The 144,179-nt window shown below is 40.1% G+C and overlaps 4 protein-coding genes across 19 annotated transcripts in view; 1 reads left to right on the top strand and 3 right to left on the bottom strand.

Moving 5' to 3' along the window:
• LOC143028604 (uncharacterized) overlaps positions 1-7,799 on the bottom strand; it is a 76,201-nt gene extending 68,402 nt beyond the window's left edge. For 2 of the 4 annotated variants that reach the window (XM_076190946.1, XM_076190949.1), the window contains exon 1: positions 7,301-7,799. In XM_076190946.1, coding sequence (XP_076047061.1) covers positions 7,301-7,400 — 100 coding nt within the window. In that variant the 5' untranslated portion in view covers positions 7,401-7,799. The remainder of the gene's footprint in view (positions 1-7,300) is intronic. The other 2 variants (XM_076190948.1, XM_076190947.1) reach the window with 2 other exon arrangements.
• Positions 7,800-13,804: 6,005 nt separating this feature from the next.
• On the bottom strand, positions 13,805-57,422 carry LOC143028607 (sialin-like). Of its 12 annotated transcripts, none has more exons than XM_076190955.1 (14): positions 52,057-52,231; positions 51,375-51,592; positions 42,872-43,013; positions 40,217-40,262; positions 39,866-40,059; positions 38,572-38,805; positions 31,731-31,818; positions 29,582-29,802; positions 29,164-29,313; positions 28,400-28,532; positions 25,603-25,736; positions 24,383-24,490; positions 22,680-22,807; positions 13,805-16,642 (listed from the first exon to the last, which is right to left on the bottom strand). In XM_076190955.1, the coding sequence occupies exons 3-14, from the start codon at positions 42,959-42,961 to the stop codon at positions 16,603-16,605; spliced, it is 1,566 nt and encodes a 521-aa protein (XP_076047070.1). In that variant the 5' UTR covers positions 42,962-43,013; positions 51,375-51,592; positions 52,057-52,231; the 3' UTR covers positions 13,805-16,602. The 12 variants fall into 12 exon arrangements, with proteins under 12 accessions (XP_076047070.1, XP_076047071.1, XP_076047073.1 ...); XM_076190956.1 differs by having other exon boundaries at positions 51,371-51,592; XM_076190958.1 differs by lacking the exons at positions 51,375-51,592; positions 52,057-52,231 and adding an exon at positions 57,312-57,422.
• Positions 57,423-65,044: 7,622 nt separating this feature from the next.
• On the top strand, positions 65,045-74,149 carry sip1 (septin interacting protein 1). The gene is made up of 4 exons (XM_076190968.1): positions 65,045-65,287; positions 67,808-67,944; positions 68,143-68,324; positions 71,362-74,149. The coding sequence occupies exons 2-4, from the start codon at positions 67,810-67,812 to the stop codon at positions 73,595-73,597; spliced, it is 2,553 nt and encodes an 850-aa protein (XP_076047083.1). The 5' UTR covers positions 65,045-65,287; positions 67,808-67,809; the 3' UTR covers positions 73,598-74,149.
• Positions 74,150-98,798: 24,649 nt separating this feature from the next.
• The window catches only part of LOC143028610 (uncharacterized), a 51,742-nt gene continuing 6,361 nt past the window's right edge, over positions 98,799-144,179 (bottom strand). Inside the window, exons 3-8 of one of the 2 annotated variants that reach the window (XM_076190969.1) lie at positions 119,940-120,044; positions 117,027-119,209; positions 116,079-116,435; positions 114,775-115,462; positions 111,427-111,557; positions 98,799-107,968 (exon numbers count right to left, since the gene is read on the bottom strand). In XM_076190969.1, coding sequence (XP_076047084.1) covers positions 107,822-107,968; positions 111,427-111,557; positions 114,775-115,462; positions 116,079-116,435; positions 117,027-119,209; positions 119,940-120,044 — 3,611 coding nt within the window. In that variant the 3' untranslated portion in view covers positions 98,799-107,821. The remainder of the gene's footprint in view (positions 107,969-111,426; positions 111,558-114,774; positions 115,463-116,078; positions 116,436-117,026; positions 119,210-119,939; positions 120,045-144,179) is intronic. The other variant, XM_076190970.1, reaches the window with a different exon arrangement.

Here is a 144,179-nt window from a genome sequence, read left to right on the forward strand (position 1 = left end):
CATTTACTCGCTTCTCTCAACCTACATTCTACCCCTACCTTCACTCCACCTTTTCCTGCCATATTTGCACCCAAGTATCTAAAACTATCCACTTCCTCCAGTCGCTCTCCCTTAATGCTCACTTCCAGTCTACTGCCACTTTCACCCCTTGTACATCTCATCACCTTACTTTTACCCACATTTATCTTTAGCTTTCTTTTATCTTCTAATAATAATAATAATACTGATAATAATAATAATAATAATAAAAGTGCAACTATTATTGCTAATAGTATTAATAATGATAATGATGATGATAATAATAATAATGATAATAACAATAGTGATAATAATGATAATAATAATGATAATAATAATAATAATAATAACAATTATGATAATGATAATAATAATAATAGTAAAATAATAATAATAATAATAATACATATGCCAACGTCTTTTCCCCCTTACAAGGGAGGTAGCCAAAAAACAAAACCATAAAAATCCATTCCTACCCATTCCATCCCCACATACTCCACTCCCATTCACCCCCTCTCCCTCCCTCCCACCCTCTTGGCTTCCCGTGGATGACGTGTCATCCCTGCATCTCGCCCACTGTCCTGGGTCACAAGCAATGCAGCAAGACACAGCACATCCACAGCAAGGCCGATTCATTTAATCGGCGACCCCCCACCCTCTCCGCCCCCTCATTCAGAAAAATAGAAGGCGTGGAGAAATCCCTTTGGGCTGCGTCAAAATATAATTCACACATACACCCACGCCCTTCCATCTCCCATGCATCTCCGCATTATCCATACACAACCATTCTTCACTCACCCCTATCTGCTGCCTTCTCCCTTCCTTCTTCAACAGACATTCCCCTGTTTCCCAGTGCTCCTTTTACCTCATCCATCCATCTCATCCTTGGTTGCCCCCTCATGTTCACTCCTTTCACCTCTGCCTTCCACACCTTTTACTAATCTTTTTTCACTCGTTATTTCCATGTGTCCAAACCATCCCGATATTCTTTCATCAACCCTATCTCTCAACTCCCTTTCTACCCTCGCTTTCCTCCTCACCTCTTCGTTTTTCACTCTATCCAGCCTAGCAACCACTATCATACTTCTCAGGCACCTCATCTCAAACACATTCAAACTCTTCTCTTCCTCTTATGTTCCACGTTTCTGTCCCATATTGTGCTGTCGGTACAATCACTCCATACAATCTCCTCTTAGGATCCTTCCCCTAAGTGTCCATTTCTCATTACAGTTTTTAATCCCCCAATGCATTTACTTGCTTCTCTCAATCTACATTCTACTTCCACCTCCACTCCTCCATTTCCCGCCACATTCGCACCCAAGTATCTAAAGCTATCCACTTCCTCCAGTTTATCTCCCTCAATACTCACTTCCAATTTGCTGCCACATTCTCCCCTTGTACATCTTATCACCTTACTTTTACCCACATTTATCTTCAACTTCCTTTATTCACACACCTTCCCAAACTCTGTCACTAACTTCCTTAATCCCTCCTTTGATCCTGCCACGAGCGCAATGACGTCAGCAAACAACAACTGGCTTATCTCCAACTTTTCTCCATTTTCTTTAACAGCCTCTAACCCCCGGCCCTTGCGTTTACCTCTCGCACCACCCCATCCATGTATAAATTGAACAGCCAAGGCGACATAACACGTCCCTGGCGAAGTCCCACCTTTACCTCAAACCACTCACTCTCTCCATTTCTAATTCTAACACAGGCTCTACTACTCTCGTAAAAACTCTTGACTGCTCTTAACAGCTTTCCTCCTATCCCATATATCAACAATACCTCCCATAGTGCCTTCCTGTCCACTCTGTCATAAGCCTTTTCCAAATCCGTAAAGCCCCCCTAAAAAAAAAAAAAAAAAAAATCTTAAAGCTTTCTCACATATCTGCCATACCACAAAAATCTAATCCATGGAACCCCTATCTGTCCTAAGCCCACACTGTTCCTCACCAATTACTCCTGTTCTTCTCCTGATCCTCTCAAACAAAAACCTACCATAAGCCTTCCCAACTACACTCAACAAACTGTTCCCTCCGAAACTACTACGCTCACACTTGTCCCCTTTCCCTTGCAAAGTGGAACTGTACAGGCACTCCTCCAGTCCTCCGGAATAATAATGACAATAATAATAATAATTAATAATAATAATAATAATAATAATAATAATGATAATTAATAATAATGATGATAATGATAATAATGATAATGATAATGATAATGATAATAATGATTGATAATGATAATGATAATAATAATGATAATAATAATGATAATAATAATGATAATAATAATGATAATAATAATAATAATGATAATAGTAATAATAATAATTATTATCATTATAATAATAATGATAAGGATAACAATATCATTATTATTATTATTATTACTATTAATAATAACTACAACAATAACAATAATAAGGATAATATTAATAATAACATTGATAATAATAACAATAACTTCTATCGTCTACCCGTCCTGCTGTCCTTACACTTCTCCTTTATCAGTCGTATGATTCATCTTCGGTACGGCATTGTCTTCAAGGATATGGCATCGTTGATTGTTATTGTTGGCACAATGCTCCGACTTCAAGGCCAACAGATGACGTAATGTCGCCCATATGCTTATGAAACGCGTCTGACGAATACGAGTAATCATTCGCAATATTATCATCTGCAAGTGTTTGTTTTCGTCTGGAGTATTGACACGTGACCCGGACCGCTTGTGCGCGCGCGCGCGTGTGCGTAGTTCACCATGGTCTTGGTTCATGTGCTCAACTCGTAATCAATAGTTTTGACTCTCCCGGATGAGATCTCAGATGGTCAGATCTGTGGTTAATGCTGTGATCACACACACACACACACACACACACACACACACACACACACACACACACACACACACACACACACACACACACACACACACACACACACAGACCGGTCTCCCTTACAAGTGCAATAATTACAATATGTGAAAAAGTCACTAAAGTAGATGGACTAAACATCTGGAAGAAAATATACTGAATAAAAAAAGATGGTTTTAGACAAGGAAAATAATGTATTACAAACTTGATTTGTTTTTATTCAAGGTTAATAGATATAATGCAAGAAAGGGACGGATGGGCAGATTGTGCTTTCCTGGATTTACAAAAGGCGTTTGATAAAGTACCACACAAAAAGCTATTAAGAAAACTCGAAACAACAGGTGTACAAGGAAAATTATTGAAATGGATGGAAGATTTCTTGCACGGGTAAAAATGAAGGTGGTACTTCGAGATAAAAACTCGATCTGGGAAGAAATAAGTGGAGTCCCCCAAGGTTCAGTAATAGCTCCAATAATATTATATATATATATATATATATATATATATATATATATATATATATATATATATATATATATATATATGACATGGATGAAGGGGTAGAATGTTATATGAACTTCTTTGCAGACGACACAAAACTAAAGAAAACAAGTACAGAAAAAGACTGTGAATCACTATAGAGAGAACTAGAAAAAGTCTGGGAATGGAGCCAAAAGTGGGAAGTGAACTTCAACAGCAAGAAATGCAATATAATAGTTTGGAAAATGAGAAAAAAAAAGAATATCAGGACAATATAAAATTGCTACAAAGGAAGTAAAGAAAGCTCCGAAAAGGACGTAGGAGTAATTATTAACAAAGACATGTTCTCAGACAAGCATATAAACAAAATAGTTGGGGAAACCTACAATTTACTAAGATCAATAAAAGTGCCTTTAATTACTTGGATGAAGTAATGGTAAAACAAATACTAGTCACACTGATAAGACCAAGATTGGACTACGCTGTGACACTTTGGACACCCAGCACAAAAAATACATATATCCAAAGAGCAACGTTCATGATGTCCCCAACACTTTCAAAATTGACATACGAACAAAGATTGCCTAAACTGAAACTACCAACCCTGGAACAAAGAAGAGAAAGAGGAAATCTATTGGCCATTTACAGAATCATGAAAGGCATGGAAGTCCTTGACAGAGGAGACTTATTAAAGTGGGATGAAAGAAAAAGCAATAGGGCATGAAAAGAAACTAAAAAATAATAGTTATAGAAGAGATCTGAAAAAAAAAAATAGATTCCATAGTAGTGGATGTCTGGAACAAATTGGACGAAACAATTGTGTGTACAAAAACCATACAAGAATTTGAGAACAAACTAGATGCTGAGAGATACAAAGACGGGTCACTACGAGCATAGATCCCCTTCCCGTATAATACAACTAGGTATATACACAAAATCTTGCCCAACAGTGAGGAGTAAAGGCTTGCAACGCTGTGATGCTTTTTCAGGCCTTGGCGGGAACCACTACACCCGCATGCTGTGTGTATTTCCCTAATTGTAATTAACTAATTGTAGTATACAGGAAACAAGTATATGTTTCCCAATCGTACTTATTGATAAATTGATAATAAATACGATTGGGAAACATATACATGGTACGGGAATGGGAATCCTCAGACAGCCAGCGGGATGACCTGTCCGTGTCCCCGTCTTCGGGTGTATAATTATAAGGTTCAAGCAGTTTGTAGACAGCTTACTGAAGACCTAGAGGTCGGACGTCTCTGCACTCCAGCTCTCTCAACAAACGCCGAGGAATCTTCGCCGGCCGGTGGTGGCGAGGAGATATATCTCCTTTGCTGCTGCCGGTCTGGCACAGGCCGACCTCTTCGTTGACGTCGGCAGGCGGGTTTACACCAAGACAAATACACACATTTCCCAAGTCACGTAATTCTCTGTTTTCAGAGTAGTACTTGGAAGACAAGAGGCACACACACACTTGCTCGCTGACTTAGCAGAGGCCCAACCCAACTCTCACTCAGAACCCTCATCTGCTCGCAGGCTGGTCGACGGAGAAGAATTGGGACGCCTCTCTGTCCAACCGGCCCGCAACCTAACGCTGGCCTCTTCGCTGACGCTGGCGAGCGAGTTTACACTTCTGACATTTACACACATTTCCCAATCACGTAATTCTCTGCTTTCAGAGATGTGATTGGAAGAAAAGAGATAATACAACACCCGCCCGCCTGCCCCCCCCCCTCGCACCGCCACTGAATCCACTCTACAAGAATCTCAAACCCAATCTGAGGAAAAGCAAGCTACTCAGGCCCCACCTGTGGCTTATCAGGAACGCGCTCTACACGCGGGAAGTAAACTCTACTCACTTCCCGTAAGATACATACACACACCTCTCACGAACATAGCCACGACACACGCACAAATATCTACACTTACTTTTTCTTCGACTAAAATTCGTTTCCTTTCTAACTTTCTCTTATACTACATCTCATTTCAGTTTACCTCCCACTAAAGATTTTTCCGTTTTTCCACCTTTCTCTACTACTACGCCTCCTACCATTTTCTGAACTATTGGTGATCCTAATCCCGGCGTCGGCGCCGCCGTCCAAGTTCCCAGTCCTTTTCTCCCGAGCCACGACCACCAGCAGCCCCTAATCGCTCGCTAATTCGCCCGGTGGCAATAGCCCTCTTTTATACGCTACTATCTTTTCATTTTCTTACAGACATTCGTCCCCTCCCACAAAAACCGATCCCACGCAAGCGGGTGGTCTTTCCTAGGAATTCATAATTCAGAAAGACCGAGTCGGTCGAAACGTATAAGCAACAAAGGAGTTCCAGCCCATCTTCGCTTATTCTTCCTCCACCCACACTCTCATCTGTCTAAACCATTCATCCAATATATATATATATATATATATATATATATATATATATATATATATATATATATGTATATATATATATATATATATATGTATATATACCACACACAAACACACACACACACACACACACACACACACATATATATATATATATATATATATATATATATATATATATATTAATGGATAGATGGGTGGATGGAGAGTGGGATGAGCGATCTAGAATTAGTGAGATTTGATGTACTATGTCTCAGTACTTCCCTGTAAATTGGGACGAATTCCCAACTCGTAGAATTAAGAATTCTAAAACCATTGATATATTCAAGACATCTGACTCGATCAAAGGAAATGTCCTTGATATTCAAAACAACAAAACGTAAATTTCGATTAATCTGATAAGGAGTTGTAGTGTCTTGGTAAAAAAACTTCGTGGCTGCTTGCGGGAAATGGTATTAAGCCAAGGTCACATCAACTTTACTAATCCGAGGGGTGAACTATGCTTTCTATCTGACAATCTATTTGTGAAATATCATAGAGATGGTGCACAGCTATGGCTAAAGCTGTCACCTTTGCCGTATGAGCTAGGGTGGCCAGAGTAATTGGAAAGTATCGGTAGACGTCATGAAGAGTAAGGTAGTATGATATTGTGAACGGTGCAGTGTGGAAATCCGAGATCCTTATTACACACACACACACACACACACACACACACACACACACACACACACACACACACAAGTATTACACAAAAATCATTGAGAAAGCTGGAATCCATAGGAGGGATACAAGGAAAACTATTTAAATGGATGGAGGATTTCTTGCATGAAAGAAAAATGAGAGTGGTGCTCAGAGATGAGAATTCTACTTGGGAAGAAGTGATTAGTGCTGTCCCACAGGGATCAGTATTGGTTCCGATAATGTTTGGTATTTATGCAAATGTCATGGATGAGGGAGTAGAATGTTACACGAACTTCTTTGCAGATGACGCAAAACTCACGAGGAAAGTAAGTACAGAAACAGACTGTGAGTCACTAGAGAGAGATCTAAACAGGGTTTGAGAAAGGAGTCAGAAGTGGGAAGTGGACTTCAACATAAAGAAATGTAGCATATAGCAATTTGGAAAAAAAATATATCAGGACAATATAAAATCGGTACAAAGGAAGTAAAGAAAGTGAGTTCTGAAAAAGATCTGGGAGTAATTATCACAAAAGACACGACTCCTGATAAACAGATAAATAAAATTGTCGGAGAAACCTACAACTTGTTAAAATCAATAAAGGTGGCCTTTACCTATTCGGACGAAGAAATAGTGAAGAAAATACTAGTCACACTGATAAAGCCAAGTAAGAATATTCTTAAGTAATTAAGAATACACATATACACCCACGCACACCCACCCACCCACGCACACGGCATTCGAAATAAATAATGTTGTATTCCAAGTCCACTACAGACTTCCTCAAACAGCTACAAGCGTTGTGTCACACTGATATAAACAACGCCAGGCATTGTAACACTTGTAAACGAACTAAATAACTGTACTCACCAACGTGCGTCTGTAGAAGTACTAAAATGTACACAGAATACAAAGCTTTAGTACATATCGAGATGTCCGGTGAGTCTTTCTCATAAATTAACAGTAGCATCCACTTTTACGCCATTCATCAGTAGACATAGTTGCAGGTTCCAGCATTTGCCCACGTATTGGCAATCCCTATAGCGTCTGGTATCGAGTTTTCTGTGAGTTAGATAATTTCTAGATATCTTCAACAACCACACACAGTTATGCGCATAACCAATAGTCTGGTACAATAGAAGCAAATGTTTCTTACTGTCACTGGTAACTTCCATTTATGAAAGATGTTGCACTGTCATCGACGTAAAATTTCTTTGTTGACATTACGTTTGTGTTTTTCGTCGTTGCCTACATCAACTGTCGAGTTATCCTCAAACAAAAGGAGCTTCTACACTGCGCCAAGCCAACCATGCGCCTACCGTCGTTCCTTGAGCTGCCACACACCTCGCCATCAGTAACTTCATCTTCTTATCGTGGATCGGGAAATCGCTTTTAATAGCACGCGTTATGATAAGCAACCGACTACGACGGTTAGCGGCGCCATGAAGATAAGACTGAGTTGTGGTCCCCAACGGCCTTCCCTATTAGAAGGAGGCTGAGGCAACGAGAACTTCGACTGGGGAACCCTTGTTAAAGTACTTTTGACAAGCTCTACCCAATTCATGATCGTGGGGACATCTATATATATATATATATATATATATATATATATATATATATATATGTATATATGTATCTATATATATATATATATATACATATATATATGTATATGTATACATACATATATGTATATATATATATATATATATATATATATATATTTTTTTTTTTTTTTTTTTTTTTTTTTTTTTACATTTTTCCCCCTTTCTTTCTCTATGCGTAATTTTTCTGTTCGCACAGTGATACCTTTAAGGAATACTGCGAAGATACACTTTTTTTTATGAAATACGTATCTTTAAGGACAATATCGCACCTATGTCGAGGACTTTGTTAGGTCCATGTAATCTCATGTGAGGTTTGGGTCCTAACTGTGGGAATGTTGGAGGGAGAGGGATCGTCAGAAATTGTGTAACTTATGAGAAGATTAGTTTAGATAGGTGCCTCACTGTAATTAAAGTGTGGAAAGAAGATAGGGATATTGGTGTCCAGTCTCCTGTACTAAGATGTAATTAAAATTTTGAGGAGGGGGAATGGGTTAGTTATGAGGGTCAAATAGGGTATTAATAGGGTATTCTTGTAAAATGTGTGATTTAGAAAGAAAAATGCCACAAGCACAGGTGGGGATTGTCTTAAGACAAAGGAAAGCTATGGGAGAGAGAAAAATGACAAGTTCGGCGCGTATACTAAAAGCGTCGGATACTCTGGTAGAAACACGTTCATGGGGGAACATGAAGTTTTATCTTCTTTAAATGGTTTGCCGGGTGTTTCTCTTTGTATTTTCGTCTCAAGTTTTGTACTGTTGATTGGAGACCAGGTTCTGATGCAGGCAGTGGGGTGGAAGTATAGGGAGGGGTCGATGCTGCATTACGAGATGCCTTGGCTTGTTCGTTAGCGGGAATGGCTCACAACAAAGGAACACATATTTAAAACAGGAAGAAACTCGAATAAATCTCGTGTGAATTTCGTGGGTCAATAGATGACAAGAATAAAGACTGGAAAGAACTTCTAAGGCGCTGCGTGAGTCAGAAATGTCTGAAGGACGAGGAAAGGGAGTCGAAAATAAAGAATAGCAGAATTCGGACCCAGTGTCTGTGGCAAAGATCTACATCAAGGTCTAAATATACAGGTCAGACCGTTGGAATTCTTCTGCGCAGCTTCTGACGTCATTTGGCTGAGTCCATTTTCTCTTTGTGATACACTGAAGAAAACTGAAACGCCAAGGAAGACAGGAACTATAATATTTTATATATTATATATATATTATATATCATATATATTATATATTCATATATATAGACAGGAACTATAATATTTTATATAATATTTGTCAGAATATAACTAATTGCGTGGAGCAGTGCGAGCGAAGGCAACGTCATTTTTGAACGACGGACCAGCTTCAACTGACAGCTATAGGACCCGCTAACCCCACTTTGAGCAGCCAGGTGACGTTCACGGGCCCGCTGCGCCAACTCCCTCGAAATTCGGTCGGAAGTGGTTAGACCTTATATTCTTAGATCTTGATCTACATAACCTTGTCAGCGGTCATAGGTCTATGGAGATGTTCATGGCAGAGGAATGAGAGGATGAGCGGGAAAGAGAGAGATAATATTTTCGCTAATTTATTATTTTTTTCTCGATAGTGTGGATAGTAAATCTGCCGTTCTCGTAACGTATGGTGGGTAGTGTGGACCAAGATCTATTAGACCTTGGCTCAAGGGACTCCCGTCTCGACACGATGGAGGACATGTTGATCAAGTGGATAGAGGGCAGGACACAACGCAAGATGCCGATCAGCATGGGGCTCGTGCAGGAGCGTGCCTCGTCACTGTGGGAGGACTTGCAGGCCACAACATCCACCACCAAAAATGTACTGTACAGTAGCTTAATGTGTTTAATAATCAAAATTAGATAAAAACGAAGCCTTTAATATTATTGATTTTTTTTTTTTTTTTTTAGAGGTCATACTGATATTTTGGAGGGGTCTGGGCTGGAGGTCGGTTCCTATCCCCCCTAATTACAATGTATTCCCATGGGAAAAACTGCTTTATGATTCGACGGAACCCAGGTTCGACCGATGATAGACCGCCCCATCCCTGTCGAATTGCGGTGACCCCCTGTATATATATATATATATTTGTACAGCTCAGAAAAACGGAAATAATACCAAACTGAGAGAAAATATCGAATGCTTGAAGTTATTCTGTTCATATTTAATGCAGCCGAGATGGATCTACACTGAGGCCCCGGTTAGAGAGCGTGGTGTGTAGGGAAATTCCAGGATGGAGCAGATGCACTTTATTCTCTAGCGTTTCGACAGTAAACTGCGCCTCCATCTTGGAATTTCCCTACACACCATTGTCTTCAACCATTTGTCTTTTCACTTGTCGATATATGTACACACACTTGCTGGCAGAAGCTCCAAAGTTTTTAGATACCATGGAGAGGTATTGTATTTACAATATGTTAGTAATGCATCCTCTTGTTACGATTTATTTATTTATTTTTGACAATGCAGCCACAATCGAGTTTTACTTTTCTTATGACACACTCCATTTCGTCATATCAAAGGTAAAAAAAAATTGGCCCTTAGTTAATAGTTTCATTTATTCATTCTTTTTTTTTCTCTAAAAGAAAACACATTATAATAATACAATTACATATAAAAACTTTTCAACTCTGAACCTTAATTTTGTCCTTTTTTTTTTTAAGTCCAAGAGCACCAATTCTGAAGATCACAACAGGTATTAATGATCGCAAAAAGAGTTTGAAGCTTAAACCTTAAACAATTATCACACAAATATGGATGGAATGGGTGAGTGAGAGCACATTATCATTTAACATGTGTGGGATAAGCAACATAATATGTTATAACAATAACACATAACAATAAGCAATTCTATTCCTTAATAAACTGATGTGATGAAGGTGAGGAGCCTACACCAGGAGGCGCTGAATAGCCGTGACCAGAGCTGTCACTTTTGTCCTATGTGCTTGGACTGTTGGGGAAGGTAAGTCACTGCTGGGAATTGGAGAAGAGTGCAGGACTTGAACCCTTAACTAAATGAATGCGAAACTAGCAGACTTCTGATTATATCACCAGCACGCGAAATTACATGGTTTTGAGATTAAAAAAGTACTGGTATTACCTATTCTGAGTATCTGTCTCCTTGTTATACACTGAATTTGGAATTGAAATGTCCTGAGGGTCCCTGGGCAATGAGTATTAGATCTCATTTCAATACATGTCTGTTGATGGAATGTACCATTGTATAATTGCATTTGCATTATCTCAGGAATACTCTTTACTTGACTGTGTATGTGTGTGTGTGTGTGTGTATATATATATATATATATATATATATATATATATACAGTATATATATATATAATATATACATATATATACATATATTTTCACATATATACACACTCACAGTATATATACATTCGGTCTTTCCTGAGTACACAAATATCATAAGGAATGTTATCCAAAGTACAACCCCTAGCATCAAAGAGTAAACTTGATGTTAGGACTTCACTTGTCTACAAAATTTCTGGCCATATCTTTAGAACCCTCCTTGATACACACTGTACTGCTGAGTAGATATTTGTATAAACTAGTATATACACATTTGAATCCAACATGTGTAACAGACCCTAACTATTCAATTCTTGACCCAAAATGGGTATCCTTTAAATTAGAAATTGAACAAGATGAATTACATAGATATTCTACGATGTGCACTGTTCTAATACTGATGTGATGTATTTAGAAAACATTACAAATATGTAAAAAAACTAATGATGTTTTAAAAATTTAGAGGAAGTCAACCAGGGTTCTTTCTGTATCATGCAAGTGTTGGGCACAGCAACATGAGATGGTGTCTTTTGAATGGTGACTGCATCTGTTGTGCATGCTGTCTATTATCAGACCAATTCTGTGTTGGTTTTGTTTTAAGTATAGTCCTTGTGTATGTTGTGAGGATTTTCTCCTCTGGATCAGTGTTTGGGGGTACATGCTTTCATAATGTATGGAAAGGTCTTGAGAGCTGTGTTTGTGAAAACTGGATTAAGAGAAGCAAAGTATTCTTTAATGGAATACCAAGTCCATAAGAAAAGGCTTTGAGCAAAATTCTTAATATGACAATGCCCAATTTAAGCCATTTGATTTCATTCAACAAAGAGAGATTCAATAAATTGTGAAAACTGATATCCCACTCAAATTAACTGAAACAATGTATAAATTTTTATACTTATTCCTGTCTTCCCTCATGTGAATAAAATCACTGAAAGGTCACTGGATGTTAAGAGATAAACCTTTTCACATTAGACTTAGTTTATAAAGTTTGTTCTAGGTGCTCAGATGAGAGGGAGGGTGGGAGGGGTGTGGAGTGTATTTAGGGATGAAATGGGTGGGAGTGTTTTTATGCCTTTCCCTTTTTGGCTACCTCCCTTGAAAGGGGGAAAAAGCCTTGGTATATGTATGTATGTAGTTGAGTATTGGAAGTTTTAAATATATTTGAATTCTGGAATGTAAGATAGGGGTCTTGATTGCTCAAGACTTGTCAGTATAGAGCAGGATTTGCCAAACTATGTCTTACAAGCCAGATCCGGCCCATTGATACACTGTACATGTAATTTTTTTCTAATGATTATTTTTTTCCAAAAAAAATTCGGTAGAATATTCAATGTGTAACAAAATAACAGTTAAACAGCCTACATTTGCCATTCTCTCACTGTGAAAAAAGTTTGGAGACCCCTAGTAGTTACCTCTTAGATATATCAAACCTAGTTATTGGTCTTAGCCAAAATATAACCTGTATCTTAACATCATATACAGACATGGGAATTAATGACTGCTTCATTTCTGAGTGTAACTTCATAAATATATTTGAGATCACATCAGGTATGAAAGTCCTCCTCTGTACTAAAATAATTTAAAATAACAAATGACTGTAAATATTTTTTTTAATTATCTTCCTGTCTTCACAGGGACCTAGGATGGATACCTGCACACAGTGGTCCCACTAGACAGACGTGAGAGTGAATCATCCCCCAGCTGCTTGTTTTCAAACCTATCAACACTAATCTTTATCTGGAGATGCAATTTCAAGGTGCTAATACTGTTTCCAGACCAAACCAAAGATCTCAATCAACTTCAATTGTATTTCTTCCAGTTTTTTGTACAATCCAGTGACATACCAAGTCCTACATTAATACAATAGACAAGAGTTAGCTTCTTCATGGAAAGATCTACAACAGACCCAAGGACCAGTGCCACTCACTATGGGATTGTGGGTTTTCACTGTTTCACTGACTAGTGAAACTCAAGACAGCAATTAATATTATTCCTGTCTTCACACGTAACAAATTTTCATGAAACTAACTGATGAACAGAAGCATTCTCTGATATAATTCAGCAACAAATGCATGGGTCATAGTTTGGTTCAGAATTCCATGTAATACAACAAGGTTATTTCATGACTTATATTGATAAAACAGTAGAAACAAGATCATGTGCAATCTTCTATCTTAATTCTATGAATGTATTAATGTGTATATACATATCTGACTCACAGTTTGGGCACCAATATAATATATTTTTTTCAAATGTCCCTTATTTAAAGAAGTGCAAGTCTTTCATCTTCAATATATATATATATATATATATATATATATGAATGTGTATGTACAGACACAAACACACACAAATAGAATAAATTAAATATATATATATATACATATATATATATATACATATACATATACATATATATATATATATATATATATATATATATATATATACATAAATAATTAAAAAATAAATAAAAGCCATTTCTCTTTTGCGAGAGAAGTATCCAAATAAATCCCCACATCTTAACATAAAAAAAACTCATTTAATTCAGCCATCACTCCTATCTCAGTGCCTTGGAAATTAATGGAGGTATGCCAAGGTTGATGATGTCACCATAGTTGTTCAACATGTAAATGAATGGATAGGTAGGAGAGGTAAATGTGAGAGTGCTGGGTGGGGGGTTTGGACTTGATAGATGAGAGTGAAAGAAAATAAAGAGGTGAAACAGCTGAAATAAGATGAGAAAGCTGAAAGTATAAGTGGGCAAAAGTAAGGTGATGATACGTATAAGAAAAGGTGACAATGGTGTTTTGGATACAAGTTGGAAGGGTGAAAGGCTGGAGGAAATGGAGCGTTTTAAGTATTTGGGATCGCATGTGGCAGCGGGTGGGGGAGTGGAGGCAGAAATGAATCACAACGCAAAGTTAGCAAGTAAAGGTGTATGGTATACTGGGGGCAAGAGGAACGTCTAATGGACATGGGAAAGAGAATACAAAAGACAGAAGCATATGAGGACTGGTTATAGCTGGTTGAAGAAATGATATGAACCAAAGGGATATTTTTCTTGTCTGCTTCATAGAATTTTTCAATTTGATGAGGATAGGGGAGGGGAGGGGGTCACAATATACTGAAGTACCTTAGTTGGGGGAACCCAGCTCTGGTTGGTGTAGTGAGGTACATCCATGTGGTGCTGAGATGGGAGGGGCAATGAATGGGTGTCTAATAGGTATGGAACTGGTGTGGGGCAGATGGATGCTTTTGACTTGACAACCCCTCTTACAATGGGGGAAAAGACCTTTGATATGTACATATATGTACATTCACTCCATGTACATTTTCTTGTTATTCTATCCATTATGCAATCATTTGTTAACAAGATACATACAACTATTTTGGGTTAAATTCTTGAATTCTTGTGGAACAACTATAACTGGTACAAAAAAAAAAAATAATAAATAAATAAATAAATAAATAACATAGCAACCATGAACTGCTGAAAAAGGTAGTCAGGAATTGAAATATGAATAGTAAAATAGCTTGGATCATGCCTCATTAATACCTTTCACTGCAGAAAAGATAAGTACAACTGTAAGTTTCAATGGAATGTACAAGTGCCAATAATATGAGTATGGAATGTGAAAAACTATTCTTTTATGCTTATTTATCATTTGCTTCTGGCCCAGGGCAATGGGTGAGATACAGAGATGACCCGTCATCCACGAGGAGCCAAGATGAGAGGGAGGGAGTGAAGGGTGGTGGATGGGAGTGGAATGGGTGAAAATGAAATGGGTGGGAGTGGAATGCTTTTTGACTTTGGCTACCTCCCTGGTACGGGAGAAAGAGCCCTTGGAGTATGTATCTTTTATGGAAAGAAAATACCTCATACTGAAAGCATAATAGGTAGGCAATAAAACTTTTATAATAGTTCATCCACTTACTAAACTACAAATAACAATTAAAAAAATATATACAAATAAAAAAAATAAAAAAAATAATCATCATCTCTGATCTGAATTATGCATAGAGATCATAAACATAAATCTTAACAAAATTTAGAATGCAAAGGCGGTACCTCTTTATAAGAGAGAAAAATTACGCTAAAATTATATACTCACATCTATGGATATCTAAACAACTAATCTGTTAATAGCTTCATAGGTAACATGCAGAATATTAAAAAATATATCCTTACCCATCAAATATACAATATACATTGCAATAAATTATGCTGACTCACATTAAAATGTACTCACCGTCATAAATTACATTGAATTAGAATATATTCATCTTACTGAGGTATCAAAAATAGCAATGGTAATTGTTGCCTTGAGCTGACTGGAACCTCACAGCTCAAAAGTGGCTGGTGAGTCCTCAAACCCTCTCATTGATCTCTAGGAAGAATCATTGGACTGTTGTCTGTTGTTTTCGTGTAAACGTTTCATCATTAGTCAATAAGGGTAACTACGAGTGATGGTCTTACAAGATGGACATCAACAAAGGATTACCTAATATAAGAATGAAGGAGTGTGTAAGAGACCATATGGCCTATTCTAGGCAGTTTCATGTCCCTTTCCACCTGTTTTCCCTATCCATAAAGTTATCTTATCTTCTCCTAAAACAACTAATTCTTTCAGCACTCACTACATGGTTACTAAGTCTGTTAATGGTGACCTGTTGCTTACTCTCATTGATCTATGCTCTAATCCATTCAAACACTTTTCCTCCTGTGCCATGAGCCTTAACTTTATCATGAGCCTTAACTTTATTCAGTAGTCTCAGGTGGGGCACCTTGTTGAACGTTTTACTAAATTTAAGACATACAACATCTTAACTATAATTGTTATCTGCCACCTTGCAGACATTATTATAAAAGGATAAAAGATTGGTTACCCATGACCTACCCTTGCAGAACCCATCAACTCCCTCATCTCCATCTGGAGAGCATGCATTTGGTCTCAGGATCAGGCCTAAAACCTCCATCAACTTCAATTCTTTTTCTTCCATCATTTCATACCAGGTGAGCTGACTGCCCACTCCTCCTATTACTAAAGATGGTGACAAAAAACAGTCCCACCCAAAGACAAAACAGACAATGGCCCAAACTTTCTTTCCAGAGTGTCTGAGGACTACTGTCAGCCACTAAGCTGTGGATTTCCAGTCAGTGAGACTCGAGGGAATAATTGTTGCCATGGCTACCCTTATAGAAAGGTGCGTTCACACTAACAATACTTCATGGTCATAGAATATTTTCTTAGACAATTTTCAGCTCTCCAACCAGGGGTTGCTTCTTTCTGAAAAGGCAAAAAAATAAAAAAAAAATTAGTATGAAGACAAGAAAGAAGAAGAAAAAATTTTCTGTTGCCAGACCAATTTTGTGCCAGTAGTGTTTTAGTTTGTCTATTTTGGGAGCGATCCCCTTGCTGGATTGACTTTTCAGGGTTTGATGGATATTTTTTTCCCCGTGGGATCAATCTTTCCTAACTTTAGATATGTTAGAGAGGAGAGAGTTGGGTCTGTAAGATGTTCTCTAGCAATTTATTTGATTTCAGGATGGGAATTATGTGTACCCTCTTTACCATATTGTTGTGATGCCACTGTGCACCAGAAATGACTAGATATCTGTCTGGGATTATATAACTAAAGGACTCAGATGCTTTGGGTGTAGTTTGATATCTTGAACAGGTTTCCTGTGTCCAAGTTTTTCAGTTTCTTGGTGGCACTTTCTGCATCTGCTGGAAAAGTGTGGATATTGATGATCTACACTTTCAAATAGTGTCACTGTCATGAGCAATGGAGGAGGAATGGACACTACCCCCTCCCCAATGTTCAGCAGCCCTGAGCAGGAACCATCCACCATTCCACTTGTTGCAAGCATTCATCAGACCTCCCATTGTGTCAAATCACTAAACAACATCCATGAAATAATTACACATACATACATACATATACCAAGGCTTTTTCCCCCTTATAAGGGAGGTAGCCAAAAAGAAAAAAGAAAAAAATCATTCCCACCCATTCCATCCCTAAATACAATCCACACCCCTCCACCCTCCCTCTTATCTGAGCACCTCCAGGATGACGGGTCATCCCTGCACCTTGTCCACTGCCCTGGGTCAGAGGCAGTGTCACAAGGCACAGCACTTCCACAGCAAGGCCGCTTCATTAAATCGGTGACCCCCTCTCTCCTTCCCCCCATGCAGAAAAGGAGAAGACGGGGAGAAATTCCTTCGGGCTGCGTCAAATTTTGCTCACACACACTACCTCACCCCCCACCCATTCCACCTCATGTATCACAACATCATCCACATACAACCATCCTCCATTCACCCATCTTCTGTCCTATCCCGTCCTTCAACAGACATTCCCCTCTTCCCCAAAGCCCCCTTCACCCCATCCATCCACCTCATCCTAGGACGTCCCCTCATGTTCACTCCCTCCACATCTGCCTTCCATACTTCTTTTACTAGTCTTTCTTCACTCATTCTTTCCATGTGTCCAAACCATCCTAATACTCTTTCATCAACCCTATCTCCCAACTCCCTTTCCACCCCTGTTCTCCTCCTCACCTCCTCATTTCTCACTCTATCTAGCCTAGTAACCCCCATCATACTTCTCAGACACTTCATCTCAAACACATCAACTCCTCCTCTCTTCCTCTCTTATGTTCTATGTTTCTGCCCCATACAGTGCTGTTGGCACAATCACTCCTTCATACAGTCTCCTCTTAGCATTCATTCCCAAATGTCTATTTCTCATTACACTTTTGAATCCACCAAGGCATTTACTCGCTTCTCTCAATCTACATTCTACCTCCACCTTCACTCCACCTTTTCCTGCCACATTTGCACCCAAATATCTAAAACTATCCACTTCCTTCAGTTGCTTTCCCTTAATGTTCACTTCCAGTCTGCTGCCACTTTCACCCCTTTTACATCTCATCACTTTGCTTTTACCCATATTTATCTTTAGTTTTCTACTTTTGCACACTCTCCCAAACTCTGTCACCAACTTCCTTAATCCCTCCTCCAATCCTGCCACAAGCACAGTGTCGTCCACAAACAACAGCTGGCTCACCTCCCACTTTTCTCCATTTTCTTTAACCATCTCCAATCCCTGACCCACCACCCTTGCATTTACCTCTCGCACCACCCCATCCATGTATAAGTTGAACAGCCAGGCAGACATAATGCATCCTTGACGAAGTCCCACCTTTACCTCAAACCACTCACTCTCTCCATTTCTAATCCTGACACATGCTCTACTACTCTCGTAAAAACTCTTGACAGCTTCTAGAAGCTTTCCTCCTATTCCGTATATCTGCAAAACCTCCCACAGTGCCTTCCTGTCTACCCTGTCATAAGCCTTTTCCAGATCCATAAAAGCCCAAAAAACATCCTTCCCCTTTCCTATAGCTTTCTCATCTGTCTTATCACAAAAATCTGATCTACATAACCTCTACCCGTCCTAAATCCACACTGTTCCTCACCAATTACTCCCTCTGTTCCTCTCCTAATCCTCTCAATCAAGATCCTCCCATAAGCCTTCCCAACTACACTTAACAAGCTAATCCCTTTGAAACTACTACACTCACACTTGTCCCCTTTTCCCTTGTAAAGTGGAACTATACAGGCACTCCTCCAGTCCTCTGGCACTACCCTCTCTCCAGCAAACATTAAATAACCTCACCAGCCAGTCCACCATCACTGTACCTCCTTTTTTTTTTTAGACATTCTGCATGTCATCCATCCAGACCAGGTGCCTTACCTGCTTTCATCATCTTAACAACTGCCTTCACTTCATCCTTCCTTATTTCTCCTCCATTATCCTCACTCATCACGGTCATTTTCTTAGCAATTCCCAATGCAACTATCTTTCCCTCCCTATCCTCCTTCACATTTAGCAACTGTGATGAGTGAGGATAATACATGTATGTATATCCTCACTCGTCACGGTCATTTTCTTAGCAATTCCCACTGCAACTATCTTTCCCTCCCTATCCTCCTTCACATTTAGCAACTCCCTAAAATATTCTGCCCATCTTCCCCTTACTGCCTTCTCTTCCATTATCATCTCTCCATCTGCACCTTTTACCTTTTCTTCTCTACTTGATTCACCTCCTCTTCCTCTCTTAATTTCTTTCCAAAACATCTTTTTATTACTTTCAAAATTTTCTGTCATACCCTTACCCCATTTCACATCTGCTCTCCTCTTTGCCTCCTTTACCTTGTGCTTTACTTCTCTTTTCTTTTCTTTGTATCTCTCATATGACTCCCTCATCCTATTTTGTAACCAATCTGTGAAAGCTTGCTTCTTCTCTTCTACAACCTTCTTTGTTTCCTCATCCCACCATTCACTACCCTTTCTTCTATTTCCTCCTGTCCTTCTTGTTCCACACACCATCTTCGCACACTTTGTGACTCCCTCCTTGAACCATCCCCATTCCTCCTCCACTCCTAGCTCTACTCTATCCTTCACTCCCTCCCACTCCTCTCTCAGCTTCTTCTTGTACTCCTTCTCCTTTTCCTTTTCATTTAAAGAGTTCACTCTACAGTGGCCGCGAAAAGTTTGGGCGCAAAATTATAGGCGCCCCAACTTTCCCCTAAACTCAAAACATGCGAAAAATACAACTTTCCACCCAAACTTTTCGCTATTTTTCAATGCTAGTGTTTGTACCCGTATTTAGCTGAGACAATACATACTATTTGGCAACTCTGTTTAGGCGCACTCGATGTCACATGGAGTCAGTTTCTAAACATCTCTCACGGAGAGTAGTCTTTTTTTTGCGGTGGTCTCTGTTTGTGTCTTGATATCTCCGTAATGGGAAGTGGTAAAGAGCTGGAAAGAGACACAGTTGTTACAATCATAACCCTCTTTAAGGAGGGTTATAAGTGTAAAGCTATTGCTACTAGTGTAGGAATTGGAGTGCGTCAAGTGCAAAAGTGGACCAAGAAATTTCGAGACGAAGGAAGTGACATCATTCCTACTCAAAAGCATCGCTCTGGTCGGCCAAGGAAGACATCAAATCGTACTTCTACGGTTCTAACTGCCTCCTAATAACCGTAGGAGGCAGTTAGAACCGTAGAAGTACGATTTGATATCTTCCTTGGCCGACCAGAGCGATGCTTTTGAGTAGGAATGATGTCACTTCCTACGTCTCGAAAATCTTGGTCCACTTTTGCACTTGACGCACTCCAATTCCCACACGAGTAGCAATATCTTTACACTTATAACCCTCCTTATAGAGGGTTATGATTGTAACAACTGTGTCTCTTTCCAGCTCTTTACCACTTCCCATTACGGAGATATCAAGGCACAAAAACAGAGACCACCGCAAAAAAAAGACTACTCTCCGTGAGAGATGTTTAGAAACTGACTCCATGTGACATCGAGTGCGCCTAAACAGAGTTGCCAAATAGTGTGTATTGTCTCGGCTAAATACGGGTACAAACGCTAGCATTGAAAAATAGCGAAAAGTTTGGGTGGAAAGTTGTATTTTTCGCATGTTTTGAGTTTAGGGGAAAGTTGGGGCGCCTATAATTTTGTGCCCAAACTTTTCGCGGCCACTGTAAGCACCTCCCTACCTTTTGTCCTTTTCCTCTTTCTCCATCTATCCTCCACTCTCAACTTACCTTCCACCAAAAAATGATCTGATATTCCCCCACTCTCTCCCCTTAGTACATGTACATCCTTAACTCTTCCTACTATACTCCTGGTTACCACTACATAGTCCATTAACCCCTTCCATACGGTGCCGCACACGTAGGCGTCATGAGGAGCAAGTGGATTCGCGATGCTGCCATATCGGCGTCTTGATTATATTTATTGTAGTCGCCCCTGTGTTTTTACATTCTCCTAAATACGTCCTCAATCCCATTCTCTGTGGTTTTCAAAATTCGCAGGTGAAAGAGAGAACGATCGATATAAGCGATGACTATATTTTATGATGCGAGTATTATTACGACACGTCGTACGGCTGGTATTGGCTGCTGCCCGCGAGATTTAAGTCCGTACTGAAGTGGTTAATGCTCTACCACCCATCCATCCACCACCCTCTCCCATGTGTACTTATGCTTGACTTTCTTCCAAAACACTATATTTGCTATCATCAACTCTCTTTCTAGACACATCTCCACCATCAACTTTCTACTACGTTTCTTTCCTGGAACTCCACATTTCCCAACCACTCCATCAATTGGATCATTTCCTACCCTAACATTAAGGTCTCCCAGTACTACTACATTGATGTTTCTCCCAAATCCCTCTATGCACTCACTTAAATCTACCCAAAAAGCCTCCCTTTCTTCTACACTCTTCTCACTACCAGGCCTATATGCACTTACAAAAACTCACATCTCCTTTCCCAGTTTCACCTTCATCCACATTATCTTTGAGGAAACCTCCTTCCACTCCACTACACGTTTAACCTATCTCTTCATTTACTAGTATAGCCACCCCTTCTCTCCCTCGCCCTCTCTTCACTCCTGAAAACCTCCCAATTACACTCCCAAACTTACACTTGCCCTTCCCTCTCAACTTAGTTTCACTCAAAGCTAACACATCCATCTTTCTTCTCACAAACATACTACCTATCTCTTCCCTTTTACTCTCGTCTGTACCACATCCACGGACATTAAAAGACCCAAACTTTAGGGTGCTGGTTGCAAAACTCCTAGACCCTCTTATGCATTTACTTTTTTTTAGGAATGTCCCCTGTGGGACTAAAGGGAGAAGGATGCCTAGTCCCAATCCCTGTCCTTTTTTCTCACCTCTTACGATCCAAGTGGAAATACTTGGTGGCAGTAATCTTTTGCCCCCACCATTGGGTAGATAGGCAAAAAAGGAAATGAAATTCAGAGAAATTGTACAGGACAGTAAAAAGAGGTTGAAGGACAGCATAACGGAGGGACAGTTGTAGTATAAAAGTGTCATCATTTCTCTATGAACAGAGTTTTCCTCTATCATAGATAAAATGATGTGTGGCTCTGGTCCGTAGGGGCGCCCCATATAGACCCTATAGTATCAACTGCATGCTACTTTGCCACAATAACATGCAGCCAATACCCCAGATGGGGAGGAAATAATTGCACACTTAAGAAAAATATTCTGTCCTCCAGTGAATGTGCTGTGCCTTCCTTCATTATTTCTGAACTGGGCAGGAGACAGGGATGACCCTTCATCCACAAGAAGCTAAGATGAGAGGGAAACAAATGGATGATGGATGGGAGTGGGATGAATGGGGGTGCATGCCTTGGTTGGATACCTCCTTCATCAAGAGGGATGAATCCTTGGCTGTATAGATAAAAGAAAAATACCAACAAAACCACATACTTGTCACTTTGAGATGGTTCATTCCATGGCTGAATGTCCGAGGACATGAAGATCTGGAAGACAGTGCAAGCGATGGCATATACACCAGCAGCCAGAAGGAACACTTGCCGCCATCTACTCAGAGTTTGCTGAAACACAAGTGACAGGTCATCAATATGTAGTCCACCAACAGGCTAAGGGTTACTTTAATCACCCATAACTGCATAACATCATGCTTTATTATTTTGCTCCGTTTATTCACAAAATTTTATTCAGCTGAGGATTTTTTAGTTGCCACTATTTCATTTAGCTCCGAGGCTGACTCCAAAGGAATCTTGATTTATCAAAAATTTTGTTTTGTCTAGAATCCAATCCTTCAACTAAATGGAATCGATAAATGTAAGTTGAAATGAAATTCATAACCTTTTTGAGGGATTCATCTGTTCAGTGTATGGGGGGATGCTGATTGAGTTGATTAGAAGGGGAACAGAGGGAGCAAATGGGGAAGAGCAGATTGGGTTTAAGAGAAGAGAAGGGTCCACAAATCAAATTTGTGTAGCAAGGCAGATGTGTGAGAAGTTTTTGGCAAGAGCCAAGGACATCTTTTGGGTTTTATAAATTTAAAGAAGGCATTGGACAAGGTTAACAGAAACTCATTACAGGACATGTTGTAGATGTAATGGGATAGGGAGAAGTCTGTTGAAGGCAGTCAGAAGTTATTACACGAGTAGTAGAGCTTATAGGGCTTACACATACCCTATAAGCTCTGCTACTCATGTGATAACTTTTGACTGCCTTCAACAGACTTCCCCCTATCCCATTACATCTACAACATGCCCCATAATGAGTTTCTATTAACCTTGTCCAATGCCTTCTCTACATTTATAAAACAAAAAAGACATCCTTACCTCTTGCCAAAAATGGGTGGGAATGGTTTTTATGCCTTTGTTTTTTGGCTACCTCCCTTGTAAGTACGAAAAAGCCTTTGGTATATGTATGTAGCAGAGCTTATGAGAGGGTAGGAAATGAGTGGGGTGGTACAGGAGGTAAACACCCAGGTGATGGGAAGGGGTTTGGAGCTGAAGTGAGAGTGGAAGGAAGTGGGAGGTGAACCAGATGTCATCTGGTTGTAGTTGAGTTGGTGGAAAGACTGGAGTAGTTAGTGGTGGAGTTGGAGAGGGTATGGGAGAGACGAAAACTGAAAGTAAATGTGGGCATAAGTAAGGTGATAAGATGTATGAGGGGAGAGGGTGGAAGTGAGTTGTTGATTTTAAAAGGAAGCAGAGTTCTAAGTACTTAGGGTCACATGTGGATGACAGTTCACCGTTGATGAAGGATGAACCTTCATCCACGAGGAGCTAAGATGAGATAGAAACAAGACTGGTGGAAGGGAGTGGAATAAGTGGGAGTAGGTGCTTTCCTTTACCTTGGCTACCTCCCTTATAATGGAGAAGCCCTTGGTATATATAGAGATAGATTGATAGGGTTACATGTAACAAGGAATGGAGAAGTAGGGGTAGGGGCAAGTAAGAGAAACAAGTAAATGCTATGGCTACCCTCTTTATGTGAGCCTAAAGCCTACATACATGTATGTAATGCCAGACATACAATTCTTAAATGGTTTAAGAAAGAAGAAAAAAGACAGAAGTGAAAGAGGAGATGTCTATATCTTTGCTGCGGGGGTTGTTACCATACTGAAGAGAGTAATCCACTTCACACCTTACCTGGTTATTGATGATAAGTCCTGTGACTATGGGTGCAAGGAATCCAGGAATAGTAGCAAGTGTATTTGATATTCCTGTTAAGGTTCCAGCAAAGTTAGGAGCCAAATCCTGTAGATAACAAATTACAATCTCATTACAAAACCAAATTTACCCATCATTTCAAGGTCACTGTTTGAACAACTAAAATCAAATTGAGATTTTTTTTTTTTTTTTTTTGTAGGTGATAAGTAGCTGCCAACAAGTCAATCAAAAGAAATGTCATGTGAGGACGGAGTGTTTATTTGTACAACAATCCACGTGTTACAGATTTAACAAGCATACAATAAATGTGTAACAAATTAAATGTTGTACTAATAAAGGCTTTACCCTCACTTTTTTTTTTTTTTTTTGGGGGGGGGGGGGGGGGGGGTTAAGCTCTGAAATAGTACCAACATAGAGCTAACCTGTACCAGACATCAGAAGCCTGGAATGCCATCGCCATACTGAAAACACTATCCTAAGTACAAGAAAAAAACATTTATGTGTGGGGATAAATTTAGTGATCAGTATGATGTTACATGTTTAGGGAACAAAGGCTTCTAGGACAAACTCCTGTGATGGAAGGTCAATACTCAACAAACTCTAATCCAAAACAAATACACACATACAATTGTCTATGTTTACAGTGGCCACTAGCAATGAAAATAATTTCTCAGACTTCCTTTGCAGAAATGTATGCATATACCAATACTGTATTATCTTGGTATGACTAGGTTAAGGCAGTGTAAGACACGGTGTTTGGTATCTTCTGTGTGATAGTTTCGTGTTGGAACTATCTTAGTACTATATGGTGACCTGAACATTGTTGTGCTAATGTGGTTCTGGCTTATCTTGGAATGGATTTTTCTACAGAGCTCATGCTTCCAATTCTCTCATATCTATCTCCAAATACATTTTGCTTTCTAAATTTTCTGGCTTATCATACATACATATATAAGGGCTTTTTCCTCTTTGTAAGGGAGGTAGCTAAAGTCATAAATCCACTCCCACCCATTTCATCCCCACATACTCCACCCTTATTCACCATCCCTCCCTGGCTTATATGTGGAATTATGCATTTTGACTTTGGCTACCTCCCTTGCACAGGGGAAAAAACCCTTGGCATACGTGTGTTCTCCCTTTGAATTTCCCATTCCTAGAATATTATAATAATTTCCTACAGAAATACAAGATTATCTTACCTGAAATGAACACATATAACCACTATAAACAGCTCCAGACATCCCTATAGTTACTGTGATGATGGCAACTGCCAGATATGGATTGCAGCCTACACTAGACATCCATATCAATGCCAGCATAGGTATATAGTGACCTGAAGAACAAACAACAAAATTTAATAATAACAATTTAATAATAACAATTTAATAATAACAATTTAATAATAACAATAACAATAATAATAATAATAATAATAATAAATATTTGTCTCAAGTTTCAATGGTTAGGCCCCTCCTCCCCCCATATCAAGCTTTGCCTGCATTAGATTTACACTGGGATAGTTTGGACACATGGAAAGAATGAGTGGGGAAAGATTAGTAAAAAAGGTGTGGAAGGCAGAGGTGGGTGGAATGAACTTGAAGGGACAACTGAGGATGAGATGGATGGATAGGGTTAAAGGGATGTTGAGCAGGAGGGGAATGTCTGTTGAGTAAGGAAGGGAGAAGGCAGGAGATATGGGTGAGTGGAGATTGGCTGTGTATACATGATACTGTGATGCAAGGGAGTGGGGGATGGGGGGTTAAGGAGTGGTTATGTGTGAATGATATTTTGAAATAGCCTGAATGGATTTCTTGGTCTTCTATTTTTCTTAATGAGGGGTGGGGGGGGGGTCGCTGATTAAGTAAAGCAGCCTGGCTGTGGATGTGCTGTGTCTTGCTGCACTGCTTCTGGCCCAGGGCAGTGGGTAGGATACAGGGATGACCCATCATCCATGAGAAGCTAAGATGAGAGGGAGGTAGGGGTGATGGATGCGAGTGGAATGGGTGTATGTTTTTTGACTTGGCTACCTCCCTGGTAAGGGGGATATAGATTTACATACATATACCAAAAGGCCCTCTCCCCCGTATAAGGATTGGTTCCCTTTAACATTGCAAACTCCCCCCTATCAGGATAGGATGATGCCCTTTAGAGAGTACTTTGTAGCATGGAATCTAATGAACCATACCCTTGGTCCAACTCGCTAAGGGTAGAGGATCTAATCAAGGCATACATCCACTCTTCACCCATCCCATACCCTTGTGTTGTCCCTTCTATCTTAGCTCCTTGAAGATAAAGGGTTATCTCTGTCCCATGCCCACTGCTTGGGTCAGAAGCAATGCAGCAAGACAGCAGTCCTATGGAATTAATATTTTAGGGAATTGAGGAACATCCCAACAAACCTGAGTCATGCCATACATTTTTTATTATTTGAGAATAACCCCCACTCAGAAAATAATGTTGGCCACTTTTTAACTTTTGCTCTCCCTCTGTTCTCCTTAACCTTTTTGATACGAGTAAAATTCTCATGGGCAGCATTGGCTACCAGATGCAAGATGATTTGATGATGCATTACAATACTTGCATTATGGAATATATATTTACATCTGTATTACTAATTCTCTTTCACTCTGACTATCAATAACCACAGAAGACACAATCAAGCCAGTTCACAAAATACGGGGGTCACTCAGCTACAACTACAAAATAAATATAATAAAAATGCTGATGCTGGCATCCTTGTATACTAACTCTGGCTTCATGATGCATATGTAAGTCTCATTGTATGGAAAGAGTTAAATCTCTCTCTACTAATTCTAAGACTCTGCCTCTTCAGTTTAATATTGTGTCAAATGATAAAGGTGCTGGTTATTGTCAAATAAATATTTAATTTTGTCTGAAATCCCACAGCCCAACTGAGGCTGGCAACAGTTCTTCAGCCCTCCCATACTTTTCTCTGGAAAGAAGTTTAGGCCAATGTGCCTGTGTTGTATGTGTGTGTGACTATTTCTAAGTCACATACCCTTCCCAAACTGTCACCAACTGCCTTAGACCTTTCTCTGACCCAGCCATGATATTTAAGAATCTTTTCTAAATCTTCTTGTAGCAATTTGCAATCCTCTTCATTCTTTGCTACTTCTGTAATCTTGGTGCTCTTATGCTCAACCAATCAATCCTCTGGTTCTTCTTGCAGAAGACCCACGTTGTTGCTGTGTCACTGATATATACTAAGAACACTACAGTGCCAGTACTAGACTCTGTGGTACCTCACATGTCACTTTAACCACTTCAGTACAACTCAAATTCTCGCACACAGCATTGATTGCCATACATAATTTACATCACACTTTTCGCATTATAAAATATAAAGTCACTGCTGTATTACTTGTTCTCTTTTACTCTAAGTAATAATAAGCGCAGAAAACGTGGTCAAACCAGTTCACAGAGTCCAGGGGTAATTCATGTACAACTACAAAAATTTATATATAATCAAGATACCAATGCCAGCATCCTTGTGTACCCACTTGTGCCTCATGATGCCTATGTAGGCATCATTGTACCAAAGTGGTTAACCTAATATCACCACCACACAACTTAGGTTAAAAGCAATGCAACCTGGCAAACCATTCTACAGCAACACCTGACAGCTAGAGATTCCTTAGCCCCATCACCATATGGTAGTAAACTAGCTCCAGTTGTTGGGTTCTGCTATGGAAGAGCTGTGCTTTGCTGCACTGCTTCAAATCTAACAAGTGTGGCAAGGGAAAAATCTACCCTTAACCCGCAGTTCTGAGAAAGATAAAAGTCCTTCAATATTGGTAACTCATCATCCACAAGGAGCTTAAGATAATGGTGTAAATAAATGGGTGTTGGATGGGTGAAAGGTGGGTGCATGTCTTGGTGGACTAACTCCTTATAAGGAGGAAGAGGCCTTTTGGTATATAGATAAATCATTACACATTAATGATACCCATGTATGGCCTTGCCATATGTACTTACCTATAGCCATTGATAATTTTCGAATTTGCCCTAAAGTTAAAACTTTATTCATCAACATTTTGTCCATAAATGAGGAAATGAACAAGCTGAAGGTCCACATCAACAAGTATGGGATTGCCGACACAATTCCATTCTGAAATATTTGGAAAATTGTAATTCATATAGCATATCTTCTATACATACAGAAGAAAAAAGGAACAAATAACTACAAAATCCATGAATCTACACCTTAATCTATTCATCTACTTTAATCTCTAACTACCCTTTTGGTAAAGTTATTTGAAATTAACTAAAGCTGATAAATATACACAGAGAAATCTTGAATCATTTTTTTCTATTTTTGCCATTCCTCCTTTCCACTGCCTCCTTTGAATCTATCCTTCACTTCTCCTGAATCTCTACCTCTTCATTTTCCTACACTCATGTGGTGGGGGTATAATAATGCTACCAATATGTTCCTTTGCATGTCACAGAAGGCAACTACATGGGATGGAGTGAGGGGACTATGAACTTCCTTTTCTGTAAGTTTCTTCCATAAAGATCCTGGGCAAAAGAAAGTCTGGGAAGACTAAGCATTCAACATTACTTGCAGTTAAAGACATAACAAAATATGTTAACTAACACATATATAAATGTACACAAGATCCCCCACCCTCCTCAACAAGGTAGTATACCTGACATATTTGGACTGAAAACTAAGGGAAAAGGGTCTTTTGGTATATATGGAAATGTATATAAACATAAGGTACATCATTTCAACTTACACTTTTGATATCAAAGTGTTGAATATTCTTCAGGTAGGTAGGCAACTCTGTGAGGAGACAATAGAAGCCCCAGTTATTACCAACATGGACAACAAAGAGACTCAAGGCAGGTGGTGATGTGAAGATGGCTCTCCAAGGCACAGGCAGGGCCTACAAGAGATTGCATAAAAACATTAATATATAAAAGAACAGAGTTTATGTTGTGAGAAGACAGTCTAAGGAAGGAGACAACACTGATTTGGGTGGTGAGTGGAAGAAACTTTAGTTTTGGAGGTTGCTCTGAATATCTGAATAAGGAGCTGAGGACTAAACAGTACACAAAGATAAATATGCCCATCAGTATAGTTACATGCAATAAACTGATAAAATACAATAAAAATTGGGTCATAAGACACTGATGATTAAGGACCAAAATTACCTGACTCTTCTTGTGGCCCCCAATGCTGTGCTTGATGTGGAGCTTCTCTTCAAGAGATATTGTAGGATGTTGATCGGGAGTATCATGTGCAAGCTGAAACCAGAGCCATCCCCAAGCAAGTCCCAACACTCCAAAGAAGTAGAAAACAGATGGCCATCCCCAGTGTGTTTGACACAACCATCCGCTTATTGGTAGTGTCACTACAGTACCAAATAGCGAACCTGGAAAACAACAATAAACATAAAGAAGTAATAGTAGCAGTAGAACAGTAGTAGTAGAGGCACATTAGAAACACTTCTAGTGGTAATGCTCATGGTAGTAATGGTGATACAGTGTGAAGATGTGTTCATGGAGATAAAAGCATTCTTGAAGACTGACAGTGTGAGAGTGATAGTACCAGAACTAATTTGTCCTTTTGGTGCTCAACCTGTGGTGGTGGTGTTTATCTAACTGAATATCAAATTGTAGTAATCACAAAAGGAGCTGTGCTCATGAGATCCAATCTCTTATTTTCTATCATATCTTGTTTTCAATTCAATGTGGCTTTAGCTTTGGCTCTTCCATCTGATGCACCTATGGAAAACTTTGTTTCTAAACTTCTCTTAGACATGTGGTCTTTTCCATATTGTTCCCATAACTTCGTAAGGCACTTCTGTCTCAGACAAAGATATCATTTCTGCCACTTTTGTACATACATACATATACCAAAAGGCTTTTTCCCCCTTACAAGAGAGGTAGCCAAAAAACAAAGACATAAAAACCACTCCCACCCATTTCATCCCCAACATACTCCACTCCCATCCACCCCCTTCCCTCCCTCTTATCTTGGCACCTGCTGGATGATGGGTCATTCCTGCATCTCACCCACTGCCTTGGGTCAGAAGCAGTGTTGCAAGACACAGCGCTTTTGTACACTCTTCAATAATTTTAACCATGACCACTGGTTTTTCTTCTTTCTTTTATTGATGGCAGGTCCAGCATTACTAATAAGGTTTATCTGCAAGGCTGGGAACCAATTTGGATGCTACTCTTTATATTCTCTTAATCCTGTCTATATCACTACAGAATAGTCCATCATCAAGTAGTGAAAAGAAAATTCTATGTTTACCAACAATCAGTCTAGTTTGCCCACATCCTTAAAGATATGTTTGTCAGGTAACAAGTTATCAATAATCAACACTCTTTTGCAATTATCATTGCCATTGAGTATTTCACTGATTATCTTTTTTCAGTTTTTGCCCATTTCCAAACTGTATGCATTAGTGTTGAAATCCATTTTCCATTCTTGGCTCCAAGTATATATTTTGTATGAATGGTTTTGTAACAACTTAGTCTTTCTTGTCCTTTTCTCTTATCATCTTTCATCACCTACATATATGTTAGTGAAGCTTGAGGTACCTTCCATCACATCATATATGTATGCTTTGAACATTGCAGGTGCTATTACCATGCCTGGACTCCTCTAGTCATTTCCATCTAAATCCTCATTCAATATGCTCTAATTTCCATAGTAGTCAATTGTGCGATTCTTTGCCAAATGCCTTCTCCATATCTATGTACTGTATACACAATCCATCCAACCATCCCTCTTGCACTATACCAACTGCTCTGGAGTGAGAAGTTAACAAGTTCAATACATACAAGCTTCCAATTCTAAAACCAATCTTATTGTCTACCTAAAGGATCATTTTCTTAAAGGTACTTACCCATCTCTCTTTTAAATTGTCTCACAATTTTACTATTATGCTGGTCAGAGACACTGTTTCAATGGTTTTTCTTTATTTATGAATTGATATTACATTAGCCCTTTTCCAATCTTGTGGTACTATTTGTTAGGGTTGTGTGATGGTGCCATGGTTATTCAACAGTGTACAAATGAGGTGGTAGAAGAGTCAAATATAAAAAAGCCAGGCAAGGGTTTGGAGTTGAAAGTGGGAGCAGGAGTAAGTAGGAGGCAAGCCAGTAGTTGTTTGTGGATGACACTATGCTCACGGCTGATTCTGAAAATAGACTGAAGCAGTTGTTAGCAGAGTTTGAAAAGGTGTGCAAGAAAAGAAAGCCAAGAGTACGTATATGTGGGCAAAAGTTCTCCTTAGATACATATATATATAAATAAACTATTTGACTGCAGAGAACCACCTACACCTACCGCCAAATATAAGTGTCACAGCTCGAGCCCTCTCATTGGGAGGTATCCAGCTTGCCAAAAGGCTGTTGACAGCAGGAAATGTAACACCCTGAAAAGAAATTACATCACTATAGAAGTGAATGTACTTGAGAACATGATGGTATTACAAAGTAGGCAATCTTTTCATGATTTATATAGCTCCTTCTAACTACACAGACACTCCATTCTAACAGAGTTGTCAGTTCTTGAATCTTGAAGTTACATAGAAAGGAAGTTGCTCTCTAGTGATAGATTTCATGACTACCGACTTTAATGATACTTCCACAGATTTCATCATGGCTAATACCAATATGAATTACATACATACATACATATACCAAGGCTTCTTCCCCCTTACAAGGGAGGTAGCCAAAAAGGGAAAGGCATAAAAACACTCCCACCCATTTCATCCCCAAATACACTCCACACCCCTCCCACCCCTCCTCTCATCTGAGCACCTCCTGGATGACGGGTCATCCCTGCACCCCGCCCACCGCCCTGGGTCAGAAGCAGTGTCGCAAGACACAGTACATCCACAGCAAGGCCGCTTCATTTAATCGGCGACCCCCCCTCTCCGTCCCCCTTTGCATATAAGGAGAGGACGGGGAGAAATCCCTTCGGGCTGCGTCAAAATTTACTCACACATACTACCCCACCCCCCCGCCCATTCCTCCTCATGCAGTCACAACATCATCCATATACAACCATTCTCCACTCACCTCTGTCTTCCGTCCTCTCCCTTCCTTCCTCAACAGACATTCCCCTCTTCCCCAAAGCCCCCTTCACCCCATCCATCCACCTCATCCTAGGACGTCCCCTCATGTTCACTCCCTCCACATCTGCCTTCCATACCTCTTTTACTAGTCTTTCTTCACTCATTCTTTCCATGTGTCCAAACCATCCTAATATTCTTTCATCAACCCTCTCTCCCAAATCCTTTTTCACCCCTGTTCTCCTCCTCACCTCCTCATTTCTCACTCTATCTAGCCTAGTAACCCCCGCCATACTTCTCAGACACCTCATCTCAAACTCCTTCTCTCTTCTTCTCTTATGTTCCACGTTTCTGCCCCATACAGTGCTGTTGGCACAATCACTCCTTCATACAGTCTCCTCTTCGCATCCATTCCCAAATGTCTATTTCTCATTACACTCTTTAAACCACCAAGGCATTTACTCGCTTCTCTCAATCTACATTCTACCTCCACCTTCACTCCACCTTTTCCTGCTACACTTGCACCCAAGTATCTAAAACTATCCACTTCCTCCAGTCGCTCTCCCTTAATGTTCACTTCCCGTCTACTGCCACTTTCACCCCTTGTACATCTCATCACCTTACTTTTACCCACATTTATCTTTAGCTTTCTTCTATCACATACTCTCCCAAACTCTGACACCAGCTTCCTCAATCCCTCCTCTGACCCTGCCACAAGCGCAGTGTCGTCCGCAAACAACAGCTGGCTCACCTCCCACTTTTCTCCATTTTCTTTAACCATCTCCAATCCCTGACTCACTACCCTAGCATTCACCTCTCGCACCACCCCATCCATGTATAAGTTGAACAGCCAGGGCGACATAATGCATCCTTGACGAAGTCCCACCTATTACTTCAAACCACTCACTCTCTCCATTTCCAATCCTAACACATGCTCTACTACTCACATAAAAACTCTTGACAGCTCCCAAAAGCTTTCCTCCTATCCCATAAATCTGCATAACCTCCCACAGTGCCTTTCTGTCTACCCTATCATAAGCCTTTTCCAGATCCATAAAAGCCCAAAAAACATCCTTCCCCTTTCCTATAGCTTTCTCACATATCTGTCTTACCACAAAGATCTGATCTACACAACCTCTACCCGTCCTAAAACCACACTGTTCCTCACCAATTACTCCTTCTGTTCCTCTCCTAATCCTCTCAATTAAGATTCTCCCATAAGCCTTCCCTACTACACTCAACAGGCTAATCCCTCTGAAATTACTACATTCACACTTGTCCCCTTTTCCCTTGTAAAGAGGAACTATACAGGCACTACTCCAGTCCTCCGGTACTCTACCCTCTCTCCAGCAAACATTAAATAATCTCGCCAACCAGTCCACCATCACTGAACCTCCCTTTTTCAGACATTCTGCATGACATCCATCCAGACCAGGTGCCTTACCTGCTTTCATCATCTTTACAACTGCCTTCACCTCATCCTTCCTTATTTCTCCTCCATTCTCCTCACTCATCACTCTCATTTTCTTGGTATTTCCCACTGCAGCTATCTTTCCTTCCCTATCCTCCTTCACATTCAGCAACTCCCTAAAATATTCTGCCCATCTTCCCCTCACTGCCATCTCTTCCATTATCAACTCTCCATCTGTACCTTTTACCTTTTCTTCCCTACTTGATTCGCCTCCTCTTCCTCTCTTAATTTCTTTCCAAAACATCTTTTTATTACTTTCAAAATTTTCTGTCATACTCCTACCCCATTTCACATCTGCTCTCCTCTTTGCCTCCTTTACCTTTTGCTTTACTTCTCTTTTCTTTTCTTTGTACGTCTCATATGACTCCCCTGTCCTCTTTTGTAACCAATCTGTGAATGCTCGCTTCTTCTCTTCTACAACCTTCTTTGTTTCCTCATCCCACCATTCACTACCCTTTCTTCTATTTCCCCCTGTCCTTCTTGTTCCACACACCATCCTTGCACACTTTAAGACTCCCTCCTTGAACCATCCCCATTCCTCCTCCACACCCATCTCTGCTCTATCCTTTACTCCCTCCCACTCCTCCTTCAGCTTCTTTTCGTACTCCTTCTCCTTTTCCTTTTCATTCAAGGAGTTCACTCTAAGAACCTCCCTACCTTTTGTCCCTTTCCTCCTTCTCCATCTATCCTCCACTCTCAGCTTACCTTCCACCAAAAAATGATCTGATATTCCCCCACCCTCTCCCCTTAGCACATGTACATCCTTAACTCTTCCTATCATAATCCTATTTACCACTACATAATCCATTAGCGCTCTATCTACCACCCTTCCCTCCACCACCCTCTCCCATGTGTACTTATGCTTGACTTTCTTCCGAAACACTGTATTTGCTATCATCAACTCTCTTTCTAGACACATTTCCACCATCAACTCTCCACTACGATTCTTTCCTGGAACTCCACACTTCCCAACCACTCCATCGATTGGACCATTTCCCACTCTAGCATTAAGGTCTCCCAGTACTATTACATTGACATTTCTTCCTAAACCCTCTATGCACTCATTTAAATCTATCCAAAAGGCCTCCCTTTCTTCCATGCTCTTCTCACTGCCCGGCCCATATGCACTTACAAAGACCCACATCTCCTTTCCCAGTTTCACCTTCATCCACATTATCCTTGAGGAAACCTTCCTTCCACTCCACTACCCCTTTACCTATCTCCTCACTTACTAGAATAGCCACCCCTTCCCTCCCTCGCCCTCTCTTCACTCCTGATAACCTCCCACTTACACTCCCAAACATACACTCACCCTTCCCTTTCAACTTAGTTTCACTCAAAGCCAACACATCCAACTTTCTTCTCACAAACATACTACCTATCTCTTCCCTTTTACTCTCATCTGTACCACATCCACGCACATTAAAAGACCCAAACCTTAGGGTGCTGGCCCGAGGCCCGCCAGCACCCCTTATGCCTTTTCTTTTCGATTTAGGAAGTTGCCCCTTGGGGCTACAGGGAGAAGGATGCCTAGTCCCTCTCCCCGTCCCTTTCTTCTCGCCTCTTACGATCCAAGTGGGAAAACTTGGTGGCAGTATTCTTTTCCCCCACCACAGGGAATTCCCCCAATCAGAAAGAGAATACTCAGAGAAATGGTACAGGACAGCAACAAGGGGTTGGGGGACAGCATAACGGAGGGACAGTCGTAGTATATAAGTGTCATCATTTCTCTATGAACAGAATTTCTTCTATCATAGACAAAATGATGTGTGGCTCTGGTCCGTAGGGGCGCCCCATATAGACCCTAAAGTATCGACTGCATGTTACTTTGCCACAATAACAAGCAGCCAATACCCCAGCTTGTTTTATGTTACCATAGCTGAGGTGTCAAAACTACCTTAATTAAAGAGCTTGATAAATGTACAGACAATATGCCATGTGATACTCTCTATAAATACAATCTATCATTGCATCAACATTTCTCCTTATTATTTAATCATTATATGGATAATTACTGCTACTAAGGGCTCTGCTATTAAGGGTAATGGGCAGGGGACTGGAGATGGTTAAAGAAAAGGGAGACATGAGCTAGTACTTGATTGCTGATGACACTGCACTTGTGGCATAGTCTTATGTTCCATGTTTCTGCCCCATACAGTGCTGTTGGCACAATCACTCCTTCATACAATCTCCTCTTAGCATCCATTCCCAAAAATCTATTTCTCATTACACTTTTTAATCCCCCAAGGCATTTACTCGCTTTTCTCAATCTACATTCTACCTCCACATCCACTCCTCCCTTTCCCGCCACATTCGCACCCAAGTATCTAAACCTATCCACTTCCCCCAGTCTCTCTCCCTTAACACTCACTTCCAGTCTACTGCCACTTTCTCCTCTTGTACATCTCATCACCTTACTTATACCTACATTTATTTTCAACTTCCTTGTTTTGCACACCTCCCCAAACCCTGTCACTGACTTCCTCAATCCATCCTCTGATCCTGCTATAAGCACAGTGTTATCAGCAAACAACTGGCTTATCTCTCACTTTTCTCAATTTTTTAACCACCTAAAATCCCTGACCCACTACCCTTGCATTTAGGTCTTGCACCACCCCATCCATATATAAATTAGGTAAATACACCAATATAATACAGACAAAATTTCAAGGTCTCTTCCCAGAGAGATCTATGGGAGGGCCAGAAAACAACTGTCAGTGAAAGTCAAAGTTACAATTATTACCATCATTGGGGAAAAAAAAAATAAATAAATAAATAAATAATAATAATAATACATACATATACCAAGGCTTTTTCCCCCTTACAAGGGAGATAGCCAAAAAGGGAAAGGCATAAAATCATTTCCACCCATTCCATCCCTGAATACACTCCACACCCCTCCACCCTCCCTCTTATCTGCGCACCTCCTGGATGACGGGTCATCCCTGCACCTTGTCCACTGCCCTGGGTCAGAAGCAGTGTCGCAAGACACAGCACATCCACAGCAAGGCTGCTTCATTAAATCGGCGATCCCCCCCTCTCCGTTGCCCCATTGCATAAAAGGAGAGGATGGGGAGAAATCCCTTCGGGCTGCGTCAAATTTTGCTCACACATACTACCTCACCCCCCCCCCCGCCCATTCCACCTCATGCAATCACAACATCATCCATATACAACCATTCTCCATTCACCCCTGTCATCTGTCCTCTCCTGTCCTTCCTCAACAGACATTCCCCTCATCCCCAAAGCCCCCTTCACCCCCATCAATCCATCTCATCCTAGGATGTCCCCTCATGTTCACTCCTTCCACATCTGCCTTCCATACCTCTTTTACTAGTCTTTCTTCACTCATTCTTTCCATGTGTCCAAACCATCCTAATATTCTTTCATCAACCCTATCTCCCAGCTCCTTTTCCACCCCTGTTCTCCTCCTCACCTCCTCATTTCTCACTCTATCCAGCCTAGTAACCCCCATCATACTTCTCAGACACCTCATCTCAAACACATTCAAACTCCTTCTCTCTTCTTCTCTTATGTTCCATCTTTCTGCCCCATACAGTGCTGTTGGCACAATCACTCCTTCATACAGTCTCCTCTTAGCATCCATTCCCAAATGTTTATTCCTCATTACACTCTTTAATCCACCAAGGCATTTACTCGCTTCTCTCAATCTACATTCTACCTCCACCTTCACTCCACCTTTTCCTGCCACATTTGCACCCAAGTATCTAAAACTATCCACTTCCTCCAGTCGCTCTCCCTTAATGCTCACTTCCAGTCTACTGCCACTTTCACCCCTTGTACATCTCATCACCTTACTTTTACCCACATTTATCTTTAGCTTTCTTCTATCACATACTCTCCCAAACTCTGCCACCAACGTCCTCAATCCCTCCTCTGATCCTGCTACAAGCGCAGTGTCGTCCGCAAACAACAGCTGGCTCACCTCCCATTTTTCTCCATTTTCTTTAACCATCTCTAATCCCTTGCCCACTATCCTTGCATTTACCTCTCGCACCACCCCATCCATGTATAAGTTGAACAGCCGGGGCGACATAACGCATCCTTGACGAAGTCCCACCTTTACCTCGAACCACTCACTCTCTCCATTTCCAATCCTGACACAAGCTCTACTACTCTCATAAAAACTCTTGACAGCTCCCAGAAGCTTTCCTCCTATCCCATATATCTGCATAACCTCCCACAGTGCCCCTCCGTCCACCCTATCACGAGCCCCTTCCAGATCCATAAAAGCCCAAAAAACATCCTTCCCCCTTCCCACAGCTTTCTCACATATCTGTCCCACCACAAAGATCCGATCCACACAACCTCCACCTGTCCCAAATCCACACCGTTCCCCTCCAACCACTCCCTCCGTTCCTCTCCCAATCCTCTCAATCAAGATCCGCCCACAATAATAATAATAATAAATAATAATAATAATAATAATAATTAATAATAATAATGAATAATAATAATTAATAATAATAATAATAATAATAATAATAATGAATAATAATAATAATAATAAAATAATAATAATTATATAAATAAAAATAAATAGATAAAGTTAAGTATGATTTTCCATTCCTACACATGCAATAATAACTTTGTCGCTCTGTTATATCACACCAACTCACCTCTGTCATCCCTTCAAGTATTCGGATAAGGATGAAGGAATTAGTGGACACGTGTGCAGCCAGTGGTGATACAATGGTTAGTGCTGAAGTCAAAACAACACCAAGGCCGAACACCAACCGTCCACCAAACTTCTCTGCCATTCGGCCACCAATAAAGTTGGTGAGTAGGTACCCATAGAAAAAACAACCAAGAATGATGCCTTGGGTCCTCTCATCCCAGTCAAATTCTCCAGTCTGCAAGAGGAAAAAAATATTAATACATATACCATACATACATATACCAAAGGTTTTTTTCCCCCTTATAAGGGAGGCACCCATAAAACAAAGGCATAAAAACCACTCCATCCCTATCACACTCCACTCCCTTTGACCCTCTTCCCTCCCTCTTATCTTGGCACCACTACTCCACCTCTATTCACCACTTCCCTCCCTCTTATCTTGGCACCACATGGATGACGAGTCATCCCTGCATCTCGCCCACTACCCTGGGTCAGAAGCAGTGTCACAAGACACTTATCTTGGCACCACTACTCCACCTCCATTCACCCACTTCCCTCCCTCTTATCTTGGCACCACCTGGATGACGAGTCATCCCTGCATCTCGCCCACTACCCTGGGTCAGAAGCAGTGCATGCATGACACAGCACATCCACAGCAAGATCACTTCATTAAATCATGCAGAAATGCAGAAAAGTAGAAGATGGAGAGAAATTCCTTTGGAGTGCAAAATATATATATATATATATATATATATATATTCTAAATCAAAATAAGATGAAAGTGAAACAGGTGACAGATGGGATGGGAGTGGACTATGTTGGGGCAGGCTTGCTAACTTCCTTATAACAGGAAAGAAGCCTATTGGTATATAGCTGGATAGAAACCTGTATGTGTATATATATATATATATATATATATATATATATATATATATATATATATATATATATATATATATATATATATATATATATATATCCACTTGAGAAAAAGATAAAGAAAATGACAGATAGATGGGGTAACTGAGAGAGAGGGAAAGTTATTAAATATTCCAATTATAGACAAACAAGAATTTGCCAGAGATGTAAATAATTAACAAGGCAGCTGATTATCTTTATACTTTTCTGATGGTTGGGAGATATGTTAACTCCACCTGTGCAAAGACGGACAACCCACCGATTGATAGGGGAAAGATTGGTGGGTGAAAGTTTACATGCATAAACTGAGCAATGAATTAATCTAAGATATTTTCATTGTAATCCAAAAATGCAAAGACTTTAGGTAATACTCTTACCAGTTCTTCTGCATTAGACTTCTTTTCCACAACTGGAGCTGGGCAAGAGTCATTTGCAGGTAGTCTGATGGTATTTCTGTGTCGGTCACTTTTCACCATGGCAACAATGGCAACGGACAAGTTTACCCGCATTGCATACACCATAAAGAATCCAAGAAAGCCCAACAGGGCCAGAACATGCCGTTGTCCATAGCCTGTAAATTTGAAAAATATCATACTTTGTGAACTGAAGTTACAAAGTTCCTCAAATACTGACTGCATAAAACATATAGTCATTAACCTATATGAAGACTCTACTGTCTACTGTTTCTCTTTAACTTTGATGAAGTGGAACACATAATGTAAGCTAACCTTCAGGACCTGCATCATCTTGTGGCTTGGGAGAGCTCTCCTTCACCTGTGGAGATTACGGAATTTGTTCAACTCTAATTCACATTCCATCTATATACCAAAGGCCTTTTCCCCCTTATAAGAGAGGTAGCCAGCCAAGGCATGCACCCACTCCTATCCCCAACATATCATTTCCCTCTCATTAGCTCCTCGTGGATGAGGGGCTATCCCCATTTCCTACTCACTGCCTGGGTTAGAAAGAATGCAGCAAGACACAGTACATCCATAGCAAGGCTAATTCATTTACACAGAAGCTCTTCCTCCTTGTCCTCTCGTGAGGAAAATGGAGAAGACCAGGAGTCTCTTCATGCTGAATCAAAATATCACCCATACACAACTATTCTCCATTCACACCTATCCCCTCCCTTCTTCCTTCCTTTTTCACTTCATCCATCCATCTAATTCTTGGTCACCCCAAGTTCATTCCATCAGCCACCTCTGCTTTCCACACTTTTTTTGCTAATCATTCCTCACCTATTCTTTCTACGAGGGGTGATCAAAAAGTAATGACAGTGATACCATATATTTTCACGGTACAGAGGTAAATCCAAATAGTGGCCTACATTCCTTCAAAGTACTCCCCTCCTGCCTCTATGCAACGTTCCATCCTCTTTCGCTACTTCATGAAGCACTCACGGTACTCAGAAACCGATATACCTCGTAGCTCTGAATTGACTGCTCGCGCCAGATCTTGGATGCGATGAAACAGCTTCCCTGCGATCGCACCCTTGATTTTTGCAAACAACCAAAAATCACAGGGAGCAAGGTCAGGCGAGTAGGGTGGGTGGGGGAGAAGTGTGATCCCCTGCTGCTCCAGGAACTGCACAGTGAGGCGAGCTTTGTGGGGGGCAGCATTGTCATGGTGCAGCAAAAGGCGCGATCGGCGACGGGTTGGTGCAGTCTTGGCCTGATATTCCAGAACTCGAGGAAGGACATGATCAGTGTAGTACTGGGCTGTGATAGTACACTGTTGAGGCATTACATCCACACACATTGGTCCTTGTGAATTGAAGATGATGGTGAAAAGGCGCTTCCTGCTGCGAAATCCTTCCTTCAGAATCTGAGGTCAAGGTTCTTCATCACTCAACCACACCATGTTAGACTGCTTGTCTCTGGTGGTGAAGAAAGAAATCCAACACTCATCTCCGGTAGCTACATCTGAGAACCGTTTCGAACCATTTGGCTCGAATTCAGCCAGCCATAGACGACAAATCCGCACCCGTTCGTTCTTCTGCTCTTCTGTAAGCAAATGAGGTATCCATCGAGCACACTTCTTCCTCAGCCCTAAGTGTTCATGCACGATGTCATGTGCGCTCCCATAACTGACACCGAGCTCCAAGGATAAGAATCGAAGAGTAACAGTTGGATCTTCGTCAATGATGGCCCGCGCACGGACCGTCGTTGCTTCACTCACGGATGTCCGAGGGCGGCCAGGACGATGATCATCTAATAGCTGCAATTTTCCGGCTGCGAAAGCTCGAATCCAGCGGGAAACAGTTTCCAGTGATGGAGTAGACTTGGGAAAAACTTGCAACAATTCCTCTCTGATCTCCGTTGCTTTTTTCCTGAGTTTCCACCTTGTGAAGGTGTAGAATCTGCAGCCTTCTTTCGAAAAATCCATGTTTCCGGTTAGAGAGGCAAACCAACAATGACGCAATCGCACAGCGCAACGATAAAATGTAAGCTAGACAAACAGCGACAAGCTCAAACATGTAACAACAGGCAACACTTGCTGCCCCTTGCTCCCCGTCCCCCCCAACACTTATAGTCTCTCAGCTACGAGTCCGACTGTCATTACTTTCTGATCACTCCTCGTATATACCCAAACCATCCCAATAATCTTTCATCAGCCCTTGGAAAAATTCACATTCTACTTAAGTCCACACATACATCAAGCAAGGTCTATAGGACAATAAGGGCAACTGGGACTACTTGAATACCTTATTTCAGTCAGCCAATCTGTTGCGACCCATGACTCCTAGGTATCTAGCACTGTAAATGATTATGTTTCATACAATGTATTTAGGATATGTGGTATATCCTGCCATACCTACTCTTAAGGCATTAATAGTATTTCAATGCTGGATGATGATTGGAAACAAGCTATTTTGATTTGTGCCTGGGGAGTGTTCTTTTTTACTGTGTCTATGTCTAGGGAGGGACCAATGACAATATATGCATTTGGTTATGCATTTGGTTATCAGTGAGAATATAATAAACAACACATATCGGTAATAATCCACATGAACTGTCTATAAACATAAGTAAAATAGACAAAAGTCCCTATAGCTGTACACAATTTCCCAGCAATAGACTGTATATGAAAAATGAGATATATAGAGTTGGGAAAGTATATGGCAAATTTAGTTCACCATTTCCTACAAGATATGTTTAATGATGTTCACCTGATAATTATGTAGTACACGACCATATGCTCTGACAAATATCACTATAGTCTATGGTGACCATAAGAAGTCATGAAAAAAAAAAAATTACATACTTATCAAACCAGGAGTTCTTCTCTTGATTTCAGGAAGTGGTGAGTTATGATTTACTAAATTATTTTCAAATTCACGTAAAGTTACAATGCATTAAATTTAACCAAGTATAACTTACTATGAAAGGTAAGGAATCGTCTTGCTCTGTTGGAGTTGAAACACGGCTGTATTGGAATATTCGTAGCCATTTCCACACACCAAACTTCATCCTTTGAATCTTTGTGCTATTTTCGATATATTCAGGAGAGTGGTGGCCTCACCTGAAATAATAATTAAGCCACCCTCTCACTAGATTTGTTTTGTTTTGATTCGAACTTCCCTTCTCTTCCCTACTGCACCACGTCGATGACAGGTGAAAATAGTATATAAAGCGCTAGATTTAAAGCACACCAATAATAGTGAAAATAAGCTTCTTGCAAGTAATTTTCAACCTCTTATCACGGTATAATGTTGTTATGCAAAAATGTTTTTTTCCGATTGTTAATGACAGACTTCTTAGATTGTGGAGATATCATTCTAGGTCACAGCAATTTTCAATTTGCTGGCATGATAACGTAGCTATCAACAACATTGAAATCGTTTATATATTACGTCGGAGCAGACAAGATGAGATTATGGTTAGATTACGTTAATAAAGACCACCTTGTAAGACTACATATAACCGTCCAGGATGTAAATCTTCACCCCGCACTATTGAGGAAGACTGCGTTGTACACAAGTATATACGTAACAACACAATGTACATCCTATAATTAGATTTGTTGGGTTACTCTGTTCCAGCCAATGAGAGACGATACTGCTCGGCCAGTCTGGGGAGCGACAACTACAGATATCGATAAAAAAAAACGATACAGATATCGATAAAAAAAAAATCAAATAGACGATATATGCTGTTCACATGAAAATATAATTTCTGGCGACTTTAATTTGCCAGTATACTATTGGGATGGTCCACTGAGGCACCATGACCCTACTTATACAGCTGTTTATTTGAAAATTAGTTTTGCCAACACGTGGCGAAAATATTTTGGATTTATGTCAACCGACAAGGAACCTTTGAACAACGTAGCACTGGACCAGATTTTAGTTCAAGCGATCATAGAATTATCAATATAAAAGAAGATAATGAAATGATCAGTGTAGAGAATGTTACTAATCATAGCAGAGCCAACTTTGATCATATGAGGAAACTGGCGGCCGCTGGAGATTTGTTCGAGTGAAAATCCCATGGAAGAGTGGAAATCGTTTACTTGTACAATCAATGAAGCAGTTAAACATTGTGTACCCTATAGAAATATACGTTCGAGATTTAATATGAATAAATAAAGAAATTTAATTCAATCTTACACTCAAAAGACGAGCCTATCGTAATTACATTGCATACATACATATACAAAGGCTTTTCCCCCCTTACAAGGGGGGTAGCCAAAAAGAAAAAGGCATAACATCATTCCCACCCATTCCATCCCTGAATACACTCCACACCCCTCCACCCTCCCTCTTATCTTAGCACCTCCTGAATGACGGGTCATCCCTGTACCTTGTCCACTGCCCTGGGTCAGAAGCAGTGTCGCAAGACACAGCACATCCACAGCAAGGCTGCTTCATTAAATCGGCGACCACCCCTCTCCGTCCCCCCATTGCATAAAATGAGAGGACGGGGAGAAATCCCTTCGGGCTGCGTCAAATTTTGCTCACACATATTACCTCACCCCCCATCCACCCGCCCATTCCACCTCATGCAATCACAACATCATCCATATACAACCATTCTCCATTCACCCCTGTCTTCTGTCCTCTCCCGTCCTTCCTCAACAGACATTCCCCTCTTCCCCCAAAGCCCCATTCACCCCATCCATCCACCTCATCCTAGGACGTCCCCTCATGTTCACTCCTTCCACATCTGCCTTCCACACCTCTTTTACTAGTCTTTCTTCACTCATTCTTTCCATGTGTCCAAACCATCCTAATACTCTTTCATCAACCCTATCTCCCAGCTCCTTTTCCACCCCTGTTCTCCTCCTCACCTCCTCGTTTCTCACTCTATCTAGCCTAGTAACCCCCTTCATACTTCTCAGACACCTCATCTCAAACACATTCAAACTCCTTCTCTCTTCTTCTCTTATGTTCCATCTTTCTGCCCCATACAGTGCTGTTGGCACAATCACTCCTTCATACAGTCTTCTCTTAGCATCCATTCCCAAATGTTTATTCCTCATTACACTCTTTAATCCACCAAGGCATTTACTCGCTTCTCTCAATCTACATTCTACCTCCACTTTCACTCCACCTTTCCCTGCCACATTTGCACCCAAGTATCTAAAACTATCCACTTCCTCCAGTCACTCTCCCTTAATGCTCACTTCCAGTCTACTGCCACTTTCACCCTTTGTACATCTCATCACCTTACATTTACCCACATTTATCTTTAGCTTTCTTCTATCACATACTCTCCCAAACTCTGCCACCAACTTCCTCAATCCCTCCTCCGATCCTGCCACAAGCGCAGTGTCGTCCGCAAACAACAGCTGGCTCACCTCCCACTTTTCTCCATTTTCTTTAACCATCTCCAATCCCTTGCCCACTACCCTTGCATTTACCTCTCGCACCTCCCCATCCATGTATAAGTTGAACAGCCAGGGTGACATAACGCATCCTTGACGAAGTCCTACCTTTACCTCGAACCACTCACTCTCTCCATTTCCGATCCTGACACAAGCTCTACTACTCTCATAAAAACTCTTGACAGCTCCCAGAAGCTTTCCTCATATCCCGTATATCTGCATAACCTCCCACAGTGCCTTCCTGTCTACCCTATCATAAGCCTTTTCCAGATCCATAAAAGCCCAAAAAACATCCTTCCCCTTTCCTATAGCTTTTTCACATATTTGTCTTACCACAAAGATCTGATCTACACAACCTCTACCTGTCCTAAATCCACACTGTTCCTCACCAATTACTCCTTCTGTTCCTCTCTTAATCCTCTCAATCAAGATCCTCCCATAAGCCTTCCCAACTACACTCAACAAGCTGATCCCTCTGAAACTACTACATTCACACTTGTCCCCTTTTCCCTTGTAAAGAGGAACTATACAGGCACTCCTCCAGTCCTCCGGCACTCTAACCTCTAACAAACATTAAATAACCTCACCAACCAGTCCACCATCACTGTACCTCCCTTTTTCAGACATTCCGCATGGCATCCATCCAGACCAGGTGCCTTACCTGCTTTCATCATCTTTACAACTGCCTTTACCTCATCCTTCCTTATTTCTCCTCATTCATCACTCTCATTTTCTTCGCACTTCCCACTGCAGCAATCTTTCCTTCCCTATCCTCCTTCACATTTAACAACTCCCCAAAATATTCTGCCCATCTTCCCCTTACTGCCTTCTCTTCCATTATCATCTCTCCATCTGCACCTTTTACCTTTTCTTCTCTACTTGATTCGCCTCCTCTTCCTCTCTTAATTTCTTTCCAAAACATCTTTTTATTACTTTCAACATTTTCTGTCAAACTCTTACCCCATTTCACATCTGCTCTCCTCTTTGCCTCTTTTACCTTTTGCTTTACTTCTCTTTTCTTTTCTTTGTACCTCTCATATGACTCCCTCGTCCTATTTTGTAACCAATCTGTGAAAGCTCGCTTCTCTTCTACAACCTTCTTTGTTTCCTCATCCCACCATTCACTACCCTTCCTTCTATTTCCCCCTGTCCTTCTTGTTCCACACACCATCCTTGCACACTTTATGACTCCCTCCTTGAACCATCCCCATTCCTCCTGCACTCCTAGCTCTACTCTACCCTTTACTCCCTCCCACTCCTCCTTCAGCTTCTTTCCGTACTCCTTCTCCTTTTCCTTCTCATTCAAAGAGTTCACTCTAAGAACCTCCCTAACTTTTGTCCCTTTCCTCTTCCTCCATCTATCCTCCACTTTCAACTTACCTTCCACCAAAAAATGATCTAATATTCCCCCACCCTCTCCCCTTAGCACATGTACATCCTTAACTCTTCCTATCATAATCCTATTTACCACTACATAATCCATTAGCGCTCTATCTACCACCCTTCCCTCCACCACCCTCTCCCATGTGTACTTATGCTTGACTTTCTTCCGAAACACTGTATTTGCTATCATCAACTCTCTTTCTAGACACATTTCCACCATCAACTCTCCACTACGATTCTTTCCTGGAACTCCACATTTCCCAACCACTCCATCGATTGGACCATTTCCCACCCTAGCATTAAGGTCTCCCAGTACTATCACATTGACATTTCTTCCCAAATCCTCTATGCACTCATTTAGATCTATCCAAAAGGCCTCCCTTTCTTCTACACTCTTCTCACTGCCAAGCCCACATGCACTTACAAAGACGCACATCTCCTTCCCCAGTTTCACCTTCATCCACATTATCCTTGAGGAAACCTCCTTCCACTCCACTACCCGTTTACCTATCTCTTCACTTACTAGAATAGCCACCCCTTCCCTCCCTCGCCCTCTCTTCACTCCTGATAACCTCCCACTTACACTCCCAAACTTACACTCACCCTTCCCTTTGAACTTAGTTTCACTCAAAGCCAACACATCCATCTTTCTTCTCACAAACATACTACCTATCTCTTCCCTTTTACTCTCATCTGTACCACATCCACGCACATTAAAAGACCCAAACCTTAGGGTGCTGGTCCGAGGAATGCAACACAAATAAAAAAACATAGACTACTTTTTGAGAGATTAATGTGAAAAAACGTCAATACTTCTAACACTGGACATTCGTATTACAAAGTGACAACCATACAAATGATAATACGCAAATGGCCCGTGCAAGACAATAGCAGTTTTCAGTATATCGGTAGTAATTGCAATACATCACTTAACTTTTCTGTTGCAGAAGTTGAAATCGCACATCAGATTGATAAAGTAAAAATTATAAAACGCCAGACAAGATTTTCCAAAGGATTTGAAAAGAAACTAAAATGAAATTTGTAAACCATTAACGCCCTCGAGAATGGAAATTGGTTAATGTGACTTCTATGACAATTGATAAAAAGGTAACTAATCTCTGTCCAGTAATTACCGTCTTATTAGTTTGACATTAGTTGTATGTAAATTAATGGAAACGATCCTAATGATTAAATTGTGGATTTCCTTAGAGCTACAACACGATTTTAAAAGAAAACGTTTATGTTTGACTGGCCTCCTTGACTCATTTGATAATGCTTTTTTAGTATGTATGACAAAAGCAAACCAATCGATATAATATACCTGAATTTCCGAAAAGCGTTTGATATAGTCCCGCATAATCGGCCACTCAGTAAATTACGCTCACATAGCATCATGGTTAATATTCATAATTGGGTTCAAGATTGACTAACCGAGAGAAAACAACGAGTTGTAGTCAATGGAAATTTGTTCGACTGGTGTCATGTAGTGAGCGGTGTTCCCCAGGGATCTGTGCTTAGTCCGGTTCCATCTATTATTTCTGTAAATCATGTGGATAGTGGTCTGGTATATAAGATAAAAGGAATTACAGACGACACTAAAATTGCTAGCAATATCAGATCGTATAGTTGACTAGAACAATAAATTGTAAATGGAATTTAACGTTGATAAATGTAAAAATTGTATATAGGCAACAAAAACATGTGTCATGTCGATTATTCCATGAACAGTAACCAACTTCAGGCACTACATCAAGAAAAAGACTTACGTGTCATAGTATCTTGTTTCTACCCCCTTCCAATTTGAATCTATTTCCGGACAGTTTGAGACCATTGTTTCTTGTCTGATTCTCAGTGTGAAAAATTTTTCACTTTTGATGTTGTCAATTCCCTTTAGAATTTTAATAACCTGTAACAAGTCACCTCTGAGTCTACGCTTTTTTTTTTTAGGGAAAATAGATTCATATGTTTTAGTCGATTTTCGTAAGATTTATTTTTGATATTTGGAATCAGTTTTGTGGGTCACCGTTGTACTTTTTCCAATCTGTCAATGTCTTTAATGAGATTCGGTGACCATACGGAAACAGTAAATGTGGACGAATTAACGATTTATATAGCTTGTTAATGAGTGATGGACTTTTGAAATCAAAAGATCGCGCAATCAGTCCTAGAATATTATTTGCTTTCTCAGAGGCTGAAATACACTGCTTGGATGATTTGAGATCGTTACTGATAATTACGCCGAGATCTATTTCACTATTCACTTATGCTAACGAATTTCCAAATAACTTGTAATCGTACTTACTGTTATTTTTACCTACGTGCATTACCTTGCATTTACCTGTGTTAAATTTCATTAGCCACTTTCCAGACCATTGCTGTAATTTATCTAAATCTTCTTGAATATCTAACTGATTTTAGTGATAATTTGCCATTCCGCACAGTTTTGTATCATCAGGAAATTTGGAAACAATAGATTTTGGTCCATGGTCTCTATCATTTATATATACTATGAATAGCAGTGGCCCAAGAACGGAACCCTGAGGAACTCCACTTGTAACATTTTTCAATCTTGAAGTTTTTCCATTTAAAACAACTCTCTGTTTTCGATCATTCAACCAATTACTAGTCCAACTTAGTAGGGTACCACTTATTCCGTGTGAAGCTAATTTAGTAGGTAGTCTTTCGTGGGGGACGGTATCAAAAGCTTTTGCAAAGTCTAGATATATTAAATCTATATTGTTTCTTTTGTCATAACTCGAAATAACTGTGTTGTAGAATTCGAGTAAGTTAGTCACGCAAGAACGTTTCCGTCTGAAACCATGCTGGCTATCATTTATCAAACCGTTACTTTCTAAATGATGTTCGATGGTATCTCTGATGATAGTTTCCATTATTTTTCTTACGATTGAGGTCAAACTTATAGGCCTATGGTTATAAGATTTCTTTTTTCACCTTTTTTGAATATGGAAGTAACGTTAGCTAGCTTCCATTCACTTGGGACATCTCTGGATATGGTGGATTTCTTGAAAATAATTTCTAATGGAACAACAATCTCATTTTTCATTTCCTTGATTCTTGGATGCCAACCGTCAGGCCCTGGTGTTTTATTAACTTTGAGTTTCTCTATACACCTTTTATTTTTTTCTTTTGTTATATTTACCGTAGTAAGTTTACCCTAGACTTTTCACAGGTTTCAGATTGGAGCTCACTTTGAGGTGTTTCGTATACGAATAACGAGCAGAAATAATTGTTTAAAATATTACACATTCCTTCATTTGAATATTCAAGTTGACCATCATCAGATAATAGTGGACCAATGTTTCCTAACAACCTTTTTATCTCTAATGTAACTGTAGAATTCTTTGGTATTCTCTTTGGATTTATCAGCGATATTCATTTCGTATTGTCGTTTTCTTTTTTTTATTATTGTCTTTTTTAAATCTCTGTATTGATACATAACTTTCAGTCATTAGATGCACCCGAGTACTTATATTTCTTATAAGCCTGTCTCTTTTTAGCAATACTTGTTCAGTTTCTTTGTCGAGCCACTTTGGGCGAGCATGATTTGGGGGACGTCTCTCTTTCATTTACTTTATTCAAACGTAAAATACGGGGTGGTTTAATTGAAGTCTGCAAAATGTTCCATGGCTTCGTTACTAGGAACATAGATATTTACAAAATAATGGTTAACATGAGCATAAATTATTACAAAATAATGGTTGCAAAATAGTCTATAAGAGATCAAAGATCAATGAATATATATCTTTTTTCTTACCATATTGTAAATGTTTGGAACCAACTACCTGTTTGTGTTGAGTTCAGATACAACTGAGACTTCAAAAACGCCAAAATAATATGGAGTCCATTCCTAATCTATTTCTCAGCGTCGTGATCTCATACACGTAAATTAAGGAAATAGTTCTGACACAGAATAAACAAATTAAATCCAACTGATCGATTAAAATGAATAAACAGAAAATTATATAAAATCTTAATAAATGAACAAAGAAGTATATAGAAAATAAATATGGAACAAACTACCTGTTTATGTTGTGAGTTTAGATACAACAACAAAAATAACCGAGCAAGTGGGTCTGCCCACACCTATCACATCTCTACCTGCCTTCCACTAAACCCCCCAAACACCCCTCCCTCCCTCTCCCCCATCTTATCTATCCTGCCCTCTAACTAACTGAGACTTCGAAGATACAGTCCACGAGACTACATAAATAACCGAGCAATTGGGTCTGCCCCACACCTTGACGCAAATTCCTGGACAGTGGAAGAAGGTGGTAGATGAGGTGGTGTGGGTAACACGTACCTTAAGTGATTGATGAAGGGAGGGGGAAGATAGCTGCAGTTGGGGAACCGAAGTCCAGGCGATTTGTATCACATCTCGGGACCACTCGCCTTCCCTCCAAGGCAAGCGTGAGAGTAAATCAAAGAAGGGGGAGGGGTATGATGGGACAACTCATTAAGTGAACCGTCCTAGGCTAATGAAACCCAGAACTCCTATTGTGAGTTTTAATGAATTGAATAATTAAACACTAGAAATATGCTACTTGACATTAAATAAGGGTTTTAACAGTTGGATTCACACATACATCCTATCTATCCTATCTCCCTGCGCGCCTATCTAGGGGTCCTATCTAGTAAATACTCTTTGTTACTTGCTATTATCCTCAGAGGGTCTCTGCTGGGTGAGGGGATGACTTCCATGGGGTACTGTTCCTCGTTCTGGCAGGATGCTTTTGCTATTGAAGGATATCGGTGTTGTTGATCACGGCGGGAACCCGGGTCGCACTCACGTCAAAGATGAGGCAAACCCGTGTGCGTTTCTCGCTGTGTAGGTGAACAGTTGGCAGATGTCGCTAGCCATTTATAGAATCGTCCTGTTTTCAAAAAAGGATGTGTTTGTTTGATAATCATTTCACTTTGTAAAAATAGTTACACGCATCACCGACATGAAAATAAAATATAAAGTTCTCTTACCTACTGCAAGAATTGTTCACGATTTTTTTCATTTCTCTGTACCAACTGCACACATGTACAGTGAGTCATGAAAATTGTTTTACACTTGTGGTGGTACTACTTCTTTTTGTTGCGGTTTTATACTAAATTTATTAGCTGTTTTGCGTAAAAATGATACGGGATAAGAAGCATAATCCATCTTCTATCCATCCCTATTGTTGTTACATGATCCAGCTAATGGATTGAGAATAAAAAAGAATTATCCATTGTTGTAAGAGCGCAAAGTGTAAAAGAATTTTCATGACTCACCGTACACGGTACGGTATATACTACCTATTAACTAATAATTTATTATTATAATATTTTATTTATTAATTATTCTCACCTTGCTCGAAGTAGGTGAAAAATTCCTCCTTGGTGTCTGTTGACATTTTGAACTCGCTGAGGATAGCAGCTGAGGAAAGGGAATGGTTGTGATGGCCAGTGAAGGTGATACGACAGGGGTGAGCGTGAGACTTGGGTGTCAATTCGTCAGTGCTAATGACCGCCCTCAGTCGTCCAGGACAACTAAAATAGAAATATATATTTATATATATATATATTGTCATAAATAAATATATATATATATATATATATATATATATATATATATATATATATATATATTTATATATATACTAGTACTGATATTCCAGCCAACAGTGCAACCACCTGTAATTATAAAGAAAATAGAAATATAGTACTCTAATACTTTACATAAACTATCTACTTTGGTACTTATCGCAAGTATTTTTGTATGAAAACCAGTGAATGTATAAAGGCATGATAGGTAATTAAATTCACAAATAACGTAGGAAATTAAGTGGTAAACTTGCAGAATAGCGGCGCCTTCGATATAATTTCAGGTGAGCGGCGTCAATTGTTTATTATCTAGCCTTTACACTTTACCTAACATTACCGAAACGTTTCTAACCGTATCTAATTTTATCTAAGCTTACCTAATTTGAACTAACCTTACCTTAACTACCTAATTACTTGACGCCGCTATTATGCAAGATTACCAATTAAATATCTAGGTACAGTGTGTTATAAACATTATTTTACATTTGCAGTGTCTACTTCATTTCGTTACCGTTTCATACTACCTACCTAAATGCAGCAGCTATTTCCTGAAGAGTGATAGCCTACACAATAACAAGCAACCGCCATTTACTAATCATTTCTATCGATGTTATATGAATCAGTAAATAGATTAAAAATAAAAAAGAATTATCCACTGTTGTAATAGCGCAAAGTGTAAAATAATTATCATGACACCGTATTTGTAGTTATCTGTGGCTAAACATTAAACAATAATAGTATATTATAAATTAAGTACTTACTTAGTGTCAGTTGTTTTTACTCCTTTCTGTCCCATTTTCGCATGGTGACAAACAAATGAGAGTTCCAATTTACTGTTTCGTTTTTTATCGCCAAACTTCTTCCTCCAACTTACATTATTCTTTTGCGATAAGTCGTTTAATTAACCAGTTGTCAAACTCGGTACGGCTTTTTATCGCAATTTCAATACACAAAAACTGATTTTCCGCCTTCGGTGGTAGGCGCACGAATTCATAATTATCTGGCAATTTAAATATATACATCACATAGGAATAATTAGTTATATAGTTAATATTAGTTATATAATTATAGGAATAATTAGTTTGGAGAGCAGCCGTCAGGTGTCTCGTACAGCGCGCTCTAGCTTTGGCAGTGTCACGTTAATCACGTACCTGTTAGACCAATGCACTTGACTTGACGGTTGACGCCTTGCTTGTGTCAGCTGCAACTCTCAGTCGGCAGTCCTGATTTTTATGGTTTCTGATTTTTATGAAAGTGTGTACAGGCGTTTAAAGTTATGGAAGCTATTAAATTGCCAGCAACTTTAAATACTTTATTGTAGATGTTTGATGTATGCAACCCACTTACTTTAGCCTTAGATTTGAGCGTAATTTTAATGTAAATTTTTAATAATAGGAATTCTTTTAATTAACAAAAATTCATAATTGTAATTATTATTTCCTAATTGTGTACAGGAACAAGGCACACAACGGTGTACAGCTGCTGTTGGTAATGGCTGACGTTTACAACAATTACCTTCGTCTACGGTTGTCAGATGTCCTCCTCAAAAAGGACAGTTCTTGCAAACCTTCCACCAGCACCATTCCAATGTGCGCTGTCACTCATGCTGGAGGAACAGTTTATACTGTTAAGTCAGCTTCACAAGAGGGCATTTGTTACAATGTGGACCTCTCAATCGGCATGTGCAGCTGCCTCTGTGGAAACACAGGAAGCGTTTGCCAACATCAATTAGCAGCGTCGCAGTACAGCGCAGTTCGCCTTCCACAATTATACGCCTGCACTGTTGCTGAAAAAGAAGTCTTGTATAAGGTGATATACGGCGACAAACCGATGCCGACATCGAATTTTTTTCGATGGCTTATTTGCTGATACACCTGTTAATGCAGTATCTCATGTTAATAAAGAACCAGCTGGATGTGACGATGAGCAAGATGTAGCTGTCGTTATCGAGACCTCCGCAGAGACAACAAATGAAAATCAATCAATTGACACCAGCATTGATGAGTTCACAAGCATGATCAATAGAGAATTAAAAAGAACTAAAAGCACCTGCATGCTCAGCTCCTTTGCGGTATTTGAACAGAGGCTGAAAGCCTGCAGAAATCCTGCGCAGGTTACTACTTTCCTTCGGACTGCAGGCTGCACTATTTTTAAGGCATCGGGGGCGGCAAAGAGAAAAATTCCTTGTCAGCCAACGACCATTGCTAGGCGTCAGTTTGGCCAACCAAGAGGCAAAGCTGCCTTACTGAAAGGCAAGATAACAAAAAGGAAAAGGAATTTAGCCTTAAACATATTAAAAAATGTACCAAATGCTAAAATACATTGATGTTTCCATATTACTGTTTCATTTCCTATACCTAACTTATTTCAAATCAATCACAATTATATACTAACTAATAATTAATGAAAACAATTTAGCATGAGGCATTCAAATAAATGTTCTCTAGGTAATTGCCTTTATTTTAGAATACAGTTACATTTTTATTTATTATTTAGGAAGATTATGAAATATTAGTGTAAACGCCCCTGAAAATCACGGGATTCTGATTTCTCTTGTTATTCGATTTCGATCTCCTTTAACTATTTATTAATAAATTAAAATGCACATTTTTTCGAAATAAATTTATTATTTCGTTGCTTAGGCGATTACTTTTGATATAACATTTTCAATTGTTATATTTTAAACCAAAAGCGCATCCAAGTCACTGTCAAATGACATATAAGATTTTATTACCTAGTCTTTTTTAATGTTTAAGTTTTGAATCACACTATTTTCATCTTCACTTTTTCTAGAAGATCGTTTTTCCGGCGTATCTTATTTGACAGACATTACGTACACAACCACACACAGAAAGAAGTATACACAGAGGCACATTGCTCCTTATTATAGTATATATCAAATACCTCGGCTTACAACTAAGTGTCCACAAGGGCCTACATTATCTAGGTACATGCAATGCATCGTACCAACCTCCCAGCACGTGACTATATGTTTGCAGATACACGTACTTCTATTTGCAAATTCCTGCACAGCGCTATCTTATGGCATCATTATCATATTTGAAATTATATACCTAACTAGAACCAGAATAAACGTTACCTATAGAGTCTAATGGTTAATTATTAATTTAACACAAAGTGAAATGATTATCCAACAAACACATCCTTTTTTGAAAACAGGACGATTCTATAAATGGCTAGCGACATCTGGCAACTGTTCACCTACACAGCGAGAAACGCACACGGGTTTGCCTCATCTTTGACGTGAGTGCACCCGGGTCATCCTTTGTGATTAGCCTCGTGGCGGGGGAGCGGGTTTGATCACGTAGGGGGCTTCTTGTATTCGCTATCCACTTCCTTTCAGGTCAGTGTCCCGAGGAAAGGGGTACAGGTACGTAAGTGACCCCTTGATACACGAATGATTTGTTCACTGGAGGCTGGATGCCTCTAGACACTATTCACATCCCCATGATGGTCGGGATGTCACACACAACGCTCCTCCTGATAAGTTTCGGAAGGGGATTTGTCCCGGAAACACTCGTCGTATGTCTACAGTGCGTAAGCGCTCACTTAAGGATGTAAATCCTTCATAGCCACATGAGGGAGGAAAGGACACGATTGGACTTCCGAGAACGAGCGGTCCGACCTCCTTTGATGATCTCGATGCTTAGACTGCTTGTGTCCTGCGGCAGGTCAGGTCAAAATGCCCGCTAGCCGGCTTCCGACGTTGCCAATAGTTCTACGTCTCCGTCCCTAGTTGTGAAGGGTACTACGAATAATGTTCATGTGGGAGATGACACAGTTGCAATTGTTCCTTGAGGTAGACACTGTTCACGAGCGGGTTAGATACAATCCTAATTATTCTAATTGCCTAGCTTAAAACAAATATGTGGCAGCGCGCAGGGGGGGGAGGGGGTGTGTTTGGGCGCTTTGTTTGGGCGCGAAAACCGTTGAGCTTGGCTATGAGAACACGAATCAAAAAGGGGGGGGGTGTTTCTAGATAATTAGAAGTCTCTCCCTTCGTTAAGGCACTGAAATTGATTGTCAAAAATGGCACGACAGTTGAAGAGGATAAAGAGGAGGAGAAAGGACAGGATGTAGCTACTAGAAGTCTTAAGGACTCTGGTAATTCCCCCGAGTATAGGGAATGAAGGGCCGTAACGGTGAGAAATCAGACGAGAAAATGGGAAGGGGAGACAGCGAGCCGGGTGTCACAATTTCAAAAATTGTGACACACCTATCATAACTCTAACCTCCTTCCATTTCATTCTTTCCTCCCACTAAACCCCCAAATTCCCCCCTCCCTCTCCCCCATCTTATCTATCCTGCCCTCTAACTAACTGAGACTTCAAAACGCCTAGATAATATGGAGTCAATCCCTAATCTAACCTATTTCTCAGCGTCGTGAGCTCATACACGTAAATAAGAAAATAGTTCTGACACAGAATAAATAAATTAAATACAAATGATCGATTAAAATGAATAAACAGAAAATTATATAAAATCGTAATAAATGAACAAAAAAGTACATAAAAACAAATAAATATGTATGGAATGAAAGTCGTAGACCTACTCGCAATCTTGGGAGTATGCATTATCACAAATTTTGACGGAATGCAGGATAGGTCCGATAAAGGAGCTTTCGACGTTCGCCACTATGACGTAGTTAACAAATGTTGCTCTGACTTACGCCAGACTATTTCATTCAGTGTCTTTTTTTCCTGTATAGGAACAAGATAGAAGGCGTAGAAAATGGAGAGGTGAAGAAACGAGATAAAGTATTCGTGCGACGAATAGAAGTATTTAGGAAGAAGCCCAAGCTCAACAGTGAATTACGAATGGCTGATTGGTCGATGGACTGGACATTAATTTATCTATAGTCAGACCCTGCCGTAGGTTATATTTGGAATATTTTAAGTGACCGATAACTGGAAACGTAATTTGAATCAAACTGGAGTCGAGTTGACGTTGAATAGTCTGCAATTGGATTTTATGCACTTTGTAAAGCACTATACGTACGTTTTCTGTTTCAAAAACATATTAGCTTTTCGTGAACTGTATAACAGACTTACTTAATTTCTACAGTTATCGAGTTGACGTTGAACTGGTCTGCATTCCGGTGCTTTGCCAACTGAGTTATTCCGTTGTAGTGTTCTGATATGGACGACTAAGGAAGAAATCAAACTTTTGACTCAGCAGTAATCTTTATCTCTTAATCACCGAATCAGGCGAGTACTGTATATGGCGAGACTGATAAATGCAGCTGGAGGTCCTCGTTCTATGTTACGAGGAAGAAGATCTTGGAACTAGAGGCGAGTTGTTGCTGCGGTGATTTGTGAAGCTGTTCTATGGACCACCTAGACTTGTAAGGAGGGAAGAGTGGCTGTATGAAAAGGAAAAGATCGTTGTGTACAAAAGAGGGCTATTGCCACGGGGCAATTTTAGGGATGCCATGGTATCGTGGCTTAGGAGGGTTGGGCAGGAGACTTGGAGTTGGAGGCTGAAATCAATGCATGTAACCTTGAAATCACTTTAGGGATGTTTATTTATCTTAACATCAACAAACAAAGAGAGTAGGAGGTTTAGTCGTAGGGAAAGATAGAGAAATTGAAAATAATTTTAGTCGTAGGTAAACTGAAATGAGAAGATGCAGTAGGAGAGAAAGTTAGAAAGGAAAATAATTTCAGTAGAAGGAAAAGTTTATGTAGGTGTTTGTGCATGTAGTCGTGTTTTGTTTGCGATATGCTTTTGTATGCTACGCATAGAGGGTTGTTGCCTCTAAGCAGGTGTACATACAGCCTGATAATTAATGGGCAAGATATCGCATTATAATTATTATCACTTTCATAATTATTATCATTACTATTGTTATTATTATTATCACTATTATTATTATTATTAATAGTAATAATAATAATAATAATCATGATAATAATAATAATAATATTATTATTATTATTATTATCATTATTATCATTATTATTATCATTATTATTATTATTATTATTATTATTATTATTATTATTATTATTATTATTATTATTATTATTATTATTATTATTATTATTATTATCATCATAATCATTGTTTTTATTATTATTACTATTCTGGATTCTGGATTCCAAGAAAAGACCACCTCGCTTGCGCGGGATCGGGTTTTGTGGGAGAGGAAGAATGTCTGTTAGAAAATGAAAAGATAGTAGTGTATAAAAGAGGGCTATTGCCACCGGGCGAATTGCGAGCGATTAGGGGCTAGTTTGTTGTCGTGGCTTTAGGAGAACTGGGCTAGGAACTTGGACGGTGGCGCCAATGCCGGGAGGAAGAGCATATTATATCACCAACGAAAGTTTGGAAAATGGTAGGAGACGTAGTAGAAGAGAAAGGGGGAAAAACGGAAAAATCTTTAGTGGGAGGTAAACTGAAATGAGAAGATGTAGTATAAGAGAAAGTGAGAAAGGAAACGAATTTTAGTCGAAGAAAAAGGAAATGTATATGTTTGTGCGTGGGATGCGGCTATGTTCGTGAGAGGTGTATGTGTGTAATTTACGGTTAGTGAGTAGATTTCACTTCCCGCGTGTAGAGGGCGTTCCTGATTAGCCCCAGGTAAGGCATGAGAATTCCTGTTTTACCCCAGGTCGGGTTTGAATATCGATATTATTATTATTATCATTATTATTACCATTACTATTATTATTATTACATTATTGCGGTTATCACCAGTCAAGCTGGTGAAGGGGTGTGTTACTTGTAGGTGCGGTTATACACGTTTTATCGTGTACACCGCACGTGGGACGGGCGCAGCTGACAGATAGTCTGTACGGTGTGGTCTAGGTGTAATATGTTGTATCAGATGTTTGTGTTTGGCGTGCAGTTTTTCTAGGTGTCTTGAGTGAAGTTTGTGTTTGTGTTGGTTGAGTGGACGGATGTTGGAAATTTGGTGTAGAGACTCAGTGGTTCTGAAGTCGCTCCATCGCGAGCCCGTGATGAACTGGACAGCGGCATTCTGAACCTTCTGATGCTCGTAGTTATTGGTGGCACATGTCAGCTGGCTTAGTCCCGGGGACTGGCACAGAATCGGTCTGACGAGGGCTAGGTACAATCGACGTTTGGTTCTATTCTGATCTCGGTTACTATTCTGATCTCGGTTGGCAAGAGGTCGTCCTTATAAACCCCGTGGCGGGAACACGGATGGAACCTGTTGGACCGTCTAGCCTTCTGATTGGCCGCCTTCCCTTGAGCTGTGGTTCGCGTGAGGGAGCTGTGAGCCTTGACGAGTGGGTACGACTCCGCTCGCGTTGGTGACGTCATCAGTCTTGATTGGACCGGCCAGGGAAGCGGCCATCTCCGGTGTGGCCGGCGTCGGCGGTTGAGACAACGTCACCACACCATACTCACCCATCAATGAAACTAAATAATGTAAACGATGACAAATGAGGTTTTTTTTAGGCGTTTTCCTTTAGCATAATGAAAATGGGATATATTTTGATTTACAAATAAAATATAAAAATGAATAAACGAATAAATTTGAGAATTGTAGATTTTGCTGTGAAATTATTTTGTCTGTAAGCATAAAATATAGTAGTTATATATACAGATAGGTACATTTCTATTGTGATAGACATGAAATATTTGTAGTTAAATACAATTAAAATATAATATCAATTCAACTAAAGAAGCAAATATAAACTCAGTACAATTGGCTTTCACGCATTTTGTAAGGCACTAATGTATACATATTTTCTGTTTCAAAAACATATTAGTTTTTAATAAATTATGTAAGACTTACTAAATTTCTATTTTTTCATTTGTTTATATTGATATTATACAGCCAGGTATTCCGAAGCGGCCTTACCGTGGATGTGCTGTGTCTTGCTACATTGCTTCTGACCCAGGGTAGTGGGCGAGATGCAGGGATCACCCGTAATCCAGGAGGAGCCAAGAAAGGAGGGAGGGAGGGAGGGGTGGTGAAGTGGAATGGAGTATTTGGGGAAGAAATGGGTGGGAGTGAATTTATGCCTTTGACCTTGGCTACCTCCTTTGTAAGGGGAAAAAACCTTTGGTATATATAAATATATATATATATATATATATATATATATATATACATATATATATATATATATGTATATGTATATATATTATATATATATATATATATATATATATATATATATATATATATGTATGTATATATATATATGAAAAAGGTGGAAAAAGAGAGTCACGGGTCTCGTTCCGAGTTTATTCCTGACCGGTTTCGCTTGCAGCTTCTTCAGAGGACTGTTACTCTGAGAATAATGCTGGCAGTATACATAATTGGTTGACTCCGCGTTCCCTCTTTGTGGGGGTCCGTTGGAGTTTACAATGAATTATTGAGTGAGGTGTTGTTGTAATGTGTCGTAATGTTACAATATATAGTTTCATGAGTATAATATGACTGTGTTAAACTAACAAACCATGATGTGAGTTGTAATTCAAACTAATAAACCAGAAATCGAACAGTTGTATGTGTGGAAATAGAGTAGCTGAGGTGTCCTAAAATGTGGCGAGATGTCACGTTTTATATGAGAATAGTGTGATCATGTTGTGAGAAGAAACACATTAACAGAACAGAAATTATTAAACATTCATATGTAAAACATATTAACAGAACAGAAAATATTAAACATTTATATGTGATATTTGTATCACATATAAAAGTTTAATATTTTCTGTTCTGTGAATATGTTTCTTCTCACAACATGATCACACTATTCTAATATTATCATAAAATGTGACATCTCGCCACATTTTAGGACACCTCAGCCATTCTATTCCCATACAACTGTTCGATTTCTGGTTTATTAGTTTAAATTACATTTCACATCATGGTTTATTGGTTTAACACAAGTCATATTATACTCATGAAATTATAAATTGTAACATTACGACACATTATAGAACAACACCTCACTCAATAATTCATTGTAAACTCCAACGGACCCCCACAAAGAGGGAACGCGGAGTCAACCAACTATGTATACTGCCAGCTTTATTCTCAGAGTAACATTCCTCTGAAGAAGCTACAAGCGAAACCGGTCAGGAATAAACTCGGAACGAGACCCGTGACTCTCTTTTTCCACCTTTTTCAACTTGTCACAATGTCTCAACACACACACACACACACACACACACACACACACACACACACACACACACACACTGGAAAAAAGTTAGATGAGAAAGTGGTGTGTGCAAAAACAATACATGAATTTAAAAATAGTTCAGATAAAATGAGATATGAAGACGGGAGAGACGACCATAGCTCCCCTTCCCGTAAAATACTAGGTAAACACACACACACACACACACACACACACACACACACACACACACACACACACACACACACACACACACACACACACACACACACACACAAGATCGGACCTACGAGCTCTGAGCTCTCTTCCAGGAGGGAAATAGCTGTCGATCACGAGTCGAACACGTGATCCAAAAGACCAAGTGAATACACACACACACACACACACACACACATATATATATATATATATATATATATATATATATATGTATATATATATATACATATAGTATATATATTACGAGTGTATGAGTTGTCAGGCACTTTTAGTTAGAGGGCAGGATAGATAAGATGGGGGAGAGGGAGGTAGGGGGGAATTTTGGGATTTAGTGTGAGGAAAATATGACATGGAAGGAAGTAAGAGTTATGATAGATGTGGGGCAGACCCAATTGCTCGGTCGGTTTTTCATCAGGCACTAATATTTTATTCTTTGTATTTTAATAAGTTTTCAAATTGTGTTTCTTCTTTTTCAAAATGTATTATACAATTATTTTGTATATAATGATTTTTTATAGTCTGATAGTGTAACAAGAGAACGCGGTCATCATCCGTATACTTTTTTCAATATTCCTACAAATTTCAAATGTATGTATTCCTTTTTTCACAAATTTTACATCAAGGTTCATTATCCTATATTTTTCATGTGCTATACTGTAGTAGCACAATACAGCCTAGACCAGCGTTTCTCAACCTTTTTACCCTTGCGTAACCTTTAAAATATATTGAATGTCTCAAGGAACCTCTGCGAAGAAAAAAACATATAGGCTACCATTTATATAATTTTTCACATAGCTATGTGTTTTTTTTCTTAACAGGATACAGAGTTAAGATGCCTAGAGAATGCAAGAATTCGCCAGACAAGTTTTGTTATATATGTGGATCAGTTACATTAAGGCAATACAAGAGACAGTTGACTCAACGTGTAAAGAAACTTTATGAGCTGTACTTTGGATGTAAAGTGGGTGACCAGGACAAAAGCTGGGCACCTCACATATGTTGTGTCAGGTGTACAAGTTCCCTTTCTGCCTGGGTGAAAGGCAAAGGGACTGGCCTCATGTTTGGCGTACCAATGGTCTGGAGGGAGCCAAAGGACCACTCAACAGATTGCTACTTCTGCTTAACGGATATTAAAGGTGGGTGTTCAGTGTTTATTTTTTACTGTTTTTATATATATTTTCAAGAGATGTATCAATAAAAAAGATCGAAATACATAATAAGTTGCACTTCCACTATTTTTGCACATGATCACAACCAATAGTATCCATTTTTAGTCTGATTTTATTTTATTTTCCTGCAGGTCGCAACAGAAAAGGCAAGAAATCTATCGTGTATATCTTTAGTCTGCTATTCGCCCAGTTCTACATTCAAGTGATATTCCTGTACCACAGCCGCCCTCTGAACTACCAAGCGATGACACGAGCAACTCAGACGATTCAGAATCTCAAGATGCAACGTATACGACACAACTTGAATCTGATAAGAAACCACACCTCATCACCCAACCAGAACTCAATGATCTAGTTCGTGATCTAACACTTACTAAGCAACAGAGTGAACTCCTGGCCTCACGTTTGCAACAATGGCACCTGTTGGATGAAGAAGCTCGAATTACAGTATTTAGGAAGCGTTCTGCAAATCTACAGGATTTCTTCACTTTGGAAAACAACTTGACTTATTGTAATGATATCAGAAGCCTATTCAGTGCCCTTGAGCTGTCCTATGAACCCAATGAGTGGAGGCTATTCATAGATGGATCCCTTTACAGCATAAAAGCAGTTCTGTTGCACATTGGGAACACCATGCCTTCAGTTCCAGTTGCTTACTCAGTCATTTTAAGAGAGACATATGAGAACCTTGCTTTTATTCTAGACCGCATAAGTTACAAAGAGCATGAGTGGTTAATTTGTGCAGACTTGAAAGTAGTAGCCATACTTAATGGGCTACAAACTGGATACACCAAATTTATGTGCTTTCTTTGCAAGTGGGACAGTAGGGCCAGATCAGAACATTATATACGCTCAGAATGGCCATCTCGGGAATCTATGACGCTTGGATGCCATAATGTAATTTATGAGCCACTAGTTAAGAAGGAGAAAATCATTTTGCCACCACTGCATATAAAACTAGGCCTAATGAAGCAATTTACCAAAGCACTGCAACATAACAAGCCATGTTTCCAGTATCTCAAAGGGATCTTCCCTAAAATTAGTGATGCCAAGATTAAAGAGGGTATATTTGTAGGCCCTCAGATTCGCAAGCTTATAAATGATGAGGACTTTGAGGCGACAATGGATGAACCTGAGCCAGCGGCCTGGCATGCATTCAAAGATGTATGCAAAGGGCTTCTGGGAAAGCACCAAGAGTCCCAGCGAGAGCGTAAAGTGGAGAGGCTAATCAAATGCTACCAAGATCTCGGATGCAATATGTCACTGACGATACACTTTCTTCATTCTCATCTGTCCTTCTTCCCAGAGAATGCAGCAGATGTGAGTGATGAACATGGAGAGAGGTTCCATCAAGATATAGCGTCAATGGAAAACAGGTACAAGGGAAAATGGAGTCCTGCTATGCTGGCTGACTTCTGTTGGAACCTGAAGCGTGACACGCCTGAGACGTCTTATAAAAGAAGAAGTAAATAATAGATTGTAGGTTAATACATCATATAAAGCTAACAAACATGCCGATTCATTATATATTAATTAAATAAATACAATGAAGACATTTAATCTGACTTTGGGAGCAAAATACATTTATGGAACCTTGGAAATCTCTATTAATTGCATAATTATTAAAACAGCGATTTACAAAAAATTGTGACGTGGCATGAAATTTTTGTTATCAAATTTGAATTCAGCACACTGAACTTCATAATAAAACGCACATGAGAACTATGTTTTTTTCTTAATCCTGAAATTTGTTGTACAGTGTTATATTGCGTATATCAAATTAAATTAAAAATCAAAAGTGCATTAGCTTATGTCACTTGTTCTCGCGGAACCCTTAAGGACCTTTTGCGGAACTTTGGTTCCGGGGAACCCTGGTTGGGAAACTCTGGCCTAGACAGACAAAAGATACACCTTCTTAGTGCGAACTTGTATTTGATGGAGAGGATTTGGCTTTATCGCCGATGTCAAGTGTAGTTGAAGTGTTGAAAAAAATACACGATTTCATGAGGATAGCAAATATTTTGGTTCTGGATATACGTGCTTATTTCGGGCATGACTGATGTGGTATGCTTATGCGTTCTTATATATACATTTCTTACTTATCATGGGTTTTCTTAAAATCACATAGGTTGGGAACATTTTGCGTCGATAATGTGAAAACGTTTGCATACGTACGCATTAGGAGGTTACCTGAGATTGAAGACATCGTTTCCTCGTGCGTCGGATGGTACAGTCCTGCTAAAATCTAATATAGTAATATAGAAATATATATATAATATTTGAATATTGTTTTATGAATCATTACAACTCTTCCTTGTTTTATCGGTTTGAACGCGTTTCGAATCTTCTTATTTCGAACTGAAAGAGTTTGTTTACAAATAATAAGACACGGACCGAGCGACAAGGAGTAAGGGACAAGAGGAACAGGAGTGTTGCAACCTTGGGTGTTGCAGTAGATTCCAAGGTAACTTCTAGAGGCTTTCGATGCAAGCCGTATTTTTTTTATAAAACTGGTTCACATATTTATTGGCCCATAGTTGATTTGTGTATGAGTGTGTTGTAGATGGTGTCCCAGCGTAGTCGGCTGTTAGGCCATTTACCCAATATTTATATTATTACTGTGAATTCTTATCGTTAAAAGGTATATAAATGTATATTGATTTATGTTTACGGATTAAAATATTATTATAACATTGTTTTTTAGTCATCCATTCCAGGATATTGTTCTCCCCATTCCAGGTGGCAGTTTATTATTGCTGTTGCCATACTATTTTCGATAAATATGTGGTTCCAGACAGTAATCAGTTTTCTCAATTTTGCTCTCAGTAGAGAAATCTTTGTAGTTTATTATTTTTGCACGTAATAACAATAAGTTTATTTGGCAATGAGTCAATATTAATATACATGAAGTGCAGATAATGAAAAGAACACAGTTTGAAATAACAACAACAATGTTACAATGTTACAATTACAATTACCATTGTAATGAGAGTTTTGGGACACTATGTGTAAGATTATTATATTTTTACCATTTTCTTTTATTTTGCCATAAACAGTAAAGTTATTTTGTAGTGGTTTTGTGTTGGGTTTGCTTACTTGGTGGAGTTTCGAGGGCAGTCCTCACAGCCATAGTGGTCTACCGCTGCTGTCAGTCCTGCTGTTCCTCCTTGCAAAGGCCAGTTGGTCTGATATTGTGTTTGAAGAAAACCCACTGATGGCGGTGTAGCCTGGCACTGGGGGTTCATCTGGCACCTTCCGTAGAAAGCTGTCCAGTGCATGCTTGAAACTGTCCACTGAGCATTTGGTTTTCTCTCTCACCTCTTTTGGGAATAAAATTCATGGGATAGATGTTTTAAAACCAAAAAAAGAAATGAAAATCCTATTGTTTACTATACTAGAAAAAGTAGATATATTTTTTTAGTAACATCTTTGGAATCAAAGTGTAATAGTGTTATATAATGATCCAATATATACATGTATATGACTTAAGTGGAGTAGGAGACAGAGTAGTCTTAGTCTGAGTTTATTCCTGACTAGTTTTGCAGGTATACCTGCAAAACTAGTCAGGAAGAAACTCAGACTAAGACTCCCCTGTTTCTTTCTCCACTTACACCTGTCAGAATGTCTCAACATATATATATATATATACATAAATACATACATACATATACACATATAATTTAATGGTATCTATCCGTTTTCAGTTGTACTGTTAATCTGACTTCTTTGAAAGCACCCAGTGGTCAGACTAATCAATAAACTTCAGTTGTCTAAACACAAAAATATTGATTAATATATAATCAGTGTCACATAGTAGTCCAATAGTAAAACTTTACCACAAAAAGTGAAAATTATTATTGTCCAAACTGTATAGATACCCAATTTTATTAATTCTGTGGCATCACTTTGGTAACAAAGTGGTAGTAAAAGCCTTAATCAATTGTAAAGTGCATGAAAAAAGTGATATACACACAATGCAATGGCTACCTTGCCCTTGTCCATATTATAGTATATACATATAACAAAGGCTTTTTCTCCCTTACAAGGGAGGTAGCCAAAGTCAAAGGGCATAATGCTACTCCCACCCATTTCATCCCCACATACTCCACTCCCATTCACACCCCTTCCTTCCTCTTATCTTGGCTCCTCCTGGATGACGGGTCATCCCTGCATCTTGGCCACTGCCATGGGTCAGAAGCAGTGTCACAAGACACAGCACATCCACAGCAAGGCCACTTTATTAAATTGGTGACCCCCCCCCCCTCTCCATCCTCTTGTGCAGAAAAAGAGAAGATGGGGAGAAATCCCCTCAGGCTTCATCAAATTATTTTTTTCACATATACTTCTACACCTCCTGTCGCCGACCCACTCCCTTTCATGCATCACAGCATCATCCATTTACAACCACTCTCCATTCAGCCCTATCTTCTGTCTTCTCCTGTCCTTCCTCAACAAACATTCCCCTCTTTCCCAATGCCCCTTTTACCCTATCCATCCATCTCATCCTTGGTCAGCCCCCTCGTGTTCACTCCTTCTATAATGCTTTTAATCAAATCTAGATATTATGAGATGCGATGGATTTAGCTGATCATAATGTCAATACAAGGACTATGTGTTTCATGAATTATTTTTCACAACCAAAAATAATGATTTGTATATGGTGTTGATAATTGTGCTAAATTTTTATCTATTTTGAGTTTACCTTTTAATGATGTTTTAAGAAGGAAAGGATATGGAATAATAGAATATTTTTTCAATATATGGTAAGGAATGTGATATATAGGTTTAAATGGAAACCATTAATTTTTATATTATATTATTGGTGTTCTCAACTCTGTTGACTTAGGGGAACCTGTTAGGTATGATAGAGCAATTTTTATTCATTTATCTATTTGTTTCTTTATATCTTTTTATATTTTTTATTTATTAATATTTTGCACCAAGTACTTAATTAGATTAATTACTTACTGCCATGTCTTTGCAGCAATGTCGGACAATGAAGTGGAGAAGTTTGAGATAACGGATTATGACCTGGAACATGAGTTCAACCATCGAGGGAGGAGGTTAACAAAAGAGCAGCAGATCTATGGTATCTGGGCACAAGGGAGTGATGGAGAAGAAGTAAGAATATAATGAGGACTTTTTGTAATTATTCTTACTCATAGCACTCATCATTGTTACTATTATTTTTTTATATTGTTCTTATTTAAGACCATATACTTTGATGTTTTGGTAGGTTTAAGTAACCTATTACATATCAGAATATTTTCTTTTGTTGTATATTTTTTATTCCCAAATGTAACTCGAGTATTTGTACAGGAAGTTGAAGAGAAGGGGCCGCCCCAGCCCAGAATACTTCGGGGTGGAATGAGCTTCATCTGTGCCGGTGTGCAACAGGCAGGCAAGAAGCCCAAAGAAGATTCAAACCAACAGGAGGGGGAAGAGGAAGAGGAAGAACCTGAGTTGATGCCAAGAGTAGGTCTTGGAGGAGGTGATTCAAGGTATGTTTTGTATAAGACACATTTTCAAAACATCAGTTGTCTTGCTAAATATGCTACAGAATGTTTGGAGGTAGAAAAATATCACTGGAATAATGAGAAAGTGTGGGTTTTACTTACTGCTGTCACTACACATAGTATGATTACTAGAATTTCACTTGCCCCAAGGGTTGTGCCATTATTAGGAAGAGGAATAAACCTAGGTACTCTGTCTTGTTGCATTGCCTCTGACCTTGGCAGAGGGCAGGAGACATAGATGAATCTTCATCCACTAGGAGCTAAGTTGTCCTTGGTATACAGATAGATAGTATTAATATATATCCCACAAAATACCATAAAAAGACAAGTCATATATGATTAGATTTAAAAATTTGCTCCAAGCAGTCCTTGACCATTAACTTGCACTGTCTTAAGTCTTATGAACCCTTGAGCTCTAATTGGAACTGATGTGTGGGTGCAATATTTTAGATTGTAATGCAAATGAGATCTTGTTCAGTACATGCAGTCCTGTGTTGCACAGAAGCTCATCTTGTATTGAATCATGTACTGTTTTTGATTTAGCTGTCTCACTTAGGTGGGCACCATAAAAAAAAAAAAACATAAAAATTATAGGCATATGGTTCTATTCATGGGCTCTCAACCCTACTCACCAATCACGAGCACAACAAAATGTAAAAAAATATATATATATCTTGACAGCACACATCTATAAGAACCAGCCAACTGTACCAGACAGTACATACATATTTACATATACCAAAGGCTTTTTCCCCCATACAAGGGAGGTAGCCAAAAACAAAGGCATAAAATCCACTCCCACCCATTCCATCCCCACATACTCCACTCCCATCCACCACCCCTCCCACCGTCTCTCTTATCTTGGCACCTCCTGGATGACAGGTCATCCCTGTATCTCGCCCACTGCCCTGGCTCAGAAGCACTGTCACAAGACACAGCATGAAAGGGAGTGGGTGGGGGGTGAGGGAGTATGTGTGAAAAATAAATTGATGCAGCCCGAAGGGATTTCTCCCTGTCTTCTTCATTTCTGCATGAGGGGACAGAGAGTGGGGGTCGCCGATTTAATGAAGCGGCCTTGCTTTGGATGTACTCTGTCTTGTGACCAGACAGTACATACACAAAAACACATTCATTACAAAACAAGCTCTAACAAGACCAGTCACCAAACTTCTTATTCCATCAAACACCCAGGCAGCCTATCAGAAGAAAGGGGGGGGGATCCCAAAAGACATCAACCACATGATTGTAGGTCCCCATCCACCACTAACACATTACCAGTACATAATAGACCTGGCTACATCACAGAAACTATCCTAGATACAATCATCAAACAGAAAACACCGAATACCTCAACTTATTCTGCTCCACTACTAAGCTACCAGAAGAGGCTGGATGACCGCATTGTGAACAGCTGCCCAGGATGTAACACTTCACCCCATACCATACAACACATAGTGGAAGACTGCATTATACACAATCATGCACGCAAACAACACAACATACACTCTATAAAGGATTTGTGGGAAAACCCAGTTTTGGCTGTGGCATTCCTTGGGGAGACTGGACTGCTCGGACAGACAGTCTAGGGAACGACAACAACAACAACAACTTATTCTGCTCTAGCCTAGCCATACCCATACAATTACTCACTATTTCTTCCTTGAGTGACCAATGAGCCAATCTGGTGGCTGTTGCAAGTGACATGGGGAGTTGTGGGTCCCCTACAAGAGACTTGGGACAATGGATTGATTGATTGTTATTTTCCAGCAATAGATTAACATTTCTTGAAATAAGGGTGGCCAAAGCAAAGTGTGAACCCACCCTACACTTATCTAAAACCTCTCTATATATTAATACATACATACATATACCATTTTTTTTTTTTTTTTTTTTTTTTTAATTATTATTATTTTTTTTTTTTTAGGAATGTCCCTATCCCTGTCACATTTTTGTTGCCTTTTACAACTCAAGTGGGAGCACTTGGTACTTCCTTTATGTTTTTATTTTGCTATGTATAATACATACATGCATGAGGAAGTGGATAGCTTTTGGTATATGGGGTCACATGTAGCAGGAATGGGAGTGGAGGTGGCGATAGATTGTAGATTGAGAGAAACAAGTAAGTGCCTTGAGGGATTAAAAAGTGTAATGAAAAATAGATATTTATGAATGGATGCTAAGAGGAGATTGCATGAAGGGGTGATTGTGCTGACAGCACTGTGCGGGGCAGAGACATGGAACATAAGGGAGGAAAAGTTTAAATGTGTATAAGATGAAATGTCTGAGAAGTATGGCAGGGGTTACAAGGTTGGATACGGTGAGAAATGAAGAGGTGAGGAGGAAAGCAGGGGCGAAAAAGGAGATGAGCAATAAGATTGATGGAGTATTGTGATGGTTTGGACACATGGAAAGAATGAGTGAAGAAAAATTAGTAAAAGAAGTGTGGAAGGCAGAGGAGGATGGAGTGAACAGAAGGGGGCGACTGATGATTAAATGGATGGATGGGGTGAAAGGGGCACTGAGCAAGAGGGAAGTGTCTGTTGAGGAAGAAAAGGAAAAGGCAGGAGATAGGGGTGAGTGGAGAATGGTTATGTATGGATGATACTGTGATGAATGGAAGAGAGTGGGTGGGGGATGGGGAGGTTAGGGAGTGGTTATATGTGAATGATATTTTGACACAGCCTGACGGGATTTCTCATCTTCAGTGTATCTGCATGAGGGGATGGAAAAGGTGGGGTTGTCAATTAAATGAAGTTGCCTTGCTGTGAGATTGCTGTGTCTTACTACATTGCTTCTGAGCCAGGGGGATGGGTGGGATACAGGGATGACCCATTGACAGTGAGGAGACAAGATAAAAGGGAAGGAGTGGAATGGGTGGGGATGAAATGGGTAGAAGTGGAATTATGCTTTTTGACTTTGGGTATCTCCTTGGTAAGGGAGAAAGAGCCCTTGGTATATGTATGAATAATAGTCAGAATGCACATAAATTTTTAGATACCTAACGTGAATATTTATTTTCCAGTGATGAAGAGGAACCTGTCAGAACAAATCTTCCAACTTCTTATGGTGGACAGAAAACCCCTTCCTCCTCTTCCTCCTCAGGCTTCTCTGCTGCAAGAAGAGGAGATATGGGTATGAGGCGAGGAGGCATGGGAATCATGGGCAGAGGAGCAGGTGGAGGAGGAGCACTAGGTAGCCACATAGGTGAATGGGAGAAATACACAACAGGTATTGGAAGCAAACTATTGAAGAAGATGGGTTATGAAGAAGGAAAGGGCTTGGGCAAGAACCTGCAAGGTATATCAACACCTGTAGAAGCCAGCAAGCGGAAAGGGAAAGGAGCCATCGGATTTTACGGATCAGAAAGGAATGAAAGGTCCCTGAAGGACTTTCCAGTAAATGATTTGGATGAAGAGGAGAAACAGAAGTTCAAGGAACAGTTGCAGCAGTGGAAGAAGAGTGGGGATCTAAAGAAGAAGAACATAAGGTATATTTATAAGAGTGCTGAAGAGGTCATTCAAGAAGGGAAAGTTAAGAAGGTGAAACCCACCAACGACAGCCACATCACAAAGACCAAAGTGATTGACATGACTGGTCCGGAGACGCGTGTGCTTAGCAGTTACCACGCTATTGGTGGCCAGAAATCAATTGGGGATGAATATGAAGAGATTAAGAAGAAAAAGTATGAGCATTTTGACCTGCCAGAACTGTTACACAACCTACAAGTTTTATTAGAGAAATGTGAAGATGACATTGTCCAGAATGCTCGAGTTCATGACAGGGAAAACGATCGCATTGTACATTTGAACCATGAGCGAGAGAGGTATGATGAATTACTTGAGAGAGAAGAAAAAGAGCTTAAGAGTTTGAATCAGGCATTGAAGCTTGTTGAAGAACTACAGACCCGGCACTCAGATTCCAACAACCCTTTGACACTCTCTGAAGCTTTTGATATCTTCAAGCAGAGCAAACACGAATACCCAAAGATTTACTCGTCCTATGAAATTGCCTATCTTGCACCCACTTACATCACTCCGCTTCTCAAGGAACTCCTCAAGACATGGAACCCTCTCTCTGACCCCAAGGCTCACATTGGTGTTTTTGCTAGCTGGCAAAAACTGGTCAACCTTGAGGGTGATATGAGAAGGTTGGAGGACCAGCCTATGGACCCATACCACCACCTGGTGTGGGAGTCATGGGCCGCTGTTGTGAGGTCAACTGTCATGGGTGTATGGGAACCTAGGAATAGTGGGCCTCTTATCACCCTGCTGGAGGAGTGGGGACCACCTATAGTGCCATCATGGATCATTGGGCATCTCTTACAACATATCATTTTACCAAAAATCAACAAAGAGGTTGAGCAGTGGGCTCCAGTGGAAGACACTATTCCCATTCATACATGGATCCACCCATGGCTTCCCATTCTTCAGGACCGTCTGCAAATTGTTTACCCTGTCATTCGACAGAAACTCGCCTCGGCATTGGTGCAATGGCATCCGTCTGATAGATCAGCCAAGATGGTTCTTCAGCCATGGAAGGGTGTATTTTTAGATACATCTTTGGCAGCTCTCATACAAATGAGTATCCAGCCCAAGCTTGAGATCTGTCTTAATGAAATGTTAATCACACCCCACAATCAGAACCTGGACCCATGGCACTGGTTCCTGGACTGGGATGGTCTTCTACCTCCACAGATCTCTTTGGATATTCTCGAGAGGTGCTTTTTCCCACGGCTGTACCAAGCCATGGGTGCATGGCTCTCGAACAACCCAAACCATCACGAGGTCATTGCATGGTACAAGGGCTGGCGTGATCTTATTCCACGGTCTGTGGCCAATCACCAACAGGTGAAGCAGAAGTTCCAGCAAGCACTAGAGGTTTGCTGTCGAGCCCTCAGCTACCAGCCAGGTGCCACTGACCAATTCAATCTCCTTATGGCAGGGCTTGGCAACATATCTGATCCACCACCTCCACCTCCACCAGGTTCTCCCCCACCACCACCACCAACTCAAGCTAAGGACTGGGCCGATATCATCAGTACAGCACGAAGGGAGACTATGTCAATGCGTGAACTTGTGGAACGACGTTGTTTAGAGCGTGGGGTTATATTCCTCCCAATACCCGATCGTAACCATGAAGGACGACCTGTATACAAATGTGGAAGGTTTAACATATCATTCAACAAGAACGTTATTTATGTACAAACGGAAAGAGGTTGGACACCCCAGAGCATAACAACACTGATCGATGAAGCATAAGATGGAATCTGGCTGCTGCATCCCAAAAGAGAAGAGCTTTGTCATAAAATTTCTCTTTCATAATTGGGCACCACTGATAGAAATATATTCATAAATGAAAAAAAAAAAGTAATGTGCAGATTAATTGATTGGTTGAATTGGTTTCAATTCCTTGTCTTGTGAAATTCAAGATGTGAGCAGGCTGTCTGGAGCAAGGTCATAGTGAATCTTTCTCATGGTGCTAAAGTTGAGTAATCAACTGGATAAAGCCATGAGGAAGGTTCTTTGGAAGGGAGCGGATACACATGTGCCATCACTTACTGATTCTTTACATCAAACTAAAGATCACTGGGAGGCCCACTGTGTTCTCTGACTGCTTGGTCATGACTAAGAGCAGATTTGATTGAAAGGTTACAATTCCAGTTATTCTGGAGTCAGATTTCACATATGTGTACATAATTGACTGTAAATTTATATACTAGGAATGAATGTATGAACATTTTAAATTACAAGGCATGTTTAGGCATTCTTAATGTTGGCAAAATTGTATTAAATATAATTTTTATATTGAAATAGTGTATCACTTGTTCCTATCCTGCAAGATGGACAGCAAAGCTGCCCATTCTTAACCACTTCAGTACAACTCAAATTCTCACGTGCAGCATTGGATGCCATATGTAAATTGCATCACACTTCTTGCATTGTAAAATGTAAAGTCACTGCCATATTACTCATTCTCTTTTATTCTGAGTAATAATATACACAGAAACATAATCAAAGCAGTTAACAGAATCCAGGGGTAACTCATGTACAACTACAAAAATATATACCATATTTTACGGCTTGCAAGATGCTGCATCTTGGAAGACGCACCCTAATATTTGAAAGAAATTTCTAAGAAAAAAAAAGTCATTCTCATACAAGAACACATTCACCATATACCCGACCACTGAACACAAAAATATAAGAAGCAAGGATGACACGTATTGGACGTATTGTTTACATTACGAAATCACTTGTCCAATTTTGTTTGTATGGCGATGATACTGGTTGGTGATTAGTAAATATACTATACATTTTTCATTGTCCAAGGGTGGTTTTATATTCATAAAAATAAAATAAAAATTTCAAAAATATGGATGTAGATATATAAAACTCCACTGCCGAATCATTTTTTCGGTAGGCGGTGGTCCAAAGTGTCTTTCTGCTGCTCTTTTACATTGTTCTTTGGCATATCGTACAACTTGTAGCTTGTATACGATAGTATAACTAAACCATTTTGATGAACTAGCCATGGGTGATAATTTCCAGAAGAAAAAATCTTATGACACGTGTGATAGCCTGGTGGTAACTGATAAAGGCACCTGGCATTTGCGTGCATTCGTGTGTATGTGTGTGTGTGTGTTGCTATGAGACGAGGGAACGGCCCATTTTCTCCACACGCCGAGTAGGCTCCAGGAAGTATTGGAAATACTTGTAACAGCTAAGTACTGAGTTTACATCATATAAAAGGTTGAATTAAATAGTACTTAAGCTAACATCATAGTGTAATGACTCAACATACAAATCCAGGTCGCTATCGGTCAAGTGTCCAAGCTTACATGAGCCTGGGTGTTGCCTTACAATACAACATTCATCTTGGAAGACGCATCAGCATTTTTCATGGTATTTTTTAGGAAAAAAAGTGCGTCTTGTAAGCCGTAAAATACGGTAATCAAGATGCCAACACCGACATTCTCACATACCCACTCACGCCTCATTATGCCTATGTAGGCATCATTGTACTGAAATGGCCTGGCAACTCCTGTAACCTCCATCAGGAGGTGCAGCCCTGAGAGGTTGAGACTTGGTCTTCAGACTGAGCCTAAGACATCTCCCCATCAACTTCATATGTTTTTCTAACACCTTCACACATGGAGAGCTGACAAAGAGTGCCTGCTCCCCTTTCTCTACCACTTTCTGTTAGTGACACTGAAATAGTCTCACACTAATACGACACAGACAGCAGTCTGAGGTTTCTTCCCAGAGAAATATGTGGGAGGTTCCAAGAAGCATTACCAGCAACAGTGGTGCTACAGGTTACTCACTTGGTGAAATTTGAGATGGCAAGACATGGGAGGAACTTCAGTCCTTCCATTTGTTTACATTCATATATATATATATATATATATATACATATAATATATATATATATATATATATATATATATATATATATATACATGTACATGTATATATATACATTACTTTTTTTTTAGGAATGTCCCCTGTGGGGCTACAGGGAGAAGGGTGCCTGGCCCCAATCCCCGTCCCTTTTTTCTCTCCTCTTACGATCCAAGTGGAAATACTTGGTCATCCAGGAGGTGCTAAAATAAGAGGGAGGGTGGAGGGGAGTGGAGTGTATTTAGGGATGGAATGGTTGGGAATGATTTTATGCCTTTTTCTTTTTGGCTATCTCACTTGTAATGGGGAAAAGGCCTTGTTATATGTATGTATGTATATATATACATGTATATATGTATGTATATGTATACATGTATATATATATATATATGTATATATATGTATATATGTATATATATACATATATATGTGTGTATATATATATATATATGTATATATATGTGTATATACGTATATATATATATGTATATACAAGTATATATATGTATATATGTATACATGTATATATATATATATATGTATATATATATGAATATATATATATATATGTATATATATACATATATATATACATATATATATATTAGTAAAGGGGGGAGCAGATTCTCAGTAATACACGTGGAGTTAAAATGACAGCATTGTTGTAGTTGTTAAGTTTTTTCTTCGTATTTTCGATTTTCCTGATAAGAGATTTTCCATTAACTGGGTGAATTGAAACTAGGTCTCTATATTCTTCCATTTTTTCTTATTTGACATCGACGTTTCGTCTTAAACAAGACATTATCAAGATATAACTGAAATAACAAAAATTACATGGTAACAGTAAAGGTACTAGACAATATCAAGATATAACTGAAATAAAAAAAATTACATGGTAACAGTAAAGGTACTAGACAATATCAAGATACAACTGAAATAACAAAAAATTACATGGTAACAGTAATAATAAAGGTGACAAATTTGTAAAAATAAATACGAAGACTTACAGGTATTTAAAGAGAGGAAGAAGGGTGTGACAATCCAGAGATGACAGAAGTATATATACCTAAGATCAGGTCAGACGAAGGGGGGGGAGGGACAGACAATAAGGACCTCAGAGGTCAAGGGTAAGGGGGGGAGGGTTGGGCGGGTGCGGTCACCGAGGGTGGGGGAGGAGGTGGAGGTGAAGGGAGAGAGAGAGAAGGGGTAGAGGGAGAGGGGGGATTTTTATTTCTAAATAATGGGATAGAAGAGATTACATTGCATTGAATGTTAATAACCAGAGTTTTGTCCTTAATGTGGAAGGCTTCGAGTAGTAGTAGTCTCCTAGGGTCATTGCTCGATCCAATAATTTTGGTGTTGTTGATCAAATCATCTCTCCTGAGTGCAGCGTTATGGGAACTCCTATGGTGTTCTTTGATTGCTCCCTCTTGTAGGTGGAAAGTTAGGCGATGGCTGACTTTACATCTAGTAAAACCATATATATATATATATATATATATATATATATATATGTATATGTATATATATATATATATATATATATATATATATATATATATATATATGTATATGTATACATGTATACATATGTACAGTATATATATATATATATATATATATACATATATATATATATGTATATATATATATATACATGTATATATGTATATGTATACATGTATATATATACATGTATATATATACATGTATATATATATATATATATATACATGCATATGCAAAGGGCTTTTTCCCCCTTACAAGGGAGGTAGTCAAAGTCAAAGGTATAAATCCACCCCGACCCATTTCATCCCCATATACTCCACTCCCATTCACCAGCCCTCCCTCTTTTCTTGGCTCCTGGATGACAGGTCATCCCTGCATCTTGCCCATTACTCTAGGCCAGAAGCAATGCAGCAAGACAGCTAGGCTGCTTCATTTAATCAGCGACTCTGTCCCCTCATGTAGAAAAAGAGAAGACAGTGAGATATCCCTTCGTGATCCATCAAAATACCATTTATACATACTCTTCCTTCCCCCACCCACCTCCTTCCATGTATCACAGCATCATCTGTACACAATCATTCTCCACTCATCCCTATCTCTGTCTTCCTTCCTCAACAGACATTACCCTCATTCCCAATGCCCATTTTACCCCATCCATCCATCTCATCCTTGGTTGCCCCCCTCATGTGCCTATCACACCTCTTTTACTAATCTTTCTTCACTCATTCTTTCCATGTGTCCAAACCATCCCAATACCCTTTCATCAACCCTATCTCCCAACTCCCTTTTCAGGTCCTGGAGCTGCAGCGTCTACGTCGTGGGACTCCCCCCCCCCAACCCCAAGAGTTGGGGGCCAAACGGCAGCAACTACCCCTGGCCACCGGCTCTACGCAGGTGGCACCGATCCCCAAGAGGAGCTACGCCTACCTTGGGGAGTACCACAATCCTTTTTCCCAACATGCAATATTACGTTTTTTCTGCACTGAGGGGTGATTTTCCGGCGATCACCCCTCTTCTTCTACTTTTAGCTGGAGATGTAGAGAGCAATCCTGGGCCCACCACAAAATACACATGCCCAACATGCTCTAAACCCATTACTTCGAGCAGACAGACGAAGGGCTCAGTTCAGTGCAATATGTGCAAAAACTGGGCCCACCTCACTTGTACAACACTTGCTGACACAAACCAATACACAAACACTTGGACATGTTCTACCTGCCCTCCAGTAACCCCACTACCACCTCCCCAACCACAACCAGCACCCTCACCCACTCCCAATTTCCCTCTGCCCTTACCCCCGATTAGTACTCCCCTTCCTTTGTCCCCGATCTCTCCTTTCCCCCCCTCTGACCCAGATCCTACACCTTCCCCACTACCACCCCAACCTCAACCCCAAACGGCAACATACAAAACACACATCAACATATTACAACACAACATTGACGGTATTAACACAAAAAAACATGAACTTGAACACTTTCTTAAACAACACAACATACACTTTGCGATTTTACAAGAAACAAAACTAAGACACTCACACAAAACACCATCATTTCATAGTTACACCACCATCAGACCGGACTGATGGCTATGGCGGTGGACTCATCCCCCTGATCCACCACTCCATCTGTTTTGTGGACACAAGTGCCACAACCAAAATTCTCCTCCCTACCACAGATAACACAACAGAAATCCAATCCATTCGAATCCGCACAGGCAACAAATCAACACTGACAATAGTTAACATGTACATTCCCCCCCCCCCAATCATCCCCCACAGTTCCAGACACCTTCAGGCCTCATTTTAGCCAACTAGCCTCAATCCCCAACCTGATCATGGGTGGAGACTTCAACGCCAAGTCGTCTGCCTGGTATGTCGACAACCCTGACACAGACAGAGGGCTTGATATACAGACTCAGTTTGACTCATTGACTATCATGAACAACACACATAATCATACACATATCCCACACCAAGCCCTCTACACTCCCTCCTCTCCTGATATCACCTTTTGCTCCCCCTGCCTAACCCCAACAACATCATGGAGAGTGGTCGGAATCCTTGGCTCTGACCACCTTCCAATCATCATCACCACCAAAACAAGATGCACCCCAGTTGGCCACAGACACACTTACACCAATTACAAGAGAGCTAACTGGGAAGCTTTTACTGAAGAGACAGAACAACATTTTGAAACACTTAACAGTACACCAATCACAAACATAAACAATGCTGTGCACACTTTTAATACAATCATACAAAATGCAGACAAGAGATACATCCCTAGAGGCAACAGAAAATCACACAACCCCAACTTCACACCAGAAATCCAAAGCCTCATCAGACAACGTGACACACTTAAACACGGTACCCCCACACCTATCCCTCAAAACATAGCAGACCAAATACAAACACTAAACACTGTGATTGCCAATAAAATACATGAACAAAAAACACAAAATTGGCAAAACTTTATCAATACACTTGATCACAAAACAAACACCAGCAAATTGTACAAAACACTCAACAGCATTACAATATCCAACAGTAACACTACACGCTCTCACGCAGCAATAATCACAACAACAGATAATCTACCCTCAAACAGACAACAGGCAAACGCACTCATACGTCATTTTGCACAGACAAGCCATCTCACTTCTCACCCTGACGACCGACGCACCATTCGACGTAAGAAAGACTTTCCCACAGACTCAGACTATATACCCTTCATAGACAGTCAGACAAAACTCATAATACATAGTCTCAAGCACTCATCTGCCTGTGGCCCTGATAACATAAGCAACATCCACCTAAAACACATTGGACCACAAGGTATACATGCACTCACAAACATTGCAAACTACAGCTATTCACACAAAACTATACCCGACATCTGGAAGCATGGTAAAATAATCACCATTCCAAAACCGAACAAAGACCCAACAATCCCAACATCGCACCGCCCAATCACACTTCTCTGCACCCCCTCTAAAGTCATTGAACGCCTAATACTTAAACTTGTCACACCACATATTCCCCTTGCTGACTCACAACACGGTTTTAGGCCACTACACTCCACAAACACTCTTCTGACAAACCTCACACAAAGAATTTTAGATGGCATCAATTCAGATAGGCCCCACCAAAGAACACTTCTTATAACATTAGACATTAGTAAAGCTTTTGATGCTATCCCCCGCCACAACCTAACAAATAAAATATATAACACAGACATGCACAATAACACCAAAAGATGGCTGGCCAATTATCTGGCAGGTAGGAATGCTTACGTGTCATATAATGGCCAATCATCGCACATCAGAAACATTAAGAACGGAGTACCACAGGGCTCAGTTCTATCCCCCACACTATTTAATCTATACATGCATGACTTACCCACGCCAGACACCTCAGAAATACAAATCTCTTCCTACGCAGACGACATAACAATCACATGCACACATCGTAACACAAAGCTGCAGAAATAATCCAGCCATACCTTGACACACTCAACACATGGTTCATCACAAACAGACTCAAAATAGCTCCAACCAAATCTACAGCAACACTTCTCACCAACTGGACAAAAGAACACAAATACATACCTCATCTTTATATCAACAACACTCTAATACCACACGCACACCAAAAATTCTTGGTGTAACATACGATACAACCATGTCATTCAAACAACACATCACAAACAAAAATTAAATGCACACCAAGACTTAACGCACTTAAATCAATCACTGGAATAACATTTGGACACAAAAAAAAAAAAAAAAAAAAAATATACAAACAATGCATACGCTCAGTGTTGAGTTATGCGAGTCCTGCATGGGCTCCTAATCTCAGTGAGACACACCACAACACCCTTCAAATCATACAAAACAAAGCCCTAAAAACAATTACAGGCTGCACAAATACAACACCTACAGACCATTTACACCATGAAACAAAAGTCCTCAAAGTCAAGGACCACCTCGACATGAGAGGCACACAAACACTTGCCGCAGCCACCACAAACACATTACACCCGCTACACTACATAGCAGAACACCCACACACACCAAGAAACATTAAAACAACACCCAAAGACCTTTATCACGCACAGATACTCTCTTCTCTTCCTCCACAACTACCAAATACCAGCCTCCGGAAACATATTCATAATCATATCACTCACCGCTCCATTAACACACTGAAAGACAACACACTGCTGCATGCCAGACCCCCTGATATCCACCCTTCTGAATCCTCTCTCCCACGAAAGGACAGAGTCCACTTGGCCAGACTGCGATGCGGTCACCACCCAGCACTTCTAAGCTACCAGAAGAGGCTGGATGACCGCGTTGTGAACAGCTGCCCAGGATGTAACACTTCACCCCATACCATACAACACATAATGGAAGACTGCATTATACACAATCATGCACGCAAACAACACAACATACGCTCTATAAAGGATTTGTGGGAAAACCCAGTTTCGGCTATGGCATTCCTTGGGGAGACGGGACTGCTCGGACAGACAGTCTAGGGAACGACAACAACAACAACAACTCCCTTTTCACCCCTGCTCTCCTCCTCACCTCTTTGTTTCTCACTCTATCTAGCCTAGTAACTCCTAGCATACTTCTCAGGAATTTCATCTTAAAACATTTATAAACTCTTCCTCACTTACGTTCCATGTTTCTGCCCCATACAGTGCTGTTGGCACAATTGCCCCTTCATGCAATCTCTTAGCATCCATCCCCAAGTTTCCATTTCTCATTACACTTTTTAATCCCCCCAAGGCATTTACTTGCTTCTCTCTATCTACATATTATCCCACCTCCACTCCTCCCTTTCCCGCCACATTTGCACCCAAGTATCTAAAGTTATTCACTTCCTCCAGTCTCTCTCCCTTAATACTCACTTCCAATTTACTGCCATCCTCTCCCCTTATATATCTTATCACCTTACTTTTACCCACATTTCTCTTCAACTTCATTTTTTCACACACCATCCCAAACTCTGTCACTAACTTTTTTAATTTCTCCTCTGATCCTGCAAACAATTGGCTTATCTCCCATTTTCTCCATTTTCTTCAACCATACTCAATCCCTGGCCTATTACCCTTACATTTACCTCTTGTACCACCCCATCCATGCATAAATTGAACAGCCAAGGTGACATGACACATCCCTGACAGAGTCCCACCTTTACCTCAAACCACTCTCTCCATTTCTGATTCTAACACAGGCTTTGCTATTCTCATAAAAACTCCTGACTGCTCTTTACAGCTTTTCTCCTATCCCATATATCTGCAATACCTTCCACAGTGCCTTCCTGTCTCCCTTGTTATAAACCTTTTCCAAATCTATAAAGGCTAAAAAAAATCCTTACTTTTTCCTAAAGTTTTCTCACATATCTACTGTACCACAAAAATCTGATCCACACAACACCTACCTACCCTAAACCCACATTATTCCTCACCAATTACTCTCTGTTCCTCTCCTAATCCTCTCAATCAAAAACCTCTCATAAGCCTTCCCAACTACACTCAATAAACTGATCCCTCTGAAACTACTACACTCACACTTGTCCCCTTTTCCCTTGTAATGCAGAACTATACAGGAAATCCTCCAGTACTCTACCAATTTTCAGACAAACATTAAACAACCTTATCAGCCAGTCCACCATCCCAGTACCACCCTTTTTTAGACACTGCATAACACCCATCAAACCCAGGTGCCTTACTTGCTCTCATGACTTTAATAACTGATTTCACCTTATCTTTCCTTATTTCTCCTCCATTCTTCTCATTCATCAATGTCATTTTCTTTGCACTTCCCACTGCAATTACACTTCCCTCTCTATCCTCTTTCACATTTAGCAACTCCGTAAAATAATCTACCAATCTTCCTCTTATTGCCATCTCTTCCATTATCATCTATCTGTACCTTTTATCTTTTCTTCTCTACTTGATTTGCTTCCCTTTCCACTCTTAATTTCTTCCAAAACATCTTTTCATTACTTTAGAAATTGTCATACTCTTACCCCATTTCACATCTGCTCTCCTTTTTGCCTCCTTTACCTTATTCTTTACTTCTCTTTTCTTTGTATCTCTCATATGATTCTTTTGTCCTGTTTTGCAACCAATATATGAATGCTCGTTTCTTCTCTTGTACAACCATCTTTGATTCATCATCTCCCACTCACTACCCTTTCTTCTGTTTCCTCCTGTCGTCCCTGTTCCACACACCATCTTTGCGCACTTTGCAACTCCCACTTAGAAACATCTCTATACCTACTCTATCCTTCACTCCCTCCCACTGTTCTCTCAGTTTCATATTGTACTCCTTTTCTTTCTTATTTAAGCAGTTTACTCTAAGTACCTACCTTGTCTTTTCCTCTTTTTCCATCTATCCTCCACTCTCAACATGTACATCCAAAACTCTTTCTACTCTTCTCCTGGTTATAAAGTCCATTAAAGCCCTATCTACCACCCTTCCATCCACCACCCTCTCCCATGTGCACTTATGCTTCACTTTATTTCTAAGCATTGTATTTGATATCATCAACTCTCTGGACACATCTCTACCATCATCTCTCCACAATTATTTTTTCCTGGAACTCCACACTTCCCTAACACTCTGTCTACTGGTTAGTCTCCTACCCTAGCATTGAGATCTGCCAATACCACTACATTCATATTTCTCCCTAAACCCTCTATGTACTCATTTAAATCTATCCAAAAAATCTCCCTTTCATCTACACTATTCTTACTACCAGGCCCATATGCACTTACAAATACCCACATCTACTTTCCCAGTTTTACCTTCATCCACATTAATCTTGAAGAAACCTCCTTCCACTCCACCACATGCTTACCTATCTCTTCACTTACTAGTATAGTCACTCCTTCTCTCCCTCATCCTTTCTTCACTTCTGACACTCTCCCAACTACACTCCCAAACTCAGTCTTGCCCCTCCCTTTCAACATAGTTTCACTTAACACCAACACATCCATCTTTCTTCTCACAAACATACTGCTTATCTCTTCCCGTTTACCCTTTACTCTCATCTGCACCACATCCACACACATTAAAAAACCCAAACTTTAGGGTTCTGGCTGGAAAACTCCCAGATTTTTTTTTTATTATTATTATTATTTTTTTTTTTAAGGAATGTCCCCCTTGGAGCTATGGAGCTATGGGGACTTGGATGACTAGTCCTATCCCCATACTGTTTTTGTTGCCTTTTACAACATTTGGTGGCAGTATTCTTTCTCCCCTACCACAGGGTTTGGCAAAAAAGAAAATTAATATTCAGAGAAGTGGTACAGGACAATATTAAGAGTAGGGGGACAGCATAATGGAGGGATATTTGCAGTATGATAAAGTAGCATAATTTCTCTATGAATAGAGATTTTCTTTATCTCAGACAAAATGATGTGTGACTGGTCTGTAGGGATGCCCCATATGGACCCTATAGTATCACCTGCATGTTGCTACATAGATTTTAACCCCACAGTACCCCAAATGTGTGTGTGTGTGTGTATATATATATAAATATATATATATATATATATATATATATATATATATATATATATACATACATACATATACCAAAGGCTTTTTCCCCCTTACACGGGGGGTAGCCAAATAGAAAAAGGCATAGAAATCACTCCCACCCATTTCATTTCCCATATACAGTATTCCACTACCCTCCACCCTCCTCCCTCCCTCCTATCTTGGCACCTCCTGGATGACGGGTCATCCCTGCATCCTGTCCACTGCCCTGGGTCAGAAGCAGTGTCGCAAGACACAGCACATCCACAGCAAGGCCGCTTCATAAATTCGGCGACCCCCCTCTCCGTCCCCTCATGCAAAAAAGGAGAAGACGGGGAGAAATCCCTTCGGGCTGCGTCAAATTTTTCTTGTACATACTTCCTCACCCCCCATCCCCCACCCACTCTCCTTCATGCATCACAGCCTCATCTATACACAACCCTTCTCCATTCACCCCTATCTTCTGTCCTCTCCCGTCCTTCTTCTACAGACATTCCTCTCTTTTGTAATGCCCCTTTCACCCCATCCATCCATCTCATCCTAGGACACCCCCTCATATTCACTCCTTCCACCTCTGCCTTCCACACTTCTTTTACTAATCTTTCCTCATTCATTCTTTCCATGTGTCCAAACCATCCTAATACTCTTTCATCAACCCTATCTCCCAGCTCCCTTTCCACCCCTGTTCTCCTCCTCACCTCCTCATTTCTCACTCAATCTAGCCTAGTAACCCCTATCATACTTCTCAGACATTTCATCTCAAACACATTCAAACTCCTTCTCTCTTCCTCTCTCATGTTCCATGTTTCTGCCCCGTACATTGCTGCTGGCACAATCACTCCTTCATATAACCTCCTCTTAGCATCCATTCCCAGATGTCGATTTCTCATTACACTTTTTAATCCACCAAGGCATTTACTCGCTTCTCTCAATCTACATTCTACCTCCACCCCCACTCCTCCCTTTCCTGTCACATTCGCACCGAAGTATCTGAAACGAAGTATCTCACCCTTACTGTTCACTTCCAGCTTACTGTCACTCTCTCCCCTTATACATCTCATCACCTTACTTTTGCCCACATTTATCTTCAGCTTCCTTCTTTCACACACCTTCTCAAACTCTGTCACTAACTTCCTCAATCCCTCCTCTAATCATGCTACAAGCGCAGCGTCGTCAGCAAACAACAGCTGGCTCACCTCCCACTTTTCTCCATTTTCTTTAATCATCTCCAACCCCTGACCCACTACCCTTGCATTCAACTCTCGCACCACCTCATCCATGTAAAGATTGAACAGCCAGGGCGACATAACACACCTCTGACGAAGTCCCACATTTACCTTAAACCATTTACTCTCTCCATTTCTAATCCTAACACAAGCTCTACTACTCTCATAAAAACTCTTGACTGCTCTTAACGGCTTTCCTCCTATCCCACATATCTGCATAACCTCCCACAGTGCCTTCCTGTCTACCCTGTCGTAAGCCTTTTCCAGATCCATAAAAGACCAAAAAGCATCCTTACTTTTTCCTATAGCTTTCTCACATATCCGTCTTACCACAAAAATCTGATCTACACATCCCCTACCTGTCCTAAAACCACACTGTTCCTCACCAATTACTCCCTCTGTTCCTCTCCTAATCCTCTCAGTCAAGACCCTCCCATAAGCCTTCCCAACTACACTCAACAAGCTGATCCCTCTGTAACTACTACACTCACACTTGTCCCCCTTTCCTTTGTAAAGTGGAACTATGCAGGAACCCCTCCAGTCCTCCAGCAATCTACCCTCTCTTAAACAAACATTAAATAACCTCACCAGCCAGTCCACCATAACCGTACCTCCTTTCTTCAGACATTCTGCATGGCATCCATCCAACCCAGTTGCTTTACCTACTCTCATCATCTTAACAGCTGCTTCCACTTCATCCCTCCCTATTTCTCCTCCATTTCCTCACTCATCACTCTCATTTTCTTAGCGCTTCCGACTGCAACTACCTTTCCCTCCCTATCCTCCTTCACATTTAGCAACTCCCTAAAATACTCTGCCCACCTTCCTCTCACTGCCTTCTCTTCTATTATCATCTCTCCATTTGCACTTTTTACCTTTTCTTCTCTACTTGATTCGCCTCCTCTTCCTCTTTTAATTTCCTTCCAAAACATCTTTTTATTAGTTTCAAATTTTTCTGTTATACTCTTTCCCCATTTCACATCTGCTTTCCTCTTTGCTTCCTTTATCTTATGCTTAATTTCCTTTCTCTTTACTTTGTACCTCTCATACGATTCCCTCGTCCTAATTTGTAGCCAATCTATGAATGCCCGCTTCTTCTCTTCTACACCCTTCTTTGCTTCCTCATCCCACCACTCACTACCCTTCCTTCTATTTCCTCCCGCCCTCCTTGTTCCACACACCCTCTTTGCACACTTTATGACTCCCTCCTTGAACCATCCCCATTCCTCCTCCATTCCTAGTTCTACTATATCCTTCACTCCCTCCTCTCTCAGCTTCTTCTTATACTTATTCTCCTTTTCTTTCTCATTTAATCAGTTCACTCTAAGGACATCCCTACCTTCTGCCCTTTTCCTCTTTCTCCACCTGTTCTCCACTCTCAATTTACCTTCCACCAGAAAATTATCTGATATTCCCCCACTCTCTTCCCTTAGAACATGTACATCCTTAACTCTTCCCACCATACTCCTGGTCACCACTATATAGTCCATTAACGTTCTATCTGCCACCCTTCCCTCCACCACCCTCTCCCATGTGTAATTATTCTTGACTTTCTTCCTAAACACTGTATTTGCTATCATCAACTCTCTTTCAAGACACATCTCCACCATCAATTCTCCACTACGATTTTTACCTGGAACTCCATACTTCCCAATCACTCCGTCTATTGGTTCGTTTCCTACCCTAGCATTAAGGTCTCCCAATGTAACTACATTGACATTTCTCCCTAATCCCTCTATGCACTCATTTATATCTACCCAAAAAGCCTCCCTTTCCTCTACGCTCTTCTCACTACCAGGCCCATACGCACTTACAAAAACCCACATCTCCCTTCCCAGCTTCACCTTCATCCACATCAACCTTGATGAAACCTCCTTCCACTCCACTACACGCTTACTTATCTCTTCATTTACTAGTATAGCCACCCCTTCTCTCTCTCGTCCTCTCTTCACTCCTGAGTACCTCCCAGCTACACTCCTAAACTCACACTCGCCCTTCCCTTTCTTTTTAGTTTCACTCAAAGCCAGCACATCCATCTTTCTTCTCGCAAACGTAATGCCTATGACTTCCCTTTTACTCTCATCTGCACCACATCCACGCACATTAAAAGACCTAAACCTTAGAGTACTGATTGGAAAACTCCCAGACCCTCTTATGCCTTTACTTTTTTTAGGAATGTCCCCTTTGGAGCTACAGGTAGTAGGACTCCTAATCCCATCCCCCGTCCCGTTTTTTGTCGCCTCTTACGACTCAAGTGGAAAGACTTGGTGGTAGCATCCTCTTCCCCCACCACAGGGTAGGCGAAAAAAGAAAATGAATATTCAGAGAAACGGTACAGGACAGAACAGCATAACGGAGGGACAGTCGTAGTATAAAAGTGTCATAATTTCTCTATGAACAGTTTTCCTCTATCACAGACAAAATAATGTGTGGCTCTGGTCCATAGGGGCGCCCCATATAGACCCTAAAGTATCAACTGCATGCTACTCTGCCACAATAACATGCAGCCAATACCCCAGACAGGGACACACAAAAACACACACACATAAACAAAGACACACAGACACAGACACACACACACACACACACACACACACACACACACACACATATATATATATATATATATATATATATATATATATATCTTTGCTTAATGTCTGTACCTCAAGTTTTGCTAGTCTCTCCTCATATGATAGTTCTGAGAGTGTTGGTGCCAATTTCGTAATTGCGCTTTGTATTCTTTCAAGTTTTATTATACTTTTTTTTTTTTTTTCTTTTTTTGTACTTGGTGACCACGTCGTCACTGCATACTCCAATCTTGGTCTTATCAAAGTGCCTAGTATTTTCACCATTTCTTCATCCAGGTATGTAAACGCCACTTTGATTGTTATTAAATTATAAGTTTCTCAATTTTTTTTTTTTTATATGTTTCTCAGGGGACATATTATTCATAATAATGACTCCCAGGTCCTTCTCATTTTCTACTTTTTTTTTCTTCCTCTCCCAATTTATATGATCCCACTCTTGTTTTTTTTTTTTTTTTTTTTTTTTTTGCTTCTTCTAAATTCCATTATACTCTTCTTAATATTGAATTCCATCCCCCACTTCCTACTCCATTCCCATACTTTATTGAGATCACTCTGCAGCGACTCACAATCTCCTACTGTGTTCACTTTTTTCAGCAATTTTGCATCGTCCGCAAAGAAGTTCATATAACTTTCAATTCCTTTATCCATATCATTGATATTATATTATATTATATATTATATATATATATATATATATATATATATATATAGCAAACATTATTGGGGCCAGAACTGTTCCTTGTGAAACTCCACTAATCACTTCATCCCAATTAGAGTGTTTGTCTCATTTTCTACTTTTTTAATTTCTTCCTCTCCCAATATAAATTGGGAGAGGAAGAAATTAAAAAAGTGATCCCACTATTTTTTTTTTTTTTTTTTTTTTGCTTCTTCCAACTTCCATTATACTACACTTCTTAATATTGAATTCCATCCCCCACTTCCTACTCCATTCCCATACTTTATTGAGATCACTCTGCAGCGACTCACAATCTCCTAGTGTTCACTTTTTTCAGCAATTTTGCATCGTCCGCAAAGAAGTTCATATAACTTTAAATTCCTTTATCCATATCATTAATATATATAGCAAACATTATTGGGGCCAGAACTGTTCCTTGTGGAACTCCACTAATAATTTCATCCCAATTAGAGTGTTTGTCTCTTATCACCACTCTCATTTTTCTTTCATGCAAGAAGTCTTCCATCCACTTCAGCAGTTTGCCCTGTATTCCTCCTGTAGTTTCTAATTTCTTTAGCATTTTCTTATGTGGCACCTTATCAAAAGCTTTTTTTAGGTCTATAAATGCACAATCAGCCCATCCATCTCTTGCTTGTATTACATCTATTAGCCTTGAATAGAAACACATTAAGTCTGTGACGCATGATCGTCCTTGTCTAAATCCAAATTGCCTTGGATTTAGTACTTGTAAGAGAGACCGGTCTATGGTTTGTAGGGTCTTCCTTGTTTTCCCTGTTATATATTCGTACTATATTTGCTCTTTTCCAATCTTCTAGAACTTTTCCTTTTTTCAATTAACTGTTTATTAGACTATGTATTTTGTCCGTTAGTTCATTCCTGCATTCACTCAAAATCCAGTTTGCAATTGCATCTGGTCCATGCGATTTTCTGACATCGAGATTACTCAAGTGATTCATTATTTCTTTCCTTGTTACTTCTATCTCTTTCATAGGGGGGACTTTCTCCTCCCACTCGACATCTCTAAGTTGCATGTTCTCCCTCGTAAACACCGATTTAAATGTTTGTTCATAATTTCTGCCATTTCTATTTCCTCTGTGTATTCAACTCCTCCTTGTCGTAGTTCATCTAATTCCTGTTTGTTTTTCAGTTTGCTGTTTACAAATCTGTAAAATAGTTTTGGTTGATTTTTACATTTTTCTATGACATCTTTTTCGTATTTTCTCTTTTCATATCTGCACACTTGTACATATTCATTTCTATAACTAGTATATATTTTCAATTTTTGGGGTCTTTTGTCTTTTTTCTATTTCATCCAAGCTTTATCCCTTTTGTCTTTTAACTCCCTACATCTTTTGTTGTACCAACACTTTACATATCCTTTTTCATGTTTTTGTCTAGGAACATACTTTTCCACTCCTTTATAATTTGTTGTCAAAATATTCCATTTCTCTTCTACTGTTGTTTCCTCTTTGTGTATCCTTTCCCAGTCTGCTTTTTGAAAGAATTCTCTTATTTTATATAAAAGAAATCCATACATCAATCTTCCCTTTCTATATTTTTTTCCCTGTATTTTTCCTTTAGTTCCAGTTCAACCAATATGTGGTCACTTTTACTTATTGGTGTCTCATATTCAATCTTGTCCACTATTTCAGGTTCTGATGTGATTATTTGGTCCAGTCTCGATGGTTCTTCCTCATCTCTATACCTAGTATTCTCTAGTATCTATTACGTCATTGTATGTTCTACAATGATATCAAGTAGTACATTTCCCCATAGGTCGTCTCCATCCTTCACTGTCATCTCTTCCCAGCAGATTTCTTTGCAATTAATGTCACCCATTATAACTATTCTTCCTCCATATTCCATTATCTTATTTAGTGTTATTGTGTCTTCTAACATATTTTTGTGTTCTCTCTCTTCCCACGATGCCGTTTTAGGAGGCACATAATTTACCACAAACTTCCTGCTCTTCCCATCCCTGTCCTCCACTTCCATCATAATCATCTCTGCTCTATTCTTTTCATATGTGACGTTCCTCACATTTATATCCTTCTTAGTCAGGAACATAACTCCAACCCCTTGTTTTACCTCTCTGTTTCTAATCCAATAATCATAGGCACCATGTCCTACACTGTTGGGTGGTAGTGGACCTTTCAATTTTGTCTCTACAATTCCCATTATGTCCGGTTCTTTTTCCTTCAGGTAATCATTCAGTTCGTTCAAGCCTGTTATTAAGCCATCTATATAGTGTAAGATACTTTTAATTTTCTACTTCCATCGTGTTTTCTGTTTCCCTTCCGTTTTTCTCTATGAACCATTTCCTCACTTTCTTTTCTCGTTTTTTTTTTCTTAGCTTCTAGTCTTTTTGTTTTCTCATCCTCTCTTTCCTCTTTATTTCTCTTTTTATCCATACCTATTTATACTGATCACTGTATGCTAGTTTCCCTGTTTTTGCTAAGATATTCTATGCTTTCGTTTGTGATCTGAATTTAACCTTAATTGGTTTGGTCTTATCTGTATTGTATTTCTCTATTCTATATATTTCTTAAAATTCTTTCCTTGTTTCTTGTTCATCCTCTTGAACTACTTCTAATATATTTTTTAGCTTTTCCTTCTCTTTTATTCTTGTAGTCCTATTTGGATTATGCTTCTCTTCCATCCCTAATATAATTATACATTTCTTTTTGTCCACTAAGTCTCTTAATAAATTCTCCTTCTCTCTCATCACTTTAATAACTGTGTCCTTAGTTTGTTCTTTCATCTGTTGTGTCATTATATCTCTAAATTCAATTTTGTTGTTCTCTTGTACTTTTCTCCAACATTGTACCTCTTTTGCTATGGACTCTTTATTCTCTTTATTATTATCCTTTAATTCCTCATTCTCATCTTTTACTTCTTTTAACTGTCTTTTTAATTCTTCTATTTCTTTGTTTAGGTTTTGGTTCTCCTTTAGTTCTTCCAATTTATCAACTTTGCGTAATCCATGTAAGTTGGCTGAACCTAACATTCCAGTATTCGTTCATTTTCTCTAGTTTTTCCTATAGACTTGCTAATCGGGGGAGGTTGGCATCCCCTCCCTCATTAAATCCATGGAAATTATTGTCTCTACTTTCTATTGTGTTGTTCTTATCTATATTTTTAATTTTAGAGCCTTTACTGATATTTTAGACTTCACCTGCGTCGTCTGCAGCCCTTTTGTTGACATTCCTTCTGACGTCCAGGGGAGCCCGTTCGTCTCCTTCCACATTTCCTCAGTAATCCCTACCTTTCTCCTTTTTCTTCACCTACCCACTACACCACAAGCTTTCCCCTTCCCTACTAATACAACATAGGTACTCCATCGTCGTTGATATCGACGAAATTTGAATATTTCCTAGAGTTCCAAACTTCGCTGTCACCTCGACCGTCGTGTGTGTATATGTGTGTGTATATATATATATATATATATATATATATATATATATATATATAAATACATATATGTAGAATTAAATACGACAGCATTCTGACAATTGTTCAACTTTTTCTTAATGTTTTCTATTTGTCTTATCAACTTTTTTCCAGTTGTAGGGTGAGCTGATACAAGTTCTCCATAGTTCTCCATTTAATATTCTCGAGATTTCGTCTTCAAAGAGACATCATCAGGATTGACAAAATTTCTGCAATAATGAATACAAATGTTGGTACATATAAGTTACAAAATAAATTACAAAAATACAAATACAAATATACAGGTAGAACAAAAGATATATAACGAGAGTTATCACTTACGTCTACAAGGAAAGTACAAATGATAGAGAGAAAGGTTTAAATACATAAACTGCTGTCCGAGTTCCCATTACGGAGTCTGGCTGATCGTCTGAGTGGTGGGGGAGGGGAGGGGGAGAGGGGACCTCAATGTAGCGATGTCTCAGGTTAGCGCTACTGTACAGCTTAATACTGGACGTCATGTCCGACTGAATGTTTATAGTGGGGGCAGAGTCCCTGATGTGGAATGCCTCCAAGAGTTTCAACCTTCTAGGGTCCTCATTGTACGCAATAATTTTGGTACATTGAACTAAGGTGTCTCTGTCAATATTTCGATTGTGATATTTTAAATAATGGTCCTTGATCGCTCCGTCCTGTTGGTGAAAAGTTAGTCTTCGGCTGAGAGTACATCTGGTGTGCCCGACGTATGTGATATTGCGAGACGTACAATTCTCGGCTGGACATTTGAATAAATACACCACGTATGTACAGACCGATGGAATTGCAATGGGCTCGCCCTTGGGCGTTTTATTTGCTCAGTCCTTCATGTCACATGTGGAGGAAACAACATTTCTCGCGAGTGAACTTAAACCCGAAATATACTGTAGATATATTGACGATATTTTCGTATGTACACTCTCCAGAGAGCACCTGGAAAAATTAAGACTGCGTCTACAGGACATTTCGGGTTTGAGTTTTACAGTAGAAATGAACACAAATGGTAGACTTCCTTTCCTTGATATCCTGGTTGATTCCACCTCTACTAATTTTATTACCAGTGTTTACCGTAAACCCACCAACTTAGATAAATGTATGAACGGTAACAGCGAATGCAGTGATAGTTATAAGAAAGGTGTTATTAGAGCATACGTCAGAAGAGCTATAAAAGTATGTTCGTCCTGGGAAACACTACATGCAGAACTCCAGCATGTACGACAAATGCTCACCAATAATGGTTATGCTAACTGTGATTTTGACCGCATAACCAATAAATTACTGTGTGAACTTGGGTCCAACCAAAGCGCCAATAAGCCTAATTTTATTAACGTTTTTTATCGTAACACCTTCAGTGATGCCTACAAAAAGGACGAAAAAGCAATCAAGGACATAATTAAGAAAAATTGTCACCCCACTAAAGAGAACCATGAGATCCGAGTCCTTATATACTATCGTAACCCTAGAACCTGTTCAATGGTGATGAAAAACAACTGTATTAGTCGAGCTGACTTTACATCTAAAGCCAACGTGGTGTATTTATTCAAATGTCCAGCCGAGAATTGTACGTCTCGCAATATCACATACGTCGGGCACACCAGATGTACTCTCAGCCGAAGACTAACTTTTCACCAACAGGACGGAGCGATCAAGGACCATTATTTAAAATATCACAATCGAAATATTGACAGAGACACCTTAGTTCAATGTACCAAAATTATTGCGTACAATGAGGACCCTAGAAGGTTGAAACTCTTGGAGGCATTCCACATCAGGGACTCTGCCCCCACTATAAACATTCAGTCGGACATGACGTCCAGTATTAAGCTGTACAGTAGCGCTAACCTGAGACATCGCTACATTGAGGTCCCCTCTCCCCCTCCCCTCCCATCCCCCACTCCCACTACCAATCAGACGATCAGCCAGACTCCGTAATGGGAACTCGGACAGCAGTTTATGTATTTAAACCTTTCTCTCTCTCTATCATTTGTACTTTCCTTGTAGATGTAAATGATAACTCTCGTTATATATCTTTTGTTCTACCTGTATATTTGTATTTGTATTTTTGTAATTTATTTTGTAACTTATATGTACCAACATTTGTATTCATTATTGCAGAAATTTTGTCAATCCTGATGATGTCTCTTTGAAGACGAAATCTCGAGAATATTAAATGGAGAACTATGGAGAACTTGTATCAGCTCACCCTACAACTGGAAAAAAGTTGATAAGACAAATAGAAAACATTAAGAAAAAGTTGAACAATTGTCAGAATGCTGTCGTATTTAATTCTACATGCATCAAAGAAAACCTGCTTCCTTACTTCACGAATATATATATATATATATATATATATATATATATATATATATATATAATATATTTTTTTTCTGTGGTGTACCCCTCTCATGGAACAAACCTTGGTCTATACATCCTTTTCCCACTGTCATCCTGACATTTCACTTGTTTATTAACCTGATTGTCAGGGAGAAAACAATGGGTGTTTCCTGTTTGGAATTATCTTAGAAGTGAAGCTATAATTGTTTGTTCTGTAAAAGAGGAAAATGGCTGCAAGTGGGTTTTATTGAAAAGAGACACTTTCTCCATTCCCCTTACACAAGGTGTACTACTAGTGTAAAATGTTTTAACTACCCTCAACAAGTTTACTTCCATCTCATACATCCACACCACACTCCATAATGACTATTTTTCAACCCTGTTATACACTTCCAAATACATGAAAGCCCAAACATCTTTACCCTTTGATAAAAACCTTTCACAGATTTCTTACTACAAAAACTTGATCTTTACATTCTCTTCTAAAACTACATTAGTCTTCCAAGTTAGTTCCATGTACCCCTTGCCATTGACATCCTCTAAAATTGCAACATTCCAACTGGCCCAATTATCCCTTGTATATATTTTTAAATGTTCTACATATGTGTATTCCAGAAATGAGTATATTGTTCCAACTAGTTTGATGTGGTTGCATCATACAGTGTTAATGATATGAGGGCCCAAGACCCCTTCTGCAGAACTATGTACCAAATATTATCATATATTTCTCCATGGGGAGGAATTTAATATAACCAGGTAATATTGTCCATGTTTTGTTTTGTATTATCTGTAGGTCTTTGATTTTGATTGTGGGGGAACTATGCTATAGATGTATTATTCAATGTGGTATAATGAACTGAAAATGTACCAGGGTAAGTTTCTTTTTCTGGTATCCTAGTCATGTGTTTATGACTATGAAAATTAATATCCATATTAACTGGGAGCAAAGTGTTTATTCTTGATGTTTCATCTATTGATTTTTTCAAAGGAACGAGCAAACTGGATCATGCAGTTTATATATACGCTTGGTGGCTTGCATACCTCCATGAGCCACCAAGTGTATATATAAACTCTGCATGATCCAGTATGCTCATTCCTTTGAAAAAGTCAGTAGACAAAATGTCAGGAATAAACACTTCAATCCCAGTCCATATTTCCTTTGTGACTATCCTGTGCAGGTCCAAGAATGATAGGTATTTTGTTTAATGGCATGCATAGACCTTTCAGCTAGACAGCTGGATGCAACATTTAGTTGTGGTTGCCATGGGTGAACAGTGTAACCAAAGATTTTTTAGGGGAAGGGACGCTGACAACCTGTTTGTAAGCTTTCCAGTCTTTGAAGTATGTTCATTTGTTCTCGACACCATTGCTATCAATGTTAGGTTGTCTGCTTATGAGAGTGCTTTGTTGTTTTCTGGACTAAAGCTGGGGTGGTTGTGTATGAAGTGACATGGGAGTTGTTTGGTCTTCTGAAGTGTTGGCTTCCTATCACTTGTTTTGTCTACCTTTTAAGAAATGTCAAATTTCTTTGTGTCAGTTCATCAGTTTCTTTGATCTTCTCTTGTAGTGTCTGAGATTTTTGTGTTAAGGCAGATATGTAAGAAAAGTTTAGGAAAAGGTAAGAATGTTTTTTGGGCCTTTATGGATTTGGAAAAGGCTTATGACAGGGTAGACAGGAAGGCACTGTGGGAGGAATTACAGATATACGGGATAGGAGGAAAGCTGTTAAGAGCAGTCAAGAGTTTTTATGGGAGTAGTAGAGCCTGGCCTGTGTTAGAATTAGATATGGAGTGTGAATGGTTTGAGAGGTGGGACTTTACCAGGGATGTAGTGTCACCTTGACTGTTTAATTTATACATGTATGGGGTGGTGTGAGAGGTAAATGCAAGGGTAATGGGCTCGGGATTGAAGATGGTTAAAGAAAATGGAGACAAATGGGATATAAGACAGTTGTTTGCTAATGACAATGCGCTTGTGGCAGGATCAGAGGAGGGATTAAGAAAGTTAGCGACAGATTTTGGGAAGGTGTATGAAAGAAGTTGAAGATAAATGTGGGTAAAAGGTGATGAGATGTGCAAAAAGAGAGGATGGCAGCAAAATGGAAGTGAGTATTAAGGGAGAGAGACTGGAGGAAGTGGATAGCTTTAGATATTTGGGTGTGAATGTGGAGGGAAAGGGAGTGGAGGTGGAGGTAGAATGTAGATTCAGAGAAGCAAGTAAATGCCTTGGGGGATTAAAAAGTGTAATGAGGAAAAGACGTTTAATAATGAATGCTATGAGGAGATTGTATGAAGGGGTGATTGTGCCAATAGCACTGTATGGGGTATCAACATGGAATATAAGAGAGGAAGAGTTTAAATGTGTTTAAGATGAAATTCCTGAGAAGTATGATAGGGGTTACTAGGCTGGATAGAGTGAGAAACAAGGTGGCGAGGGGGAGAGCAGGGTGGAAAGGGAGCTGGAGGATAAGAGTTGAAAGAGTATGGGGATGGTCTGGATGGTTTGGACACATGGAAATAATGAGTGAAGAAAGATTAGTAAAAGACATGTGGAAAGCAGAGGTGGAAGGAGTGAAGATGAGGGAGCAACCAAGGATGAGATGGAGGGAGGGATAAAAGGTGCAGTGGGAAAGAGAGGAATATCTGTTGAGGAAGGACAGAAGACAAAAGATAGGGGCGAGAGGAGAATGGTTGTGTATGAATGCTGTGATGCATGGGAGTGGGTAGGGGGTGAGGGAGTGTGAATGATATTTTGACACAGCCTGAAGGGATTTCTCCCTATCTCTTTTTCTGCACGTGGGTTGACAATGAAATGAAGCAGCTTTGCTGCATTGCTTCTGACCCAGGGTAGTGGGTTAGATACAGGGATGACCTGTTATTCAGGGGCCAAGAAAAGAGGGAGGGGTGGTAAATGGGAGTAGAGTATGCATTTGACTTTGTTTACCTCCCTTGTTAGGGGGAAAAATCCCTTGGTATGTGTATATACTTGTTTTGTTAAATTTGTGACCAGTAGTGGGTTTGAAGGCATGTTGGCTAGGTGAGTGTGGTATACGTGGTTTGGTTCTTTCTAGGATTTTTTTTTTTTCCTTTAACAATCTGCTTGAAAATACTGTATGAGATGGGTCTATAAGAATTTGGTTGTTGTAGTGTTTATTTGGTTTTAAGATATTGTGCGAGTTTGACAAAATCATAAGCGAAATAAATACTTGCCCAACACTTTCAGGAATATGATAGCACTGATATTGAGAATCATTTTATTTATAAATTATTTAATTCAATTTACAATAATTTACAACCATACACACTGTTACTGAGATTGGTGGCTGAGCATTCAAAACAAGTATTACTATGTTTGTAACATGTAAGACTTTTTACTTCTTACAAAAGGTACTGACACACATTTGGAATTAGTATAATATCTGAGGGTGAGGTGGGTCAGTTATATCCACATCATCCTGCGAGTCATCAAAGTACGCACGTCAGCTCGGTACTTTCGTAACAACATTGTCGTGCAATTCCTTGGATATTCTCCCAATTCTAGAAAGTCAACATGAAATATGCAAACAAATCTTACAACAATATACACAATTTGTAGCTTTTTGTTTTGCCTAAAAATAGTAATGCATTTTTTATACCATTGAGGAAAAGCCCTACTTGGGATATGCTAAGTTATGGGGAGGGGAGGGGGGGGGGGAATCGGGGGCCGGCTGCATATCTTGGGTGTTCAATCCATTGGCTTCAAAAATGTGGACCCCCTGTATTATAATAGCATTTTGAACACTCATGATATTGCCAAACCACCTGTTAACATCATTACAATCAATATTTCATATGTAAATTATTACTTTTCATTGTTACAATCATTGGTGAAGAATACCACATAGAAAATAACTGGACAATAATGACAAGAGAATGGGAAATGTACGGATGAAGTTTGAACACGCTCGGTGATCTCCCACAATGATGATTATGTCAGTGTACCAATCCACGAGTACACCTTCCTACCCAAACCCAGGAGGTGGCGGTAGCAGCTGACACGTGTGCGCGCACAAGCCACAGCATCAGAAGGGCTACCAGCAAACATGCCATTGGTACAAGGTCGTTGGTAGTGCGCTCGTCTAATTTGTAATATGAGAACACACAACTACTTTCAGAGGGGGAGAGTGTATGAGAGTGCCTCAATTGCTACGACAAGACATTGAAGAAAACCACCCTGTCCCTTCCACTTAGCAGCTTCCTCAGTCCTCCTCGAGTCATAGAAAGGGCAGCACGTATCAAAATAGTTGGCTATGGGGTGAAACAGTTGGCTACAGGGTGGTACATTTCAAAATGTTTAGGTAAATAATGATTGAAATGAATTATTGGGATCATGATGAATAATTGTGATTGATAAAAAGGGGAAAGAGCTACGGAAGAATTGAAAAATACAATAAGAAAGAAAAAAATGAGAAGTCCTTCAATCTTTTGGCATTACTAGCTGTGTCATAATTCTTGCAAACAAAAAAATCCTCATGCATACAACAAAATTTTAAAATGTGTGTTCAATTACATTTTTTTTCTTCTTTAAAGTATTCAAGAACCTCTCTCTCTCAAAAATTGAAAAAGAAATTGCAGTATTTTAAGGTCATAATTATTATGACTCCGGGGTACCTTGGAGGAAACCTGCTGCCACAAAGCAAAATCCAAGTAGGAGGTTAGGGTTGGGTTGGGTTGGCTACAAAGATGACAGGGGAAATCAAGTTTGAATCAATCTCTGTATAAAAAAATAAATATGGGGAAACATGAAAATTTACACATGAATGAGACCTACCGATCACCACATCAATAAACATCTGCAATATCATTTACATCAAAATCAATCTCAACGGGCTAAAAGCAAACTTAACCCCAAAAAGTCTCAAGCTTGATGAGAGCAACCATAAGCTGTACCTGCCCTATCTATCTAGGTTACAGGGATAGGGGTATATACCACTTGTGGAACAAAAACTTTAAAGGCATAAAAGAAATGACAAAATGTGTGTGTGTGTTTGCATGCACACATGCATTAGAAAGTGTGTGTTAGTGTGTGTGAGTTGACAGAATGGGTGTGCATGTTAGAGAGAGAATAAGTGTATGTGTGATAGAGAAAGAGAATATGAGTGTGTGTGTGTGTATGTGTGTGTGCAGTGAGACTATTAACTACTCAAAAATTGGTTACCCATCTCTGAGTGGTAAAAGTTCGAAACACATTTTTGGAAAAACTATGCCTGACCACAAAACATTTATCATTATGCATAACAGCTTAATGATACTGGGAGAATAAATACTTTACACATTCATAAGAAAGCATTAAAATAGGAAGATGATTTAACAATAAAGTTGAGAATTAAAACAAAGCAGAACAAGGACAAAATGAAGTTTGGAACATTGGTAAAAGGAGTGTTAAAATAAACACAGACTGAAGGAAGGGTTGAGGAACAAGCTAGTCTTTCAGAGAGCTTGCAAGGCTAAGTAGGATGGCTACACATCTTCCACTCCTCCTGAATATACCAAAGACCTGTGGAACTTTGTACAGCTCAAGCTCCTACTGTACACAACTCCTCTATACAATTACACCAAAACACAAAGATCGGATAAACAATAACTTCCATAATACTGACTTTGTACCTCTATATTTGCGGTTCTCTCTCCAAATGTCTGAAGCTTCTTCACTTCATGTGACATGGTACTCTAGTCAAGTTACCTTGCAAATGTCAGGGTTTTAAATGTCATACATCTGTAGGATGAAATTTCAGGTTTCTTTGTGGCAAATTGTCATCAGCTTACAAGAATTTCTGGGCGGTTGAAGGAACAGCACAAGTCTTGTCCATCGTCACTCATACGCATCTGCTCTTACTATTTTAAGCACAATTGACAGCTTCAACATCTTCGTCCCTGACAAGTTTTTGTACCATTTTTTAGTTTCTTTCAAGGAATTCATAATAACAAATTTGAAGATGACAAAACAATTGGGGAAATAAAAAAAAATCAAACAGAATAGGAAGTGAGATTCAACAAGGAGGAAAGCCGTAAAGATTGACATCATCGTCCCAGCTGAAGCTTACACATGAAATCTTAAGAGACACTAACACTCATACCTTGACACATCACACACAGCATCTATGTAAAAATTACCTCAAATTTTCTTATCCCAATTGGCCTGACCCTGACATGGCAAGCATTTGTGATCATATATTTTTATTTTATTTTTTTTTCTACTTTTTTTCATTTTTGTACATTCTTGTGTTGGTACACTGGATAAGAAGGTGTGGGGAAAGAAGGAAGAAGACAGGAGACAGGGCTTACAAAACAGCTGAAGCTAAAATACTGATATACAGTGTAGGCTGCTTGACACCTCTTTCTTACGAGCATGTTGAAGACAAAGCAAGCCAGCACCCAAACAAAGGCACACATCAACTTGTCATACTCTGCCGCATGGCTGTGGTGAAGTATGCTCGCATTACCATTAAAAACACTAACGTTTGATTTGTCACACTTGTTTTTATTATTATTATTTTTTTTTTGTAACTTTCTTGCCAAAACAAAGCTTTGGGTCATGAAATACTGAAGACTAAATTATACTCCATAAGCAACCTTGAATTTAGTAATTGAAACCACTGCAAAACCAAAGAAAAAAAATTGTGCCTGCACAAATGAATTAACAAAACCATATCAACAATGTTCTCAGAAGCTTTTAATGAATAACCAATATATAATTCTTCTCACAATCTAAAAAATAAAATAAATAAACCTTATGGTGGGGATTGTTTCTTTTTTTAATGTATTTATCTGGTTGCCACTAGGCAATTTTATTCAGCTGAGGGAAACATCTGTCATTTATGGGCTATAGCCCATCTTAATTAACCTGCTGATAGCAGCGATTGTTCTTATATATTTTTTCTGACTCCCACCACTCAATTTTATTCAGCTGAAGGAAATCCCTGTGGTGTCTAAGGGTTAAAGATTTGAATGATACTGGGAAGAAGGACCGAGTGCAATATACTGAACCAAGTACCAACAGAGAATCAAGGGCCATAATCAAAATATAGAAAAATAAAGAAATATATGTGTATGAATATACATATATACATATATATATATATATGCATATATATATATATATATAATAATCATCAACAGATGAAATGAGTTGAAAACCCAAACAGTGACATTTGTTAACAGGAGAACAAGATTTAACATAATAAATGGGATACGGTTTTAACTTTGATGATTGTGGTCCCTGAGCTGAAAAAAATATAAATCTGTTACTGCATTCTGGCAGACAGTAAGAAAAATAAAATGATACAATAAGAGGAAAGAATGCTCCTGATTCTGGAATAGCTTTAGGGTGTGGAGTTGTTGCTTGCCATCAACAAACACTACAAGCATGGCTCTGGCATCAGGGCAAGATGAGCACCTGAGCAAGGCTGCTGGGCTGAGGATACTGAAGATGGGTGGGGTTTCAGAGGCTGCTCTAAGCACAGGAGACACAAGAATGTGAGAAACAGGGTGGAAGGTCAGGTTAGAATGGGTGGAACTGGAGAAATTTTGCACTTTATTGCACTTTTTCTTTGCCACCACCACAGATGTGGTAATACACGGAAGCCAGATATGAGGTCATTCTTGTCACATAACTGAAAACTTTACACAAATCACAGAACATTATGTCGATATGTTGGAAGAGCCCTTTGCAAGCACCTGCTGCTTTATAAACGACTTTGAGATGTTTCTCTTAGGGGAGGAGCCTGCAGGGTTCTGTGCTATCATGCACAGGATTACTGCAAACAAATGGAGGGTAGTGAGGAAATTGATGGAACATCACCAGACATGCTATGGCTGTGTAATGGCTGTTCAAAACAGTCAACAGTGCATTACAGGAAACTGTGAGGTAATAGACAAAATCATTTCCTATTTACACATGCACAAACATATAGCTCACATTTACTTTACCTACCAGCCTTTCCTTCCAGATGGAATGGGGTAACCTACTCCCACATTGTGGAGGTAGCCTTTCTGTATGTGTGAACAAATTCTCTGTAGGACTTGTCCAATTTCTATTTGACAATTTCCTCTACAATTCCCAGCTTCTGTGTGTCACCACTAAAGTTTTTGTGGAACTGTGCCTGTGGGCAGGGCAGGGTGTGGAAATACGGACAGGAAGTTGGTGGGGAATGATGTTAGTGAGGAATGTAGGTTAAGTGGTTATGATGTGGAGAAAATAGGGTCATGGAAAAGAGCTGTGGGATGCTGAAGTAATGAAGTGAAGAAAAATGATCAGGTTGGGGGAGGGTCATGCATGAACATGATGTAAACTAAAAGGAATATTGTGCACAACATGTCCTGGAGTATTAAGAATGTCGCATGTCAGAAGATGGGTCTTGTAGAATGATAAGGGCAGATGCCTTTTATTGTTGGGTTGCCCCTAGCAGTGGAGTTTCAGAGGAAATATTTCACCTTTCTGGGATCTTCATAGAGCTCCTCCACCCATATACATTGTGTTCATGTCTGAGTGCTGCCAATGCTATGCAGTCTGTAAAGATGTGTGATTGTAAACCAAGCAGCATGGCAGATTGGGTGTATGTCATTTATTGTGTTGCTTGATCTTGTTGGTATGTCCTAAATATTGTGTAGTGGCCACAGTGGAGTTAGTTAAGTGTACTCTTGTCTATTCAGTTTACTTGGTTTCTGAACTGTATATTGGTGGCTGGAAACAGCAATGACTCCTGCTCAGCTAAAGTTAAGCTTTAGCTCCGTCTACAAGTGCTATGTATATATGTTCATGCTGGTGTGACTGGGTGGGAGTGGTGAGATGGTGCTGTGCACAGTGTTGTCATAGCATCCTATCTATGTATTTATATACCAAAGGCTTCTTCCCCCTTAGAGGGGAGTTAGCTAGCCAAGGTATTCACCCACTCCAACCCATAATAATGTTCTAGGGGCCTCATATCCTTGTGCATTGGAGGATGATCTCTCACATTATGTGATAGGAGCTTGTGACATGAGAAGGACAGCGTGTCACAAGGATCATGTACAGTGAAAGTCATGAGGACTATGGAACCGTAAACAATGAGGAGGCTGTATGATAAAAGGAGTCACCTGAAATAAGATAAAAACTATGCAATATGGGGAGGGTTCCAAGGTCTAAGGGATTTCATGAGGTATCTGGATTGTCACATGGTATGAAGGTTATGAGGTTAAAGTAATCATCAACTAAGCTGAGGGTAATGTAGCATGAACAGTAAGTAGCAAAAAGGAGGATTGTGATATAAAGAGGTCTATAAGGTATAAGAACCTTTGCAAGGTATGAAGATTGTCAGATGGTAAGCCAGGTCATGAGGTATACGTTCATTACCAAGGAAACATGTAATATGCCATGAACTGAGTTGTGTTATGAAGACCATAACACATGACAATGATAATGAGATGTGTGGGGTTATGCAGTAAGGTGATTGTCAGTCATATAAAGACAGTTGTCAAGAATGAGGGTTGAGTGGTTTGAGGAAGGTTTTGTGGTACAAGGGATATGCAATACAAGAGGGCTGCGAGGTAGAGGGCTTTGAGGTATGAAGATGGTACTGAGGTATGAGGAGGATCATGTGATAAGGTCATGAGGTAACAAGAAGGTTGCCAGTTATGAGAAAGGTCTCACTGCATGAGGAAGGTCATGTGGTACATGAAGGTAATGAGAATAAGGGGTCTTGGTGAGTGATGAATGGTATGACAGGTCATGTCGTTTGGTGAGGTTCATGAAGCATGTGATGCATGATGGGATATGATGCATGGGGAGTTCAGCGATGCAAAACAAAAGTGTGGGGGTGAGAGGAAATAATGTATGATTGTGAGGGAAAGCGAAAGATAATGGGGTGTATGGAAAAAGGTGGAGGTATGAGGAAACAGGTGAGGTGTTGGGAGGACGTTCAGTTCCTAAAAGGAGTATGGCATGTAGAAATACAAGTGGAAAGGACAGTAATCAGATGGGGTACAGAGAGAGAGAGAGAGAGAGAGAGAGAGAGAGAGAGAGAGGGAAATAGAGAACAGAGGGAGAGGCATTTCAGAAGCATCAGGGAGAGGAGAGATGTTTGGGGTGAGTAGAGATATGGCAAGACAAAACAGTGTGGCGAGAAATGAGGTACGTGGGTTAGGGAGCAGAAAGAAGAGGAAGACCTAGTACAGGGATTTTCTAGTACTTTGTTATGACGAGGAGGGGAGAAAAAACACTAGGAAGAGAGAATCTGTAAAATGTATATACACCCAAAGGGCTCACAAGCATTCTGATTGTTAGGGTTGTTTTCAGAGATTGCCATCCCACACGTAAACAAACTTTGCCTTCCATGTCACAACCTTTCGCAAAACCACTCGCATCAATTCACCTCAATTGATTACATCTGTTCCTCAGAGCTAATTGCCAACTCTTCCTCCTAATACAAATAGCTTAAAATGTAAGTTGTCAATAACGGGTGCTGCCACAAGGCATCTACCTACACATTGGGAGATTGTGCCGTCTACCTTTTTGGATTGACCACCACCACTGCCACCTGACCCTTTAACGGCCACACTTCCTCATCGTAGCTTTTAGCTCTGAGATCCTTGTCAGTCCCTCTATATTGCTACAGGCACCAAAACCTACAATCTATAACCACCAAATCCACTAAAAGATGGCCTGGGATGTATACACAAGAGATGACCGATAACAGTATTAGGGGGTCGATTGAAAGAAAACACGAAACCTTACTAAAGCCCCAAGTGCAGCGCGGCACAGTACTGAGCCCCTGCCTAAGTGCATGTACTGACTGACTTGTGGGAATGTACGCTGAAGGAGCAGCTCTGGGCTTGGTCATTACAGTCAGGGCAGGAGCATCGGACTTCCCCATCAGTGCAACAAACCAACCAAGCAGCAAGGCAGGTTGCACAATTGCTCCACTTGGCAGCAAGGCAGGTTGCACAATTGCTCCACTTGGCAGCAAGGCTTGTCAATAACTTTCAAGGTTATGAGAGGGGGTGGGGTGGGGCATGAGGGGTGGGAGGGATATCCATGTAGTGCTAAAATAACTCAGTCTATAGTTACCCCTACAAAATTTTCCTTTTATTAAAAAAACTATTTTTTCTGACTTTATAACAAATTATTATGAACCTGTACAGCCTGGATTGAAAGTGATTTGCAACAGCTTTTAAAATTAATATGGAGTCTGTGTTCCTTAATTATGAAAAACTGGAGCAGCGGGACATCTGACGTCTTTCCAGATATACTGAACTGTACAGGAGAGGAGTGTCACATCAATAGTCATCATCTGTAGAAATATAGAATGATTTTCCTGGTAACAGTCGCACCGTATGCCGTCCCGAGGACAAAACCTGGAAGCAGCAAGTTGCATCCCGGCACAGCCTCCTCGACAAGACTCCAAGCCAGAATGCCGCCTTGCTATCGGTGGCTTGGCTCATGGACGACAGGGAGGGGGGGTAAAATGATGGAAAAGCCCAGCTTGCAGCTCCCGCCACCATGAAGGGCAAGGTTGGCAGTGTGTAGACAGACCAAAGTACACAGTGACAGAGAAAGAAAGAAAAAAGTAAATAACAAACAAGACTAGAATAATATATTACATTTTGTGGTTACTTGTTACCACAAGAACTTGAAAATTGTCAATAAGAACAATCTGCAAGTGCACTAAACCTAATAACAGTGTTGGCATCCAAAGCACCAACACTTGAGCTGCTTGCAATGGACACAGCCGCACGGGCCTGCCCCCCTCGCCCCGTTCTGCGGGGCCTCACCACAGTACACAGCATCACAGATAAATACAGAGTTCTTAGCATGCACTTTATCACACCAGAGACGAAAATTAAGCGTATAGGAGGACCTGCTTGTAAAACTGCACTATTGCCACAAGTCGTCTCTTTTTTGTTTGTTTTTTGTCATGGTTCACTAGAGCCCACTAGTGAGGAGCTAAGTATCACACAGACACAAATATTGTCCCGTACTATCACTGCAAGTTTGGACAACACTTGTCTATCCACCAAGATGAGATATCTACTTATATAAACAAACAACCCAAGTATGTGGCCCCTCAGTCATTGTCCAGCACTACACACAGTAAGGAGGAATTCTTGGTGCCGTTGTTCAACAACTGTCGGTCCTTTGTCAACACCTGGCCACCCGGTGCACCCAAATGGCCAACGCCAAAGGATGCACCACTATTCACCAACACTGTCCCAGCTTCGGCTGAGCCGTGGAGCCCCAGTCCTGTCATGGTACTCCCTGTCTGACTGCCTCCTCCAGTGGCACAACCGCCACTGCCACTGCTCACCACTGTGGCTGTGCCAAGGGCCCCCAGACTACTGGGCGGTCCTGTGGGCAAGGACGCTGCATTTGTGGAGGAGGTGGGGTGCAGTTTGACGTAGTTGTTGTTGTCACATAGGGCAGTGGTGCTTGGTCTGAGTGGCACGGTAAGTGTGGCAAAGGCTGAAGAGGTCGCTGCCGTGGGACCAGGGAGGGGCCAGCACACTCCGCTGCTGGTCACCATGGTTTGTGTGGCAACACTCACATTCAGTTGGGGGGATGACACCAGACAGGAGCCCGAAGAGGTGGTGATGGATGAAAAACTGGATGTAATGGATGGGGTTGAGGAAGAAGAAAATGATGCTGTGGTCACGGCTGCTGCTGCCGTTATTCCCCCCGTCACTGGAGGTCAAGATGGTTCCTTCTCTTGGTGAAGTACGTAGGTTGGTCTGGGCCCTGCGACTCCTGCCTGACCAGGTCCTAATAACTTTAAGGAAAGGGCTCCTCCCGCTCCTCCCATGGCTCCTGCTGCTTTACCCTGTAGTCTACTCAACACCTGTGAAAAAACAGAGATGTACTTATGAGAGAGAGCAAGTGAGAAAGATGGGGGGCAGGGATTCACAAGGATGATACCTCTACAGTTCTTATATCCATATGTGATATATTTTTCCAATATATATTGGCACTACCTATGCTTTCTTCCACTCAAGTACTCTCCTCTTCGAACATACAAATGTGTGCACATGCCCTTTGCCCTGTATAAGGAGGGTGAATATATCAAAACACAAACCCATGCCAACACAAACAAAAACATACACACACACATATATGTGTATATATATAGCATTCCCATCCACCACCCTTGTTTCCCTCTTATCTTAGCTCCTTGTGGATGAAGGGTCATCCCTGTCTCCTACCCACTACCTACGTCAGTAGCAATGCAGGAAGATACAGCACATCCACAGCAGGGCTGCTTCACTTACACAGTGACTCCCCTCTTCATCTCCTCATGCAGAAAAACCATACATCCACTTCATACACACATATACAAATTATTTTTTCCCCTTACATGGGAGGTAGCCAAAAATAGTAAAATTCCACTCCCATCCATTTCATCCCTATATAATCCACTCCCATTCACCCCGTTCCCTCCCTCTTATCTTGGCTCTTCCTGGATGACTGGTTACCCCTGCATCTCGCCCACTGACCTCAGTCAGGAGCATTGTAGCAAGACACAGCACATCCACAGCAAGGCCTCTTCATAAAACATATTAAAATCCACTGAATGCCCCTCCTATCTCAGTATCTTGTAGATGGCCCTATCCCTGTTCACCACACTGCTCAGGTCAAAGGCAATATAGCAAGAAATAGTACTTCCATAGCAGAACCTGACAGCTACAGCTGGTTTACCCCCACTGCTTCATTTTATGACAATTCCCTTCCCATCTACATAATTTACAGGGCAAAGGAGAAGAGCATAAATTTGGGATGAATTTTTTTCCCACTCCTATCATTTGCACTCTCTACCCTGCTCCACAGACATTCCTCATACATCTAAGGCCTTTGTTACCTCATTCATCCACCCATTCTTTGTCTTCTGCTCAAATCCCTTCCATGCACTTCCAGTTTCCATAATCTACTTTCTGAGGCTTTACTCACTCATTCTTTCCCTATGGCCAAAATCACTTCAGACCTTTTAGATCTGTTGCATCTGAAAGCCCTCTTTCGAACCCACCCCATTCTCTGCCTTTTCTCACTCTATCCATTCTCATATCAATTACTTTCTTCCTCAAATACTTCATTTCAAATATATTCAGACTCCTTCTTTCTGCCTTACTTAAATTCTAATCCTGCTCCATACACTGCCATGAGTACAATAAATTTTCATAAAACTTTAATTTTTTATAATACTTTTCATTCCATCCAGACATTTACTTTCCTTGTTTATTGTTACTCACCATATTCATTCCTACCTTTACTTACATGTGTACTCAAATACATAAACCTCTCCAGTACCATCAGCCTCTTGCTCTTTACACCCCATCAAACAAGCCATATCATCCCTCCTTGTACATCTCATCACTTAATTCTTGCCCACATTTATTCTTTTGCGCACCTTTCACACTCAAGCCACCAACCGCTTTGTTCTCTTCAGAATCAGCCATAAGCACAGTATCATATGCAAACAACAAGTGGCTCACCTCCTTCCTTCCACCCTCACCTACCAAATCCAAAATATTACTATTCTTGCATTTACCTTCCTTACCACCCTATCCCCAAATGCCCTGAACAACCATGGTAACATCACATACATATACCAGACTTTTTCCCCCCCTTACAAAGGAGGTAGGAAAAAAAAAAAAAAAAAAAAAAGGCATAGAGACCATTCCCACCCATTCCATCCCTAATACACTTCACTCCCCTCCACCCTCTACCCTCTCTCTTATCTTGGCATCTCCTGGATGATGGGTCATCCCTGCATCTTGTCCAGTGCCCTGGGTCAGTGGCAGTGTCGCAAGACACAGCACATCCATAGCAAGGCCGTCTCATAAAATCGGCAACCCCCCCGTCCCCCCATGCAGAAAAAGAGAAGACAAAGAGAAATCCCTTCAGGCTGAATCAAATTTTTCTCACACATACTACCTCACCCCCCATCCCCACCCATTCCACCTCATGTATCACAACCTTATCCATATACAACCATTCTCCATTCACCCTCTTCCCCAAAGCCCCTTTTACCCTATCCATCCATCTCATCCTAGGTCGCCCTGTCATGTTCACTCCCTCCATTTCTACCTTCCACACCTCTTTTACTAGTCTTTCTTCACTCATTCTTTCCATGTGTCCAAACCATCCCAACACCCTTTCATCTACCCTATTTCCCAACTCCCTTACACCCCCATTCTCCTCCTCACCTCCTCATTTCTCACTCTATCTAGCCTAGTAACCCCCATCATACTTCTCAGACACCCATCTCAAACACATTTAAACTCCTTCTCTCTTCTTCTTATGTTCCATGTTTCTGCCCCATACAGTGCTGTCGGCACAATCACTCCTTCATACAATATCCTCTTAGCCTCCATTCCCAAATGTCTATTTCTCATTACACTTTTTAATCCACACAAACCAAAAAGCTCGATATTCTGTCTTTCCATTCCTGACCCATACAAATGCCCTAAAACTATTAATTTTTTTTTGTTACTGCATTCAACACTTCCCCAACACCATACCTTTACAATACACTAAACAAAGACTCTATCAACCCAGTCATAAACCTCCATGTCCAAAATAGTCTTGCATATCTGTCTCATATATATACATACATACATACATACATATATATATATATATATATATACAAACAAACATACTCTCCTCTCCTAAACCTACAATGCTCTTCCCCAATTATTCTCCTCTCTGTTCCTTTTCTAATCCCCTCAATTAACAAATACCAATACACTTTACTGGTCACACATTGATCCATCTAGAATTACTACATTCATACTTATTCTCCTTCTTGTACAGTGGAACTATACTAGCACTCTTCCAATCCACTGGTACACTTCCTTCCCTTGGGCACACATTCAACACTCACCAGCCATTATACTGAAACTACTTCGTTTTGTCAGACATTTCACATGACAACCATCCAACCCAGTTGCCTTTCCAGCCTTCATTGCTATTCATATGTACCAAACAGTCTCTCACTGCCTTACTCCCTTTTGTAATCTTCTCTAAACTCAAAACATCAAATTTCACTTTCCCATAATTCAACTTCTCCATTTCTTTTCCATTTTCTTTTGTCCACTTAACTCTGTTAAATCCACCACTCTCATACATTGACACTTCAACTTCCCTATCTTCACTTACATTTAGCATTCTTTGAAATACTCATTCCACCTCTATATGATAACATCTACTTTTCTTTTAATTTCCCTTGCCAGTAACGGAATGGCATTCATTAATGTTTAGTTCTAGTTTTTATATATTCCCCTGCTGGATTACATAACTTACCTGATGGAGGGCTGATGCTTGTACTGTAGGGGTCAGGTAAGTAACCTGGCCAGAACCATGACCACTGCTACTGCCTCCTCCACTACTACTGCTAGTGCTGTTACCACCAGTGCTTGCTACAACACAACCACCTGCAGGATAAGATCTTTAGTCAGTCTTTTATCTTAAAATATTTTGTCTTTAGAATGAAAACAGTTCTATATACAATAGCATGAGAAATCATTTACACTAATACTTGCACTGCTTGCAGTCATGAATAATGTTTCAAGTACAAAGAACTTGTATGAAATGTACACAACCAAGTAGAATATAGTTTCACACATTACAAACAGAACTTTAAAATACACAAGTACCTCATGTTATAAATCTAATCTAACTATAACCCCAACTCATGAAGAAATATAAAGCATAACAGATACAAATATGCTCAGAAAACATGACAGAAAATCATAGGCATTTCTGCAATCTAACAATAAACTATACATAGAACTTGATAGACAAAGCAATAAAGTAAAAAGAAACATTTTTCAGAGCCATTCAAAATTACAAATATTTTTTTTATTAATACATACATACATATACCTAAGGCTTTTTCCCCCTTACACGGGGGGTAGCCAAAAAGAAAAAGTCATAGAAATCACTCCCACCCATTCCATTTCCTATATATTCCACTCCCCTCCACCTCTCTTATCTTGGCACCTCATAGATGATGGGTCATCCCTGCCTCCTGTCCACTGCCCTGGGTCAGAAGCAGTGTCACAAGACACAGCACATCCACAGCAAGGCCGCTTCATAAATTTGGTGACCTCCCCCTCTCTGTCCCCTCATGCAGAAAAGAAGACAGGGAGAAATCCCTTCGGGCTGCATCAAATTATTTCTCATACATACTTTCTCACCCCCACTCCCCCTCATGCATCACAGCATCATCCATACACAACCCTTCTCCATTCACCCCTATCTTCTGTCCTCTCCCGTCCTTCCTCCACAGACATTCCTCTATTTTGTAATGCCCCTTTCACCCCATCCATCCATCTCATCCTAGGACGCCCCCTCATATTCACTCCTTCCACCTCTGCCTTCCACACTTCTTTTACTAATCTTTCTTCACTCATTTTTTCCATGTGTCCAAACCATCCCAACACTCTTTCATCAACCCTATCTCCCAGCTCCCTTTCCACCCATTCTCCTCCTCACCTTCTCATTTCTCACTCTATCTAGCCTAGTAACCCCTATCATACTTCTCAGACATTTCATCTCAAACACATTCAAACTCCTCCTCTCTTATGTTCCATGTTTCTGCCCCGTACAGTGCTGTTGGCACAATCACTTTCATATAACCCCCTCTTAGCATCCATTCCCAGATGTCTATTTCTCATTACACTTTTTAATCCACCAAGGCATTTACTCGCTTGTCTCAATTTACATTCTACCCTTCACCCCCACTCCTCCCTTTCCTGCCACATTCGCAACCAAGTATCTAAAAGTATCCACTTCCTCCAGTCTTACACCCTTTATGCTCACTTCAAGCCTGCTTTCACTCTCCCCTTATACATCTCATCACCTTACTTTTGTCCACATTTATCTTCATCTTCCTTCTTTCACACACCTTCTCAAACTCTGTCACTAACTTCCTCAATCCCTCCTCTGATCCTGCTACAAGCGCAGTGTCATCAGCAAACAACAACTGGCTTACCTCCCACTTTTCTCCATTTTCTTTAACCATCTCCAACCCCCAACCCACCACCCTTGCAGTCACCTCTCAAACCACCCCATCCATGTAAAGACTGAACAGCCAGGGCGACATAACACATCCCTGAAGAAGTCCCACCTTTACCTCAAACCATTCACTCTCTTCATTTCTAATCCTAACACAACCTCTATTACTCTCATAAAAACTCTTGACTGCTCTTAACAGCTTTCCTCCTATCCCATATATCTGCAGTACCTCCCACAATGCCTTCTTGTCTACCCTGTCATAAGCCTTTTCCAGATCCATAAAAGACCAAAAAACATCCTTACCTTTTCCTATAGCTTTCTCACATATCCGTCTTACCACAAAAATCTGATCTACACAACCCTTACCTGTCCTAAAACCACACTGTTCCTCACCAATTACTCCCTCTGTTCCTCTCCTAATCCTCTCAATCAAGATCCTCCCATAAGCCTTCCCAACTACACTCAACAAGCTAATCCCTCTGAAACTACTACACTCACACTTGTCCCCCTTTCCCTTATAAAGCTGAACTATACAGGCACTCCTCCAGTCCTCTGGCACTCTACCCTCTCTTAAACAAACATTAAATAACCTCACCAGCCAGTCCACCATAACTGTACCTCCTTTCTTCAGACATTCTGCATGGCATCCATCCAACCCAGGTGCTTTACCTGCTCTCATCATCTTAACAGCTGCTTTCACTTCATCCTTCCCTATTTCTCCTTCATTTTCCTCACTCATCACTCTCATTTTCTTAGCGCTTCCCACTTCAACTACCTTTCCCTCCCTATCCTCCTTCACATTTAGCAACTCCCTAAAATACTCTGCCCACCCTCCTCTCACTACCTCCTCTTCCATTATCATCTCTCCATCTTCACCTTTTACCTTTTCTTCTCTACTTGATTCACCTCCTCTTCCTCTTTTAATTTCCTTCCAAAACATTTTTTTATTACTTTCAAAATTTTCTCATACTCTTACCTTTTTCACTAATACAACACACAATTCCAGTCAACACTATCCAAATTATCTGTATGCAGTGCTATAATGTTATGTTGAGGGCAGTACAACTTACATAATCTTTGTTAATATTACACTTAACCAAGGTGAATGGTATTATTCAATGGATAATGCTACCCAAACAACTGTAGAAGTAACAAGAACATATACAGTGCTAATTTGGATCAATACATACAATCCTATAATAATTTTTGCCTCAAGTTTCACTGACTGGAAACCCACAGCTCGACAGTGGCTGGCAATGGTCCTTGTGTCCTTTCACTGACCACTATTGAAAAATACTCTGAACTATAAACATGGGGCACTTTCTATGACCCCAGTTTTATAGCCACAGTAGGAGGGTAGCAATTACCCAACATCAGTTCTTCATATGAGAAATGGTAGTGAAAATACAGCTGAAGTTGTCAGAAAGAAGTTGGGCCCAGTCTGGAGAGTGAGTAGCCCCTTAGAGTCACACCTTCAGATGGAGGCTAAGGTGTATATGGGTTTTGATGATTGCAGGACCACCCCTATTTTCTGTGTTATATTTGTGTGAAACTTGAGGCAACAATTATTACAAAAGACTGCAATGAGCAAGAGAGAGTTAATGTGTCTTTATAAGGATACAAATTACCTACCTTTAGCTGTGCTGGAAACTAATCTTGCAGTGTCCCCATACGTATTGCTATGAAGTTCTACTCTGATGCTGCCATCTCCTTTTATAGATTTAGCCAAAGGATTGATGCATATCTGTTGGCTCGCTGAATTTCTCATTCCAGTGAGCGCAACATTACTTAACGTTATAGTCTGTGGAGTGGATATCCCATTTTGCAAACTAACGGCAACAACAGGAATAGGATTCTTTGTACCACTGGTGTCAAGTTGTAAGACATTGCCAACTATGTTTAGAGCACCATCATTGGTTTTCACCTTTTTGTTTTTATTTTTGGCACTGGCAATAGGAGTTGCACTATTTTTCAAAACCTCCTGTTGTGTTGGCCGTTTTAAGGTGGTGGCTAACTGGCTACTGTTGACAATGCCCAAGTGTCCATTATAACCAGCACTAACTCCCAACCCATCTTTGTTGCCCGAACTGGAGGGGACAGTTGTTAGCTGCAACTTCCTTGCCAACAATGGTTTCACGTTAACAAACCGATCCTGAGTTCCACTGCTGGTCATACTGAGATTATTGCTGAGACTGGGGTCACTTAGGAGACTACCAGGGTGTGGTTTCTTCAGAGCACTTCGGAAGGAACTGCGTAGCAAATCCAGCCTATGGTCCCTGGTCAGATATCCACCAAGTCTTCTAGCATTGTATGTACAAGTCTGCAAATCAGCAAAAATATATATGTATATATATAGTATACATATATACACACATATAAAACTTGGATTATAATTACACATCAAATTTACAGCCATTAATTTTTTCCTTTTTTCTATATAAAATTATGAAAAAATTGATTCAGTTGATTTGGTTGTCACAAATTCTATGAAAGGGCTAGAATGATGGCTTCTTTGGAGGACCTTTTGTTGCATATAATTTAATGCTGTTCCCTTTAATACAAACTCACTTGCTAGACTGGACTCCTTTGGCCAGTGAGCATCCCCCCCATCATATTTTGGAGAGAGAAAAAAAAAAAAAAAAAAAAAAAAAAAACTCTATACAAACTTTGAGATGTTATGAATCATCATTATATAATAATAAATAGAAATATTTCAAGTTTCTCTGCTGCACACTTTGCGGTGTTAAGACTTTCCAGGTTTCTTGAAAATTAAATTAAAAAATCCTAACGTCAGTGGTGGATGACTAATGCAGTTAAATGATCGTATCCATGAAAAATTAATCAACATCATGCCCAATAATATCTTAAATTCAATTAAACATATTAGTCACCCCTAAAGCATATAAAAAGAACAACAAAAACATTGAATAACTCACAGACAGAGGTTTGGGAGGGTCCCGCACATAGAAGTTGTCGGACGGGATGAGAGGAGGTGTGACCCTGTGTGAAGCCCAATGTGCAGGCGAGGGGGGCGTGGTCATGTACGGGGGGTAGCTGGTGGGGGGGCCCAGCATAGAGTCTAAAGGTGAGGAGGCCGAATGGAGGTGAGAGGGTTGGTGGGCATGGTGATAGTGGGGATGGTGTATAGAGGCAGGAGAGGGGTCCCCACCACACACCAGCGACGGACCCCCTATGGTCTTGACCAGAAGGGGAGAAGTTGCAGCAGATGCAGGGGTGTGTGTGGAGCAGCTCCCACTGCCGCCAGTGCTTCCTTGGCCACGGGGTGGGGTTGCCTGCAACACACACCAACTCATGCAACACTCAACACACCACACCTCAACTTAAGGCAATCAAATCACAAGCATATTTCACACTGAATTTATCAATGATTTATATTTAATTTGCCTTTTTTCTTTTAATCTTTTGGAACTATTTTATTTACTTGACTTTTCATGAACCTATTATATACATAAGACAAAATATAATCAAATAATTTAAATTCATGGAATCTGATATCAATTTATAAAATGCAGTGTAAAGATAGAGGGAAAAATTAATAAATAAATAAAATAATGCCATCAGAAAGCTAATACAATTCTCCACATTACTGTCAGATCACAATGAAGTCCAAAATTGATTAAAAAAAAAATAATGATAAAAAATAAATAAATAAATAAATAAATAAAAATAAAATAAATAAACAAATAAATTACAAAATGGTTAAAGGAAAGGACAGATTAGTGAAAATGCATACAAAAAGAAAGAGTGAGAGAAAGAGAAACAGACAAAAGGGGGGATATAAAAAAAAAGATAAAAAAAATAATAATAATAAAAAAATCAACAGTAGTAACATTCTAACATGTCCAACAAAGACACACACCCACCTGTAGCATGCTGGCTGCCTCGTGAGGCTTTGCACCTTTGAGAAGGGCCTCCTTGGCTGCCCGATGTTCAAGGAGGAGCTCGTCGAACTTCTTTGATCTACCAACAACTGCTCTTCGCAAGGATAAGGAGTGTGTTTTACAAGTAAGGGAGCGAGTGCAAGGCTTCCCTGTCTCCTGCACCTGCACACCGCAGTGTACTTCAGGATCATATTCCCGGTCCTTTAAAGGCACCAGTTTTCGTTCTCCAGGCTTTTTCTTTTTAGTAGACTTCTTTGGTGATGGGGTAACAGGTGTGGTTGACGTATTAGAAACGGGGGTGCTAGCACTTGTGGAAGTGGACTGATGTGTTGACACAGTTGAGGTGGGTGTGGTGGCTGGTGATGAGGTGAGAAGAGGTGTTGTGGCAGGGGGAACCACTGTGGGGGCGGCAACTGGGGGTGCCATGGAAGCTGAGGATCCTGGAGTAGAAGGCACTGCTCCTGTGTGCACTGGAGAAGCAGTGCTGACCAGGGGCTTCTTCAAGGTCGCTGCCAAGGTGGGCATTGAACTAGAAGAGCTGGCAACACTTGCTATAGGAGCAGTACCTGTTTGAGTTCCTGCACCAATGACAACAGTGAGGCCTTGAGTGTTGGGTGCTTGCATTGTCACTGGTACTCCTGCTTGTATGGAGTTGCCCGATGCTAAAGGAGCAGTACATGGCACTGCAGCTGCTACAGGAGCAGCGGGGGCAGGTGTCTGCTGCAGAAGGCCTGCTAGTTGTGACTCTATACCACTGTTACCACCTTGTTGACACAACTGTGTGATGGAATTGACTGCACTGGTTAGTTCATCACACTGAGAAATCTTTTCAATTTCATCGAAACTAAAGGAATCTACAGGTACCTCAATCATGTCAGACTGGGAATTGCCGTTATACTGCCCCTGCATCACCGCATTTGGAATGGAATGCATCGTTTGTGAAGAGGCGTTTTCTTCTGCCCATACTTCTTTCTGGAATTGTTCTAACACTGGCATGGATATTTGATCGTTATTAAAATGTGGTGGTACTGTGCTTTGGTTACTCAAATGAGGGGGTTCAATATATTCATCTGGAGGAAGTTCCTCCATATATTGTATGTTACTACCATCACCTATGTAGCACTGCGAACTATTAGGAAGCACCGCCTGCGCCATGTCCGTGGCATCTGGAGTAGCATTGAGCACAGCGTTGAGGTCTGACTCACTAACTGTTGCCAGCAGCTCCTCCTGTATCTGGTTCAGGGTAGCCATGGACATGTGACTCATATTAACTGGTGCCATGTTGGGGGCAACACCCTGACCATTGCGTGCGTTATTACTGTTCACACCCCGGGCCGGTGCCATGCTACCCCCTGCAAGCCCTTGTGCCTCCACAATGTCATGTGACCCAACCAGCCCTGGCTGTGTGTCTGCCAGTCCCTGAACTGCAAGAAGGTTCTGGGAGGCAGTGAGAGCCTCCACTTCGGCCTGGAGCATCGCTGATATTTTGTTCACTTCTTCCTCTGCACTCGACGGCCCAAGTGCTACACTGGCAGCAGCAGGTCTCTGCACGGGGACCGCTGTCTGAGGAACGATGTTAAGAGGGGCCATGGTGGTGGGCTGCTGGAGCACAGCTGGTGTGGCACAAGGGGGCCCCACACTGGGTGGACCACTGGTTAGCCCAACACTAGGGGGTCCTATGCTAGGTGGGCCACCGCTTGCTGGATCAACACTTGGAGGGCCCACACTTGGTGGTGGCCCTGTGTGAGGTGAAAGGTGTGGCAATTGATGTGGGGGCTCAGGCGGGGCTGGCGGAGGCGGGGGCCGAGGCGTGGGTATAGGAGGTGGGTGATTCTCCAGCTCCAATCCTCCATCCAGTACTTCTGTTTTCACTTCTGTCTTGTGCTGTGAAACCAAGAGCTCTGTTGGAGAGGGAGGGATGGGCCCTGTAGCTGGAGACATTTGTTCAAGAGGCCCTTCTCCTCCCAGGCTGCTGCTTGGTTCCACCAATGGGTTTCCCGGCTTGCTGTCTTCACCTTCTCCTTTCGTGTCTATCCGCCTCTCTAACTTCACCACTGGGCTCAGTTTAGAGGACTTAGAACGTGTTCTTGACACTTTGTTGCTTGAAGGGGTGCGAGTGCTTGAGTTGGATTTCACAGGAGTCATGGCTCCACCATGACGTAAATCTGTAAATATAATCTTTTATTAAACAGTGTATAACATATAATCCTTTCCTGGTCATTCTAAAAACAAATCTAACTGTTCTCTAGCACAAAATAAAATTACCTGAATGCTACACCTTGAGAAAACCATATCACCCTAACAATGGAATATACAAATCTCTAATTAATATCAATCTTAATTCACCACAAGACTAACAGTTATCCAAGTCTAGCCCCTTTAATCAAATAATAACTGTTGCATTGAATTTCACTGACTGAAAACCTAAAGCTCCAGTGCAAACAAACTGGCCCAGATGCAACTATACCATACAGATGACCTCATCTTGCAATGCCCCACCTTAGGCATCCAAAAATGATGCAATATCTATTCCTTGAGTGACTTGTGGACCAATCTGGTGGCTGTTGTGGGTTACTTGGGAGATTTGGGTTTCCTACATGAGAGATATGATGCAATGGATGGAGTGGTTAATTGATATGAAGGTTATATGAATGGAGTGCACAATATGTCGAGTGAAGAGGGTCAATAAAATACTCAGTAACAATGCTGAAAATGATGATGTAACTAAATAACATGAGGACCACTATAAAAGTAGTCATATATTTTTGACTCATTACTAATTAATGTCCCTACAGTGAGCTATCTATAATCCAAAAAATGTACTTTATATTTCATAAACTGATCATGTAAGTAAACACTTTATGATTCTACTTGTTTCAGCCCAGTCATACATACCTATATGTTGTTTGAGAGCTTGGGGTTTGACGGCATGTCCGCACATGTCACACACAACCAGGTAGAAATCCCCCCAGCGAGGACAGTACCCATATATACCCATATCTGAAAAATATTAAAATACAATAATTATACACTGGTATTTGTCGCCTGGAGGAGTCAAGGAAAACTGTATTAAAACAGATAGGAAAGACATGAGACAAGACCCTCTGTGTACAGGTGTTCAGTTCTGCCCAAACTTATGGTAAATGGACCTTCTCGAATCTATTTCACCACCAGAACTATGGAAAGAATTCCTTCGTCTTCTGATCTCGCGTAAACTAACAATGAGCAACCTTTACAATAAAGTCACAGTGGGACTAATTATGGGTACCTACATGTAGTGATACAAAATGGATGCCAGAGAGAAATCTCTCTTCTGCCCATCTTTACCTGTCCTGGAGGTGCAGGAGACCAATGACAGGTATCTGCAAATCCCTCGCCTCCATTAAGAGGTGCAACCCTGAGGTGCTGGCACATGGTCTCCACACAGAGTCCAAGATCTGTCTTTACTACCTTCAACTGTATTTGTTACACTTTTTCACACATGGGGAGCTGACAAATAGCAACTAATCTCCTCTTCCTACAATATTCGCCTGGTGACACAAAAACAGTCTTACACTGATGTAAAACACAGCAGTCCAAAGTCTCTTCCCATAGAGAAATCTGTGGTGGGTTCTGAGGACCAATGCCAGCTACTGTGGGGCTGTGGGTTTTCCAATTAATGAAATTTAAGGCAGCGATTGACCGATTGGCTGGAGGTGCAGTCCCAGGGGCTGGCACTTGTTCCCTGGGTCTGGTCCAAGACCTCTCAACCAATTTCAACTGTATTTTCCTCCACTCACTGGTTGAGGAGGTAAAAGCATCACAACTTGTAGCAGAGGTCGAGGTGACGGCATTTCGAACCCTCCCACCAGCAAGTTGGACCAAATGCACGTTTCAATAAATTCCATACTACAAAGTCCTCTGTAAGGGGCACCATCCTAGTCTAAACCAAATCATTTCTTCTGCCTTCTACTTTTACTTTTTTAAACTAGCATCCGCTTTCCTCTGCCTATTACGAGGGAGCGACTGAGAAGCAGTTCCACACTGATACAGTACAAGACAAAATTTCGACATTTCTTCAGAGAGAGAGAACTACAGGAAAGCCCAAGACCTGTTACCGGTCAACGTGGGGCTGCAAGTTTCCAGTTTGTGAAACTTGTCACTGTAATAACTGCAGATCACATGCTTGACAATGATGTCCCCCCATGCAGAATGGGTCTAAGGGGAAGAGGAGGAAAGTATGGAGGAAACAACAGCAGGAGGATGGGGAAGTGGAGGTGGAGGAAGAGAAGGTGGAGGAAGAGGAAGAGAAGGAGGTGGAAGAGAGAGTGAAAGAAGAGGAGGAGGAAGAGGAGGAGGAGGAAGAGGAGGAGGAAGAGGAGGAGGAGGAAGAGGAGGAGGAAGTAGAGGAGAGGGACAGAAACAATGAGGAGGAAGAAGAGGAGGACAGAGAAGAGATAGAAAGGAAGTGGTGGAAGAGAAGGATGAGAGAGGTGGAGAGAAGAAAGTGTGGAGGAACAAGAGAAGAGCGAGGAAGGAGAAGAAAGAATAGAGATGAGGAGGAGGAGGAGTGGAAGAGGAGGAGGGGAGGAAGAGGAGGAGGAGGAGGAAGTGGAGGGGAAAAAAAGAAGGACAGGAGGAGGAGAAGAGGAGTGGGAGGAAGAAAGGAGTAGAAGAGAGTGGAGGTGGAGTAGGAAAAGAAGGGGAAAAGTGGAGTGAAAGGAAGAGGAACAGGAGGAAGAAAAGAGGAATAATAGGAGGAGGAATAGAAGAGGAGAGAGAAGTGCGAATAGGAGCAAGGGTACTTGATAGAGGAGAGTGAAGAAAGGAGGAGGAAGAGGAAGAGGAGGAGGAGGAGGAAGAGGAGGAAGAGGAGAGGAGGAACAGAAGAGGAGAGAAAAGTGCGAATAGGAGCAAGGGGATCTGAAAGAGGAGAGTGAAGAAAGGAGGAGGAGAAAGAGGAGGAGGAGGAGAAAGAGGAGGAGGAGGAGGAGAAAGAGGAGGAGGAGGAGAGAGAGAAGTGCCAATAGTACCAAGAGGATTTGAAAGAGGAGAGTGAAGAGAGGAAAAGGAAGAGGAAGAGGAGGAAGACAATGGGGTGAAAAACTGTAAAAGGGTGACACGGGGGGAGGGGGGAGGGCAAGAGGGACAGGAGAAATGGTAGAGAAGGGAGGGGAGGGGGAGAGGAGGAGGGGTGGCCAAGATAGGAGGAGGGGTGGCCAAGATGGGAGGGGGGAGGGAGAAAGGAGGAGGGGGAGAGGAGAAGGGGTGGCGAAGTGGTGGGGAGGAGGGGGAGATAAGGAGGAGGGGTGGGGAAGTTGAGGCGGTGGGGAGGAAGGGGGTAAGTAGAGTGCAGGAGGGGGAGAGGAAGTTGAGAGGAGGAGGAGGAGGAGAGGGAAGGGGGAAGGGGAGGGGGGATGCGAGGAAAGGATTAGGAGACAAGAAGTACAAGGGAGGAGGGGGAGAGGAGGGGTGAGGAAGTGGGGGAGAGGAAGGGAGTATATAGAGTGGAGAAGGAAGAGGAAAGGAAGTGTGGCGAGGAGGAGGAGGACAGCGTGCGTACGTGAGCGCGCGCGTGTCCGTTTACCTAAACGCAGTATACAGGAAAGGAGCAACGCTCGTTGGGTCCCGTATCATACTCTCCATATATATGTGCGTGCGCGCGTGTATGCGTTCGTGTGCGAGCGCGCGGCAGAGTGAGTACACAGTGTGCACACGTGTACTCAGTACAACTGCCACACAGGATCAATTGTCTGGCCGCGAGCGTCCTCGTTCTTCCTTGGACGTCAGCTGGCCTGAAACAGGTGTTCATTCGCCCCTCTGGCATGACGTCATAGGGGCGCGGGGGGGTGGGGGGTGGGGGTTGTCAGAGATCCTAACCATATTATGACCAACGATTGGTTGTGTATCATCGTTCGTCCCCTCATCATAGTCATGTCTTTCACCATCTTCATTATCATTTCCACTTCACCTGCTCGCAATATAAATCTCACACATTAATGCATAATCTACCCTTGCTGTCCCATAACATGGTTCTGTATAGAGTACTGACGGCGAATTTTTGTGCTGACAATATATTTGGAGCTTTAAGTGACACCCCTATGGTCCAGAGTCATCCAGCATTCTTGTACAATTGGAGAGAAAATATATATGTATGTATGTATATATATATATATATATATATATATATATATAATTTACTATCCCTACATAGCTCCTTTCCCCCCTCTACTGTATGATATCACATCTTCAGAGAACTACTGTCCCCAAGTGAGTCACCATTGCTCCAATAACCACTTGAAGCCAATCTACAAACCTTTCAATTCTGAATAATTAAAGAATTCAATGCCATCTTGAAAATCTTGTGTGTACACACATTTTTCCTCCGTATGCTAGTTGTAAAACATGTTCACATGCTTTAAGGGAACATTGGCCACAAACATTTTGCAAGAGAGAACTGAGGTGAGAGGTTGAATGAACGACAAAATTCTAAACCTGGGGTACATGTACCCTTGGGTAGTACACTAGGGAAACTTTGAAGAGGTAAGCACCAAGCAGATAAGCTCGGTAAATATATTTTTTCCAATATCATCATTTAGTATTTTCCACATCTTTACATTTATTATATTGGATATGCTATGTGCTCTTTCACTTCTACTTACAAAAAAAAAAAAAAAAAATAAATAAATAAATAAATAAATAATAATATATATATATATAAAATAAAATGAAAAATAAATATACATTTTTTTTTTCATTTGTCACAACAGGGCCAAACTAAGAATGGTCAAAAGAGAATATAGGGAGAAAAAAAAGCTGAAAATCACAAGGAAACAATCTTCAAATTTTCTAACAAAGATCTACAATTTTACAATTCCTGTTATAGTGACATATTTACCAGTTTGCATGATACCAAATGAACTTTCACAAACCAGAGCACAAAGACCTCAAATTTTACTTTATTTCTCAATCATACAGACCCAAATATGCACCTTTCCCAAACTTGGGTTATTTTCCTTCACAATTCAGAATAGCAATACATGTATAACAAATCTTGAACTATTCCAAAAACATCTCTGCATCAACAATACTGAATACCAATCCTTTACTGTCTGTCACAGGATCTCTCTTCCCTTTTCTTTAAATCTTTTTCCTTATCTAAACTTAACTATTTTCCTTCATTATTTCAGTGGGTTTTTTTTTTTCTTCATGATATACTATCCCATCTAAACCTTTGCGATTCCTTCTGTGTTCCACACGGCCATGAACAAACCTGTAAAGCAGCTTCGATTATCTTCATGTAACACCCCTTTCAAAATTCATTCTTCCTCTCTTTTAAATCTTTCAATGTTAATTTCTGATTTTCTTGTATTCCTTTTCATCCTTTCTCTGTTTTTGTATGCCTTCTTTTTTGTCTATATTACCAGTACTTATATATATATATATACACTACCATATTTCCTAGTTATACTGACTTCAAGTACTGCATTATCACTTTTACCTATGAAATACTAATATCCTAGAAATACAATAACAATGTTCAGCCTTGTCAGTGTATTAGCCCTAATGTCTTGAGTCTAAATTCTGAGACCTACTCATTTTCCAGTTCATCATAGTTAAATGTATTACCACATGACATAATTTCTGCTCATTTCCGAATCCTTCCAACTGATCTCTTCACAATTAAAAGGCTCCAACCAAGGTTAGTTGTATAATAACTTTTGTATCATTTGTTTTCCCAAAATTTTGTTTTATTTATTTTTTCTTTAGAATTTTGTTAAGCTAGGCTAGGCTAACCTAACCTTTTCAACCACTTTGGGTATACCTGCCAGCCTTGGTGTCAGGATAAAAAAATGATTTTTACTTCATTTAATTTTCAATTAACTTCTATAATTGTTCACCCAAATCCTGCATTACATTTATTTATTTATCACACACATAAATAAATATTATACACACACACACACACAATTTAAAAATAGTTTAGATAAAATGAGATATGAAGACGGGACACCACCAGCATAGCTCCCCTTCCCGTAAATTACAACTAGGTAAATATGTGTGTATTCACTTGTATTCACTTGGTCTTTGGATCACGTGTTGGACTCGTGATCGACAGCTATTTCCCTCCTGGAAGAGAGCTCAGAGCTCGTAGGTCCGATCTATGGGTAATGCTATGACCTTGCACACACACACACCCCCAACTCCCCGCCCACGAGAGTTGGAGTAACACCCCTCAGCGCTGCGATACTGATATTATTTCAGCCCCGGGCGAGGATCGAACCCGGACCTCCGTAGTGGCAGGCCAGAGCTCTAACCACAGCGCCATGAGGGGTGTGTGTGTGTGTGTGTATGTGTGATCTTCGTTTTCTGTGGGATACGTGGCAATACAACTCTTACCACTTCCTTCTATCATTATTCACGTTTTTATTTTAATCTTGGCCTTACCTGGTTGCTCACTTTTACCTTCTACTGCTCTCTCCTTTCTGCTATTTTCTGCATGTCTCTCTTTAGTCACCTCATGACTCAATCTCTTTGGCATGATACAGCGCAGGTTATCACCGATGAAATACTATTGTTTCTCTTTCTCATCTTATCATAACTGAACCTGCAGTTGTAGCATTCATTTTGCCGTGTCTCTTACTGGTCATTACTCTTTAGAACCATCATTACTTCTTTCACATTTTCCCCTTCATCTGCGTTCGTGTGTGTGCGTGCGCGTGGTAAGTGTATGTGTACGCGCGCTTGAGATGTACGTGCGTGCGTGCGTACGTTTGCCTGCGCGCGTGCTCGAGCGTATCTTGACTGTCTATAGGACGGCCTCATCAAGAAAGCTGCGCAACACCTACGTTCCCGCCCCTGTTCCTTTTATCAATCACCGACTTCCTTCGGAGCCTGCAGCGGCAGACCGATGCATTCTCCTCTTCCTTCCTCGCCTCTTGATGACCTTGGCAACGACTTGGAAATATAGAACGCAGTGGCAGGAAGCACGTTTACACTTTCCCACTTTCTCGTCCATCCTCACCGCATGATGGCCAAACGGTCCTGATCTTACTTTCTATTCAAACAATACTTCCGTGTTCCAGGCCGAATGTCGACATAACACGGGACACTACTCGTTTGGTTGCAAGGTTATTTTCAGCCAATGACCACTTGACTATAATTATGTATATGTGTATAATTATCTGTATTTGGTGAGAATATCTGCATACAAAATTGTATTAATCGTCAAAAAAGTGTCTGATTACCTTGAAGATCCAAGTTTCGTTGTAATTTACATATGTTTTGCCAAATGATTATTTCATTATAAATATGTATATGTGTCTATCAATATTTCGTGAGAATATTTCCATATAAAATTCTACTAAAAATATATGCATATATTTCAGAACACCTCGGCATCTTACATCGACGATGCTTCCGGGATGACGATGTACTCGAAAGATTTCCTAACAATATTAAGGTGAGCGGGAGAAAGCTGAGAGGAGAGTGGCACGGAGACTACAGAGCAGAGTGAGATCGAAAGAAAGAAAGAAAAAAAGGGGGGGGAAGATGGGTAGGGGAGGGAAGGAAAGGAGGGAGGGAGGGGGGTGAGGAAGGAAGGGTGAGAGAGAGGGGTCAGGGAGGAAGAGGGAGAAAGGTATGAGGGAGGGAATAAAAGAGAAAGAGAGAGAGAGAGTGTGAGTGTGTGTGTGTGTGTGTCGGAAAAGAAAAAGTTATCTCAAGGTTCACAGCAATTTGATTAGCTAACCATGCTCCTATACAACAGATTGAGCCTGAACCAACATGAAACCAACCAACTCATAGGGCTTAAGGCATAGACAAAGAAATCTGCCTCCTGCACACAGAATGCTTGATACAAAGGCTTAGATGACAACAATTTTCTCTTAGTCTTAATGCAAACTTTAATTCTACTGACTTTAAGGTCTTTCTTAATTCTGAATATGTGCTTGGACTTTCCCTTGCAATTTGCCAAGCAATGGCTACAGGTTGTGTTCCTACCTCCTTAATCCAGCCACTGGATTACTGCATCATCAATACCTTTAGCTCCTTTGGTGCTAGGTAGCACTTTTTCCCTATTGTGGCTGGCTCTTGGCTATCTGTCTCTATACTACCACCTCAACTGTGGAGGAGTTAGACCACCTAGACTAACCATCATTGTGGAAGCTTTGCCTGATAAATTTCACTTGGGAATCAATGGAATGTTTCACCACTGATGTCATTACGAATATCCAAACTAAATGGCTCTTCTCATGGAATTCAATCCATCACGAGAATTAGACACTGCCAATTACACTATGATAGATGTCTAAAAGACTGCTTACACTGTGCCTATGCCTAATATTTTTTAGATATCCATTGCTGCATAATTGGCAGTGTCCTTTGATGATGCATGGCCTGGGGTTTCAATCCCAGAGGAAGAGTTGTTTAATCACTCTGTCCAAGCAAATATAAATGAATGCCTCTTCAACATCAAAATCTACATGGTGACAATAAAGATCCCAAGGAGGCCATCAAAACTAAGAGTTATGTGGAAAAGGAAAATCACAGGACATGATACAAAAAATAAACAATCTAAATATGCCAATCCAATATCAAGGACACAGTTGTACAAGAATTTATACACAAGACTTTACCACAATTCAAATATTGAAATATCAGAGTAACATAAGCTGTATGTATGTCATACATGAACATGATCAATCACTTGAAAATGACAAACTTAATGACATGAGGCCTTCCTCCACTTTTGAGGGTCATGCTGATAACCCACTTCTGAGTGATAAAGATAAACTCATCTAAGTTCATTCTGATACACAGTACATCATTGTTCATTATCCCTTATGTACTCCACATTTCATTATTCACTGACATAATCATCAAGTTCATTGTTATCATATATCAGTTATTGTGTTCAATATACCATAGGAGGTACATATGAGTAATTATTCTAAATGACTGGCACAATGTCAGTGAAGTAGTGATCATGACTGGTGAATGATTTCACAATGACTGGTTGCCTTCTGTGCAGAAGTACAGTATACTGTACATTGTAGGGAGGATAGAATGAAGTAAGCAGGTGAAAGATAGAAAGTGCAGCAACAACTGGATCCAGCAATATGTCCCCTCCCTACTGCAAAATTACAGGGATCCTAACTGGGCCCAGTTTATTTTTTTCAACATATTTCTCAATAAACCTATTACACCTTTGTTTGGTATTATGTCTACACTTGTCTGATACTACCTCTTTACTACTTTCATTTTATTCCAACATGGGTTTTGGTAAGTTGAGAACATTTTCATATTGAATACAAAGAACATGAGAAACAATGGCCTCAAGCTCTATGATCATAGACTTAATTTTGTAGTAGGTAAAACAAATCTGTCAATGATGTAGTCAATATGAATAATAAACTTACAGCATAGGTATTTGCATGTAGTGCAATTCAAAATTCTAAATTTCAAAGAAATTACCTGTGATTTATCTCAATCAATTTCTTAGCTTTACAATAATGCACTGCTATTTTGCAATTTCAATGTTACCTCACAGCATACCACATACTGTAATTCCTCTTCCTCCTTTTATTACCACCAGTAACTACAACAGAATCATTGTACCACCTAGTGTGAAAGGGGTTAATTAACAGAGAAAAACAATTACCCCTTTGGTACTGAGAGGGTACCACAGAAATTAACAAAGTAGCCTGGCATCATCCACAGAAATACCAACTGGTCTGAATGGAGTTCATTGTGACAGGTACTACATCTCAATAAAAGGCCAGCACAGAAACATACAAAATGGCATATCAGCAGTCAGAATGAAAAATCAATTCCTCTGTTGCCCTGGAGCTCTCTTGCATGAGACTCAAAGCCCTAAGGAACCTGGCCAACTCCACCAGACTGATTCACAGATCATATGAGGGAAGAAATTTTGTGAAACTAATTGACAACAGTGTGGGGCAGTGCATAACATGATTTTTTCTTCTTCTTTATGACAATACATTATTAGGCCAATCCTGTGGTGGTATTGTTTTGGTAAAAACAGGTAGTATTGTATGTCTTAAAGAGAGTTTCTTTGCATTGTGGGGCCACCTCATGTAGGCGTGATCCATCAATCCCAGCTGTCATAATAGAATGAGAAGTGTTACCTGACAGGCAAGGAGTAATTCAAGAGAGGCAAACCTCTCTACTACTGACATGGTGTCATATGATGAATGAAACTGTCTTGTGGAAACCAGAGAAAAAGAAATGCCACCTAATATGGAAATAATTAATGACAGGTTACAATGCCTTCTCTGCTGATGGGGTGGGTGCCACACAGAAGACAGAATAAAATTAAAAGTGCCATCCAGTACAAAAGGAGTCCTAGACCTCTTTACTAAGAAAGTGCACAGAGACAAATAACACTTATTGGTCACAGTCAGAATAACATAAAAAATACCACCAGGTATGGTAGGGGTTAAGTCGGCTGTAAATTCTTTGGTACTAAAGAGGTATCAAAAAGATGAATAAGTAGCTTGACAGAGGCCAGAATGCATCTGATAAGGAAGGTATTCATAAGATATGCTCAACTATCCTTTGCTACCCAGTGAGTGTCATGATGAATGAAATAGCAGATGGCAGCCAAAATAAAAATAAATATACCATCTGTTATGAAACGGATCAATCAAGGCATGTTGTAATTCCTTCACTACTACATGGTTGCTGCATAGATAAAAAGAAACAGCTCCTTAATTACTTAAAGGGATGCTACAAAAATGAATAAAACTGTCTTAGGGCAGCCAAAATAAACAATACTATCTCATACCAAAGGAGTTTACTGTGATACGCTATAACCTCTTCACTACCGTGAAAATTTGTGGTTGAATAAATTAAAATTATCACAACCATAAAAGAAAGAACGGGTCACATGAAGAATTGTCACCCCAGAATGCCCACACGAATTGTCACCCCAGAACACCCACATGAAGAATTGTCACCCCATGAGATCCCACCTGAAGAAATGTCACCCCAGTATACCAAGTATCAACAGTGGAATCAAGATTAGGTTGGGTTGTTAGATTAGATTAGGTTAGGTTAAGTTGTTAGATTAGATTAGGTTAGGTTAAGTTATGTTACATTAGGTTTGGTTAGATTAGTTAGATTAGGTTAGGTTATGTTACATTAAGTTAGGTTATGTTAGATTAGGTTTGGTTAGGTCAGGTTATGCCAAGTTAGGTTAGGTTAGGTTGAATGAAGGATATGATTATTGTCATCAACAAAGAATTGTAAACCCAGGGTGGCCCACATGAAGAACTGTCACCCTAGGATAGCCCACATGAAGAATTGTCACCGTGTCAAAGTCTGGGGTGACAATTCTTCGTGTGATTCGAAGGAACAGTGCCAGTCGATATGGTATGGGTTCCACAAGACAAAATAACACCTTCACTACCACAGCAATGCCATGTAGAGGAATAAAGTAGCCTGACAGTCAACAGAATAATATAAAAGAAACCACTTGACATGGACATGAATGAAACAGCTGGACAAAAGCCAGAATATAGGTTAAATTGTCACCTTATAGAGACTGTGCTCACAAGCAGCAAAATACCCAGGCTGCTGGACCACCTGGTATAGAATGGATTTAGCGAAACAATTGTAGATTATAACCCCTTTGGTAGTGACAGGGTGCCACAACAACAAATAAAATAGCCTGGGGAACAATTGGGAAAATGACACCTGGTCACATCAACAAAGTCTTTCACCCCTTTGCCACTGGAGAGGGTACCATGGTGATAAACAAATTAGCAAGGCACCGCACAGAATGAGAGGAAAAGAGTCACCTGATATGGAAGGATTTCACTGAAACAAGAGGGGGAGAAGGGAAGTATGAGGGAGAAAAGAAAGGTGAAATGAGGAAGGTAGAGAGGATGGAGAGCGAACAAGAGGGATTGACAGTAAATGAAAAAAGGAGAGGGAGGGAGGGAGGGAGGGAGGGAGAGAGAGAGAGAGAGAGAGAGAGAGAGAGAGAGAGAGAGAGAGAGAGAGAGAGAGAGAGAGAGAGAGAGAGAGAGAGAGAGAGAGAGAGAGAGGAGAGAGAGAAAGAGAGAGAGAGAGAGAGAGAGAGAGAGAGAGAGAGAGAGAGAGAGAGAGAGAGAGAGAGAGAGAGAGAGAGAGAGAGAGAGGAGGAGGAGAAGGAGGAGGAGGAGGAGGAGGAGGAGGAGGAGAAGAAAAGTGGAAAGAGAGGGGGAGAGGAGAGGAAGTGAAGAAGGGAAGGAATGGAAAGATAGGAGAGAGGAGGGAAGAGGAGGGGTGGATGAGGGAGGAAATAATGGGGGTACTCTCGGTACTTCTCAGCAATAACCAAAGCTCTTATCCTTGGGAATAATATCACACTAAAGAAGACAAGTGGAGTCAAAGCAGTGGTAAAGGAGAGGTTTAAGAAGGGTAGCGGCAGCAAGGAGAAACAGAAGAAGCTGAACGTGATCAGCAATCTTCTTTGAGTGGAGACTATTCTCTAATCATAAAAGGATGATGGATGGCTCTAGTCTATAGGGGTGTCATTGAAGTCCCTAAAGTAGTCATTGCATACAATTGAAACATGTGGAGAGAGACAGAGAGAGAAAGAGAGAAAGAGATAAAGAGAGAGAGAGAGAGAGGAGAGAGAGAGAGGAGAGAGAGACAGAGAGAGAAAGAGAGAAAGAGATAAAGAGAGAGAGAGAGAGAGGAGAGAGAGAGGAGAGAGTGAGGAGAGAATGAGGAGAGATGAGAGGAGAGAGATGAGAGGAGAGAGAGGATTGGGGTGAAACAGAAGATGGGGGTGAGGGAGAGGATAGGGGGTAAGGAAGAGGGGGGTAAGGTTGAGGGGTGTGAGGGAGAGGATGAAGGTGAGGGAGAGGATGAAGGTGACGGGGAGGAGGGGGGCATGAGAGAGGAGGCAATGAGAAGGGTTGAGAGGGAATGGGTTAGATGAGAGGAGGGCAGAGAGGGAGAGAATAGGAGAGAGGAAGAGGAGATGAGAGAGGGGGAGGATAGGAAGGGAGAGTGGGTGATGAAGGGAGAGAGGAGGAGAAAGGAGACCTGGAGAGAAAGAGGGGGGACAAAGATGAGAGAATGGGGGGGGAGAAAGGGGGTGAGGGAAAGGGAGGGGAAGAGAGGAAGAGGAGAAAAGGGGGAAAGAGGAGGGTGGGAAACCAGGGGAAGAGAATGGGAACAGAGAGCAATGAAGAGAAGAGAGGAGGGGGAGAGAAGAGAAGTGAAGATAGGAGAGAGAAAGGTGAGAGGAAAGGAGGAGTGAGGAGGTTAAGAGAGAGAGAGAGAGAGAGAGAGAGAGAGAGAGAGAGAGAGAGAGAGAGAGAGAGAGAGAGAGAGAGAGAGAGAGAGAGAGAGAGAGAGAGAGAGAGAGAGAGAATGGGGTAGAAAGAATAGAAAAGGCAGAAATTATGGAAAAGATGGAAGAGGTGGAGAGGATGACAGATGGGGAAAAGAGAAAGGGAGAGAGAGAGAGACATGGGAAATAAGTTGTAAGAATAAGAGAGTAGAAGGGGATGCAAAGCCAAAAAGAGAAATGGGAGAGAGAGAAGATGAGGGAGAGAAGGGAAGTAGAGAAGGACAGATGATGTTAAAGCAAGAAAATAATGCCTAAAGTACTGTGATCCTGAGAGGGGGCAAGGTACAAGAGAGGTGGGGGGAGGGGATGTATACAAAGAAAAAGTTGGGATGAGTGGAGTGAGAGATGGGGGCTGGGGAGATGAAGAGGTAACAGAAAGAGACACAGAGAGGAGAGGGAAGGAGAGCAAGGAGGAGTGAAGAGAGACTGAGATAAAGAGAAGGTAGTAAGTAGCAGATAGGGAAGTGGAAGGGGGTGGGGGAAGAGGACCAGGAAATGGACAGGAGGGAATAGGGGGGGGGGAGGATGCAGAGGAAGGAGGAAAAGTCTGAGGTGATGGGGAGAATATGGAAAGAAGCGAGAGAGTTAGTTAGGTGAGGGAGACTGTGATGAGAAAGGAAGTGAAAGGAAATATAAGTGAAGAAAGAGAGTACATGAAATGGGAGCCGAGAGAAATGGAGAGGGCAGCGAGGAAGGTAGAGGAGCGAGAGGAAAGAGAGAAGAGAAGAAGGGGAAACAGACGGACAGAGGAATGACAAGGTACAGATGAGAGATGGAAGAAAATGTAAAATGGTGAGAAGACAAAAAAGGAATTACATGAGGAGGGTGAGGGGACAGTGCAAACAGAGAAGAGCAGAGGCAGAAGGAGTTACAGATGATAGGGACCAAGGAAGGGGTGAAGACAATAAAAATAAGCAGGGGAAAGTGAAAAGGGGAAGGAAGGAGGGGTGAGGAGAGGGAGGGAGGGAGGGAGGGAGGGAGGGAGGGGAAAAAAGGGAAAAAGATGGTGAGGTTATTTGGTTACAGAGGAGAAAATGGAGAGTGAATTGCAATGAAAATGAGAGAAGTGAGAAGATGAGGGGGGATGGAAACAAGGAGAATATACATTAAAAAGGATGAGGCCATGGTCAGGGCAAGCCCCAGTGGATGAGTGGGGCAGGAAGAAAATGACAGAAGAAATATTTACACGAGAGAAAGATGGAGGGAGAGAGGGAGACAAAGAAACACAGAAAGATAAAGAGGATGGGGGGGGAAATAGAGGAAGAGCAGGAGGGAAAGAAAGAAAAAGGGGGGCAGTTATCCAGTATTTTCTTTATGACTGGACACTAATGTCTTGTCAAATAAATAAGTAAATAAATTAACAAATTAAATAAAAAAGATGAATAAATAAATAAAATAAAATAATAATAATGTTGGTCTTTGTATCACAGCACTAATGTCTTGTCAAATAAATAAATACATAAACAAATTAAATAAAAAAGATAAATAAAATAAAATATTAACAATAATAATGTTGGTCTTTTTATCGCAGCATATTGCGACCATCTTCACAATCCTTAGTAATTATGTTCATTAGAATGATGCCCCCCCCCTTGTCCATCCAATCAAAGGATGGGAGTAGAGTAAAGGAGCTCAACTCAGGTACTCCTATCTCCTTCCCTCCAAAAATCATGCCTAATTTTGCATTTGCTTCTAGTTTTATCTTTGGCTATAACACCTTAGCTATTCTCCAGAGTTGATGCATCTATATTGACAACTGTATTCTTTGATATCCTTCTCACATGTGGTCTTCTTTAAATTGTTCCCATGACCTAAAAAGAAATTTCTTAGTTTTATTCAACTTTTTCTCTTCTTTCTTTCTATAATTGTGTTTACTTTATCATAAGTAGGAGGAAGTGTATAGCTTTAGATACTTGGGGGTGAATGTGGCTGGAAAGGAGTGGAGGTGGAGGTAGAATGTAGATTGAGAGATACAAGTAAATGCCTTAGAGGATTAAAAAATGTAATGAGAAAAAGACATTTGGGAAGGGATTATTGTGCCAACAGCACTGTACGGGGCAGAAACATGCAACATAAGAGAGAGAGAGAGGAAAAGTTTAAGTATTTTTGAGATGAAATGTCTGAGAAGTATGGTGGGGATTACTAGGATAGAGTTATGAGGAGGTGAGGAGGAGAGTGGGGGTAAAAAAGGAGTTGGGAGATAGGGATGAAGAAAAGAGTACAGTATTAGGATGGATTGGACACATGGAAAGAATGAGTGAAGAAAGATTAGTAAAAGAAGTGTGGAAGGCAGAGGTGGATGGAATGAACAGGAGGGGGCAACCAAGGATGAGATGGATGGATGGGACAAAAGGGGCATTGAGAAAGGGGCAGTTGTCTGTTCAGGAAGGGTGAGTGGAGAATGGTTATGTATGGCTTATGCTGTGATACATGGGACTGGGTGGGGGATGGGGTGGTTTGGGAGTAGTTATGGGTGAATGATGTTCTGATGCAGTCTGAAGGGATTTCTCCCCATCTTCTCTTTTCCTGCAAGAGGGGACATAGTTTTTTTTTTTTTTTTTTTTTTTGCCAATTAAACAAAACAGCCATGCTGCATTGCTTCTGACCCAGGTCAATGGGCAAGATGCAGGAATGACTCATCACCCAGGAAAGGAAAAGAGGGAAGGATGGAGGGGTTATGACTGGGAGTGGAGTGGGTGGGGATTGAGTGGGTAGAAGTGGAATTAAGCCTTTTGACTTTGGCTACCTCCCTTGTAAGGGGGGTAAAGGCCCTTGGTATATGTATGATGCAACAGCAAGAAAAGTGACTAGCCTTCTGGGACCCTAACTGTAATACAGATCCAGAAAATGGACCATGTTTCTGAAAATCCAAGCTATTTTCTCCCAATCAACACTCATAGTTTCAAACTCAATTACTGATCTAGCTTGGGCAATACCATTTTTTACACTATTCCAAGACTTGACACATTTATGGAGAAAACGGTGGTTTTTGACATCCTTCAGACATATGATCTCCATGGATTTGTACCTCTGACCTAATGCCAACCTCCCAACCTAAACAAAGAGATCTTCAGTTTTGTCTACTCCCTTACACAATCTGATCACTACAATCATTAGCCTCTCTCTTTTCTGTAATGGCAGGACCTGTGCTCCTAATCACTTTACACATTTTATGCAAACTGAACTGGTTACTACTCTTCATATTCTCTTGATCTTATTTATATACTTCATTTTGTGTAGAGATCACACCATTGGTGTATATTCTAATCGAGGATGGATCAGTCATTCAGTTATTATTTTTCTTTTTACTATCTCGTCTCTGTAGTGAAAAGTCACCTTCATATTTGTCAATACTGTGTGTGTATTTACCTAGTTGTATTTTACAGGAAGGGGAGCTATCCTTGTGGTGTCCTGTCTTTGTATCTCGCAACATCTAATTTGTTCTAAATTTCATGTATGGTGTTTGCACGGACGGAGAGGGGGGGGTCGCCGATTTAATGAAGCGGCCTTGCTGTGGATGTGCTGTGTCTTGCGACACTGCTTCTGACCCAGGGCAGTGGACAAGGTGCAGGGATGACCCGTCATCCAGGAGTTGCTCAGATAAGAGGGAGGGTGGAGGGGTGTGGAGTGTATTCAGGGATGGAATGGGTGGAAATGATTTTATGCCTTTCCCTTTTTTGGCTACCTCCCTTGTAAGGGGGAAAAAGCCTTGGTATATGTATGTATGTATTGTTTTATCCAATTTGTGTGTATGTATTTACCTAGTTTTACCTAGTTATATTTTATGGGAAGAGAACTATGCTCATAGTGACCGGCTTTTGTATCTTTCAGCATCCAGTTTGATCTTAAATTCTTCTATAGTTTTTGCACTCACTGTTTCCTCATTCAGTTTGTTCCTGATATCTATTACTCTGTGTGGGAAGCTAGTCTTTTTCAGATCTCTTCTGTAACTATCCCTTTTAAGTTTCTTTTCATGTCCTCGTTTTTTTTTAGTAAATCATCTCTATCAAGGACTTTCCTCCCTTTCATAATTCTGTAGATGGTTAGTAGTTCTTCTCCTACTCTTCTTTGTGTCTGCATGTGTGTGTGCATTTACCTAGTTGTATTTTACGGGATGGGAGCTATGCCTTCCACAAGGATATAAGGACTTTCTGTCTTGGAGGGGTTCATACTTTGTGGCCTTGATGTTGTTAAGGCAAATCTAAATGAAAGGTAACATAAATAACTATTCTAATAATAATAAAAAATAAAAATAAAATAAAATAAAATAAAATAAATTATATCTTTACAACAAAAATTAACCAATAGACAATTTGTAACATTTTATAAATCATATATTTCCTTAACCTGAACAGAAAATCAATTCATAAGAATAACTTAAGGTACTTGTGAATACAAGGGGGGTGGAAAGAGCGAAAGCAATGTGTGTGTGTGTGTGTGTAACTCCTTCCTGCTCCTAAATATGTTCCTTAATACATTCCACCTTGTCAGTGGGCTTAATATGAATCTCCTTGCTAGTCCCTTCGATACGATGACACCTCCATAGGCGTCATGAGGCATGAGTGGGTATATGAGGATGTCGGTGTCAGCATCTTGATTACTGTATATCTATTTTGTACTTGTAGCTGAGTGACCCCATATTCTGTGAACTGGCCTGACCATATTTCATGAGGTTATTAACATTCAGTGAAAGAGAATGAGTAATACTATTGTAACTTTATATCTTATAAAGCAAGTATTGTGATGCATCATCGTATATCAGGCAGCAAATGCTTCCTGCAAGAATTTGACTCATACTGAAGAGGCTAGTTATGGTCTTCACGTTTAAGCATTTTGCTGGTGTGTGTATGCGTGTCTTTACTTAACTGTAACATACAGAAAAGGAGAAGCACTTGTAGTGTCCTGTCTTTTTCTTCAATTAGCATACCTAGTTTTTAACTCCTTTACAGTACACAGATTTCTAAACTATTCCAATTGATGTATCCAACTGTGCATTTTAACATTCTTTAGACATTTTTTTTTTCAATATGTTACCATGACCTCATTATCCTCTCCTGTACCAACTATGAGATCTTCTCCATCAGTTAATTTTACTCCTTTTAATGAGCTGAACATTACTATCAAGTCACCCCTTTCTTTTATTTCTTTCACTGATGGCAAGTCAAGAACTTTTATTCTCTCTTATCTACATGGTTGGGAACCAATTTAGTCACTGCTCTCTTTATTCTTTCAACACCATCTCTAAACATTCTAATCTAGGGCAGATCAGGCACTCTGATTTCTAGCATCTCCTTCTCCATGTCAAGGAAAGCAAAATTTATTTTTGTCAATAATTTTGTTCACCCACAATTTTGCCAATATGTTTGTCATATAAATGGCCATGACCAACATTCCAAGGTCTTTCTCTTGTCTCAGTAACTGATTAGTTTCTCGTTGAGTAATTCATGTTTTTATTTTTTTCTTTCTTTTAGATAAGAGGGAAACAAAGGTGGTGAATGGGAGTGGGTACATGCCTATGGTTTTGCTACCTCCAAATAAGGGGGAAGAACCCTTTGGTATAATGTATAGACTCCCCATTTCCAATACTTTGCATTATTTAGTGTGAAAGTTCATTTTCAACAACTGGCATCATGCATTTATGTATTATCTACATGTTACAACAATTTCCGGTCTCCTGTATGTTTTATTCGTATCATCTTTGCACCATCTACAAACATATTAGAGTGGTTTGTTGCACCATCCATGTCTTATAACAAAAACATTACAGGTACCAGAAGCAACCTTTGTAGGACTCAACTAGCCACTGTTTTCTATTGTTTGCATATGTGTGTGTGTGTGTTTATGTTTACCTAATTGTAATATACAGGTTTAGAGTTATGCTCATTGGGTTTCTATCTTTATCTATGCTTACCAAACTTTGTCAAAATTCTTCAATGTCATCGGCCAGGACTACTTATTCTTATATATTCCACAAACTGATGCATATATGTGGAAATCTATGCTTCTAAACATCATATAGGCCATTTTTCCCCATAATCTTTCTTTCATTCCACATTAACAGATACTCTGTCCATTTTTTCATTCCCTTCTCGGCTCTCAATTTCCTTATCACATCACCTCTCTTTGCTCCTTTAAATGGGGTTAAGCATAGTTTTACTTCTTTCTGCAAATGTCTTATCTTGGGGATCATGCTGGTTGCCACTCTTTGTATTTTCTCTTTCTTTCTCTCTCTCTCACACCTCTGCATATTTCAGTCTGGGGTGGATCAAGTTTTCACATATACACACACACACAAAAAGAATATAAAGAAAATAGAAAGAATCCAGAGAGCAGCAAGCAACAAAAATGGCACCTGCACTTGCAAACCTATCATATGAGGAGAGATTGGCTAAACTAGAGTTACCGACGCTGGAGCAAAGAAGAGAGAGAGGTGACCTACTGACCATCTACAGAATCATGAAAGGCACAGAGATACTTGATAGAGAGGACTGACTAAACTGGGACAAGAGAAACACAAGAGGACATGGAAAGAAAATAAAAAAACATAGCTATAGAAGAGAACTGAAGAAAAACAGTTTTCCACATAGAGTATTGGACACTTGGAACAAACTGGATAATGAAATAGTATGCGCAAAAACCATTCATGAGTTTAAAAGCAAACTAGACACTGCAAGATACAAAGGCGGGACACCACGAGCATAGCTCCCCTTCCCGCAAAATACACACATGCACACACACACAGGGATGATCTATTTAAATGGGACAGAAGAAACACATGAGGACACAACGTGAAACTTAAGAAGGACAGTTACAGAAGAGATCTAAAAAAAGAACAGCTTTCCACACTGAGTAACAGATACATGGAATGAATTGAAAGAGAAATCAGTGAGAGCTAAAACTATACATGATTTTAAGAACGAACTGGATGCAGAAAGATACAACTGCGGGTCACTACACGCATAACTCTTCTTCCACAATACAACTAGGTAAATACACACACACACACACACATATCTTCTCTTTCATTTTTCTTTTCATCATCATATCCAAATCTACGCAATGACTTTTCACTCTTAAGGAGAGTTAAAATTCAAGTCCCTCCCATTATTTTTCTTTCTACATGTTCTAGAGACAGATAATCTCTGATTAAAATGGCTAAATCCTTTTCCTCCTTTGTTTTTATAATTGGTTCATCTCACATTTCATGACTTCCTGACAATCTCATGTTATTTTGGTCTATTTCCAAGATTTTGAATTTCTTTGCGTTGAATTAATATTCCATTTGTGTCTCCATTTATATACCATAATTATGTCTTCCTGTAGCAATATGTAATCCTCCTTGCATTCCACTCTTTTTCATGATCTTGATATCATCAACAAATAAGTTCGTATAGCTAACCCTTCCATTCATCATATCCTTGATAAACACCATGGGCGTCAATGGCATCGATACCGAGCCTTTTCATATCCAATTTGTCATCTCTCACTTATTTAACATTTCATCTTTCCCTACTGTTTGTATATGTCTAACATTCAGGAAATCGTTTATCCATTTCAATGCACAACATGAAGTTCTACATCTACTAATTCTTATATTAATCTCTTGTACAGTACACTGTCAAAAGCTTTTTCCAGGCTCAGGTACACACAATCTACCCACCTCTCTTTCATGAGGTACTTCAATTCCTTTTGAAAAAGAAAAAGAAAGAAGAAAAAAAGATATATATATATATATACAGGTTGGTTACAAAGTGTGTATGTGTATGTGTGTGTGTAAATGAATATGGTGAAAATATATACATACACACACATTTCTGCTATATGGACATAAATGGTGCAGGATAAACATAACTAGCACAATAATTATCTGTAAATAACTTGACATACCATTACAGTGTATGTTACCCATAAACAAAATACTATGTGTTCACACAACATCACCCATTTCTTCAATACACATGAGTGTGTGTGTGATTCACCATGGTCTTGGATCATGTGTTAGACTTGTGATTGACAGCTATTTCCCTCCTGGTAGAGAGCTCAAATCTTATATATGACCAATCTATGGGTAATTCTGTGACCTTACATGCATACACACAAACACACACCTCCAACTACCCACCCATGAGAGTTGGAGTAATGACCCACAGCACAGCGATACTGAAATTATTTCAGCCCTGGGTGGGATTTGAACCCAGACCACCATAGTGGCAGCCGGGAACTCTACTACTGTGCCATGGGTGTGTATTTACCTAGTTGTATTTTACGGGAAGGGGAGCTCTGCTCGTGGGGTCCCGTCTTCATATCTCATTATATCTAGACTGTTTTTAAATACGTGTATTGTTTTTGTACACACCACATTCTCATCTAACTTGTTCCAAACGCCTATTACCCTGAGGGGAAGCTGTTCTTTTTTAGGTCTCTTCTATAACTGTCTTTCTTGATTCTCTTTCCATGTCCTCTTGTATCTCTACTATCCCATTTTATTAGATCCTCTCTATCAATAGTTTCTATGCCTTTCATGATTCTATAAATAGTTATCAAGTCTCCTCTCTCTCTTCTTTGCTCTAATGCCAGTAGCTCAAGTTTTGCTAGTCTCTCTTCATATGATAGTTCTCAGAGTGTTGGTGCCAATTTCATAATTGCTCTTTGTATTCTTTCAAGTTTTGTTATACATCTTTTTGTACTTGGTGACCATGTCATCGCTGCATACTCCAATCTTGGTCTTATCAAAGTGACCAGTATTTTCTTCACCATTTCTTTGTCCAGGTATGTAAATGCCACTTTGATTGTTCTTATCAAATTATAAGTTTCTCCAAAAATCTTGTTTATATGTTTCTCAGGGGACATATTATTCATAATAATGACTCCCAGGTCCTACTTATTTTCTATATTTTTTTTCTTCCTCTCCCAATTTATATGTTACCACTATTCTTTTTTTTTGCTTTTTCCAAATTCAATTATACTACACTTCTTAATATTGAACTCCATCTCCCACTTTCTACTCCATTCCCATACTTTATTGAGATTACTCTGTAGCAACTCACTACCTTCTACAGTGTTCACTTTTTTCAACAATTTTGTTTACGTCAACAAAGCTCATATAACTTTCAATTCCTTTATCCATATCATTAATATATATAGCAAACATTATTGGGGCCAGAACTGTTCCTTGTGGAACTCCACTAATCACTTCATCCCAATTAGAGTGTTTGTCTCTTATCACCACTCTCATTTTTCTTTCATGCAAGAAGTCTTCCATCTACTTCAGCAGTTTGCCCTGTATTCCTCCTTCAGTTTCTAATTTCTTTAGCAATTTCTTATGTGGCACCTTATCAAAAGCTTTTTTCAGGTCTAGAAATGCACCCATCTCTTTCTTGTATTACATCTATTAGACTTGAATAGAAGCACATTAAGTTTGTGACACATGATCATCCTTTTCAAAATCCAAATTGCCTTGGATTTAGTACATTGTTTTCTTCCTAATGCCTTACCCATCTAATTTTGATCATTCTTTCACAAATTTTAGCTATCGTACTTGTAAGAGAGACCGGTCTATAGTTAGTAGGGTCTTCCTTGTTTCCCCCTTTATATATTGGTACTATATTTGTTCTTTTCCAATCTTCTGGAACTTTTCCTTCTCTTAATGAACTGCTTATTAGACTATGTATTTTGCTGTTAGTTCATTCCTACATTCTCTCAAAATCCATTTTGCCATTTCATCTGGTCCATGCAATTTTCTGTCATCGAGATTACTCAACTGATACATTATTTAATTTCTTGTTACTTCTATCTCTTTCATAGGGGGACTTTCTCCTCCCACTTGATATCTCTAGGTTGTATGTTCTGCCATTTCTATTTCCTCTGTGTATTCAACTCCTCCTTGTCATAGTTTCTCTAATTCTTGTTTGTTTTTCAGTTTGTTGTTTACAAATCTGTAAAATAGTTTTGGTTGATCTTGACATTTTTCTATGACATCTTTTTCATATTTTCTCTTTTCTGCTCTGCACATTCGTACATATTCATTCCTATAACTAGTATATATTTTCCATTTTCAGGTCTTTTGTATTTTTCCATTTTATCCAAGCTTTATACCTTTTGTCTTTTAACTCCCTACATCTTTTGTTGTACCAACACTTTACATAACCTTTTTCTTGTTTTTGTCTAGGAACATACTTTTCCAATCCTTTATAATTTTTTGTCAAAATATTCCATTTCTCTTCTACTGTTGTTTCCTCCTTGTGTATCCTTTCCAAGTCTGCTTTTTGAAAGAATTCTCTTATTTTATAAAAATTTGTTTTTCCATACATCAATTTTCCCTTTCTATATTGTTTGTTTTTTCCATGTATTTTTCCTCATTTAGTTCCAGTTCAACCAATATGTGGTCACTCTTACTTATTGGCATCTTATATTCAATCTTGTCCACTATTTCAGGTTCTGATGTTTTTATTAGGTCCAGTCTCGATAGTTCTTCGTTTCTATACTAGTATTCTCCATTGCGTTATTGTATGTTCTACAATCATATCAAGTAGTAAATTTCCCCATAGGTCATCTCCACCCTTCACTGTCATCTCTTCCCAGCAGATTTCTTTACAATTAAAGTCACCCATTATAACTATTCTTCCTCCATCTTCCATTATCTTATTTAGTGTTATCCTTGTGTCTTCGGATATATTTTTGTTCTCTCTCTCTTCCCATGATGCCGTTTTAAGAGGCACATAATTTGCTACAAACTTCCTGCTCTTCCCATCCCTGTCCCCCACTTCCATTATAATCATCTCTACTCTATTCTTTCCATATGTGACATTCCTCACATTTATATCCTTCTTGTTTACCTGTTTCTAATCCAATAATTATATGCACCATGTCCTACACTGTTGGGTGGTAGTGGACCTTTCAATTTTGTCTCTACAATTCCCATTATGTCCGGTTATTTTTCCTTCAAGTAATCATTCAGTTCGTTCAAGCCTGTTATTAATTCATCTATGTTTGTGTAAGCCATTTAATTTTCTGCTACTTCCATCGTGTTTTCTGTTTTGTTTCCGTTTTTCTCTGCTATGAACAATTTCCTCTTTCATATCCACTACTCTCGAATAGAATTTCTCTTTTTCTGACTGTTCTTTTCTCGTTTTTTTCCCTTAGCTTCTAGTCTTTTTGTTTTCTCCTCTCTTTCCTCTTCATTCATTTCTCTTTTCATCCATACCTGTTTTAATTGATCACTGTCTGCTAGTTTCCCTGCTTTTGCCAAGATATTCTCTGTTGTCGTTTGTGACCTGAATTTGATCTTAATTGGTCTGGTCTTGTCTGTGTTGTATTTCCCTATTCTATATATTTCTTCAATTTCTTTCCCTGTTTCTTGTCCATCCTCTTCAACTACTAATATCTTGTTTACCTTTTCCTTAACTTTTACTCTTGTGGTCCTATTTGGATTATGTTTCTCTTCCATCTCTGATATAATTATAAATTTCTTTTTGTCTGCTAAGTCTCTTACTATATTCTCCTTCTCTCTCATCATTTTAATAACTATGTCCTTAGTTTCTTTCATTTGTTGGGTCACTATATCTATAAATACAATTTTGTTGTTCTCTTGGACTTTTCTCCAACCCTGTGCTTCTTTTGCTATGGACTCTTTATTCTTCTTCTTTAATGCCTCATTCTTATCTTTCACTTCTTTTAACTGTCTTTTTAATTCTTCTATTTCTTTAAATAGGTTTTGATTCTCTTTCTTTAGTTCTTCCAGTTTATCAACTCTTGGGAAACTAGTGTTAATTGGTTAAACCTAACCT

The sequence above is a fragment of the Oratosquilla oratoria genome, chromosome 9 (assembly GCF_046742065.1).
Source record: "Oratosquilla oratoria isolate Oo_2021 chromosome 9, ASM4674206v1, whole genome shotgun sequence".
Classification (NCBI taxonomy): Eukaryota; Metazoa; Arthropoda; class Malacostraca; order Stomatopoda; family Squillidae; genus Oratosquilla; species Oratosquilla oratoria.

Coding starts and splice junctions, on each gene's coding strand:
- sip1 (XM_076190968.1), top strand. CDS start 67,810: ATGTCGGACAATGAAGTGGAGAAGTTTGAGATAACGGATTATGACCTG. Junction 67,945..68,142: donor AAGGGAGTGATGGAGAAGAA/GTAAGAATATAA, acceptor GTATTTGTACAG/GAAGTTGAAGAGAAGGGGCC. Junction 68,325..71,361: donor CTTGGAGGAGGTGATTCAAG/GTATGTTTTGTA, acceptor TTTATTTTCCAG/TGATGAAGAGGAACCTGTCA.
- LOC143028607 (XM_076190958.1), bottom strand. CDS start 42,961: ATGAAGTTTGGTGTGTGGAAATGGCTACGAATATTCCAATACAGCCGT. Junction 29,803..31,730: donor TGTGACACTTATATTTGGCG/GTAGGTGTAGGT, acceptor GTTGTTTTCCAG/GTTCGCTATTTGGTACTGTA. Junction 28,533..29,163: donor AACACTTTGATATCAAAAGT/GTAAGTTGAAAT, acceptor CAAATATTTCAG/AATGGAATTGTGTCGGCAAT.